General features: G+C 40.8%; 1 protein-coding gene across 6 annotated transcripts; it reads left to right on the top strand.

Moving 5' to 3' along the window:
- Positions 1-24,873: 24,873 nt before the first annotated feature.
- Positions 24,874-143,613, top strand: PEK (pancreatic eIF-2alpha kinase). Of its 6 annotated transcripts, none has more exons than XM_053773431.2 (18): positions 24,882-25,659; positions 31,546-31,672; positions 33,885-34,041; positions 36,207-36,381; positions 37,724-37,892; positions 51,634-51,759; positions 61,586-61,739; positions 61,913-62,086; positions 78,736-78,886; positions 80,134-80,274; positions 81,013-81,175; positions 81,467-81,579; positions 81,839-81,961; positions 82,372-82,515; positions 99,954-100,923; positions 123,626-123,808; positions 127,949-128,113; positions 137,581-143,613. In XM_053773431.2, the coding sequence occupies exons 1-18, from the start codon at positions 25,199-25,201 to the stop codon at positions 137,785-137,787; spliced, it is 3,903 nt and encodes a 1,300-aa protein (XP_053629406.2). In that variant the 5' UTR covers positions 24,882-25,198; the 3' UTR covers positions 137,788-143,613. The 6 variants fall into 6 exon arrangements, 5 of the variants coding, with proteins under 5 accessions (XP_053629406.2, XP_053629408.2, XP_053629409.2 ...); XM_053773433.2 differs by having other exon boundaries at positions 24,885-25,659; positions 61,598-61,739; XM_053773436.2 differs by lacking the exon at positions 24,882-25,659 and adding an exon at positions 32,037-32,078 and having other exon boundaries at positions 31,545-31,672.
- The last annotated feature ends 566 nt before the right edge of the window (positions 143,614-144,179 follow it).

The raw sequence follows: 144,179 nt of genomic DNA, 5'->3' as shown, positions 1-144,179 counted from the left end.
CAAGAATATTGTCCTAACTAAACCTAATGAAACACCACTACATCCCACTGACAGCTAACAAGATAAACGACTTCTTCTCAACCATAGGATCTAATCTCGCCAATAAAATCCCACATACCAATGCCCATGCCAGGGACTACCTAGATGGGAATTTCCCAAATTCCTTCTATCTTGCACCAACTGAGCCCACGGAAGTCACCGAGATTATAAAGTCACTTAAAAATAACTCGGAGAATCTGTCTCATGTCCCACCATTACTGTACAAGCGAGCGGCACATGTCCTTTCGCATGCTATTTCATTACTTTTTAACAAGTCACTAGAAACTAGCACCTTCCCGAAACTACTCAAGATGGCAAGGGTTACACCAATACATAAAGGTGGTGACCCTACAGACTTAAACAACTATAGGCCAATATCAAACTTACCATTGCTATCCAAAATCTTTGAGAAACTCGTGCACAGGAGACTATATTAATTTATAACGGCACAAAACATACTCAACCCCTGCCAATTTGGATTCAGGAAAAATAAAAGCACTAATGATGCAATCATAAAAGTGCTAGATCTGCTTTACACAGCATTGGAAAATAAGGAATGTCCACTAGGAATTTTTATTGACCTGCAAGAAGCCCCTATCAAGAGCCTTTTCCATCCTATGGAGAGGGAGCATGGACACGGGGGTCGTCCCTCAGTTACTAAAAACAACAGATATAGCCCCACTCCACAAAGGGGGCAGTAAAGCAACAGCAAAGAACTACAGACCAATAGCACTAACATCCCATATCATAAAAATCTTTGAAAGGGTCCTAAGAAGCAAGATCACCACCCATCTAGAAACCCATCAGTTACACAACCCAGGGCAACATGGGTTTAGAACAGGTCGCTCCTGTCTGTCTCAGCTACTGGATCACTACGACAAGGTCCTAAATGCACTAGAAGACAAAAAGAATGCAGATGTAATATATACAGACTTTGCAAAAGCCTTCGACAAGTGTGACCATGGCGTAATAGCGCACAAAATGCGCGCTAAAGGAATAACAGGAAAAGTCGGTCGATGGATCTATAATTTCCTCACTAACAGAACACAGAGAGTAGTCGTCAACAGAGTAAAGTCCGAGGCAGCTAAGGTGAAAAGCTCTGTTCCACAAGGCACAGTACTAGCTCCCATCTTGTTCCTCATCCTCATATCCGACATAGACAAGGATGTCAGCCACAGCACCGTGTCTTCCTTTGCAGATGACACCCGAATCTGCATGACAGTGTCTTCCATTGCAGACACTGCAAGGCTCCAGGCGGACATCAACCAAATCTTTCAGTGGGCTGCAGAAAACAATATGAAGTTCAACGATGAGAAATTTCAATTACTCAGATATGGTAAACATGAGGAAATTAAATCTTCATCAGAGTACAAAACAAATTCTGGCCACAAAATAGAGCGAAACACCAACGTCAAAGACCTGGGAGTGATTATGTCGGAGGATCTCACCTTCAAGGACCATAACATTGTATCAATCGCATCTGCTAGAAAAATGACAGGATGGATAATGAGAACCTTCAAAACTAGGGAGGCCAAGCCCATGATGACACTCTTCAGGTCACTTGTTCTATCTAGGCTGGAATATTGCTGCACTCTAACAGCACCTTTCAAGGCAGGTGAAATTGCCGACCTAGAAAATGTACAGAGAACCTTCACGGCGCGCATAACGGAGATAAAACACCTCAATTACTGGGAGCGCTTGAGGTTTCTAAACCTGTATTCCCTGGAACGCAGGAGGGAGAGATACATGATTATATACACCTGGAAAATCCTAGAGGGACTAGTACCGAACTTGCACACGAAAATCACTCACTACGAAAGCAAAAGACTTGGCAGACGATGCACCATCCCCCCAATGAAAAGCAGGGGTGTCACTAGCACGTTAAGACACCATACAATAAGTGTCAGGGGCCCGAGACTGTTCAACTGCCTCCCAGCACACATAAGGGGGATTACCAACAGACCCCTGGCAGTCTTCAAGCTGGCACTGGACAAGCACCTAAAGTCAGTTCCTGATCAGCCGGGCTGTGGCTCGTACGTTGGTTTGCGTGCAGCCAGCAGCAACAGCCTGGTTGATCAGGCGCTGATCCACCAGGAGGCCTGGTCACAGACCGGGCCGCGGGGGCGTTGACCCCCGAAACTCTCTCCAGGTAAACTCCAGGTAAGAAAAGCTTTTGACACAGTAGACCACGACATCCTACTCCACAAACTTGACCATTACGGTATAAGAGGCCATGCGCTTGCTTATTTCAAATCTTACCTTACTAATAGGTATCAGTATGTCACCATTAAAGACACAGCATCAACAACACGGCCACTTGATACTGGAGTTCCGCAGGGAAGTGTCCTTGGTCCCCTGCTCTTCCTCATATACATCAATGATCTTCCAAACGTATCCCAACACCTGAAACCCATTCTCTTTGCTGACGACACGACTTATGTCATCTCTCACCATAATCTTGCCACCCTCAACACCATTGTTAACGAGGAGCTGATCAAAATATCGACCTGGATGACAGCCAATAAACTTACGCTTAACACTGACAAAACCTACTATATTATGTTTGGTAGCAGAGCAGGAGATGCACAAATTAACATTAAGATCGACAACACTCTAATTACCAGACATAATGAGGGCAAATTCCTAGGCCTATACCTTGACAACAACCTGAATTTCAGCACCCATATCCAACACATAACCAAAAAAGTATCCAAAACGGTTGGGATCCTCTCCAAGATACGATACTACGTGCCGCAAAATGCCCTTCTCACACTATACCACTCGCTTATTTATCCATACCTCACCTATGCTATTTGTGCTTGGGGATCAACTGCAGCAACACACCTAAAGCCAATAATAACCCAACAAAAAGCTGCAGTAAGAATAATCACTAAATCCCATCCCTGGCAACACACCCCCCCACTCTTCATAGATCTAAACTTACTCCCTGTTCAGTACATCCACACTTACTACTGTGCAATCTACATCTACAGGAACTTAAACTCCAATATCAACCTTGACCTAAAACGCTTTCTTGATAGTTGTGACAGAACCCACAGGCATAACACCAGACACAAGCATCTCTACGACATTCCCCGTGTCCAACTAAACCTTTACAAAAATTCAATGTATGTCAAAGGCCCTAAAATCTGGAACACCCTACCTGAGAACTCTAGAACTGCAGACACATTCATCACCTTCAAAACTACCATCAGAAAACATCTTATCTCCCTGATACACCCCATCAACTAACTACACGAATACCACCTGGTGGTTCACACTTACACTCACTCACCCATTTGACCATAAACAGAAATATTAATCTCAATCTTAAAATAATGAATCCTGTGATACTCCAATACTAAAACTATGTACTGTGCCAAAACAAAAGCATCCACATGGCTAAACTCACAAACTAGTATTTAGTCACTTAGCCATAATACCAACTTACCTCATAATTTTGTAATATTTTAAAATTAAGAATTAAACTAAGTCTGCCCGAAATGCCTAGCCATGCTAGGTGTTCTAGTGGTACACTCTGTAATCATTATTTTACTACATGTAAACCACACAACCAAATTCTGTAAACTCAGAATTGTAATCCTTATAAAGAATAAACTTTGGGTGATTGATGCTCCTTGTTTCCTCCATTCACTATCTCATTTCGATGTCCTGCTACACCGACACGGTTCTTATTCCAGCTGGACGAGGTATCCGTTGGTTTGTCCCGGTTTAGAGTTGGGACTCCATAAAAACTTCACTATCCTCGGGACAGGAACCACGAGGACTCCACGTGTTCATTCGGAGTAAGGCGACTTATTTCACTTCACACATTCTCTTAACTTAGTGTTATTATCAGCGATTACATTACAATTCACACGACGATTTAATGTCTCATAATTATGCACATTTGAGGTCACTCCATTAAGATCTGAGACCGATGAGTGATGATTAAATCATGGGTATTTTCCCCTGGACACAATCCATGGCGTCGCACCAGTCACCACCGGTCCTACCATTATTCATTAATTTTACCACTTTATTACGGTGGTCCCGTAAATCACATTCCCTCACTCTTCACCAGGAACAGTTATGACACTTCCTATTATGAAGTGAGGCCTATATTAATCCTCAGGCCGCCGTGAACGCCAATTTCCTGGTCCCATGCTTTACCAGCCTCTTAACTCCATTCAAAACACTCCCGCTCCTGATGCCCCGTCTCGACCTCTTCCCTGCCCATCACCGCAGGCGCAGAGCTTCCCTGTTGGTTCTAGTCCATTTTCAAATACATTTCCTGACCCACATCAACACATTAAACACCTATTAGGCACTATAGCTTCGGAAATTAAATAATTTTCACAGGTATATAATAGGTCCAGGAACTGTACTTCAACATTAGAGGTATATAATGGGTCCAGGTACTGTACTTCAACATTAGAGGTATATAATGGGTCCAGGTACTGTACTCCAACATTACAGAGGTATATAATGGGTCAAGGTACTGTATTTCAGCATTAGAGGTATATAATGGGTTCGGGTACTGTACTCCAACATTACAGAGGTATATAATGGGTCAAGGTACTGTTTCAGCATTACAGAGGTATATAATGGGTCCAGGTACTGTACTTCAACATTAGAGGTATATAATGGGTCAAGGTACTGTATTTCAGCATTAGAGGTATATAATGGGTTCGGGTACTGTACTCCAACATTACAGAGGTATATAATGGGTCAAGGTACTGTTTCAGCATTACAGAGGTATATAATGGGTCCAAGTACTGTACTTCAACATTAGAGGTATATAATGGGTCAAGGTACTGTTTCAGCATTACAGAGGTATATAATGGGTCCAGGTACTGTACTTCAACATTACAGAGGTATATAATGGGTCCAGGTACTGTACTTCAACATTACAGAGGTATATAATGGGTCCAAGAGCTGTACTTCAAGATTACAGAGGTATATAATGGGTCCAGGTACTGTACCTCAACATTACAGAGGTATATAATGGGTCCAAGAGCTGTACTTCAAGATTACAGAGGTATATAATGGGTCCAGGTACTGTACTTCAACATTACAGAGGTATATAATGGGTCCATGCACTGTACTTCAACATTACAGAGGTACATAATGGGTCCAAGAGCTGTACTTCAAGATTACAAAAGTATATAATGGGTGCAGGTACTATACTTCAACATTACAGAAGTATATAATGGGTCCAGGTACTGTACCTCAATATTACAGAGGTATATAATGGGTCCAGGTACGGTACTCCAACATTACAGAGGTATATAATGGGTCCAGGTACTGTACTTCAACATTACAGAGGCTCATAAAGGGTACAGGTACTGTGCCTCAACATTACAGAGGTATATAATGAGTCCAGGTACTATACCTCAACATTACAGAGGTATATAATGGGTCCAGGCACTGTACTTCAACATTACAGAAGTATATAATGGGTCCAGGTACTGTACTTCAATATTACAGAGGTACATAATGGGTCCAGGTATTGTACCTCAACATTACAGAGAGCCCCTCAGGGAAGGTTCTTTTATGCTGGTGAGAGGCTCTTGATTTAGGGAATTAGATCTGTGTTCCAGTTACAGAGACTAAAAACAACAGACATAGCCCCACTCCACAAAGGGGGCAGTAAAGCAACAGCAAAGAACTACAGACCGATAGCACTAACATCCCATATCATAAAAATCTTTGAAAGGGTCCTAAGAAGCAAGATCACCACCCATCTAGAAACCCATCAGTTACACAACCCAGGGCAACATGGGTTTAGAACAGGTCGCTCCTGTCTGTCTCAACTATTGGATCACTACGACAAGGTCCTAAATGCACTAGAAGACAAAAAGAATGCAGATGTAATATATACGGACTTTGCAAAAGCCTTCGACAAATGTGACCATGGCGTAATAGCGCACAAAATGCGTGCTAAAGGAATAACAGGAAAAGTTGGTCGATGGATCTATAATTTCCTCACTAACAGAACACAGAGAGTAGTAGTCAACAGAGTAAAGTCCGAGGCAGCTACGGTGAAAAGCTCTGTTCCACAAGGCACAGTACTCGCTCCCATCTTGTTCCTCATCCTCATATCCGACATAGACAAGGATGTCAGCCACAGCACCGTGTCTTCCTTTGCAGATGACACCCGAATCTGCATGACAGTGTCTTCCATTGCAGACACTGCAAGGCTCCAGGCGGACATCAACCAAATCTTTCAGTGGGCTGCAGAAAACAATGATGAGAAATTTCAATTACTCAGATATGGTAAACAAGAGGAAATTAAATCTTCATCAGAGTACAAAACAAATTCTGGCCACAAAATAGAGCGAAACACCAATGTCAAAGACTTGGGAGTGATCATGTCGGAGGATCTCACCTTCAAGGACCATAACATTGTATCAATCGCATCTGCTAGAAAAATGACAGGATGGATAATGAGAACCTTCAAAACTAGGGATGCCAAGCCCATGATGACACTCTTCAGGTCACTTGTTCTATCTAGGATGGAATATTGCTGCACACTAACAGCACCTTTCAAGGCAGGTGAAATTGCTGACCTAGAAAATGTACAGAGAACCTTCACATAAGAGATAAAAACCTTCTTACTAGGGCGCTCATAACTGTATTTGGAGATAAACTTAAACTTACTTACTTACTAATTACTGGGAGCGCTTGAGGTTCCTAAAACTGTATTCCCTGGAATGCAGGCGGGAGAGATACATGATTATATACACCTGGAAAATCCTAGAGGGACTAGTACCGAACTTGCACACGAAAATCACTCACTACGAAAGCAAAAGACTTGGCAGACGATGCAACATCACCCCAATGAAAAGCAGGGGTGTTACTAGCACGTTAAGAGACCATACAATAAGTGTCAGGGGCCCGAGACTGTTCAACTGCCTCCCAGCATACATAAGGGGGATTACCAACAGACCCCTGGCAGTCTTCAAGCTGGCACTGGACAAGCACCTAAAGTCGGTTCCTGACCAGCCAGGCTGTGGCTCGTATGTTGGTTTGCGTGCAGCCAGCAGCAACAGCCTGGTTGATCAGGCTCTGATCCACCAGGAGGCCTGGTCACAGACCGGGCCGCGGGGGCGTTGACCCCCGGAACCCTCTCCAGGTAATATTCCAGGTACACGATTGCAAACAAACCATACCCCGGCCGGGATTGAACCCGCGGTCAGAGAGTCTCAAAACTCCAGCCCGTCGCGTTAGCCACTAGACCAGCTAGCCACAATAAGATTCGTACAACTAGGTATATTTCTACACCATAGGAAGGTTAGCACAGGCACCACTGTGACCACAAATGCAAGTTTTTACAGACGAATCTTCAGCTAGTGTAATAATAATGTTATTAATAATAATAATCTTTATTTACTACAAGTACATGTACAAGGTATACAGACCATAGCTGACATCAGTAACATACTACTGCATATAAAGCTGCTTGTTATGCTGAGCATTTCTGGCTAATTAGTTCAATTTTGTTCCCAGGGTGCGACCCACACCAGTCGACTAACACCTAGGTACCTATTTTACTCCCAGGTGAATATGGACAGCAGGTGTAAGGAAACACGTGGCCTGGTGGCAAAAGATCTCGCTTCAAATGGTGAGGGGTCCGGGTTCGATTCCCTGGGAAGGGGTGGAAACATCAGACGTGTTTCGCTACACCGGTTGTCTATGTTCAGTCATCAGTAAAATGGGTACCTGGGAGTTGGTCGATTGGTGTGGGTCGCATCATGGGACAAAACTGGCCTAATTTGCGGGAAATGCTCTGCATAACAAGGGGCTTTCTACATAGTAGTATAACACTGATGTCAGCTATGGTCTGTATACCTTGTACATGTACCTGTAGTAAATAAAGATATTATTATTATTATTATTATTATTATTATTATTATTATTATTATTAATGTTTCCACCCGTACCAGGTTCGAACCACAGACATATTTACCATACCTGGTTACACAGCCATACATAACAGCAGGCTTGACCAACCAGGAGGAGGCACTGCCATCTATTACACTGATGAACTAGAATGTATGAAATCAACTAATGTACGGGACGAAAACGGCGAATATATAATAGCTAAATTCACATCAAGAACACTTAAGAAACCTATAACAGTTGGTGCAGTCTACAGACTACCACACTCAAACACTTACACTTTTAGCAGTAACCTTAGAAACATGATAATTGTGTCAGAGTTGAATAAACACCATCTGATACTACCAGGAGATTTCAACATCAACCTTATCCAAGCAACTGACCCTCCAGTAGTTGATTTCACAAATGTTATGAGCAACAGCTTGTTGCTACCCTCTATAACGAAGCCAATAAGAATCTCTGAGACAAGTGCCTCGTTACTTGACCATATCTGGACCAACATAATATCCCCACTACAAGCAGATATTATCACAGATAACACCACAGACCACTACCCTACCTTTCTCATAATCAACTTATCTAAATTGCCTAAAGAAACAAGAAAGATCTCATTTTGCCTGCATGACGAGACATCGATAATTAGTTTAGTTTAATATCTTTATTATGCACCCCATAACCATTCTGTGGGCGGTAGTCAAAAGATTACAAAGGTACATAATGGGTCCAGTGACTGGACCCCAAAGTTATGATAGCTGAACTAGTTACAAAGGTAATGAACTCCAGGTAGATCTGGTCACAATCATGGCAAGTTACAAAGGTAATGAATCAGCCTCACTCCTATACATTACCTGGAGTTTACCTGGAGAGTTCCGGGGGTCAACGCCCCCGCGGCCCGGTCTGTGACCAGGCCTCCTGGTGGATCAGAGCCTGATCAACCAGGCTGTTACTGCTGGCTGCACGCAAACCAACGTACGAGCCACAGCCCGGCTGGTCAGGAACCGACTTTAGGTGCTTGTCCAGTGCCAGCTTGAAGACTGCCAGGGGTCTGTTGGTAATCCCCCTTATGTATGCTGGGAGGCAGTTGAACAGTCTCGGGCCCCTGACACTTACTGTATGGTCTCTTAGCGTGCTAGTGACACCCCTGCTTTTCACTGGGGGGATGTTGCATCGTCTGCCAAGTCTTTTGCTTTCGTAGTGAGTGATTTTCGTGTGCAAGTTCGGTACTAGTCCCTCTAGGATTTTCCAGGTGTATATAATCATGTATCTCTCCCGCCTGCGTTTTAGGGAATACAGGTTCAGGAACCTCAAGTGCTCCCAGTAATTGAGGTGTTTTATCTCCGTTATGCGCGCCGTGAAGGATCTCTGTACATTTTCTAGGTCAGCAATTTCACCTGCCTTGAAAGGTGCTGTTATGTGCAGCAATATTCCATCGTAGATAGAACAAGTGACCTGAAGAGTGTCATCATGGGCTTGGCATCCCTAGTTTTGAAGGTTCTCATTATCCATCCTGTCATTTTTCTAGCAGATGCGATTGATACAATGTTATGGTCCTTGAAGGTGAGATCCTCCGACATGATCACTCCCAGGTCTTTGACGTTGGTGTTTCGCTCTATTTTGTGGCCAGAATTTGTTTTGTACTCTGATGAAGATTTAATTTCCTCTTTTTACCATATCTGAGTAATTGAAATTTCTCATCGTTGAACTTCATATTGTTTTCTGCAGTCCACTGAAAGATTTGGTTGATGTCCGCCTGGAGCCTTGCAGTGTCTGCAATGGAAGACACTGTCATGCAGGTTCGGGTGTCATCTGCAAAGGAAGACACGGTGCTGTGGCTGACATCCTTGTCTATGTCAGATATGAGGATGAGGAACAAGATGGGAGCGAGTACTGTGCCTTGTGGAACAGAGCTTTTCACCGTAGCTGCCTCGGACTTTACTCTGTTGACTACTACTCTGTGTTCTGTTAATGAGGAAATTATAGATCCATCGACCAGCTTTTCCTGTTATTCCTTTAGCACGCATTTTGTGCGCTATTACGCCATGGTCACACTTGTCGAAGGCTTTTGCAAAGTCTGTATATATTACATTTGCATTCTTTTTGTTTTCTAGTGCATTTAGGACCTTGTCGTAGTGATCCAATAGTTGAGACAGACAGGAGCGACCTGTTCTAAACCCATGTTGCCTTGGGTTGTGTAATTGATGGGTTTCTAGATGGGTGGTGATCTTGCTTCTTAGGACTCTTTCAAAGATTTTTATGATATGGGATGTTAGTGCTATCGGTCTGTAGTTCTTTGCTATTGCTTTACTGCCCCCTTTGTGGAGTGGGGCTATGTCTGTTGTTTTTAGTAACTGTGGGACGACCCCCGTGTCCATGCTCCCTCTCCATAGGATGGTAAAAGCTCGTGATAGGGGCTTCTTGCAGTTCTTGATGAACACGGAGTTCCATGAGTCTGGCCCTGGGGCAGAGTGCATGGGCATGTCATTTATCGCCTGTTCGAAGTCATTTGGCGTCAGGATAACATCAGATAGGCTTGTGTTAACCAAATTCTGTGGCTCTCTCATAAAAAATTCATTTTGATCTTCGACTCTCAGTCTGGTTAGCGGCTTGCTAAAAACTGAGTCACACTGGGACTTGAGTAGCTCACTCATTTCCTTGCTGTCATCTGTGTAGGACCCATCTTGTTTAAGTAGGGGCCCAATACTGGACGTTGTTCTCGACTTTGATTTGGCATAGGAGAAGAAATACTTTGGGTTTCTTTCGATTTCATTTATGGCTTTTAGTTCTTCCCGCGATTCCTGACTCCTATAAGATTCCTTTAGCTTGAGTTCGATGCTTGCTATTTCTCTGACCAGTGACTCCCTACGCATTTCAGATATATTGACCTCTTTTAGCCGCTCTGTTATTCTTTTCCGTCGCCTGTAAAGGGAGCGCCTGTTTCTTTCTATTTTACATCTACTCCTTTTTCTTAGAGGAATAAGCCTTGTGCATACATCGAGTGCCACCGAGTTAATGTGTTCTAGGCATAAGTTGGGGTCTGTGTTGCTTAGTATATCTTCCCAGCTTATATCGGTTAGGACTTGGTTTACTTGGTTCCACTTGTCATGAACTGTCACTACTGATGAAATTAAGACACATGTGCGGTGTCTGGGTGTCTTTGTTGTGGGCGTTTCGCCATCCAGTGGCTGGCTGGATGGCGAAACGTCTACGATAGAGATGCCCGGGTGTAGCGCATGTCTTAATTTCATCTTGTTGGTATTATATACCATTCTTGTACTATTACTATTTCTACTACCACCACCTCTTCCTGCCTATATATAGCCGTCCTGCTCCACTTCTGGTTAGTGTGACTTTGTAAATGGTCCAAGTCGGACCGAAACGTCGTCGTAAGCTTCTCTCTTTTATGTGCGGGTTATTTGTGTATCGTTCCAGTCACGGTATTGTGCCTTTTTTGTTATTTAAAGTCAGGGTATTTCTCCAGAATGGTCTGTAATATACCACTGTGGATAAAATATTTTGCCATTTCTTGAACATTTCTGAGTGAGTTGTTTCTAAATTCATTAATTTGATCACAGTCCAGTACATAATGACGCAGGGTGTGACTCACTCCAGTACATAATGACGCAAGGTGTGACAATAGTCCATCTGGCAAAGTTTACATTTCGTTTGGTCTACATCTGGTGGTGGTGATTTAACCTGCCATAGATACTTGTAACCCAGCCGGAGCCGGGCGGTAGTGACATCCATGAGTCGGCTTATTTTGTTGGATGCACCATAGACATGTGGCTCCTCCTGCATGATAGAATGATGATAGATGGACTCACTGGTGTCAATCTCCCTAAGTCTTAAGTCAATGAAGTTCAATTGAAGTTCTTCTCGTATTATTGTTCTCAAACTGCTAACTGGCAAGCCAAGATTGTAATCTACTCCCTCTTTGAAAGCATACAGCTTAGCCAATTTATCAGTTCTATCATGCATCTGAAGACCATTGTGAGATGGAATCCACAGCATGTGCACTCTGACTCCACTGTCCACAATCTTACCATACCTGTGTCTGGCTTCTGACACAAACATTATACTTAATTATACTCATTATACTTAATGAGTTGAGAGCATTTATGGATGACAGAGAATCAGTTACAATTAAAGTGTCAACCTTAGATACATGGACACATTTGAGTGCAAGGAGTATGGCAAACAGTTCTGTCTGAAGGGTAGAGGCCCAGTTATTGATGCGTGCTCCAATTTCTTTATGAGAGCCATCACTCTGTATGACAACAGCAGCACTACCAGCTGCACCAGTGTATGACAACAGCAGCACTACCAGCTGCATCAGTGTATGACAACAGCAGCACTACCAGCTGCACCAGTGTATGACAACAGCAGCACTACCAGCTGCATCAGTGTATGACAACAGCAGCACTACCAGCTGCACCAGTGTACGACAACAGCAGCACTACCAGCTGCACCAGTGTATGACAACAGCAGCACTACCAGCTGCACCAGTGTATGACAACAGCAGCACTACCAGCTGCATCAGTGTATGACAACAGCAGCACTACCAGCTGCACCAGTGTATGACAACAGCAGCACTACCAGCTGCACCAGTGTATGACAACAGCAGCACTACCAGCTGCATCAGTGTATGACAACAGCAGCACTACCAGCTGCACCAGTGTACGACAACAGCAGCACTACCAGCTGCACCAGTGTACGACAACAGCAGCACTACCAGCTGCACCAGTGTACGACAACAGCAGCACTACCAGCTGCACCAGTGTACGACAACAGCAGCACAACCAGCTGCACCAGTGTACGACAACAGCAGCACTACCAGCTGCACCAGTGTACGACAACAGCAGCACTACCAGCTGCACCAGTGTATGACAACAGCAGCACTACCAGCTGCACCAGTGTATGACAACAGCAGCACTACCAGCTGCACCAGTGTATGACAACAGCAGCACTACCAGCTGCATCAGTGTATGACAACAGCAGCACTACCAGCTGCACCAGTGTATGACAACAGCAGCACTACCAGCTGCACCAGTGTACGACAACAGCAGCACTACCAGCTGCACCAGTGTACGACAACAGCAGCACTACCAGCTGCACCAGTGTACGACAACAGCAGCACTACCAGCTGCACCAGTGTACGACAACAGCAGCACTACCAGCTGCACCAGTGTACGACAACAGCAGCACAACCAGCTGCACCAGTGTACGACAACAGCAGCACTACCAGCTGCACCAGTGTACGACAACAGCAGCACTACCAGCTGCACCAGTGTACGACAACAGCAGCACTACCAGCTGCACCAGTTGTGGAAAATTTTTTGATTTTCCGAAACTATAGTGCCTAATAGGTGTTTAATGTGTCTATATGGGTCAAAAATGTATTTGAAAATAAGAGTAGAACCAAGAGTTCCCTTTGCGCATGCGCGGATGTGCGGGGGGGAGGGCGCGTATTGTTTTGAATGGTGATCTTAATGGAGTGACCTCTAGTTTGTATAATAGTTATGAGACGTTAAATCGGCTTGTGAATTGTAATGTAATTAATGATAATAACGCTAAGTTAAGAGAATATGTGAAGTGAAATAAGTCGTTTGCTCCGAGTGAACACGCTAGACCTCGTTGTTAACGAGACGAGGAAAGGGAAACTCCTTGAGTCACGACGTCTAAAGCAGGACAAACCAGCGGATACCTCGTCCTGCTGGAATGAGAATCGTGTCGGTGTAGCAGGACATCGAAAATGAGATGGTGAATCAAGAAATGAGGAATATCAATCACCCACAGTTAAGTAACCCTTCTAGTTATAGCAACCTTAGACTGGCCAGTAGTGGTATGTTATAATTAGATAGGTTACGAGTGATCCAGCTACATCAAGTGACCACCAGAGAACATCTGGTAAGTATTGGGATTATGTACAAATGTTTTCCTTGACGGATGTATCCAGGTGTATCCTACCCCCCTCCCCTTCATTCAGCTAAACTAATATAATCTATACAGTCCACAATTAATTAGTAGCACCGTACTTGTGGGTGCTACCCAATCCATACTGGTCTCGGATAGATATGGATAAGATTGTGAGGTCGAGGGGACCACTTGGTGCGACCAGGGGTGGTTAAGTTTTCTCACATGTCTACACGGGGTGACTACGGTAAACAATATGATTGTCTCCCAATGAGATTACTGGTATGTATATAATGTTGAGGTACATACAGGTAAGCACCCTAGAAAATTTTCCATATCTGCCCGTTGGTCCTTCGAAAACGGATGCAATCAGTGAAAAAATTAATTGAATTAATTACTTAATAATTAAGTGACTGATTGAAGGAAGTGGGTGTAGGGTGCACAAGTTTAATCGATCGTGTGATGGATGACAATTAGCCCAATTAATTGCTAGCACATGTGTGGCTAGGATTTATACAAGAGTAAAGTGCAAGAATTACTCTTATAAGGCGCCTACTTAAGTTGTATAATCAGTGATTAATAATTCTCTAACCATGACTGGATCTAATGGAGTTAATGTGGCTGACAAGTCCGTGAATTTTAGAGTAATGAAAGCATCATTACAGGCTATTAAAAGCCATGTGACGAAGGCATTTGATTTAGTGAATCAAAGAACCGTGAACCCTAATGAATTAAAGTTATATTTAGATGCTTTAGAGAGTAGATTTGATTGGTACAAATTGTGGTTTAAAGACTGTGAAAGAGATCTGCTAGAGAATTGTGCAGATGGAATGGAAATGAATGTTTTAATTAATCAACATTACGAATTGGAAGAAAAACTGTCTTGTAAAAGTAAGGCTTTGAATAAATTAAAGGGTGTAAGCCAGGCAGTTGATCAACCTATTAATGCAAAGGGTGTGTTTGCCAAAACCTCCGTAGTACGGTCTGGAGGAAATCAGACTAGGTCGGCAGGAATTAATTGTTCAATTGCAGACCAGTCAGCCAAACAGTTCTAAGGATATAACACATAATGACTCTGAAGTATCTGTCAAGCCTCAAAAGGGAAAAATAATCCCAGTGGTAATAATCATAGTTAAGAGTTAAATAGGCACATATCAAGTCAGGAATCAGTAATAGTGGTTCCTCACATCAAGGTAAGAGGAATAAGTACCTCAGTAAGTGTAACCCAGTTAATAAGAGGTCAGGCAAGGAAAAGAGAGACTGCCTCTTCTGCCAGGGTACTCATTTCACTAAAAATTGTAATGCCTGTAATTCATGGGATATTAAAGTGGAAAGAATGAAAGAACTTGACAGATTTATCAGATGTCTAGACAATCATAATGTAAAGGATTGTCATACCAAATTGAACAGTTGCTATCAATGCAACAAGGGAAAGCACCATACAGTTATGTGCAGGGTTGTATGTGATTCTTATAATAATGGTGACAATAATGATAATGTTAATAACCCTGACACTACAGTGACTGATGTAAAGGTTGCAGCTAATGGCAATAATGATGGCCTAGCTGAGGTAGCCTTGACGGTGTTGGATGTAAAAATTCAGGATAAAGGGCATAAATCCAAAACCATACGGCGTCACTCTCCTCAACACTGGTACGGGCCATGTAATATATGGCAGACTACCGCCTAGTAATAATGACTAGAGGAAGTAGTGAATACGGTCACGGTGTCTTACTCATGAAAGGTCAACCCAGTACAAGTATTCTTCTATCGAGAATGATGTTGAACCAGTCTAATTTGTGGGAGCTGGACAGCATAGGGATTAATGTAAATGAGGAAAGTCCAAATGATTCCTTTACTCAGGAACAATACCTGAAGGATGTTAAATGTGAATCTGGACATTACTGGGTGCGACTTCCGTGGAAGCTTGACCGTCCAGAATTACCTACTAATTATAGGATGGCGTATGGACAGTTAAAGGGCCCAGCTCTGCGAACTGAGCAAGACACCAAAATTGTTGACTGCTTATAATGATATAATTAATAAGCAGTTAAATAATAAATTGTTCTTACTTCAGGCGACGATAAATGCACACCTTAAATGCACAGGCGGTCCACTGAGCGAAGTAATTGGGTAAATAATCTTATGTGGACAATTTCCGGGTGTGACGTCAACTGAAGAGGAACTAATGAGGATATGTGAAGGGGTTAATGAAATAATGAAGAAATGTGCTGGGACTGACTTGGGATACTGAGAGACTTGTTATTGTTAAAGTCTCAAAATTCCAGTATGCCCAATAAATTAATCCAGGGAGCATAGGCTTATGCCCCTGAGAGAATGGAACACTAATTAGTCCATTTTGAGGGATCAATAAATACAGATGGCCATGGAGTTGGTGCCTATATGCAGTAATGTGCTGGGGCTGACTTGGGATACTGAGAGACTTGTTATTGTTAAAGTCTCAAAATTCCAGTATGCCCAATAAATTAATCCAGGGAGCATAGGCTTATGCCCCTGAGAGAATGGAACACTAATTAGTCCATTTTGAGGGTTCAATAAATATGGATGGCCATGGAGTTGGTGCCTATATGCAGTAATGTGCTGGGGCTGACTTGGGATACTGAGAGACTTGTTATTGGTAAAGTCTCAAAATTCCAGTATGCCCAATAACTTAATCCAGGGAGCATAGGCTTATGCCCCTGAGAGAATGGAACACCAATTAGTCCATTTTGAGGGTTCAATAAATATGGATGGCCATGGAGTTGGTGCCTATATGCAGTAATGTGCTGGGGCTGACTTGGGATACTGAGAGACTTGTTATTGGTAAAGTCTCAAAATTCCAGTATGCCCAATAACTTAATCCAGGGAGCATAGGCTTATGCCCCTGAGAGAATGGAACACCAATTAGTCCATTTTGAGAGTTCAATAAATATGGGTGGCCAGTGAAGATGGGAAAATTGTACTCCACATTATGTAAGTCGTCTAGCAACGACCTCCGCCCGGCCGCAGTGTGGAAAATTTTTTGATTTTCCGAAACTATAGTGCCTAATAGGTGTTTAATGTGTCTATATGGGTCAAAAATGTATTTGAAAATAAGAGTAGAACCAAGAGTTCCCTTTGCGCATGCGCGGATGTGCGGGGGGGAGGGCGCGTATTGTTTTGAATGGTGATCTTAATGGAGTGACCTCTAGTTTGTATAATAGTTATGAGACGTTAAATCGGCTTGTGAATTGTAATGTAATTAATGATAATAACGCTAAGTTAAGAGAATATGTGAAGTGAAATAAGTCGTTTGCTCCGAGTGAACACGCTAGACCTCGTTGTTAACGAGACGAGGAAAGGGAAACTCCTTGAGTCACGACGTCTAAAGCAGGACAAACCAGCGGATACCTCGTCCTGCTGGAATGAGAATCGTGTCGGTGTAGCAGGACATCGAAAATGAGATGGTGAATCAAGAAATGAGGAATATCAATCACCCACAGTTAAGTAACCCTTCTAGTTATAGCAACCTTAGACTGGCCAGTAGTGGTATGTTATAATTAGATAGGTTACGAGTGATCCAGCTACATCAAGTGACCACCAGAGAACATCTGGTAAGTATTGGGATTATGTACAAATGTTTTCCTTGACGGATGTATCCAGGTGTATCCTACCCCCCTCCCCTTCATTCAGCTAAACTAATATAATCTATACAGTCCACAATTAATTAGTAGCACCGTACTTGTGGGTGCTACCCAATCCATACTGGTCTCGGATAGATATGGATAAGATTGTGAGGTCGAGGGGACCACTTGGTGCGACCAGGGGTGGTTAAGTTTTCTCACATGTCTACACGGGGTGACTACGGTAAACAATATGATTGTCTCCCAATGAGATTACTGGTATGTATATAATGTTGAGGTACATACAGGTAAACACCTAGAAAATTTTCCATACCAGTGTACGACAACAGCAGCACTACCAGCTGCACCAGTGTACGACAACAGCAGCACTACCAGCTGCACCAGTGTACGACAACAGGAGCACTACCAGCTGCACCAGTGTACGACAACAGCAGCACTACCCGCTGCACCAGTGTACGACAACAGCAGCACTACCAGCTGCACCAGTGTACGACAACAGCAGCACTACCAGCTTCACCAGTGTACGACAATAGCAGCACTACAAGCTGCACCAGTGTACGACAACAGCAACACTACCAGCTGCACCAGTGTACGACAACAGCAGCACTACCAGCTGCACCAGTGTATGACAACAGCAGCACTACCAGCTGCACCAGTGTACGACAACAGCAGCACTACCAGCTTCACCAGTGTACGACAATAGCAGCACTACCAGCTGCACCAGTGTACGACAACAGCAACACTACCAGCTGCACCAGTGTACGACAACAGCAGCACTACCAGCTGCACCAGTGTATGACAACAGCAGCACTACCAGCTGCACCAGTGTTCGACAACAGCAGCACTACCAGCTGCTCCAGTGTACGACAACAGCAGCACTACCAGCTGCACCTGTGTACAACAGCAGCACTACCAGCTGCACCAGTGTACGACAACAGCACTACCAGCTGCACCAGTGTACGACAACAGCAGCACTACCAGCTGCACCAGTGTACGACAACAGCAGCACTACCAGCTGCACCAGTGTACGACAACAGCAGCACTACCAGCTGCACCAGTGTATGACAGCAGCACTACCAGCTGCACCAGTGTACGACAACAGCAGCACTACTAGCTGCACCAGTGTACGACAACAGCAGCACTACCAGCTGCACCAGTGTATGACAACAGCAGCACTACCAGCTGCACCAGTGTACGACAACAGCAGCACTACCAGCTGCAACAGTGTACGACAACAGCAGCACTACCAGCTGCACCAGTGTACGACAACAGCAGCACTACCAGCTGCACCAGTGTACGACAACAGCAGCACTACCAGCTGCACCAGTGTACGACAACAGCAGCACTACCAGCTGCAACAGTGTACGACAACAGCAGCACTACCAGCTGCACCAGTGTACGACAACAACAGCACTACCAGCTGCACCAGTGTACGACAACAGCAGCACTACCAGCTGCACCAGTGTACGACAACATCAGCACTACCAGCTGCACCAGTGTACGACAATAGCAGCACTACCAGCTGCACCAGTGTATGACAACAGCAGCACTACCAGCTGCACCAGTGTATGACAACAGCAGCACTACCAGCTGCACCAGTGTATGACAACAACAGCACTACCAGCTGCACCAGTGTATGACAACAGCAGCACTACCAGCTGCACCAGTGTATGACAACAGCAGCACTACCAGCTGCACCAGTGTTTGACAACAGCAGCACTACCAGCTGCACCAGTGTACGACAACAGCAGCACTACCAGCTGCACCAGTGTATGACAACAGCAGCACTACCAGCTGCACCAGTGTATGACAACAGCAGCACTACCAGCTGCACCAGTGTATGACAACAGCAGCACTACCAGCTGCACCAGTGTATGACAACAGCAGCACTACCAGCTGCACCAGTGTATGACAACAGCAGCACTACCAGCTGCACCAGTGTACGACAACAGCAGCACTACCTAGCCACAATAAGATTCATCCAACTAGGGACTTGAGCTAGAGTTCGTCACGGCCACGCTAGCTGGAGATTCGTCTGTAAAAACTTGCATTTGTGGTCACAGAGGTGCCTGTGCTAACCTTCCTATGGTGTAGAAATATACCTAGTTGGATGAATCTTATTGTGGCTAGCTGGTCTAGTGGCTAACGCGACGGGCTGGAGTTTTGAGACTCTGTGACCGCGGGTTCAATCCCGGCCGGGGGTATGGTTTGACTTTCAGTTGGACAGGTAGCCTTTTATCCAGCGGAGAAGCCATCCTCCAACATCCATTCTGGCAAGTTCACTAATGATTACATGTCGGTTGGCTACATCAAATGCAGATTTAAGGTCAAGGAAGGTAGTGTATGAGCTGTCAGTGTGCAGAGTGAGAAAGGTGGCTATGCAGTGATGCACGCTCCTTCCATGCATGAAACCATGTAACCGGGGAGATAAAAATGTTTGATTCTGAACATGAGACGATTAAGAACCATCCTCTCGAATGTTTTACGCAAGCAGCTAGTAAGAGATATTGGGCGAAATGCATTTTGTTGATTGGGCCTTGGAATTGGAATGATGAGGCTGTTGGTCCAAGATTTAGGGAGCTCCCCAGTTACATAGCTAATGTTATATAATTCAGGTAAAGGATTACCTGGTACTCGACATAGCAATCTGAGTATGTTGTAATACCATCCTCCCCAGGAGACATGGAGTTGCCCTTAGTTAGTGCTGCATCAAGTTCATAATTAGTGAAAGGAATGTTATAGTCATCTTCCTTGCTTAGCATAAAACAAATAAGTTTATCCCTTGCATCATATTTGTCCATTAATTTCGCCTGTGTGGTACTTGGAAGATTGTCATAGCTAGATGTAACATGTCATAGCTATGATGTAACAGCTCAAACACTGACTAGCTCATTAGCCTTATGTAAGGGATGAATGAGGATGCGCGATCTGCTCAGTTCTGTTACCCTTAATTCTATTTATGTCCCTCCATGCCCGGCTAAGTGGGGTGTGAGCATTGAGACCATTGACAAATTTTTCCCAGTCTGCCATAGCTCCGTCATACGCTCTCTGGCATTAGCAAGGGCAGTTTGAAAGAGCCTCAGAATTTCAGGGGTACGATGATTTCTGTAGGCTAGGCCTAGTCTGCGAGCGTTTTAATATTCGAAGTTTAGGATCATTGTAATAAGTATGGTTTTCATAGGAGGTCTGATTATTATTGGAGTTATTTGGGTTTAGAGTACCAGGAGGTTTCAGTGCCGGTTCTAGGTAGTTCTGAATACTGCTCACAAGGTCATTGTTAAAGGTCTCAACAGAGGAACACACATATGAATTATACCAGTCAGTCACATGTGCGACAAAGTCATCATGTTGATCAGGGGAAACATTAAATCGTTTCCGTTTGAATATCCCACCAGGAAAGATAGTATTAACAATATTTAGAGTGGTTAGCTTTGGGAAACGATCAGATGATATATCTGTTACAATAGAAGACTCTCAGCTGGCAGAAGTAATGTTGAGGCCAAGACACAGATCAAGGACACCTCAATAGATATGTGGGTTCAAGGTCACCTACAATTTTCACATTATCGTGACTGTTTACCATTACGATTACCAAATTCTGAGTTTCCATTGCTTTTGTGTCTTGCATTATAATTGCCAGTAATAAGAATAGGTTCATTCATTTCCAACTCCTCTCCTGGACAAAATGCCACATATCACAGGGTTCCCACCCTTCTTCTTAATTATCTCTATTGCTGTCCTATGCCTGCTAATCAGGTCTTCACTCCTATGTCTGGCAACATCGTTGCCTCCCACACTGAGACAACAATATCCCCCATCCCAGCCCCAGGAAAACATACCCTCTGCCTCCTCTTCCTACCCCTAAGACAAAAAGCCCTATCCATAAACTTAACCTGACTGTCCCCAACTAACAACATGTTCTTATCTTCACTGGCGGAGTTTGTCATGACTTTCTCGATGGTCTTCGTTGGGATGACCTTCATTGGAATGGTCTTCGTTGGGGTTTCAAGGGATGTTGACTCACCCTCGTCTGCCAATGCTTCCTTGGTGCTCGTTGTGAAGTTCCCAGTAGACAACCCACATTCGTCTGTTAGCACAGTAGTCTTCCGGATCTTCATTGTTTCTACCACTCCATCAGTCTTCTTAATCTTCAGCTCTTTCTACGTTGCCCGACAACTGACCAGGTTTCCCTCTTGACCTGAGGACTCACAACAGGAGGATTACTACGAATCCTCTTGTTTTCCTCTGTTAATTGATGTATCTCGAGCTTAGCTACCCTAAGTTATAATAATATCTTTATTTACTGTAAGAACATGTACAAGGTATACAGACCATAGCTGACATCAATGACATACTACTATATAGAAAACCCCTTGTTATGCTGAGCATTTAGGGCAAATTAAGTCAGTGTCCCTGGATGCGACCCACACCAGCCGACTAACACCCAGGTACCCATTTTACTGATGGGGAACATAGATAACAGGTGTAAAGAAACATGCCCAATGTTTCTATCCTGGCTGGGAATCGAACCCAGGCCCTCGCCATCTGAAGTGAGAGCTTTAGTCACCAGGCCACCAGAGCCCAAGTTCGTTTTTATGCTGCTGATAAAGTTGTTCACTGGAGGACATCTTGGTTCAGATTCGCAGGCCGTACACTAGACCCGTCCTCCCAGAGCTAAGTACAGGTTACCACTCAAAGAGTACAGGTCTCCACTGCACTGTCCACACTCTTACCATACCTGTGTCTGGCTTCTGACACAAGCATTCCACAGTTTACACTTAATGAGCTGAGAGCATTTATGGATGACAGAAAATCAGTTACAATTAAAGTGTCAACCTTAGATATGGTAAATATGAGTACAAAACAAATTCCGGCCACAAAATAGAGCGAAAAACCAACGCCAAAGACCTGGTAGTGATCATGTCGGAGGATCTCACCTTCAAGGACCATAACATTGTATCAATAAGAAGAAGATTTCGTTCGGATTTTTAACCCCGGAGGGTTAGCCACCCAGGATAACCCAAGAAAGTCAGTGCGTCATCGAGGACTGTCTAACTTATTTCCATTGGGGTCCTTAATCTTGTCCCCCAGGATGCAACCCACACCAGTCGACTAACACCCAGGTACCTATTTGCTGCTAGGTGAACAGGACAACAGGTGTTTACCTGGAGTTTACCTGGAGAGAGTTTCGGAAACGTGTCAAATGTTTCCACCCGCCGGGAATCGAACCCGGGCCCTCCGTGTGTGAAGCGGGAGCTTTAGCCACCAGACCACCGGGCCACCTATCGCATCTGCTAGAAAAATGATAGGATGGTTAATGAGAACTGTAGAAAATACTGTATATTTTCCAAAAATACAGTGTATTTTATATGTAAATTGATGGCCTATATTGTAGGTAATAAAAATTAATTTGTAAATAAATAAAGAACCAGCGATGGGTGAGCGTCGCTGGGGAAGAGATGCTATTGTTTTGAATGGGGTAAAGGCATGCTAATGAAATGTGCATAAATTTTTGTCACTCTGGGGGTTATATTGGGCTTAAAACCTCTCAAATAAGAGCCGAAATTGTTGGATTTGCAGTCCTGCATAACGTGAGCGTTAAGCAGATGGACAAGACAGCTTCGGAACCCCAGCTAAGTCATGTCTATTTTGTGTTGAAATTCTGGCCAGTATTTTCTTCATAAATTTAGGCAGGGATTTTGAGTATGAGACACCGTAATCTCCAGACTAATTGGCGAGTCTTATTATTATAAATTCTCCTTCAATGTATATGTCTTCACATTTTAAATTTAATATACAGTCTACATATTTATATTAATGTTTTTATCAGAATTCCTGGTGATGTATATTTCATTTGAAATTAATATAGGTCCAGAGTGATTTGTGGAGAGATAGATTATCGTAGGTATCGAAGGAGGACATTTTTTTGCGACCTAAGTGTCCTAAAATTCCTACTTGTCTCTGTAACCTTGATAAACAATAATTATCTTTGTTACCATTTACTGGTATGTATCTTATGAGTTACATCCAGGTAAATTTAATTTTCCACAAAACCTTCAAAACTAGGGATGCCAAGCCCATGATGACACTTTTCAGGTCACTTGTTCTATCTAGGCTGGAATATTGCTAGACACTAACAGCGCCTTTCAAGGCAGGTGAAATTGCTGACCTAGAAAATGTACAGAGAACCTTCACGGCACACATAATGGAGATAAAACACTTCAATTACTGGGAGCGCTTGAAGTTCCTGAACCTGTACTCCCTGGAACGCAGGCGGGAGAGATACACGATTATATACACCTGGAAAATCCTAGAGAGACTAGTACCGAACTTGCACACGAAAATCACTCACAACGAAAGCAAAAGACTCGGGAGACGATGCAACATCCCCCCAATGAAAAGCAGGGGTGTCACTAGCACGTTAAGAGACAATACAATAAGTGTCAGGGGCCCGAGACTGTTCAACTGCCTCCCAGCATACATAAGGGGGGATTACCAATAGACCCCTGGCAGTCTTCAAGCTGGCACTGGACAGGCACCTAAAGTCGGTACCTGACCAGCCGGGCTGTGGTTCGTACGTTGGTTTGCGTGCAGCCAGCAGTAACAGCCTGGTTGATCAGGCGCTGATCCACCATGAGGCCTGGTCACAGACTGGGCCGAGGGGGCGTTGACCCCCGGAACTCTCCAGGTAAACACATCTACACCCGGTCACAACTGTAATGAGCCATTAGTGCTTACTTTTAGCCACTCCATTTTTCCGCTCTGCGACAATTCTCTAACGGTTTTGGCGGGAAGCAGGTTACTAAACTCAAATGAGGTGTGGGGGCGTCCCGCTCTGCTGGGGCTTAGCAAGGGAGTCCACCGGATCTAATTGAACACTTCACGTTTCTATTTCTATTTACAAAGAAACTTTTGTTCTTTTTCTTTCATCGCCCGGTGGCCTGGTGGCTAAAGCTCCCGCTTCACACACGGAGGGCCCGGGTTCTATTCCCAGCGGGTGGAAACATTTCGACACGTTTTCTTACAACTGTTGTCCTGTTCACCTAGTAGCAAATAGGTACCTGGGTGTTAGTCGACTGGTGTGGGTCGCATCCTGGGGGACAAGATTAAGGACCAAAATGGAAATAAGTTAGACAGTCCTCGATGACGCACTGATTTTCTTGGGTTATCCTGGGTGGCTAATCCTCCGGGGTTAAAAATCCGAATGAAATCTTATCTTATCTTCTAACTTTTAGCAAGAAATCTTCCCGGTGCCATCGGGAAGTCGGGTTCGATATTGCGTAAGCTGTCAGTGGCCCTGATAAACCCAACAAAGAAAGAAAGAGATGAATGAAAGTCTTCAAGAAAAAAACAAGACCGTCACCGTCGACAAGCAACCCAGAAGCTTCAAAAAAAGAAAAAAAAGCATGTCTGCACTCCACCAATGCTGGCGCTCAGCTCCAAAATGTCAAGTCAATAGGTGTAGTGTGAGGTGAGTAAGATACACGTCAGCTGTAAACAAGTTGTACTTCGCTGACCAATAACAACCCTCCTAAGAAAGCTACCAGTGACATCACTACTGCACCGCAGCCAATCAGATGTGTTGTTACAGACAGCTGGTGGTGGGACCACTGAGATCAGGTTGTTGTTGTTGTGCTGCTGCTGTGCTCCGCTGTGCTCCGCTGTGCTCTGTTGTGCTCTTACAATATTGAGTGTGCGTGTGATGCGTCACGTGATGCAAGATGTGTCAGCGGCACTGCTGCATCATGATACAGCAGCTGCTGCTGTTGCTAGTACTGAGCTGTGCTGATGCTCAGCACCCCATACCAGGTGCACACCAGCTGTATGCTCAAGCATTACCCACACACCAGCTGTCTCAAGCCCAACACATACATACTGAGCCTCCCAGGTGGGCTGACGACCCTAGTAGCCACAGGTGGGCTGACGACCCTAGTAACCACAGGTGGGCTGACGACCCTAGCAGCCACAGATGGGCTGAGGTCAGTGTCAGCCCCAGGTGGGCTGAAGGCAGCACCCACCTGGAGGATGACAGTGATATCGTAGTGGATGATGTCTATGATGATGACCTGGAGCTGGAGCCTGTGCACTCCAACACCGAGGATTACCAGGAGATCTACGGAGGAGCGGAGTACCAGGAGCTGCCACACTGTCAGCAGGACCCAGAGCTGGAGGATGGACATAAGTATGTTACCCTCACACTGCTACCCTTACACACTGCTACCCTCACACAGCTACCCTCACACACTGCTACCCTCACACACTGCTACCCTCACACTGCTACCCTCACACTGCTACCCTCACACACTGCTTCCCTCACACACTGCTACCCTCACACTGCTACCCTCACACACTGCTACCCTCACACTGCTACCCTCACACACTGCTACCCTCAAACACTGCTACCCTCACACACTGCTACCCTCACACTGCTACCCTCACACACTGCTACCCTCACACTGCTACCCTCACACACTGCTACCCTCACACTGCTACCCTCACACACTGCTACCCTCAAACACTGCTACCCTCACATACTGCTACTCTCACACACTGCTTCCAACACACACTGCTTCCCTCACACACTGCTACCCTCACACTGCTACCCTCACACACTGCTACCCTCACACACTGCTACCCTCACACACTGCTACCCTCACACACTGCTACCCTCACACACTGCTTCCCTCACACACTGCTTCCCTCACACACTGCTACCCTCACTGCTACCTCACACTGCTACCCTCACACACTGCTTCCCTCACACTGCTACCCTCACACACTGCTACCCTCACACACTGCTACCCTCACACACTGCTACCCTCACACACTGCTACCCTCACACACTGCTACCCTCACACACTGCTACCCTCACACACTGCTACCCTCACACACTGCTACCCTCACACACTGCTACCCTCACACACTGCTACCCTCACACTGCTACCCTCACACACTGCTACCCTCACACTGCTACCCCACACTGCTACCCTCACACTGCTACCCTCACACACTGCTACCCTCACACACTGCTATCCTCACACACTGCTACCCTCACACACTGCTACCCTCTCACACTGCTACCCTCTCACACTGCTACCCTCACACACTGCTACCCTCACTGCTACCCTCACACTGCTACCCTCACACACTGCTACCCTCTCACACTGCTACCCTCACACACTGCTACCCACACTGCTACCCTCACACTGCTACCCTCACACTGCTTCCCTCTCACACTGCTACCCTCACACTGCTTCCCTCTCACACTGCTACCCTCACACACTGCTACCCTTACACTGCTACCCTCACACTGCTTCCCTCTCACACTGCTACCCTCACACACTCCTACCCTCACACACTCCTACCCTCACACACTGCTAACTCTCACACACTACCCTCACACACTGCTACCCTCACACTGCTACCCTCACACACTGCTACCCTCACACACAATTAGGTGAGTACACTGCTACCCTCACACACTGCTACCCACACTCTGCTACCCTCACACTGCTTCCCTCTCACACTGCTACCCTCACACTGATTCCCTCTCACACTGCTACCCTCACACACTGCTACCCTCACACACTGCTACCCTCATACTGCTTCCCTCTCACACTGCTACCCTCACACACTCCAACCCTCACACACTGCTAACTCTCTCACACTGCTACCCTCACACACTGCTACCTCTCTCACACTGCTACCCTCACACACTGCTACCTCTCTCACACTGCTACCCTCACACACTGCGACCCTCACACTGCTACCCTCACACACTGCTTCCCTCACACACTGCAACCCTCACACACTGCTACCCTCTCACACTGCTACCCTCATACACTGCTACCCTCATACACTGCTACCCTCACACTGCTACCCTCATACACTGCTACCCTCACGCAAAATTAGGTGAGTACACTGTTACCCTCACACACTGCTACCCTCACACTGCTACCCTCGCACACTGCTACCCTCACACACTGCTACCCTCACACTGCTTCCCTCTCACACTGCTTCCCTCACACACTGCTACCCTCACACTGCTACCCTCACACACTGCTACCCTCACACACTCCTACCCTCACACACTCCTACCCTCACACACTCCTACCCTCACACACTGCTCTCTCACACTGCTACCCTCACACACTGCTACCTCTCTCACACTGCTACCCTCACACACTGCTGCCCTCACATACTGCTACCATCACACTGCTACCCTCACACACTGCTACCCTCACACACTGCTACCCTCACACAATTAGGTGAGTACACTGCTACCCTCACACACTGCTACCCTTACACTCTGCTACCCTCACACTGCTTCCCTCTCACACTGCTACCCTCACACACTCCTACCCTCACACACTGCTAACTCTCACACTGCTACCCTCACACACTACCCTCACACACTGCTACCCTCACACACTGCTACCCTCACACACAATTAGGTGAGTACACTGCTACCCTCACACACTGCTACCCACACTCTGCTACCCTCACACTGCTTCCCTCTCACACTGCTACCCTCACATTGATTCCCTCTCACACTGCTACCCTCACACACTGCTACCCTCACACTGCTTCCCTCTCACACTGCTACCCTCACACACTCCAACCCTCACACACTGCTAACTCTCTCACACTGCTACCCTCACACACTACCCTCACACACTGCTACCTCTCACACTGCTACCCTCACACACTACCCTCACACACTGCTACCTCTCTCACACTGCTACCCTCACACACTGCGACCCTCACACACTGCTACCCTCACACACTGCTTCCCTCACACACTGCTTCCCTCACACACTGCTACCCTCACACACTGCTACCCTCACACACTGCTACCCTCATACACTGCTACCCTCACACAAAATTAGGTGAGTACACTGCTACCCTCACACACCTACCTCTCTCACACTGCTACCCTCACACACTGCTACCCTCACACTGCTACCCTCACACACTGCTACCCTCACACTGCTACCCTCACACTGCTTCCCTCTCACACTGCTACCCTCACACTCCTACCCTCACACACTCCTACCCTCACACACTCCTACCCTCACACACTGCTCTCTCACACTGCTACCCTCACACACTGCTACCTCTCTCACACTGCTATCCTCACACACTGCTACCCTCACATACTGCTACCCTCACACACTGCTACCCTCACACACTGCTACCCTCACACAATTAGGTGAGTACACTGCTACCCTCACACACTGCTACCCTCACACTGCTACCCTCACATGCTGCTACCCTCACACTGCTACCCTCACACACTGCTTCCCTCTCACACTGCTACCCTCACACTGATTCCCTCTCACACTGCTACCCTCACACACTGCTACCCTCACACACTGCTACCCTCACACACTCCTACCCTCACACACTGCTAACTCTCTCACACTGCTACCCTCACACACTGCTACCCTCACACACTGCTACCCTCACACACAATTAGGTGAGTACACTGTTACCCTCACACACTGCTACCCACACTCTGCTACCCTCACACACTGCTACCCTCACACACTGCTACCCTCTCACACTGCTTCCCTCTCACACTGCTACCCTCACACTGATTCCCTCTCACACTGCTACCCTCACACACTGCTACCCTCACACTGCTTCCCTCTCACACTGCTACCCTCACACACTCCTACCCTCACACACTGCTAACTCTCTCACACTGCTACCCTCACACACTGCTACCCTCACACACTGCTACCTCTCTCACATTGCTACCCTCACACACTGCTACCTCTCTCACACTACTACCCTCACACACTGCTACCCTCACACTGCTACCCTCACACTGCTTCCCTCACACTGCTTCCCTCACATACTGCTACGCTCACTCTGCTTCCCTCTCACACTGCTACCCTCACACACTGCTACCCTCACACTGCTTCCCTCTCACACTCCTACCCTCACACACTGCTACCCTCTCTCACACTGCTGCCCTCACACACTACATTCACACACACTGCTACCCTCACATGCTGCTACCTCTCTCACACTGCTACCCTCACACCCTGCCTTCTCTCTCACACTGCTACCCTCACACACTGCTACCCACACACACTGCTACCCTCACACACTGCTACCCTCACACACTGCTACCCTCACGCACCGCTACCCTCACACACCGCTACCCTCACACTGCTACCCTTACACACTGCTACCCTCACACACTGCTACCCTTACACACTGCTACCCTCACACACTATCCTCATACACTGCTACCCTCACACACTGCTACCTCTCTCACACTGCTACCCTCACACACACTGCTACCCTCACACACACTGCTACCCTCACACACACTGCTACCCTCACACACACTGCTACCCTCACACACTGCTACCCTCACACACTGCTTCCCTCACACACTGCTACCCTCACACACACTACTACCCTCACACACACTGCTACCCTCACACACACTGCTACCCCTCTCACACTGCTACCCTCACACACACCTACCCTAACACACACTCCTACCCTCACACACTCCTACCCTCACACACACTGCTACCCTCATGCAGATTCCTACCCTCACACACACTCCTACCTTCACACACTCCTACCCTCACACTCCTACCCTCACACACACTGCTACCCTCACACACTACCCTCACACACTGCTACCCTCACACACACTGCTACCCTCACACACACTGCTACCCTTACACTCACTGCTACCCTCACACACTGCTACCCTCATATGCTGCTACCCTCACACACTGCTACCCTCACACACACTGCTACCCTTACACACTCCTACCCTCACACACTCCTACCCTCGCACACTCCTACCGTCGAACACTCCTACCCTCTCACACTCCTACCCTCGCACACTCCTACCCTCACACACTGCTGCCCTCGCACACTGCTACCCTCACATGCCTAACATAGGAAGTGGAACAGTCTAGTAAGTGATGTAGTGGAGGCAGGAACCATACGTAGCTTTAAGACGAGGTATGACAATGCTCAGGGAGCAGAGAGAGAGGACCTAGTAACAATCAATGAAGAGGCGGGGCCAGGAGCTGAGTCTCGACCCCTGCAACTACAATTAGGTGAGTACACCTACCCTCTCACACTCCTACCTTCACACAGGCAGGGCCAGGAGCTAGGACTCGACCCCTGCAACCACAAATAGGTGAGTACACATTCCTACCCTCACACTCCTACCAGGATGCTACCCCACAACATCCCTTTGACTCAGATGAGCCAGAGGGATGCTAGGAAGTATTTCTTCAGTCATAGAGCTGTCAGGAAGTGGAATAGTCTGGCAAGTGATGTAGTGAAGGCAGGAACCATACATAGTTTTAAGACGAGGTATGATAGAGCTCATGGAGCAGGGACAGGGAGGACCTAGTAGCAGTCAGTGAAGAGGTGGGGCCAGGAGCTGAGTCTTGACCCCTGCAACCACAAATAGGCGAGTACAAATAGGTGAGTACATACATGGGGTACCTACTTATTGCTAGGTGGGCAGGGGCAGTAGGTACTTGTATATGTTATTAAATCTCCTTTCATTTGTATATCAGTTAGCAATAGCACCCAGAATTATAGGTAAGATAAAGTTGATTGTTTTGACATTTTTTAGACCAAAAAATTTTGTTTATTATTAAGTTAAGTGGCACATAAGTCATATTGTTTCCCATGTATTCTTCACTTTGGTTAATACTATTTTGAATAAAATGTCAATTTTTCAGGAGCATTACATGAGGCTCTATTGGGTAAATTAAATTTCTTGTTGCTCTAGATGTTTATTAGATAAAACTTACTTCAAATTAAGCTTTTTTTAATTGACTAATTTTTTTGCCCTCAGAAACATAGGTAGCATTGTATAATAAGCAGTCCCCTATTTTACAATAATGTAAACATTTATTTATTTATTTATTTATTTAAAAATTTAAAAATTTGTGCACACATACAGAGGTACAAAAAATACAGTTATTATACCTGAATAAGTAATATTATTCAAATAATGTTACTTATTCAGGTATAATAAATATTGTCGTTCTTGTGTGGTTGCTGTGGACAGACCATCAGTAGTGGTGAGCACACTTGATGGTCGCATTACCAGCATGGATCTTGCTACTGGAGTAGTGTTGTGGTCACGGCAGACTGGTGGTAACACCAAATCTATGCTCTCTTCTTCTATGTCAAAGGTAAAGAACACTACATTACTCTGCTTTCTTTCATGACTATGTGCAGTATATATAATTGTGCTCTTACAGATGTGCACTTTATTTAGTTCTAGAGACTGATTGTGTAATGTCAATAGCTGAATTTAACTGTTTATTTTATGATATAATAATATAGTAAAATTCATTTTAGGCATTCATATTTTGACTGAAATCTGGTTTTAAAGGGAGAATGTTGCAAAATTTTAAGTCTCTTTACACTTAGTGAATTTTCTTTTATGTAGTCATTGCACCCTTGCTTTTCACTACATATACAATTTATCGATATATATTTAGAGCCAATCTTTCCAAGTGTAAAGTGTTATGTGATGTCTTCTCTGTGTTTCAGGGAGTGCAGTTCAAAGGAAGTCAGGTGCCTCCAATAATTTAGGTGCTTGACTGAAATTATACAGGCAGTAAAATTTCTCTGTACATTCTCTAGATATTCAATTTTCCCTTACTTAAAAGAGCCTGTTACTATACAGCAGTGCAGCAACATGCCCAAAATGCTCATGCATGCTAGTGGCTTTCTTTATGTTTACACACATTGTATACATACACATTATATACATATGCAAAGAAATAAATTTTGAATTTGAATTGAATACAGGGATCCTATGGCTTAACATTATTAAGGGGTAGAGGGTCTCTCTTCAAGATGATTGTCCTTTATATCAAAATTATGAGAATATAAATCTGGGATGGATGTAAGGCGGTGTAGGTGGATGGTGGGTGTGAAGGTTCTAGATGGTAGGGACTTGTACATCCAGCAGATATGTTGGAGCACTTTACATTGGAATAAGTTTAAACTGTGACTTTTGGGATTTGATGTGCTATTGTTGGAGTGCAAGTAGGGAAATTAGATAGCCAGACTTGAGTTCTGGAGGTGGGAAGTGTAGCGCTTTCATTCTGAAGGATTGGTGAGGATGTTACAGTTCAGAGGGCCTCTTGAATTGTGACTTCTATTCCACTGGGGGATATTACACTACAATTCTTATTTCTTTAGGCAGTACACATTATGTATTTTACAAGTAATAAAACATTGGTTGACACAAAAGCCACTAGTATACAATACATTTTGGGAAAAATTATCCTAATGCTTAACACTTCATGGTCCAGACCTCGAAAATGAAACTTGCTCTCGATGTCAGAAAATTAAAAAAAAAAAATCTGAAATGATAGATATTTTTTTTTCAGAAGATAATGACACCAAAAGTACAAAATTTGATGGAAAACTTATGGAATTACGCTGGCACAAAGTTAACGATCTCTGCACATTTTACACATCATTCAGTCATTCAGTTATTTCAACTACCCTATAGACCTCAGAATTCAGTAATTTGGCCAATTTCACACAAAATTAAATAATTGCCAATTAAAAATAGAGTGCATAATAAACAAGGTAGACATTCCTGGCACTAAAACAACATTTCCCCTGTTCATTAGTCTTGTCCCCAGGTCTCTCCTATATTACATTTGCTTTCCATTTTGAATTCTTATTCACACAAAAATAGAATATTTTATCTATTTCTCAAATAATGATATATAACCAGAAAAGTGTGTTCATGGTTTACAGCATCCCAATAATTGAATCATACCTATTAAAAAACCATAAAACAGACGGGGGATTGTAGGGAGACCTTACCTCTTCTCTGGAATATCGAGAAAAATGAAACATTTCTGCTACCTTGAGCTCAGTTTCAAGCTACTTCAGTTCCAGAAACCTATCAAAATTATGTCTATGTCAGTAATATGTGTTCCATTCTATTATATGATACCAAGAAACTGCCAGTAAAACCAAAAAAATCTGAGAACACCACAAATTTGCTATATTAAACCATACACATGGTCACAGTTTTGTTTTTCCCATCATACACCACGTTGGACGGGTTCTTTTTATATGGTGCACACTTACTGAACAGACCCATTCTTTCATATCTATGCCAAAATTTACCACTCCCAGCTTGTCTGAGTATCACAGAACTATTTGGCGGACCCTGACCTCAATTTCATAGTTCTACTTGACGGCCACTGAAAGGGTTAAATGTTACTTAAGATTTAGACACAGACTATTAAGTAAGATTTCTTATGGTGTTGAATAAGTGATCATGAATGTGTTTCCTTCAAGTTATGCCACCTTGGTGGAAATTAGCTGATGTAAAAAAATTAATTTATATTATTTTATTTACTTTGATAGTTGGAGGTAACATCACGAGGTGAATGGGTTCGTCTGATTCCTTCACTGGATGGTGGAATATTCCGATTTGATGGCGAGGGTGTTGAAGCACTTCCTGTTACTGCTGATACTTTACTTCATTCCTCTTTCAAGTTTAATGCTGACACAATTTTCACAGGTACAGTTTAAAGAGTTTCATTTTTGCTCCATGTGTATCATATACTATTAGAGGGTTAATGGAGGTTTGACCATCCATCATGTTTGTGCAAGAGTGTTAGACTGGAGCGAATGAAGATTCCCAGTAAGTGGTGTTTATGGCTTGATGTGGTGTTGGGGTGTGAGCAGGGATGCAGGGAAATAGGCTGGCCAGACTTTGAGTCCTGAGGTAGGAAGTATGGAATCTGTGTTCTAAAGGAGGGGTGATAATGTTACATCACAGGGTCAAATGAACTGATGTCAGTGAACATATGGTAAGACAGTGATTGAGTGAATGATGGTGTGGAAAAAGACACTTGCATACGGTTCAGGACATTTATTAAAGGAAATGTCACCATGAGTGGCTTCATCATTCCTAATACAGAGTAAGCTAAAACAGGTTAATATATAGTGGATGATGCAAGTGACTGAAGCCGAAGTAAAGTAAGACACTAGGTATGACAAATCGCAGAAAATATTTTCAACATGTTGGCCGTCTCCCACCGTGGCAGGGTGACCAAAAAAAAAAAAAAAGAAACACGTTTACCATCATTCAGTACTTTCACCATCATTCTATACTTTCACTATCTTTCACACATAATCACTGTCTTTGCAGAAGCACCCAGATATGACAGTTTAGAAGTCACTCCAAAGAGCCCGTATCCCAAACCTCCCTTTTAAAGTGCAGGCATTATACTTCCCACCTCCAGGACTCGAGTCTGGCTAACCGATTTCCCTGAATCCCTTCACAAAATATTACCCTGCTCACACTCCAACAGCTCATCAGGTCCCAAAAATCATTCGTCTCTGTTCACTCCTATCTAACATGCATGCTGCAATCCAAGTCCCTATCACACAAAACCTTTCACTCTCTTCCCCCATACTTTCCTAGGATGACCCTTACCCCTTGTCCCCTCCACTACAGATTTATATCCCCTCCAAGTCAATCTGTTTTGTTCCATTCTCTCTAAATGACTAAATCACTTCAACAACCCCTCTTCAGCCCTCTGAATAATACTTTCAGTAACTCCATGCCTCCTAACTTCCACACAACGAATTCTTTGCATAATATTTACACCACACATTGCCCTTAGCGTGCATGAGCGTGTTAGATAGGAGTGAATGGAGACGAATGATACTTGGGACCTGACGATCTGTTGGAGTGTGAGCAGGGTAATATTTAGTGAAGGGATTCAGGGAAACCGGTTATTTTCATATAGTCAGACTTGAGTCCTGGAAATGGGAAGTACAATGCCTGCACTTTAAAGGAGGGGTTTGGGATATTGGCAGTTTGGAGGGATATGTTGTGTATCTCTATACGTATATGCTTCTAAACTGTTATATTCTGAGCACCTCTGGAAAAGCAGTGATAATGTGTGAGTGTGGTGAAAGTGTTGAATGATGATGAAAGTATTTTCTTTTTGGGGATTTTCTTTCTTTTTTTTGGGTCACCCTGCCTCGGTGGGAGACGACCGACTTGTTGAAAAAAAAAAAAAAAAAATTGCCCTTAGATATGGCATCACTGCCTCCAGCCTCTTCCTCTCTGCAGCATTTACAACTCATGCTTCACACCCATATACATGTATTAGTGTTGGCACCACTATACTCTCATACATTCCCTTCTTTGTCTCCATGGATAACATTTTTTGTTTCCACAGATATCTCAGTGCACCTTTTTTCCTTCATCAATTCTGTGATTAACCTTGTCCTTCATAAACCCATCTGCTGATGAATCTACTCCCAAATATCTGAACACATTCACTTCTTCCATACTCCCTCCCTCCAATGTGATATCCAGTTTTTCTTTGTTAGGTAAAAGGACATAAGTGCAACTAATGTGACATTTTATTGTGGCAATGTTTTGCTCTATAGGAGCCTTATCAAGCTGTAACAGCTTGATGAAGCTCCTGGAGAGCAAAACATTGCCACAATAAAATGTCATATTAGTTGCACTTGTGTCCTTTTACCTACCATATTGGCAGTAATTCTTTACCTAACTCGTTTGATACCTTCATCATCTTACTTTTATCTACATTCACTTTCAACTTTCTTCTTTTACACGCCCTTGTTATTTATGTACAGTATTTCCAGTGTTAAAAGTTATTGCATTAACTTATTTTTATTAAAAGTCTTTATTTTATTTTTCAGGAGGAAAAGCAACGGAAGTATGGGGGATGGCAGCAAGCTCTGGGCGGGTGATTTATGTGTGTAACTCATTGGGGTGTAAACGCCAGCGAACTGCATCAAAGCCCAGCAATATACTTGTTGTACGACGGGTTACTCAGACTGTGCGTGCTGTGGATCCCAAGTCAGGGGATGAGAGGTATGAGTTTCACTTGTGTTCAGAACTGGGGGCTACATACTACTTAAATGCTGCCTAAACATTTTAGTAAGTGATAATGTCACATACTCCATGTATGGTAAACCATCATGTAATGTGCCAGTTACATTTCTGGGGATCAGTACATAATGTACAATAGCATTACATAAGGGGAAAACAAGGTTATGTTTCAGACACCTCCAAATTTCCAAATAATTTTTTTCACTAGTGTGGTATGAAAAAATTGCTACAGTCTAACTTGGCTTACATTCTGGTAGCTAATACTTGTTAAGTTTGAAGAGTGTGGATATGGTTGATGTGGTCCTCACTAAACTGATACATTGAGGCATCTGTGGCAACAAAAAACTTTTTCTACAGAGGCAAAAAGGTAAATGTACCAGAATATAGTGGTACCAGCACTGTTGAATGGATGTGAAGCATGGGTTTTGAATGTTGCCATGAGGAGGCTGGAGACTGTACATATGTCATATTTGAGGGCAATGTGTATTGTGAATGTTTTGTAAAAAATTTGGAGTATGGAGATTAGGAGGAGGTGTGGAGTTACTAAAAGTATTATTCAGAGGGCTGAGGAGGAGTTCTTGACATGGTTTGGACATTCAGAGAGGATGGAGTAAAATATGGTGACCAGGAAAGTGTATAAATCTGGGACAGGGAAGAAGGGGGTAGGGGTTGTCATAGGAAATGTTGGAGGGCGAGGTAAGGAGGTTTCGAGTGCTTGGGGCTTGGACATCCAACAGGTTTGTGTGATCTTTTTAGGAGCGAGCAGAGGCAAGTGGTTTTCTACAATTTGACATGCTGTTGAAGTGTGAACAAGGTAATATGTTCTTATGTTCTTATGTTTGTTAGTGGGATGAATTGTAAAGGTCCTGCCTAGTATGGGCCAACAGGCCTGCTGCAGTGTTCCTCCTTTCTTATGTTCTTATGTTCTTATGTTCTTATGTAATATTTATGAAGGAAGTCAGGGAAACCAGTTAGCTGGGATTGAGTCCTGGAAGTGGGAAGAACAGTGCCTTTACTTTGAATGAGGGATTGGGGATTTGGGTGTTCATGCTTCTGGTAAGACAGTGATTGAATATGTGACAATGAAAGCATTTTCTTTGTCAGGTCACCCTAGCTTGGTGGTGACAGCCAAAGTGTTACAAATTTTTTGGGGTAAACCAAACTTGCAAGTGTTGGTATATATAGCTGACAATAACTCCATGTTGTCAAAAGTGCTGAATAACCTTATAACTGAGAGCACTTTAATGCAAAAACTTCCTCCTTTTCTCTATTACCCTCATGTTATATGGGGGTTGCTACTTTATCTTGTATTGTTTCTCACCAGGTGGAACTTTAGTGTGGGCGAGCATGAATTAAACCTAGCTGGTGGTGGATGTGAGTCTGTCAGTACCAAGGAGACACCTACTGACTTCTTACCCACCCTTCACTTCGTTGTTCCAGATGGCACTATTATGGGAATGGATGCCAAGGGCAGGCTCATTTGGCAACAAAAGGTAGGATGCACAAGTTCTTAATAATACAGTAGAATTAAATGATGTTTAAAAGTTATTTAAGAAGAGACAAGAGAGGAGAGAAAGAGAGAGAGTGCAGTGGTTGTCATTTTTTCAACTCCTTTTTTTGGATTTGTAGCATGACCATTTTTTATTTTAAATTTAAGTAATGATTTGCAATTTTTGTGGGTAGTAAGTTGTTAGACAGCCACCCAGGGAGGTACTACTGTTCTCTCATATTGGTGTGAATGAGAAAACTTAAATATTTTACTGTGGCAGGATTGCTGGCCTTTCCTTTCTGTCTCATGGTACTACTGTTCTCTCATATTGGTGTGAATGAGAAAACTTAAATATTTTACTGTGGCAGGATTGCTGGCCTTTCCTTTCTGTCTCATGAACATTCAGTATTTTTTTTTTTTTTTTCAACAAGTCAGTCGTCTCCCACCGAGGCAGGGTGACCCAAAAAAGAAAGAAAATCCCCAAAAAGAAAATACTTTCATCATCATTCAACACTTTCACCACACTCACACATTATCACTGCTTTTGCAGAGGTGCTCAGAATACAACAGCTTAGAAGCATATATGTATAAAGATACACAACATATCCCTCCAAACTGCCAATATCCTAAACCCCTCCTTTAAAGTGCAGGCATTGTACTTCCCATTTCCAGGACTCAAGTCCGACTATATGAAAATAACCGCTTTCCCTGAATCCTTTCACTAAATATTACCCTGCTCACACTCCAACAGATCGTCAGGTCCCAAGTATCATTCGTCTCCATTCACTCCTATCTAACACGCTCATGCACGCTTGCTGGAAGTCCAAGCCCCTCGCCCACAAAACCTCCTTTATCCCCTCTTTCCAACCCTTTCGAGGACGACCCCTACCCCTCTTTCCTTCCCCTATAGATTTATATGCTTTCCATGTCATAATACTTTGATCCATTCTCTCTAAATGACCAAACCACCTCAACAACCCCTCTTCTGCCCTCTGACTAATGCTTTTATTAACTCCACACCTTCTCCTAATTTCCACACTCCGAATTTTCTGCATAATATTTACACCACACATTGCCCTTAGACAGGACATCTCCACTGCCTCCAACCGTCTCCTCGCTGCTGCATTTACCACCCAAGCTTCACATCCTTATAAGAGTGTTGGTACTACTATACTTTCATACATTCCCTTCTTTGCCTCCATAGATAACGTTTTTTGACTCCACATATACCTCAACGCACCACTCACCTTTTTTCCCTCATCAATTCTATGATTAACCTCATCCTTCATAAATCCATCCGCTGACACGTCAACTCCCAAGTATCTGAAAACATTAATTTCTTCCATACTCCTCCTCCCCAATTTGATATCCAATTTTTCTTTATCTAAATCATTTGATACCCTCATCACCTTACTCTTTTCTATGTTCACTTTCAACTTTCTACCTTTACACACATTCTGAAACTCATCCACTAACCTTTGCAATTTTTCTTTAGAATCTCCCATAAGCACAGTATCATCAGCAAAAAGTAACTGTGTCAATTCCCATTTTGAATTTGATTCCCCATAATTTAATCCCACCCCTCTCCCGAACACCCTAGCATTTACTTCTTTTACAACCCCATCTATAAATATATTAAACAACCATGGTGACATTACACATCCCTGTCTAAGACCTACTTTTACCGGGAAGTATTCTCCCTCTCTTCTACACACCCTAACCTGAGCCTCACTATCCTCATAAAAGCTCTTTACAGCATTTAGTAGCTTACCACCTATTCCATATACTTGCAACATCTGCCACATTGCTCCTCTATCCACTCTATCGTATGCCTTTTCTAAATCCATAAATGCAATAAAAACTTCCCTACCTTTATCTAAATACTGTTCACATATATGCTTCAATGTAAACACTTGATCTACACATCCCCTACCCACTCTGAAGCCTCCTTGCTCATCCGCAATTCTACATTCTGTCTTACCTCTAATTCTTTCAATTATAACCCTACCGTATACTTTTCCTGGTATACTCAGTAAACTTATTCCTCTATAATTTTTACAATCTCTTTTGTCCCCTTTCCCTTTATATAAAGGGACTATACATGCTCTCCGCCAATCCCTAGGTACCTTCCCCTCTTTCATACATTTATTAAACAAAAGTACCAACCACTCCAACACTATATCCCCCCCTGCTTTTAACATTTCTGTCATGATCCCATCAGTTCCAGCTGCTTTACCCCCTTTCATTCTACGTAATGCCTCACGTACCTCCACCACACTTACATTCTGCTCTTCTTCACTCCTAAAAGATGGTATACCTCCCTGGCCAGTGCATGAAATTACCACCTCCCTTTCTTCCTCAACATTTAAAAGTTCCTCAAAATATTCTCGCCATCTACCTAATACCTCCCTCTCCCCATCTACTAACTCCCCTACTCTGTTTTTAACTGACAAATCCATACTTTCCCTAGGCTTTCTTAACTTGTTTAACTCGCTCCAAAATTTTTCCTTATTTTCATTAAAATTTCTTGACAGTGCCTCTCCCACTCTTTCATCTGCTCTCCTTTTGCACTCTCTCACCACTCTCTTCACCTTTCTTTTACTCTCCATATACTCTGCTCTTCTTATAACACTTCTGCTTTGTAAAAACCTCTCGTGAGCTACCTTTTTCTCTTTTATCACACCCTTTACTTCATCATTCCACCAATCACTCCTCTTTCCTCCTGCCCCCACCCTCCTATAATCACAAACTTCTGCCCCACATTCTAATACTGCATTTTTAAAACTATTCCAACCCTCTTCAACCCCCCCACTACTCATCTTTGCACTAACCCACCTTTCTGCCAATAGTCGCTTGTATCTCGCCCGAACTTCACCCGAACTTCCTCCTCCCTTAGTTTATACACTTTCACCTCCCTCTTACTTGTTGTTGCCACCTTCCTCTTTTCCCATCTACCTCTTACTCTAACTGTAGCTACAACTAAATAATGATCCGATATATCAGTTGCCCCTCTATAAACATGTACATCCTGGAGCCTACCCATCAACCTTTTATCCACCAATACATAATCTAACAAACTACTTTCATTACGTGCTACATCATACCTTGTATATTTATTTATCCTCTTTTTCATAAAATATGTATTACTTATTACCAAATTTCTTTCTACACATAGCTCAATTAAAGGCTCCCCATTTACATTTACCCCTGGCACCCCAAATTTACCTACTACTCCCTCCATAACATTTTTACCCACTTTAGCATTGAAATCCCCAACCACCATTACTCTCACACTTGATTCAAAACTCCCCATGCATTCACTCAACATTTCCCAGAATCTCTCTCTCTCCTTTACACTTCTCTCTTCTCCAGGTGCATACACACTTACTATAACCCACTTTTCACATCCAATCTTTATTTTACTCCACATAATCCTTGAATTTATACATTTGTAGTCCCTCTTTTCCTGCCATAGCTTATCCTTCAACATTATTGCTACTCCTTCTTTAGCTCTAACTCTATTTGAAAAAACTGACCTAATCCCATTTATTCCTCCCCATATATGCAAATGTATGTATTTTGTTTTGCATACTTATCTGAGTTTTCTTCAGAATTTCTTAATAATTCTTTTTCTTGTATTTTTTTTTTCATATTCCAAGGGGAAGCAGGTTAAAATTCTTTTATCTCCTGTGTATTGTAGGGGATTACTGAAATATCAGGAGCAAGGAGCTTGTGATCCCTTCTGTATCAGTTACTGATAAAGTGGCTCTCAGGAAATTCTGAAGAGAAGTTACAAAGATTGATGGAGGAGTTTGGGGGGTGAGAGAAAGAGGGAAGTTAAAAATGAACATAGAAGAGACTAGCTGAAAAGAATAAGCAAATGTTTAGGTAGTGAAGTACCGCATATCAGATTGAAGGGGAGTATGGAGGAAGTGAATTAAAAATTATTTTTGTTATTAGTAATTCAAATTGATTACCTGTAATCATAAGCTAACCTATAATCCTAAAAACAATTAAACTCAATAAAAGTGTTTATTGTTAACCCTTTCGCTGTTAGTCCCATAATATTACGGTTTGCAAGCCAGTGTCAGTCCCATAATACAGTGAAACCTCGGTTTTCGTATGCCCTAGTTTTCATACAATTAGGTTTTCGACAACTTTTTTCGTCAAAATTTTGTCCCAGTTTTCGTACCTGGAGAGGGATTCGGGGGCCAACGCCCCTGTGGCTCGGTCTGAGACCAGGCCTCATGGTGGATCAGGGTCTGATCAACCAGGCTGTTACTGCTGGCTGCATGCAAGCTGATGTACGAACCACAGCCCAGTTGGTCAGGTACCGACTTTAGGTGCCTGTCCAGTGCCTTCTTAAAGACAGCCAGGGATCTATTGGTAATTCCCCTTACCAAGGTCCCAAGTACCATTCGTCTCCATTCACTCCTATCTAACACGCTCACGCACGCTTGCTGGAAGTCCAAGCCCCTTGCCCACAAAAGCTCCTTTACCCCCTCTCTCCAACCCTTTCTTCACTCCTAAAAGATGGTATACCTCCCTGGCCAGTGCATGAAATTACAGCCTCCCTTTCTTCCTCAACATTTAATTTATTTTTTTTTTTTTTTTTTTTTTATTATCACACCGGCCGATTCCCACCAAGGCAGGGTGGCCCGAAAAAGAAAAACTTTCACCATCATTCACTCCATCACTGTCTTGCCAGAAGGGTGCTTTACACTACAGTTTTTAAAACTGCAACATTAACACCCCTCCTTCAGAGTGCAGGCACTGTACTTCCCATCTCCAGAACTCAAGTCCGGCCTGCCGGTTTCCCTGAATCCCTTCATAAATGTTACTTTGCTCACACTCCAACAGCACGTCAAGTATTAAAAACCATTTGTCTCCATTCACTCCTATCAAACACGCTCACGCATGCCTGCTGGAAGTCCAAGCCCCTCGCACACAAAACCTCCTTTACCCCCTCCCTCCAACCCTTCCTAGGCCGACCCCTACCCCGCCTTCCTTCCACTACAGACTGATACACTCTTGAAGTCATTCTGTTTCGCTCCATTCTCTCTACCTGTCCGAACCACCTCAACAACCCTTCCTCAGCCCTCTGGACAACAGTTTTGGTAATCCCGCACCTCCTCCTAACTTCCAAACTACGAATTCTCTGCATTATATTCACACCACACATTGCCCTCAGACATGACATCTCCACTGCCTCCAGCCTTCTCCTCGCTGCAACATTCATCACCCACGCTTCACACCCATATAAGAGCGTTGGTAAAACTATACTCTCATACATTCCCCTCTTTGCCTCCAAGGACAAAGTTCTTTGTCTCCACAGACTCCTAAGTGCACCACTCACTCTTTTTCCCTCATCAATTCTATGATTCACCTCATCTTTCATAGACCCATCCGCTGACACGTCCACTCCCAAATATCTGAATACGTTCACCTCCTCCATACTCTCTCCCTCCAATCTGATATTCAATCTTTCATCACCTAATCTTTTTGTTATCCTCATAACCTTACTCTTTCCTGTATTCACCTTTAATTTTCTTCTTTTGCACACCCTACCAAATTCATCCACCAATCTCTGCAACTTCTCTTCAGAATCTCCCAAGAGCACAGTGTCATCAGCAAAGAGCAGCTGTGACAACTCCCACTTTGTGTGTGATTCTTTATCTTTTAACTCCACGCCTCTTGCCAAGACCCTCGCATTTACTTCTCTTACAACCCCATCTATAAATATATTAAACAACCACGGTGACATCACACATCCTTGTCTAAGGCCTACTTTTACTGGGAAAAAATTTCCCTCTTTCCTACATACTCTAACTTGAGCCTCACTATCCTCGTAAAAACTCTTCACTGCTTTCAGTAACCTACCTCCTACACCATACACTTGCAACATCTGCCACATTGCCCCCCTATCCACCCTGTCATACGCCTTTTCCAAATCCATAAATGCCACAAAGACCTCTTTAGCCTTATCTAAATACTGTTCACTTATATGTTTCACTGTAAACACCTGGTCCACACACCCCCTACCTTTCCTAAAGCCTCCTTGCTCATCTGCTATCCTATTCTCCGTCTTACTCTTAATTCTTTCAATTATAACTCTACCATACACTTTACCAGGTACACTCAACAGACTTATCCCCCTATAATTTTTGCACTCTCTTTTATCCCCTTTGCCTTTATACAAAGGAACTATGCATGCTCTCTGCCAATCCCTAGGTACCTTACCCTCTTCCATACATTTATTAAATAATTGCACCAACCACTCCAAAACTATATCCCCACCTGCTTTTAACATTTCTATCTTTATCCCATCAATCCCGGCTGCCTTACCCCCTTTCATTTTACCTACTGCCTCACGAACTTCCCCCACACTCACAACTGGCTCTTCCTCACTCCTACAAGATGTTATTCCTCCTTGCCCTATACACGAAATCACAGCTTCCCTATCTTCATCAACATTTAACAATTCCTCAAAATATTCCTTCCATCTTCCCAATACCTCTAACTCTCCATTTAATAACTCTCCTCTCCTATTTTTAACTGACAAATCAATTTGTTCTCTAGGCTTTCTTAACTTGTTAATCTCACTCCAAAACTTTTTCTTATTTTCAACAAAATTTGTTGATAACATCTCACCCACTCTCTCATTTGCTCTCTTTTTACATTGCTTCACCACTCTCTTAACCTCTCTCTTTTTCTCCATATACTCTTCCCTCCTTGCATCACTTCTACTTTGTAAAAACTTCTCATATGCTAACTTTTTCTCCCTTACTACTCTCTTTACATCATCATTCCACCAATCGCTCCTCTTCCCTCCTGCACCCACTTTCCTGTAACCACAAACTTCTGCTGAACACTCTAACACTACATTTTTAAACCTACCCCATACCTCTTCGACCCCATTGCCTATGCTCTCATTAGCCCATCTATCCTCCAATAGCTGTTTATATCTTACCCTAACTGCCTCCTCTTTTAGTTTATAAACCTTCACCTCTCTCTTCCCTGATGCTTCTATTCTCCTTGTATCCCATCTACCTTTTACTCTCAGTGTAGCTACAACTAGAAAGTGATCTGATATATCTGTGGCCCCTCTATAAACATGTACATCCTGAAGTCTACTCAACAGTCTTTTATCTACCAATACATAATCCAACAAACTACTGTCATTTCGCCCTACATCATATCGTGTATACTTATTTATCCTCTTTTTCTTAAAATATGTATTACCTATAACTAAACCCCTTTCTATACAAAGTTCAATCAAAGGGCTCCCATTATCATTTACACCTGGCACCCCAAACTTACCTACCACACCCTCTCTAAAAGTTTCTCCTACTTTAGCATTCAAGTCCCCTACCACAATTACTCTCTCACTTGGTTCAAAGGCTCCTATACATTCACTTAACATCTCCCAAAATCTCTCTCTCTCCTCTGCATTCCTCTCTTCTCCAGGTGCATACACGCTTATTATGACCCACTTCTCGCATCCAACCTTTACTTTAATCCACATAATTCTTGAATTTACACATTCATATTCTCTTTTCTCCTTCCATAACTGATCATTTAACATTACTGCTACCCCTTCCTTTGCTCTAACTCTCTCAGATACTCCAGATTTAATCCCATTTATTTCCCCCCACTGAAACTCTCCTACCCCCTTCAGCTTTGTTTCGCTTAGGGCCAGGACATCCAACTTCTTTTCATTCATAACATCAGCAATCATCTGTTTCTTGTCATCCGCACTACATCCACGCACATTTAAGCAACCCAGTTTTATAAAGTTTTTCTTCTTCTCTTTTTTAGTAATTGTATACAGGAGAAGGGGTTACTAGCCCATTGCTCCCGGCATTTTAGTCGCCTCATACGACACGCATGGCTTACGGAGGAAAGATTCTTTTCCACTTCCCCATGGACAATAGAAGAAATAAAAAAGAACAAGAGCTATTTAGAAAAAGGAGAAAAACCTAGATGTATGTATATATATATATGCATGTGCGTGTCTGTGAAGTGTGACCAAAGTGTAAGTAGGAGTAGCAAGATATCCCTGTTATCTTAGCGTGTTTATGAGACAGAAAAAGAAACCAGCAATCCTACCATCATGCAAAACAGTTACAGGTTTTTGTTTCACAGTCATCTGGCAGGACGGTAGTACTTCCCTGGGTGGTTGCTGTCTACCAACCTACTAAAACTAAACAACGTCTTAGCGTCTATGACGGTACTCAGGAGTCTGTTTCACTTATCCACAACTCTATTACCAAACCAGTGCTTTCCTATATCTTTCCTGAATCTGAACTTTTCCAACTTGAAGCCATTGCTGCGAGTCCTGTCTTGGCTGGATATTTTCAGCACACTATTTACATCCCCTTTATTTATTCCTGTTTTCCATTTATACACCTCAATCATATCCCTAATTCTATGCCTATCTAGAGAGTGCAGATTGAGGGCCCTCAGTCTGTCCTCATAGGGAAGATTTCTGATACATGGGATCAACTTTTTCATCCTCCTCTGTACGTTTTCCAGTGCATTTATATCCATTCTGTAATACGGTGACCAGAACTGTGCAGCATAATCTAAATGAGGCCTAACCAGGATATATAGAGTTGAAGAACAACCTGAGGACTTCTATTATTTATACTTCTTGATATGAAGCCAAGGATTCTGTTAGCTTTTTTGCGAACACTTATGCACTGTTGTCTTGGTTTCAAATTACTGCTAACCAGAACTCCTAAATCCTTTTCGCAGTCAGTAGTATTAAGATCTACACTATTCAGTTTATAAGTGGCATGGTTATTGTCCTGCCCAACATTTAGCACTTTGCATTTGTCTATATTAAGCTGCATCTGCCACTTCTCCAACCACTGCATCAGTCTATTCAGATCATCTTGGAGTGCACTGATGTCCTCAATAGAATGAATTGGACGGCTTATTTTGGTGTTGTCAGAAAATTTGCTTATGTCGCTATTTGTTCCCTCATCTATATCGTTTATGTAAATTGTGAACAACAAGGGGCCCAACACTGATCCCTGTGGAACACCGCTTGTGACGTGCCCCCATTCTGATTTCTCCCAATTTATGCAAACTCTTTGCTGCCTATTTGTCAACCACACCTCTACCCAGGAAAAAATTTCTCCTATTCTGTGTGCCTTAAGTTTCCTCAAAAGTCTCTGATGTGGAACTGTATTGAAAGCCTTACTGAAGTCCATATACACAGTATCATATTCATTACCATGATCTACCTCCTCAAACACCTTAGCGAAAAAAGTTAGTAAATTCGTAAGACAGGAATGCCCCTTAGTAAAACCGTATTGATATTCATTTATCAATTTATGCCTATCAAGATGGCTACGAATTGCCTCGGCAATTATTGATTCCATAAGTTTTCCCACTATGGAGGTAAGGCTTATTGGTCTATAGTTCAAAGCTAAGGACCTGTCACCTGCCTTGTAAGTAGGTATTACATTTGCCATTTTCCACTTATCAGGCACTATGCCAGTTTGTAGCGATATGTTGAAAAGATTAGCCAAAAGTTTGCAAAGTTCCTCTTTACATTCCTTTAAAACCCTTGCAAAAAATTCATCAGGGCCTAGGGATTTGTTAGGTTTTAATTTCTCTATTTGTCTGAGGGCCATGTCACTAGTTACTGCAATCGTGCATAGTTTATTATCGTCCTGTTCTACATAATTTATTATTTCTGGAATTTCGCTAGTATCTTCCTGAGTAAAGACTGAAAGGAAGTAAGAATTGAAAATTTCACACATATCCCTATCACTGTCAGTGATCTGACCTGAGCTACTCTTTAGTGGGCCAATCTTGTCTCTAATCTTCTGTATACCTGAAAGAACCCTTTTGGGTTAGTCTTAGAATCCCTTGTGACCTTAGCCTCATATTCCCTTTTTGCTTTTCGTATTCCTTTTTTTATTTCTCTCTGTAACTGAATACAGTGGACCCCCGCATAACGATTTTAATCCGTGCAAGAGGGGTAATTGTTATGCGAAATAATCGGTATGCGAATGAATTTTCCCCATAAGAAATAATGGAAATCAAATTAATCCGTGCAAGACACCCAAAAGTATGAAAAAAAAAATTTTACCACATGAAATATACATTTTCCCACACACAAAGAGAAGGATACATGCACAATAGTAGAGTAGTACATGCACAGTATATATTGTGCATGTACTAGTCTACTAAATGAAGAATAAATGACACTTACCTTTATTGAAGATGCAGCAATGACTGATGAGACACTGTGTCCTGGGAGTGCCTTTTCCTCCTGAGTACTGTAGGTCCTGTTTGGCATTTTCTTCCAGAACAGGCCTTATCACACTGTGTATGCCACTACGATTCTTAAATCTCTCAAACCAACCTTTGCTGGCTTTAAATTCACCAATATGAGCACTAGTTCCAGGCATTTTTCCCTGTTCACCTGGGTGTTAGTCGACTTGTGTGGGTTGCATCCTGGGAGACGAGATTAAGGACCCCAATGGAAATAAGTTAGACAGTCTTCGATGACACTGACTTTTTTGGGCTATCCTGGGTGGCAAATCCTCTGGGGTTAATTGTTTCTTGGTATTCTCAATAAGCCACACCAACAACGGTGCTACAGCAGCAGCAGCAGCAGCTGACGGTGGTACAGCAGCAACAGACGATGCTACAGCAGCAGCAGACGATGCTACAGCAGCAGCAGACGATGCTACAGCAGCAGCAGCAGCTGACGGTGGTACAGCAGCAACAGACGATGCTACAGCAGCAACAGACGATGTTACAGCAGCAGCAGACGATGCTACAGCAGCAGCAGCAGCTGACAGTGCAGCAGCAGCAGCAGCTGACAGTGCAGCAGCAGCAGCAGCAGCTGTACCACCAATAGTAGCGATGGTTGATTGGGGTTTATTATACAACCTGGCCAGCTCGGAGACACGCACTCCACTTTCATACTTATCAATGATCTTTTTCTTCATCTCTATTGTAATTCTCACCCTTATTGCTGTAGGGTTGGCACTAGAAGCTTTCTTGGGGCCCATGGTCACTTATTTTCCAGAAAAAGCACCGAAAACACTGTAATAATACGAAATATTCCGATTGTATGCTTGGATGTTACCGCGGAGGCTGGCTGGTAAACAATGCCACCGGCGGAACATGTGAGCGTGGCTGAGGCCGCACATTGGACGCGTCTCGGACGAAAATCGGTGAGCGGGTTTTTAAGCGGTATGCGAGGCAAAATTTTTGCGATTAAAGCAAGCGGTATGCGGATTATTCGCTATGTGATGCCATCGTTATGCGGGGGTCCACTGTATATTGATTTCTTAACTGCCCTTCCCCTCTTTTGATACTCCTATATATGCCTATGGATAATGATTGGCAACAAAATTAATATTGAGATTATGCAAAACGTATGAGGTTTGTGATGGTGTCATATGTACTTACATTGTTCACCTCTGTTTATGAAGTTTAACCCTTTGACTGTTTCAGTCGTATGTATACGTCTTATGAGCCACCGTGTTTGACGTATGTATACTAAAAAATTCTAGCAGTTTCAAATCAAGCAGGAGAAAGCTGGTAGGCACACATGTGAGAGAATGGGTCTGTTTGGTCAGTGTGCACCATATAAAAAAAAGTCCTGCAGTATGCAGTGCATAATGAGACAAAAAAAAAAATCCAACTGTTTTTTTGGATTAAAATGCCGACTTTGTGGTGTATTTTCGTATAGTATTTATGGTTGTATTCTCGTTTTCTTGGTTTCATTTGATAGAATGGAAAACATATTATAGAAATAGAGGTGATTTTGATTGGTTTTACTATGAAAAGAACCTTGAAATGGAGCTCAAGGTAGGGGAAATGTTTGATTTTTGCCGCTGTTCAAAAGTAAACAAATGATGCCATTGTCCAATAAATGCCCAACTAGCCATTCTAATATGTAGTCATGAATGGGTTGATGTTATTTATACAATTATTACAATATTGCAGTAAATCTTCTATTTTTTGTTTGAATAAAAATTCAAAATAGAAAGCAAGAGTAATATCAGAGGGGCCTGGAGACATGGCTGATGAACAAAGAAAATGTTATTTTAGAGCCAAGAATGTCTGCATTGTTCATTCTGGACCATTTTTTGAAATTCATATTTTTTAATTTGCGTGAAATTGGCTCAATTGCATATTTCTGACCACGTTATTGGGTAGTTGAAATCGGTAAATGGGCAGTTTCTTGTACTCAATTGATAGAACAAATGGAGTTCTAAAGAAATTGCTATGAGTTTGGTCGACTGGAACAACGGAATTAGCCAAAAATAGGGCTCAAAGTGGGCGAAATCGCCAATTTGCAAACATTGCCAAGGTCTCTAACTTCGCTATAGTGTAATTCTGTAAGTTTTCCATCAAATTTTGTTCTTTTGGTGTCATTATCACCAGGAAAAGATTCTCTATCATTTCATAAGAAAAAATTATTTTTTTGTTTTTTTAAATTTTTCAACACCAGGAGAAACCTCAGGATTTGGGGTTTCGACAGTCACAGAGTTAAATACAATGAATGCAGTACAGTGGACCCTCGGTTATCGGCCATTCCACTTATCGGCCAACTCGGTTATCAGCTGGTTTTTCGGCTTCCGGTTATCAGCCGTTATTTCGCTTATCAGCTGTATTGGACGTGTCCACCACCACTCGCGTGTTCCTGAGTCAGCGTGGCTGTGTTTCTGGGTGATTGAGGAAGCTTCTGCTCATTCATTCAAACATTTCACTATAATCCATTGTTTTTGGTAGTAACCATGGCCCCAAAGAAAGTTCCTAGTAAAGTTCCTTTGGTAAAGAAAGTGAGAAACATGATAGAATTCAAGGCAGGCAGGCATAGAGGCAAGGAGTGTAGCAGAAAGGCAGGGAGTGTAGCAGGGAGGGAATGTAGCAGGTAGGCTACACTCATGAATTATTCATTACTTCTCCCTTTGTTTATGATGGCATCTAAAGGTAGTTGTTAGAAACGATTAAACTCAGTGAACATGGCAATAATATGGCTGTGTGGTGTAGCCCAAGGGGGATGGGCTACATATGTGTACTGTAACTACATCTACTGCGGCCTACACTGACTTCTTTCAAATAAATACTACTCACCTCTTGCCCTACATTAAGACTACAAATATTTTGAGGTATGTAATGAATGTACTCTGTTTTCTATATGTGAAACTATAATTAATCTTTAAAAAATGTATTTTTTGCTAATATTTTTGGATGTCTGAAACAGGTTAATTGGATTTACATTAATTCTTATGGGAAATATTATTTTGGTTGTTGACCTTTTCGGTTTTAGGCCGACCTTCTGGAATGGATTACGGCCAATAACCGAGGGTCCACTGTACTTTCTATGACTATGAAGTATGTAACCCACTTTATTTTTTTTATTAACACATTGGCCATCTCCCACCAAGGCAGGGTGGCCCAAAAAAAGAAAAACTTGCATCATTCACTCCATCACTGTCTTGCCAGAGGTGCACTGCAACACATTATTTGGTGTGTTAGTTATAAACAGATATATTGGATTGTGCTATTAAAAATATTTCATAGTTTGATATAAATTTTTATGCTGGGAGCAAGAGGCTAGTAACCCCTTCTCCTGTTTATATTACTAAAGTTAAAAAGAGAAACTTTTGTTTTTCTTTTTTGGGCCACCCTGCCTTGGTGGGATATGGTCAGTGCATTGAAAAAAAGAAAGATATAAATTTTTATGCACTTTTTGTCTTCTGCAGTTAACCTCTCCAGTGGTAAATGCTTGGAAAATGCTGGATGGAGAGTTGGAATCAGTAGATTTATTTAGTACAAGCAGTGTACCAGCACTCAATCCAAATACAGGCTATCCTGATGCTCAACACAAGGTTAGTATTATAGTTTAAAGAGTGCTCATTTTCTGCTGAATTAACTTAGAATTCAGAAATACAGTTCCTGTACTCTGAAGGATGGGTGGGGATGTTACATTTTGGTGGGCCATTGGGATTGTGCTGTGTTCTGCAATGACAGCTAATGAAAGATGAATGCCTTTTTCCAGCTTTGGATCACCTTACTTTAATGGCTAAATGGTGAATGTGCTAACTTTTTATGTTTGTGAGTGTATATGGGTATAGTTACCTATTTGTAGCTATAGGAGCAAAGCTATGCTTGTGGTGTCTGATCGTTAAATTTTCAATGATTGTAACACTTACTACTACTACTTTTTTCTTTTCAGTATGTCAGCCACCTCAGTGGGAGACAACACTTTCACCATCATTCACACATAATTATTGTCTTTGCAGAAGTGCCCAGATATGACAGTTCAGATGTCACTCCAAACAGCCAATATCCCAGACCTCTCCTTTACAATGCAGACACTGTGCTTTCCGTCTCCAGGACTCAAGTCTGGCTAACTGGTTTCTCTGAATCTCTTCACAAAATATTACTCTGCTCAACAACAGCTCGTCGGGTCTGAAAAACTATTCGTTTCTATTCGCTCCTATCTAACACACACACACATATGCATGCTATATGTTCAAGCCCCTCACACGCAAAACCTTTTTTTTTACCCCTCCCCCTTTCCATCCTTTCCTAGGACAGCCCCAACCCCTCCTTCCTTTCACCACAGATTTATACACCCTCCAAGTCATCCTATTTTGCTCTACCCTCTCTAAATGACCAAATCACCTACTTCCTCTTTCAATTCATTTCATTGGTTTACCACTTTGTGATGAAAATTTTTCTTGTATCCCTCCATTGCCATTTTTTTTTTTTTTTGCCAATATATTACTATGTAGGATTGCTGGTGTCTTTTGTCTGTCTCATAAATATGCAAGATTACAGGTATGTCTTGCTACTTCTACTTACACAAATAACCCTCACATAAAAGAGAGAAGCTTACGATGACGTTTCGGTTCGACTTGGACCATTGACAAAGTCACACTGACAGAGGTGGAGCAGGACGGCTATATATAGGCAGGAAGAGGTGGAGGTAGTAGTAGTAGTAGTACAAAAATTGTATATAATACCGACAGGATGAAATTAAGACACATGCACAACACCCGGGCATCCCCATCGTAGTCGTTTCGCCATCCAGCCAGCCACTGGATGGCGAAACGTCCACAAGAAAGACAACCAGACGCCGCACATGTGTCTTAATTTCATCAGTAGTTGTAGTAGAAGAAGAAGAGGTAGTAGTAGTGATTTCCTTAGAGAGAAGGCCCATGAAGGGTTTCTTCATCTCCCTATCCCCACTGATGTCTTTCTTAATCTGATCTGCCTCTGTGTGGACTCTAACTCCTTTTCCTTCCAAGGGAAATATTATTCTCAAACCTTCGGTGTCGCTATGGGCTCTCCTCTCTCTCCTGTCCTTGCTAATCTTTACATGGAATACTTCGAGACTGTTCTTCTTCCTACCCTCGATGTGCAACCTTCACTCTGGCTCCGCTATGTGGATGACATCTTTGCTCTGTGGCCTCATGACTCCAGTCTCTTCCAACCTTTTCTTGAAGCTCTTAATAATCTTGCCCCTTCCATTAAGTTTAAAGCTGAATGGGAATCTAATTCCTTGCTTCCTTTCCTTGATGTCCATGTCCACCGCTCAGATACAGGTTTTTCCTTTTCCGTTTACCGTAAACCTATGCACAGTGGCATGTACATTCACTACTTTTCCTATCATGCTTCCCCTGTCAAGAAAAGTGTTCTTATCTCCCTCTTTCTCCGTGCCCTCCGCATCTGTGATCCTCAGTTCCTTCCAGCAGAAATTTCCACTCTTCATAATTCGTTCTCCCGTCTTGGCTACCCTTCCCATTTCATAGACTCTGCCCTCTCACATGCTAAATGCAATTTCTTCTCTCCCAAACTCTCTACTCATGGGAACTCTTCTATCCTCTGCCTTCCCTACATTTCCGGTCTTTCTAATCTCAACAATTCTCTCCGTCCCTTAGACATCAAGCTTACCTTCCGCCAGACTAACACTCTTCACACTAATCTCGTTCATACCTCTCCTCCCTCTACAGATGTTCCTGGTGTCTACTCTATTTCTTGCTCCTCCTGTCCTCTTCAATACTTCGGAGAAACTGGTCGATCTCTTTCTGACAGACTTAGGGAGCACAAAAATAGTGTTAGGCTTGCCGACACTAACAATGCTCTTTTCTGTCACGTCAGAGATCATAGCCATCCTATTGACTGGTCTTCTGCTAAAACTGTCTTCCCTACTTCCAACTCGAACAGTCGCCGTCTAGTTGAATCCTCTCTAATACACAACTTTCCTTGTATGAACCTTAGCCCTGGCTTCGTCTCTGTAGATGCCTTCCTCTCCCACTACATTGTAAAATGCTCCAAACTTCAGAACACCCGTGACTTAACCTGAATCCTCATTTTTTCTTTTTCTTCTTCTTTTTCTTCTTCCTCTTCCCCTTTCCTCTCTCCTTTTCTCCTCTGGGTTGTCTTTCTCTCTCCTGTCTCATGTTTCTGTTCCTTCTTCATTTATTTTATTTCACCACTTCCCCTTTCATGCACCTCTGTGCACTTGCTCTCCCTCTGTGGGTATCTAGCTCTCTTGCAGTGCTCCCCTTCCTTTGTATTTGACTGGCTCGTCTTCCTTATTTCCCACTTCTACCCCTACCACTACTACCTCTTCTTCTACTACAACTACTGATGAAATTAAGACATGTGCGGCATCTGGTTGTCTTTGTTGTGGACGTTTTGCCATCCAGTGGCTAGCTGGATGGCGAAACGTCTACGATGGGGATGCCCGGGTGTTGTGCATGTGTCTTAATTTCATCCTGTCGGTATTATATACAATTCTTGTACTACTACTACTACTACCTCCACCTCTTCCTGCCTATATATAGCCGTCCTGCTCCACCTCTGTTACTGTGACTTTGTCAATGGTCCAAGTCGGACCGAAACGTCATCGTAAGCTTCTCTCTTTTATGTGCGGGTTATTTGTGTATCGTTCCAATCACGGTATTGTGCCTTTTTGTTATTTACTTCTACTTTCACTTAGGTCACACTACACATACATGTACACGTTTATTTATACACACTCATCTGAGTTTTCTTTGATTTTATCTTAATAGTTCTTGGTCTTATTACTTTTCCTTTTATATCCATGGGGAAGTGGAATAAGAATCTTTCCTCCGTAAGCCATGCGTGTTGTAAAAGTCAACCAAAATGCCGGGAACAATGGGCTAGTAACCCCTTTTCCTGTAAAGATTACTAAAAAGAATAAGAAGAAGAAAATTGTCAAAGTGGGAAGTCTGAATGTGCATGGATGTTGTGCAAATGATACAAAAGAGATGATTGTGGATGTTATGAATGAGAAGAAGCTGGATGTCCTAGCTTTAAGTGAAACAAAGCTGAAGGGGATGGGAGAGTTTCAATGGATAGGAATAAATGGGATTAGGTCAGGGGTTTCAAATAGAGTTAGAGCTAAAGAAGGAGTAGCAATAATGTTGAAGGATAAGGTATGGCAGGAAAAGAGGGACTATAAATGCATAAATTCAAGGATTATGTGGAGTAAAATAAAGATTGGATGTGAAAAGTGGGTTACAGTAAGCGTGTATGCACCTGGAGAAGAGAGAAGTGTAGAGGAGAGAGAGAGAGATTTTGGGAAATATTGAGTGAATGCGTGGGGAGTTTTGAATCAAGTGTGAGAGTAATGGTGGTTGGGGATTTCAGTGCTCAAGTGGGTAAAAATGTTATGGAGGGAGTAGTAGGTAAATTTGGGGTGCCAGGGGTAAATGTAAATGGGGAGCCTTTAATTGAGCTATGTGTAGAAAGAAATTTGGTAATAAGTAATACATATTTTATGAAAAAGAGGATAAATAAATATACAAGGTATGATGTAGCACGTAATGAAAGTAGTTTGTTAGATTATGTATTGTTGGATAAAAGGTTGATGGGTAGGCTCCAGGATGTACATGTTTATAGAGGGGCAACTGATATATCGGATCATTATTTAGTTGTAGCTACAGTTAGAGTAAGAGGTAGATGGGAAAAGAGGAAGGTGGCAACAAGTAACAGGGAGGTGAAAGTGTATAAACTAAGGGAGGAGGAAGTTCGGGTGAGATATAAGCGACTATTGGCAGAAAGGTGGGCTAGTGCAAAGATGAGTAGTGGGGGGGTTGAAGAGGGTTGGAATAGTTTTAAAAATGCAGTATTAGACTGTGGGGCAGAAGTTTGTGGTTATAGGAGGGTGGGGGCAGGAGGAAAGAGAAGTGATTGGTGGAATGATGAAGTAAAGGGTGTGATAAAAGAGAAAAGGTAGCTTTTGAGAGGTTTTTACAAAGCAGAAGTGTTATAAGAAGAGCAGAGTATATGGAGAGTAAAAGAAAGGTGAAGAGAGTGGTGAGAGAGTGCAAAAGGAGAGCAGATGATAGAGTGGGAGAGGCACTGTCAAGAAATTTTAATGAAAATAAGAACAAATTTTGGAGTGAGTTAAACAAGTTAAGAAAGCCTAGGGAAAGTATGGATTTGTCAGTTAAAAACAGAGTAGGGGAGTTAGTAGATGGGGAGAGGGAGGTATTAGGTAGATGGCGAGAATATTTTGAGGAACTTTTAAATGTTGAGGAAAAAAGGGAGGCGGTAATTTCATGCACTGGCCAGGGAGGTATACCATCTTTTAGGAGTGAAGAAGAGAAGAATGTAAGCGTGGGGGAGGTACGCGAGGCATTACGTAGAATGAAAGGGGGTAAAGCAGCTGGAACTGATGGGATCATGACAGAAATGTTAAAAGCAGGGGGGATATAGTGTTGGAGTGGTTGGTACTTTTGTTTAATAAATGTATGAAAGAGGGGAAGGTGCCTAGGGATTGGCGGAGAGCATGTATAGTCCCTTTATATAAAGGGAAAGGGGACAAAAGAGATTGTAAAAATTATAGAGGAAAAAGTTTAATGAGTATACCAGGAAAAGTGTACGGTAGGGTTATAACCGAAAGAATTAGAGGTAAGACAGAATGTAGGATGGCGGATGAGCAAGGAGGTTTCAGAGTGGGTGGAGGATGTGTAGATCAAGTGTTTACATTGAAGCATATATTTGAACAGTATTTAGATAAAGGTAGGGAAGTTTTTATTGCATTTATGGATTTAGAAAAGGCATATGATAGAGTGGATAGAGGTGCAATGTGACAGATGTTGCAAGTATATGGAATAGGTGGTAAGTTACTAAATGCTGTAAAGAGTTTTTATGAGGATAGTGAGGCTCAGGTTAGGGTGTGTAGAAGAGAGGGAGACTACTTCCCGGTAAAAGCAGGTCTTAGACAGGGATGTGTAATGTCACCATGGTTGTTTAATATATTTATAGATGGGGTTGTAAAAGAAGTAAATGCTAGGGTGTTCGGGAGAGGGGTGGGATTAAATTATGTGGAATCAAATTCAAAATGGGAATTGACACAGTTACTTTTTGCTGATGATACTGTGCTTATGGGAGATTCTAAAGAAAAATTGCAATGGTTAGTGGATGAGTTTGGGAATGTGTGTAAAGGTAGAAAGTTGAAAGTGAACATAGAAAAGAGTAAGGTGATGAGGGTATCAAATGATTTAGATAAAGAAAAATTGGATATCAAATTGGGGAGGAGGAGTATGGAAGAAGTGAATATTTTCAGATACTTGGGAGTTGACATGTCTGCGGATGGATTTATGAAGGATGAGGTTAATCATAGAATTGATGAGGGAAAAAAGGTGAGTGGTGCGTTGAGGTATATGTGGAGTCAAAAAACGTTATCTATGGAGGCAAAGAAGGGAATGTATGAAAGTATAGTAGTACCAACACTCTTATATGGATGTGAAGCTTGGGTGGTAAATGCAGCAGTGAGGAGACGGTTGGAGGCAGTGGAGATGTCCTGTCTAAGGGCAATGTGTGGTGTAAATACTATGCAGAAAATTCGGAGTGTGGAAATTAGGAAAAGGTGTGGAGTTAATAAAAGTATTAGTCAGAGGGCAGAACAGGGGTTGTTGAGGTGGTTTGGTCATTTAGAGAGAATGGATTAAAGTAGAATGACATGGAAAGCATATAAATCTATTGTGGAAGGAAGGCGGGGTAGGGGTCGTCCTTGAAAGGGTTGGAGAGAGGTGGTAAAGGAGCTTTTGTGGGCAAGGGGCTTGGACTTCCAGCAAGCGTGCGTGAGCATGTTAGATAGGAGTGAATGGAGACGAATGGTACTTGGGACCTGACAATCTGTTGGAGTGTGAGCAGGGTAATATTTAGTGAAGGGATTCAGGGAAACTGGTTATTTTCATATAGTCGGACTTGAGTCCTGGAAATGGGAAGTACAATGCCTGCACTTTAAAGGAGGGGTTTGGGATATTGGCAGTTTGGAGGGATATGTTGTGTATCTTTATACGTATATGCTTCTAAACTGTTGTATGCTGAGCACCTCTGCAAAAACAGTGATAATGTGTGAGTGTAGTGAAAGTGTTGAATGATGAAAGTATTTTCTTTTTGGGGATTTTCTTTCTTTTTTGGGTCACCCTGCCTCGGTGGGAGACGGCCGACTTGTTGAAAAAAAAAAAAAATTACTTTAGTTTTTTTTGTTGTACCTATTGCAGGTATTCTTTCTTGTCTTTTTATAACTGTGTTCATGATTATCCTTCTTTGTCTTCTTTTAGTTATTGATAAAGTAGAAGGGTTTACCAACCTCTTGCTCCCTAATCACCAGAGATATGATTCGGAGTACTGAGGAGGGATTGAGGCAGTTTGGACTTTTACAAAAAATGTATTGGGATAGGATAATGAAGAGGGTATATTAATCTAGGATGGAATGATGGAGGGGATAGGGGTCATCCCAAGGAGAATTGTAATTTTTTTTTTTTTTTTTTTATTATCACACCGGCCGATTCCCACCAAGGCAGGGTGGCCCGAAAAAGAAAAACTTTCACCATCATTCACTCCATCACTGTCTTGCCAGAAGGGTGCTTTACACTACAGTTTTTAAACTGCAACATTAACACCCCTCCTTCAGAGTGCAGGCACTGTACTTCCCATCTCCAGGACTCAAGTCCGGCCTGCCGGTTTCCCTGAATCCCTTCATAAATGTTACTTTGCTCACACTCCAACAGCACGTCAAGTATTAAAAACCATTTGTCTCCATTCACTCCTATCAAACACGCTCACGCATGCCTGCTGGAAGTCCAAGCCCCTCGCACACAAAACCTCCTTTACCCCCTCCCTCCAACCCTTCCTAGGCCGACCCCTACCCCGCCTTCCTTCCACTACAGACTGATACACTCTTGAAGTCATTCTGTTTCGCTCCATTCTCTCTACATGTCCGAACCACCTCAACAACCCTTCCTCAGCCCTCTGGACAACAGTTTTGGTAATCCCGCACCTCCTCCTAACTTCCAAACTACGAATTCTCTGCATTATATTCACACCACACATTGCCCTCAGACATGACATCTCCACTGCCTCCAGCCTTCTCCTCGCTGCAACATTCATCACCCACGCTTCACACCCATATAAGAGCGTTGGTAAAACTATACTCTCATACATTCCCCTCTTTGCCTCCAAGGACAAAGTTCTTTGTCTCCACAGACTCCTAAGTGCACCACTCACTCTTTTTCCCTCATCAATTCTATGATTCACCTCATCTTTCATAGACCCATCCGCTGACACGTCCACTCCCAAATATCTGAATACGTTCACCTCCTCCATACTCTCTCCCTCCAATCTGATATTCAATCTTTCATCACCTAATCTTTTTGTTATCCTCATAACCTTACTCTTTCCTGTATTCACCTTTAATTTTCTTCTTTTGCACACCCTACCAAATTCATCCACCAATCTCTGCAACTTCTCTTCAGAATCTCCCAAGAGCACAGTGTCATCGGCAAAGAGCAGCTGTGACAACTCCCACTTTGTGTGTGATTCTTTATCTTTTAACTCCACGCCTCTTGCCAAGACCCTCGCATTTACTTCTCTTACAACCCCATCTATAAATATATTAAACAACCACGGTGACATCACACATCCTTGTCTAAGGCCTACTTTTACTGGGAAAAAATTTCCCTCTTTCCTACATACTCTAACTTGAGCCTCACTATCCTCGTAAAAACTCTTCACTGCTTTCAGTAACCTACCTCCTACACCATACACTTGCAACATCTGCCACATTGCCCCCCTATCCACCCTGTCATACGCCTTTTCCAAATCCATAAATGCCACAAAGACCTCTTTAGCCTTATCTAAATACTGTTCACTTATATGTTTCACTGTAAACACCTGGTCCACACACCCCCTACCTTTCCTAAAGCCTCCTTGTTCATCTGCTATCCTATTCTCCGTCTTACTCTTAATTCTTTCAATTATAACTCTACCATACACTTTACCAGGTACACTCAACAGACTTATCCCCCTATAATTTTTGCACTCTCTTTTATCCCCTTTGCCTTTATACAAAGGAACTATGCATGCTCTCTGCCAATCCCTAGGTACCTTACCCTCTTCCATACATTTATTAAATAATTGCACCAACCACTCCAAAACTATATCCCCACCTGCTTTTAACATTTCTATCTTTATCCCATCAATCCCGGCTGCCTTACCCCCTTTCATTTTACCTACTGCCTCACGAACTTCCCCCACACTCACAACTGGCTCTTCCTCACTCCTACAAGATGTTATTCCTCCTTGCCCTATACACGAAATCACAGCTTCCCTATCTTCATCAACATTTAACAATTCCTCAAAATATTCCTTCCATCTTCCCAATACCTCTACCTCTCCATTTAATAACTCTCCTCTCCTATTTTTAACTGACAAATCCATTTGTTCTCTAGGCTTTCTTAACTTGTTAATCTCACTCCAAAACTTTTTCTTATTTTCAACAAAATTTGTTGATAACATCTCACCCACTCTCTCATTTGCTCTCTTTTTACATTGCTTCACCACTCTCTTAACTTCTCTCTTTTTCTCCATATACTCTTCCCTCCTTGCATCACTTCTACTTTGTAAAAACTTCTCATATGCTAACTTTTTCTCCCTTACTACTCTCTTTACATCATCATTCCACCAATCGCTCCTCTTCCCTCCTGCACCCACTTTCCTGTAACCACAAACTTCTGCTGAACACTCTAACACTACATTTTTAAACCTACCCCATACCTCTTCGACCCCATTGCCTATGCTCTCATTAGCCCATCTATCCTCCAATAGCTGTTTATATCTTACCCTAACTGCCTCCTCTTTTAGTTTATAAACCTTCACCTCTCTCTTCCCTGATGCTTCTATTCTCCTTGTATCCCATCTACCTTTTACTCTCAGTGTAGCTACAACTAGATGAAGGAATTAATTAGCTTGTAGGAGGTAGAGGCTTGGGTATCTGGGAGGTGTGTGTGAGCATGTTGGATCAGAATGTGAGCATGTTGGATCAGAATGTGAGCATGTTAGATCAGAATGGAGTTTGAGCAAGGTAACATGAAGGGATTCAGTTAAAACTGGTTAGTTAAACTTAGAGTGCTGGAGGTGGGAGGTAGATGTTGCTGTTCAGAGGGTCAAATGAATTGTCATGTACAGATTTGTTTCAAGACAGCTATTGAATAAGTGATGGTGAATGTGTTTCCCTTACCTTTGTGAGAGATGACTGATATAAAAAAAATGTGTAAAAGATATGTTATTAAACTGTAGAGGAAACCACTGAGTTACATTTCTGTACTACAGGTGATCAGGAATTAAGAATGTACAAGATAGGAAAAACTAGTGTTTGGTTTACAGTATTGCTTTCAGAGTGAGAATGAAGAGCAGGAGCAGCCAGCCCTGTATGTTGGTGTGCACCAGAAGCAACTGTATATACAGCAGAGTGGAGGGATGCAGTACAGGGTCAACTCTGCAGCCAGGGTCTTCACAGCTGCTGACTCTTCAACCCAAGGTATCTATCAAACTTGCAGCACAGACATTTTTTGTTGCAGACATTATAGTAAATGGTATTGTATATAGTAAAGTGAATATACAAAGCTAAATAATTGATTTATGTCATTAGTTACTAAATTGTTAATTTAGACTACTAATATCTTTCAATCAATAATATTCCACTTGGTGCAGACTTTTCCGAGGTCAAATTTCCCCGCGTGAAGTGGCGTCCATACTTGGCCAGTGCTCCTTCTCGTACACCAATTGTTCATTACACTGGTAATAGATACCCACTACTTCTGGACTACAATGTCAAAGATAAATCTACTGCTGTTGCTGTTACTCATCAACTAGACTATCCATTTGGTAAGCATGTCAAAGTAAATTCCTGTTAAAAATTTCCTTAAGTAATCTCACTGTGGTGATAACTATGCTGTAAAGTGAAACATGGCCTTTTTTCACTTTCAAATGCATATAAAATCCTGACAACATTTTTACACTATTATATATTAAGTGAGCAGTAGAGCTAAGCTTTAAAATGCATGTACAGTACATTTTTTTTTTTTCAACAAGTCGACCGTCTCCCACCGAGGCAGGGTGACCCAAAACAGAAAGAAAATCCCCAAAAAGAAAATACTTTCATCATCACTCAACACTTTCACCTCACTCACACATTATCACTGTTTTTGCAGAGGTGCTCAGAATACAACAGTTTAGAAGCATACACATATAAAGATACACAACATATCCCTCCAAACTGCCAATATCCCAAACCCCTCCTTTAAAGTGCAGGCATTGTACTTCCCATTTCCAGGACTCAAGTCCAACAATATGAAAATAACCAGATTCCCTGAATCCCTTCACTAAATATTACCCTGCTCACACTCCAACAGATCGTCAGGTCCCAAGTACCATTCGTCTCCATTCACTCCTATCTAACACGCTCACGCACGCTTGCTGGAAGTCCAAGTCCCTCGCCCACAAAACCTCCTTTACCCCCTTTCTCCAACTCTTTCGAGGACGACCCCTACACCACCTTCCTTCCTCTATAGATTTATATGCTTTCCATGTCATTCTACTTTGATCCATTCTCTCTAAATGACCAAACCACCTCAACAACCCCTCTTCTGCCCTCTGACTAATACTTTTATTAACTCCACACCTTTTCCTAATTTCCACACTCCGAATTTTCTGCATAATATTTACACCACACATTGCCCTTAGACAGGACATCTCCACTGCCTCCAACTGTCTCCTTGCTGCTGCATTTAACACCCAAGCTTCACACCCATATAAGAGTGTTGGTACTACTATACTTTCAGACATTCCCTTCTTTGCCTCCATAGATAACGTTTTTTGACTCCACATATACCTCAATGCACCACTCACCTTTTTTCCCTCATCAGTTCTATGATTAACCTCATCCTTCATAAATCCATCCGTCGACACGTCAGCTACAGTGGACCCCCGCATACCGTACGCATCACATAACGTTCAATCCGCATACTGCTCGCTTTTATCGCAAAAATCTTGCCTCGCATACCGCTCAAAAACCCGCTCACCGCTCTTCGTCCGAGACGCGTCCAATGTACACCCTTAGCCAGCCTCACATGTGCCGCCGGTGGCATTGTTTACCAGCCAGCCTCCGCGGTAACATCCAAGCATACAATCAGAACATTTCGTATTATTACAGTGTTTTTGGTGATTTTATCTGCAAAGTAAGTGACCATGGGCCCCAAGAAAGCTTCTAGTGCCAACCCTACAGCAATAAGGGTGAAAATTACTATAGAGATGAAGAAAAAGATCATTGATAAGTATGAAAGTGGAGTGCGTGTCTCCGAGCTGGCCAGGTAGTATAATAAACCCCAATCAACCATCGCTACTATTGGTGGTACAGCTGCTGCTGCTGCTGTACCACCGTCAGCTGCTGCTGCTGCTGCTGCACCACCGTCAGCTGCTGCTGTAGTGCCGTCTGCTGCTGCTGTAGCATCGTCTGCTGCTGCTGTAGCACTGTCAGCTGCTGCTGCTGCTGCTGTAGCACTGTCAGCTGCTGCTGCTGCTGTACCACCATCAGCTGCTGCTGTAGTACCGTCTGCTGCTGCTGTAGCATCGTCTGCTGCTGCTGTAGCACTGTCAGCTGCTGCTGTAGCATCATCTGCTGCTGCTGTAGCATCATCTGCTGCTGCTGTAGCATCATCTGCTGCTGCTGTAGCATCGTCTGCTGCTGCTGTAGCACCGTTGTTCGTGTGGCTTATTGAGAATACCAAGAAACAATTAACCCCAGAGGATTTGCCACCCAGGATAACCCAAAAAAGTCAGTGTCATCAAAGACTGTAACTTATTTCCATTGGGGTCCTTAATCTTGTCTCCCAGGATGCAACCCACACCAGTCAACTAACACCCAGGTGAACAGGGAAAAATGCCTGGAACTAGTGCTCATATTGGTGAATTTAAAGCCAGCAAAGGTTGGTTTGAGAGATTTAAGAATCGTAGTGGCATACACAGTGTGATAAGGCCTGTTCTGGAAGAAAATGCCAAACAGGACCTACAGTACTCAGGAGGAAAAGGCACTCCCAGGACACAGTGTCTCATCAGTAATTGCTGCATCTTAAATAAAGGTAAGTGTCATTTATTCTTCATTTAGTACAGTAGTACATGCACAATATATATTGTGCATGTACTACTCTACTATTGTGCATGTATCCTTCTCTTTGTGTGTAGGAAAATGTATATTTCATGTGGTAAATTTTTTTTTTCATACTTTTGGGTGTCTTGCACGGATTAATTTGATTTCCATTATTTCTTATGGGGAAAATTCATTCGCATACCGATCATTTCGCATAACAATGAGCCCTCTTGCACGGATTAAAGTCGCTATGCGGGGGTCCACTGTATCTGAAAACATTCACTTCTTCCATACTCCTGCTCCCCAATTTGATATCCAATTTTTGTTTATCTAAATCATTTGACACCCTCATCACCTTACTCTTTTCTATGTTCACTTTCAGCTTTTTACCTTTACACACATTCCCAAACTCGTCCACTAACCTTTGCAATTTTTCTTTAGAATCTCCATAAGCACAGTATCATCAGCAAAAAGTAACTGTGTCAATTCCCATTTTGAATTTGATTCCCCAAAATTTAATCCCACCCCTCTCCCGAACACCCTAGCATTTACGTCTTTTACAACCCCATCTATAAATATATTCAACAACCATGGTGACATTACACATCCCTGTCTAAGACCTGCTTTTACCGGGAAGTATTCTCCCTCTCTTCTACACACCCTAACCTGAGCCTCACTATCCTCATAAAAACTCTTTACAGCATTTAGTAACTTACCACCTAGTCCATATACTTGCAACATCTCTCACATTGCACCTCTATCCACTCTATCATATGCCTTTTCTAAATCCATAAATGCAATAAAAACTTCCCTACCTTTATCTAAATACTGTTCACATATATGCTTCAATGTAAACACTTGATCTACACATCCCCTACCCACTCTGAAACCTCCTTGCTCATCCGCAATCCTACATTCTGTCTTGCCTCTAATTCTTTCAGTTATAACCCTACCGTACACTTTTCCTTGTATACTCTGTAAAAATTATAGAAGAATAAGTTTACTGTCTCTTTTGTCCCCTTTCCCTTTATATAAAGGGACTATACATGCTCTCCGCCAATCCCTAGGTACCTTCCCCTCTTTCATACATTTATTAAACAAAAGTACCAACCACTCCAACACTATATCCCCCCTTGCTTTTAACATTTCTGTCATGATCCCATCAGTTCCAGCTGCTTTACCCCTTTTCATTCTAAGTAATGCCTCACGTACTTCCCCCACACTTACATTCTGCTCTTCTTCACTCCTAAAAGATGGTATACCTCCCTGACCCGTGCATAAAATTACCGCCTCCCTTTCTTCCTTAACATTTAAAAGTTCCTCAAAATATTCTCGCCATCTACCTAATACCTCCATCTCCCCATCTACTAACTCCCCTACTCTGTTTTTAACTGACAAATCCATACTTTCCCTAGGCTTTCTTAACTTATTTAACTAACTCCAAAATTTTTTCTTATTTTCATTAAAATTTTTTGACAGTGCCTCTCCCACTCTATCATCTGCTCTCCTTTTGCACTCTCTCACCACTCTCTTCACCTTTCTTTTACTTTCCATATACTCTGCTCTTCTTATAACACTTCTTCATTGTAAAAACCTCTCATAAGCTACCTTTTTCTCTTTTATCACACCCTTTACTTCATCATTCCACCAATCGCTCCTCTTTCCTCCTGCCCCCACCCTCCTATAACCACAAACTTCTGCCCCACATTCTAATACTGCATTTTTAAAACTATTCCAACCCTCTTCAACCCCCCCCACTACTCATCTTTGCACTAGCCCACCTTTCTGCCAATAGTCGCTTATATCTCACCCAAACTTCATCCTCCCTTAGTTTATACACTTTCACCTCCCTGTTACTTGTTGTTGCCACCTTCCTCTTTTCCCATCTACCTCTTACTCTAACTGTAGCTACAACTAAATAATGATCCGATATATCAGTTGCCCCTCTATAAACATGTACATCCTGGAGCCTACCCATCAACCTTTTATCCAACAATACATAATCTAACAAACTACTTTCATTACGTGCTACATCATACCTTGTATATTTATTTATCCTCTTTTTCATAAAATATGTATTACTTATTAACAAATCTCTTTCTACACATAGCTCAATTAAAGGCTCCCCATTTACATTTACCCCTAGCACCCCAAATTTACCTACTACTCCCTCTATAACATTTTTACCCACTTTAGCATTGAAATCCCCAACCACCATTACTCTCACAGTTCATTCAAAACTCCCCACACATTCACTCAACATTTCCCAAAATCTCTCTTTCTCCTCTACACTTCTCTCTTCTCCAGGTGCAAACACACTTACTATAACCCACTTTTCACATCCAATCTTTATTTTACTCCACATAATCCTTGAATTAATACATTTATAGTCCCTGAAAGGGTTAATCATATATAGTCCCTCCTGCCATAGCTTATCCTTCAACATTATTGCTACTCCTTCTTTAGCTCTAACTCTATTTGAAACCCCTGACCTAATCCCATTTATTCCTCTCCATTGAAACTCTCCCACCCCCTTCAGCTTTGTTTCACTTAAAGTCAGGTCATCCAGTTTCTTTTCATTTGCACAACATCCACGCACATTCAGACTTCCCACTTTGACAATTTTCTTCTTCTTATTCTTTTTAATAATCTTTACAGGAAAAAGGGTTACTAGCCCATTGTTCCCGGCATTTTAGTTGACTTTTACAACACGCATGGCTTACGGAGGAAAGATTCTTATTCCACTTTCCCATGGATATAAAAGGAAAAGTAGTAAGACCAAGAACTATTAAGATAAAATCAAAGAAAACTCAGATGAGTGTGTATAAATAAACGTGTACATGTATGTGTAGTGTGACCTAAGTGTAAGTAGAAGTAGCAAGACATACCTGTAATCTTGCATATTTATGAGACAGACAAAAGACACCAGCAATCCTACCATCATGTAAAACAATTACAGGCTTTTGTTTTACACTCACTTGGCAGTACATACATTACTTAAAATATTTTCATCCTTAGCTTATAGTAAGTGGTGACTATATTGTAGGAAGTCTGAATAAATGAAGACTGGGTATAATGGAAAAACTGCTGCGTTAGTGAAACGCCGTAAAGCAAAGCACTGTAAAGACGGCCCTCCTATATATGAGTGTGTTGTGTTTATTTTGTCCTTTTAAGCTTGTAAGATTATATTACATGATAAATTGAGTAAATATTTTTATCATAATTAGTTTAACAAATATTTATCACAATTGTGATATTTTTAAACTAGATATTGTGTGCTTTTTTAAGTGTTTAATATTTGATTATTTAATTATTTGGTAAATGACATTTAATCTCTTATTAATATTCTGAATGTACAGTACTATAATTTATGATATTTTTGATGCCATTTAGCTGGCCAGTGCATGCCCACAGCATTCTTGTTGCTGGATGACACTCTGGGATTAGGTTACAGAGGTAATGTCTGTCTGTTATACAGCTGGTCAAACTTAGAGAGAGAAAAACTACTTTGTTAGATGCGAGAGCCTAGCAGTTGCTAATTCATTTGTAAGTATATAGTACAAATGTATAAATATTGCTAAACTTATAGTTGTGCTTATTGGAAACTTGTAGAGGTACTTAATGTTATTTTGACTAGCATGGCTCTTCAAGTGTGGTGGCTTGGTGCTCAAGAGCTCTTGATCCTAGGAAGCCACTCTGTCCTTGGATGAAATCTTATTACCTCCCTTTTCCATAGTGCTATATGACCCTGACAGATTTAGTGCTTGCACATGACTAAGGTGACTAGCACATCCATGTTGAAGTATTGTCTCCTGCAGATTCTAGCTAGCTTGCAGACACTACTAGTGCACCAATTGAACACTAAAATCATTTGCTAAACATAATTATAAGGGTTAGAAGTAGTAGGTTGGTGAAACGAAAGCCTGTAATTGTTTTACATGATGGTAGGATTGTTTGTTTATTAGAAAACGTTTTGGTTCTGAGACCTTGATCACTTCTGATCAAGGACTGATCTCAGGACCAAAACGTTTTCTAATAAGGATTGTTTGTGTCTTTTTTCTGTCACATAAACATGCAAGATTTCAGGTACATCTTGCTACTTCTACTTACACTTATAAATGCCACACATGCATGTTTTTTTTTTTTTTCAACAAGTCGGCCGTCTCCCACCGAGGCAGGGTGACCCAAAAAAGAAAGAAAATCCCCCCCAAAAAAATGCTTTCATCATCATTCACCACTTCCACCACACTCACACATTATCAGTTTTTGCATGTACAAGCATATATATACATACCCCTCTGGGTTTTCTTCTATCTTCTTGCTAGTTCTTGTTTATTTCTGCTTATCTCCACGGGGAAGTGAAATGGAATTCTTCCTCCGTAAGCCATGTACATCGTAAGAGATTACTAAAATGCTGGGAGCAAGTGGCTAATAACCCCTTCCCCTGCATAAATAACTAAATTTAAAAGGAGAAAATTCTGTTTTTCCTTATGGGCCACCCCACCTCAGTGGGATATGACCAGTTTGTTGAAAGAAGAGATATAAGGGTATGTAGAGGAGAGGGAGATTACTTTCCAGTAGGCCTTAGGCAGGGATGTGTGATGTCACCATACATCTATATATGTAATGGATTTTTAAAATTATGGGCAAAATTCAATGGATAAATTGTACATTTAACTTACTTATTTTTAGTGTTTATTGCAGTATGTCTGTAAATTGTATGTACAGTATAGGTACACAGTAGAGTACCTTAGTTTATTTAAAAAAAAAAATGCCGTTCTGTTATTCTCATGTAATGGACGTGCCCTATTAGTCCGTTATAACAATGGTTTGCTGTATTTTATTTTCCTTTGTATTATCCTGTGGTATGTTAGCAAGAGATGAGCCACACTGTACATGTTGCTTCTTAAGTTAGAGAAGGTCTCAGGTACACTGCTAGTCATGGCATTATGCCAGGCGAGTGCCCCGGCATAATGCTGTGATGAAAATCAAAAGCCTACCATACAGGGGGGTTCTTTTTTCGTCAGTGCATTATAATAATAATAAGTTTATTTCTTTGCAAAGGTTACAATGTGTAATTACAATTTTGATTTGCTAAGTACAAAGATAGCCACTATCATGCCGAGGCATTTTGGGCAAACTAATCCTAATACGTGGTAACTAATTAAAACTAGATAAGAAAATAGTACATAGTAATTATACTTAAAACTAAACATGGAATAGTGGTTAGCTGTTTTACAATCTTATTTGGACTTAATAAACCTTATGTATACTTAGTACAAAATCTAATTTACAAGGAATGGTGCAGGTGGTAATATTTTATGGAATGGCAGAATTAAAAGCCAGAATTAGTCAGCAGATGTTTGGTTGATTTGGTTAATACTGTGAGATAAGATGATTTTTTAGTAGAGTCCTAAATTTATAAGCTGTCTGGGGATCCTTGACCTGTTCCAGTAGCGAGTTCCAGATCTTCGGGCCTTTTATGTACATAGCGTTCTTGCACAGTGAGAGTCTTACTTGAGGGATATTGAAAAGTGCCTTATGCCTTGTAATGTGACTGTGCATTCTGTTGTAACTGTCGAGTAGTAGTTTTAGGAGAGGGTTTACAGTGGAGTTTAAAGTTCTGTATATGTAGTAGGCACAATAATAAGAGTGTATGTCTTGTATATTTAGCAAGTTTAGTCTTTTGAAAAGTGGTGGTGTGTGCTGTCTAGCACAGGAGCTGGTTATCACCCGCACAGTAGCTTTTTGTTGGATTATTGAGGGTCTAAGGTGGTTGGCAGTGGTTGAGCCCCAGGCACAGATACCATAGGTGAGGTAAAGATATATTAGAGAGCAGTACAGGGTAAGGAGAGTCTTTTGTGGTACATAGTAGCGTATCTTGGAAAGGATTCCTACTGATTTGGAAATTTTCTTGGCTATGTGATGGGTATGGGAATGAAATTTAAGATTACAGTCAAGGAGAAGACCTAGAAATTTGCCCTCCGTGTGTCTTGATATAGGGGAACCATTTAACAGTATGTTGAGTTGAATATTTGAGGCTCTGTTGCCAAACAGCATGAAGTATGTTTTGTCTATGTTGAGAGTGAGTTTGTTGGTCATCATCCAAGCATATATCTTTAGCAGTTCATTGTTTACAGTGTTTTCAAGCACAGCTGGGTCTGAATGGGAGTAGACATATGTAGTGTCATCTGTGAATAGAACTGGCGTAAGGAGTTGGGATGCATTGGGGAGATCATTGATGTAGATGAGAAAGAGGAGTGGGCCTAGGACACTACCTTGGGGTACTCCTACAGCTACAGGTTGGATAGCGGAGTTGACTCCATTTGCATGTACATACTGGTGTCTGTCGTTAAGATGGGATTTTAGGTAGTCAAGAGAATGTCCTCTTATGCCGTAATGATTCAGTTTGAGGTGCAAGAGATTGTGGTCATCTGTGTCAAACGCTTTTCTTAGGTCGATAAAGAGCCCCAGCGGATATTCATTTTTATCGAGAGCTGTGTATAATAGCATCATTCGTGCTTTTGGTCTAAATCCAAACTGGCATGGGTTAAGTATGTTGTTGGATGTAAGGTAGGAGTAAAGTTGCTTGTGTATTATTTTTTCAAATATCTTGGAGAGTAAGGGCAAATTTGATATGGGTCTGTAATTGTTCAAATCAGTTGAATCTCCACCTTTGTGGATCGGGGTGACCCTTGCTGTCTTGAGCATGGATGGGTAGCAGCCGTTAGCATGACATTACGGCCTGCCGCCACACTCCACAGTGACTCCTCAGTGCTCACGTGGCTGCTGTGGTGAGAGGAAGTGTTGCACTTTTGTCTCTCATCTGCCCTATCTTTTGTCCAGTGTTCCCTTTGGTTTTGGGGCTATACACGTTTGATTATGGGTAAAAGGAAATCTTTAATACCTGAAACTATAGCTCAACTCATAGGGCTTCACCAAGCTGGGCACCAGATGAAAGAAATAGTGGAGAAGGTTGGTGTGTGTGAGTGATCAGTGATGAACTAGGTGCAGCATTTCAAGGTTGGTGGCAGTGTGGAGTTACCATTTGCCAAACCTTGGGCTGGCCCCTTGAAGAAGACATTTGTGCATACCTTAACTGTGTTAAAGAAGCAGTTAGAGTAAGCCTAAGATAACTGCTAATGAATTGAAAGAAAAGAACCCACATCTTCTCTCAGAGGTGTCTGTAAGAACTGTTAACAGATGTGTCAGAATTGGGCTACAGTAGTCACTGCCAGGTTAAGAAACTGATCCTCTCCAAGCCACAGAAAAAATGTAGGCAAAAGAAATATCTTTACTAGAATCCTCAACAGTGGTCTGAGGTACTTTGGAGTGATGAAGCAACCTTTACTGTCGCCTGTGACCTTGGGAGACATGTACCGGCCCAGAGGTAGTAACCTGCTAGACCCAGTCTCCACCTGTGGGACCACCAAACACTCAGACTCGCTCATGGTTTGGGCATGTTTCAGTGCTCAGAGTGTTGGTGAACTCATTGTGCTTCCCAGAAACCAGTATAATTACCTGGAGCTATTGTGTGACAATTTACCCGAGTCGTTTGACAAGTGTGGGGCTACGGTTTTTATGCAGGATGGTGTACCATGTCATACCGCCAAATCTGTAGTTCAGTGGCTTAAGGACTGTGAAGTGAGATTCTTTAACCCTTTCAGGGTCGACAGGCCCTCTCAGAAACTTCTCAGGGTCGCCCAAATTTCAAAAAAAAAAAAAAAAAAATTTTTCCTATGAAACGATAGAGAATCTTTTCCCGATGATAATGACACCAAAAGTATGAAATTTGATGGAAAACTTACGGAATTATGCTCTCGCGAAGTTAGCGGTCTCGACGATGTTTACGCATCGGCGATTTTGCCCACTTTGAGCCCTATTTTCAGCCAATTCCACTGTACTAGTCGACAAAAATCATGAATATTTCGCTAGAGCTCCACATCTTCTATCGAATGAGTGCAAGAAACCACCCATTTACCTATTTCAACTTCCCAATAAAGTGGTCAGAAATTAGCAATTTTGCCAATTTCACACAAATTTCAAAAGATGCCAATTTCCAAATAGGGTCCAGAATAAACAAGAAAGACATTCCTGGCACTAAAATGACATTTCCTCTGTTCATTAGTCATGTCCCAATGCCTCTCTTACATTCTTTTGCTTTCCACTTTGAATTTTTATTCTCACATAAAATAGAAGATTTACTGTTACGCAGACTACTGCATTAGTGTAGAAATGGTATAAATAATATCGGCACACTTGTGAAAGAATATTAGACTCACCAGTTGACGTGTATTGGACGCTTAGCATGATTTGTTTACTTTTGAACTTTGGTAAAAATCGAACATTTCTGCTACTTTGAGCTCAATTTCAAGGTACTTTTCATTGTAAAATCAGTCAAAATCATCTCAATTTCTGTAATATGTCTTCCATTCTATAGAATGAGACCAGGAAATCTAGAATACAACAATAAATAACATACAAAAATACAGTGCAAAGTCACTGTTTTAATCCAAAAACACGATCAAAGTTTTTTTTTTCTCATTACGCACTGTGTGCTGCAGGATTTTTTTTTATACTGTGCACACTGACCACATAAACCCATTCTTTCATATGTAGGCCTACCAGCTTTCTCTCACTAGATTTGAAGGCGCTAGAATTTAGGCATAATAGTACGTCAAAAACCCTGGTGCGTAAGCCGTACTAGTATGGCCGAAACCCTGAAAGGGTTAATGACTGGCCAGGCAATTCTCCAGACCTAAACCCTATTGAGAACCTCTGGTCATTAGTGAAACGAAGTTTACTGGGCAAGGATATCATTTCCATCCCATGGCTGGAGGCTGCTCTACACGTGGCATGGAATAATATACCTTCCCTCAAGAATTTGTGAGAGAGTCTTCCTATATGGCTGAGGGATGTGATTAAGCCAGGTCACCATGCATCACTCACACCTCACTCAGGTCAGGTAAAGGACACAGCACCAAGTATTAAAACCTCAGTAAGTGTGCATATATATATATATATATATATATATATATATATATATATATTATATATATATATATATATATATATATATATATATATTTTCAACAAGTTGGTCGTCTCCCACCGAAGCAAGGTGACCCAAAAAAGAAAGAAAATCCCCAAAAAGAAAATACTTTTATCATCATTCAACACTTTCACCACACTCACACATTATCACTGCTTTTGCAGAGGTGCTCAGAATACAACAGTTTAGAAGCATATACGTATAAAGATACACAACATATCCCTCCAAACTGCCAATATCCCAAACCCCTCCTTTAAAGTGCAGGCATTGTGTATATATATATATATATATATATATATATATATATATATATATATATATATATATATATATATATATATATATATATATATATATATATATATACAATACAGTATATATATAAATAAATGGGATTAGGTCAGGGGTTTCAAATAGAGTTAGAGCTAAAGAAGGAGTAGCAATAATGTTGAAGGATAAGCTATGGCAGGAAAAGAGGGACTATAAATGTATTAATTCAAGGATTATGTGGAGTAAAATAAAGATTGGATGTGAAAAGTGGGTTATAATATGCGTGTATGCACCTGGAGAAGAGAGAAGTGTAGAGAGAGAGAGAGAGAGAGAGAGATTTTGGGAAATGTTGAGTGAATGCGTGGGGAGTTTTGAATCAAGTGTGAGAATAATGGTGGTTGGGGATTTCAATGCTAAAGTGGGTAAAAATGTTATGGAGGGAGTAGTAGGTAAATTTGGGGTGCCAGGGTTAACTGTAAATGGGGAGCCTTTAATTGAGCTATGTGTAGAAAGAGATTTGGTAATAAGTAATACATATTTTATGAAAAAGAGGATAAATAAATATACAAGGTATGATGTAGCACGTAATGAAAGTAGTTTATTAGATTGTGTATTGGTGGATAAAAGGTTGATGGGTAGGCTCCAGGATGTACATGTTTATAGAGGGGCAACTGATATATCGGATCATTATTTAGTTGTAGCTACAGTTAGAGTAAGAGGTAGATGGGAAAAGAGGAAGGTGGCAACAACAAGTAAGAGGGAGGTGAAAGTGTATAAACTAAGGGAGGATGAAGTTCGGGGGAGATATAAGCGACTATTGGCAGAAAGGTGGGCTAGTGCAAAGATGAGTAGTGGGGGGGTTGAAGAGGGTTGGAATAGTTTTAAAAATGCAGTATTAGAATGTGGGGCAGAAGTTTGTGGTTATAGGAGGGTGGGGCAGGAGGAAAGAGGAGTGATTGGTGGAATGATGAAGTAAAGGGTGTGATAAAAGAGAAAAAGGTAGCTTATGAGAGGTTTTTACAAAGCAGAAGTGTTATAAGAAGAGCAGAGTATATGGAGAGTAAAAGAAAGGTAAAGAGAGTGGTGAGAGAGTGCAAAAGGAGAGCAGATGATAGAGTGGGAGAGGCACTGTCAAGAAATTTTAATGAAAATAAGAAAAAATTTTGGAGTGAGTTAAACAAGTTAAGAAAGCCTAGGGAAAATATGGATTTGTCAGTTAAAAACAGAGTAGGGGAGTTAGTAGATGGGGAGATGGAGGTATTGGGTAGATGGCGAGAATATTTTGAGGAACTTTTAAATGTTAAGGAAGAAACAGAGGCAGTAATTTCATGCACTGGTCAGGGAGGTATACCATCTTTTAGGAGTGAAGAAGAGCAGAATGTAAGTGTGGGGGAGGTACGTGAGGCATTACGTAAAATGAAAGGGGGTAAAGCAGCTGGAACTGATGGGATCATGACAGAAATGTTAAAAGCAGGGGGGGATATAGTGTTGGAGTGGTTGGTACTTTTGTTTAATAAATGTATGAAAGAGGGGAAGGTACCTAGGGATTGGCAGAGAGCATGTATAGTCCCTTTATATAAAGGGAAAGGGGACAAAAGAGACTGTAAAAATTATAGAGGAATAAGCTTACTGAGTATACCAGGAAAAGTGTACGGTAGGGTTATAATTGAAAGAATTAGAGGTAAGACAGAATGTAGGATTGCGGATGAGCAAGGAGGTTTTAGAGTGGGTAGGGGATGTGTAGATCAGGTGTTTACATTGAAGCATATATGTGAACAGTATTTAGATAAAGATAGGGAAGTTTTTATTGCATTTATGGATTTAGAAAAGGCATATGATAGAGTGGATAGAGGAGCAATGTGGCAGATGTTGCAAGTATATGGAATAGGTGGTAAGTTATTAAATGCTGTAAAGAGTTTTTATGAGGATAGTGAGGCTCAGGTTAGGGTGTGTAGAAGAGAGGGAGACTACTTCCCGGTAAAAGTAGGTCTTAGACAGGGATGTGTAATGTCACCATGGTTGTTTAATATATTTATAGATGGGGTTGTAAAGGAAGTAAATGCTAGGGTGTTTGGGAGAGGGGTGGGATTAAATTATGGGGAATCAAATTCAAAATGGGAATTGACACAGTTACTTTTTGCTGATGATACTGTGCTTATGGGAGATTCTAAAGAAAAATTGCAAAGGTTAGTGGATGAGTTTGGGAATGTGTGTAAAGGTAGAAAGTTGAAAGTGAACATAGAAAAGAGTAAGGTGATGAGGGTGTCAAATGATTTAGATAAAGAAAAATTGGATATCAAATTGGGGAGGAGGAGTATGGAAGAAGTGAATGTTTTCAGATACTTGGGAGTTGACGTGTCGGCGGATGGATTTATGAAGGATGAGGTTAATCATAGAATTGATGAGGGAAAAAAGGTGAGTGGTGCGTTGAGGTATATGTGGAGTCAAAAAACGTTATCTATGGAGGCAAAGAAGGGAATGTATGAAAGTATAGTAGTACCAACACTCTTATATGGGTGTGAAGCTTGGGTGGTAAATGCAGCAGCGAGGAGACGGTTGGAGGCAGCGGAGATGTCCTGTTTAAGGGCAATGTGTGGTGTAAATATTATGCAGAAAATTCGGAGTGTGGAAATTAGGAGAAGGTGTGGAGTTAATAAAAGTATTAGTCAGAGGGCAGAAGAGGGGTTGTTGAGGTGGTTTGGTCATTTAGAGAGAATGGATCACAGTAGAATGACATGGAAAGCATATAAATCTATAAAGTGGCGTCCAATGTCGCCCTCAGCCCAGCCTCACGCATGGCGCGACATTATTTTAATAACTCACGTGCTGTCCAACACCTAAATGAATCTTTAGTATTATTGGTATTTTTGGGTGCTTTCTGGAAAATAGTGACCATGAGCCCAAAACTAGAGTACCAGCCTACAGCAATAAGGTGAAATTCCAATAGAGAGATGAAAGAGATCATTGATAAGTGAAGTGGTCATATATGATAAACCAGTTGCAAGAAACCCCGATAAATCATGCTCCTCACCTGTTTGTTACAGCTGCTGCTGCTGCTGCACTGTGCTTCTGCTGCTGCTGCTGTAACATCGTCTGCTGCTGCATACGTCTGCTGCTGTATGTCTACTGCTGCTGTAGCACTGTCACTGCTGCTGTAGTATCTGTGCCTGCTCACTGTATATTGTTAGTGTGGCTTCTTGAAGATATCACCAGCAAGTCTTTGGTTGTGTGGATGACAGTCGTTGTGTAGGCTATCCCTTATGTTTCATTGGATTGTAATCTTGTCTCCCAGGATGCAACTATAAGTCGACTAACACCCATTAGACAGAAGCATCTGGACTAGTGCTCATATTGGTGAATTTAAAGCCAGCAAAGGTTCAGTTAGAGATTTAAGAATATTAGTGGCTTATACACAGTGTAATCAGGCATGTTCTGGAAAATACCGCTGGGACCTAGAAGTACTCAGGAGGAAAAGGCACTCCCCGGGACACAGTGTCTCCTTCTAGTCAGACACTGCATCTTCAATATAAGGTAGTGTGTTTATTCTTTATTTAGTAGACTAGTACGTACACAATATATACTGCACATGTACTACTCCTACTATAGTGCATGTATCCTTCTCTTTGTGTGTAGGAAAATGTATATTCCGTGAAGTAAAAATTTTTCATGCTGGTGTCTTGCAGGATCATTTGATTGTCTTTCTTATGGGGAAAATTCATTGTCTGATTATTTCGCATAACAACTGACCTCTTGCAGTTAAATCAAGTGTGAAATTCCTGTGTGTCATCATTTTGGTGCTTGCAAGTACTAAATAAGCTACATGGCTCAAGAAAACCTGTAGCCTATGGTAAGAAATTGAAAATGTACATTGACAAAGTCTTGTACCATTTTGAAGTGTTAAAGACGCCAGAAACAGAGCTCTCCACAGTTACTTTAAATTGTTCAAATTATATAAGGTGGTCTCATTGGCATTAAAAGCAGAAAGCTGCTTAGAAGCAGTGCATTACCTGAGGTGTTGCTGGAAGAGATTCCCCTTCAAACTGTAAACAATCCAATCTCCCTCCTCCTCAATTCCATACACTAAAATGTCAGTGAAATTAAATGTTATGCTGTTAATGTTTTATCATAAGACATTGTGTTGTTTATGTACTATGTATATTTCATGTAAATTTTTTTGTTTAATACTTCTGGAGACGATGCTCGGCTTAGTTAATTGTATTTACATTATTTATTATAGGGAAAATTGATTCGCAAATCGTAATTCTTTTATAGTAGCTCCTCAGGAGCAGTTAATTCTGAACGAGATATATATATATTTTTTTTTATTATTATTATCTCACTGTGGTTCCCAAACAGGTGTTAAACGCTGCATATTCTCCATCACTGTCTTGCCAGAAGATTTCTGGTTTTGACAACATTAACACCCCTCCTTCAGATTGCAGGCACTGTACTTCCATCTCAGGACTCAAGTCCAGCCTATGTTTCACTGAACCCTTCATAATATATATATATATATACTATATATATATATATATATATATATATATGTATATATATATATAATATATATATATACATACATACATACATACATACAGTATTTGATTGTGATATTTTTAGTCAGTATATTTCAGGTACCAATTACCAATCAATTGTTCCTAAGAATCTGTGAGTAGATTGATCATTTCAGACCCCAAACATACGTACAAGCGCACTTAGATTGGTCGCATTGGGAGGTGATCGGTCAACGAGAGTTTTTTTACATTTGAAAGCATGTAAAATACATAAAATATAGATCTATGTTCGGAGCGTTACGCATGTGAGCGTAGATCTACATGTGGACAGTTTAAGGGTTAAAAGTTGATAAGAAAAATTGCATAGTGTTATATAATAGCGAGATATAAATATTATCTGTTTTACATATACATGGAAAAAATTTTTAATTGATCTCTCTCTGTCATTTTATTTTGAGAATCTAATTTTTTTTTTTTGATGCATTTAAATAATGATTTTATCCAGGATTACCAGTAGTTCTTCTGCGATTGATAGTTGGTGTGAATGTTGCAGATAATGGGTACTATTTGTATGCTGATGAAAAAATTGGGCAGCTGAACCTAAGTCGCCCGTGGGAGCAACCAGATACCACACCAGCACCTGAAGAAGACACTATAATGGACGAGGTAGCAGCTAAAATTATCCATATATGTTTCCACATTGGGTAAGAGACTCAAAAATAATCAGTTGATCATTATCCAGTAAGGTGGCAAGGAACTCCCATCCCAGTTACAGTGTTCCTCTGTATTAACACTACTGTACCATAGTAACACCCCTATATTACTTAACACTACACCACCATAACAGTTACTACAACACTCCACCATAGTAACACTATGGTACCATAATATTTATTACAGTACTCCTCCTTAGTATCACTGTGGCACAATAATATTACAATACTCCACCATAGTAACACTATGGTACCATAACATTAACTACAACACTACATCATAGTAACACTACACCATCATAACATTAACTACAACACTACATCATAATAACACTACACCATCATAACATTAACTAGAACACTACATCATAACAACACTACATCATCATAATATTAACTACAACACTACATCATAGTAACACTACACTATCATAACATTAACTACAACACTACATCATAATAACACTACACCATCATAACATTAACTACAACACTACATCATCATAATATTAACTACAACACTACATCATAATAACACTACACCATCATAACATTAACTACAACACTAGTTACAACAAAAAACTAAAGTAATTTTTTTTTTTCAACAAGTCGGCCGTCTCCCACCGAGGCAGGGTGACCGAAAAAAGAAAGAAAATCCCCAAAAAGAAAATACTTTCATCATCATTCAACACTTTCACTACACTCACACATTATCACTGTATACAACAGTTTAGAAGCATACACATATAAAGATACACAACATATCCCTCCAAACTGCCAATATCCCAAACCCCTCCTTTAAAGTGCAGGCATTGTACTTCCCATTTCCAGGACTCAAGTCCGACTATATGAAAATAACCAGTTTCCCTGAATCCCTTCACTAAATATTACCCTGCTCACACTCCAACAGATAGTCAGGTCCCAAGTACCATTCGTCTCCATTCACTCCTATCTAACATGCTCACGCACGCTTGCTGGAAGTCCAAGCCCCTTGCCCACAAAAGCTCCTTTACCCCCTCTCTCCAACCCTTTCAAGGACGACCCCTACCCCGCCTTCCTTCCCCTATAGATTTATATGCTTTCCATGTCATTCTACTTTGATCCATTCTCTCTAAATGACCAAACCACCTCAACAACCCCTCTTCTGCCCTCTGACTAATACTTTTATTAACTCCACACCTTCTAATTTCCACACTCCGAATTTTCTGCATAATATTTACACCACACATTGCCCTTAGACAGGACATCTCCACTGCCTCCAACCGTCTTCTCGCTGCTGCGTTTACCACCCAAGCTTCACATCCATATAAGAGTGCTGGTACTACTATACTTTCATACATTCCATTCTTTGCTGGTTATGGCTGCTATTTACGAATCCAGTACGTATTTATTTTTCTAATTTTGAGAATTTTTTACATAGATTAAAATAACGTGTCATATTTGTATAAATGGTAATCATTTATTCACTATGAAATTGTCATCATTTTTATGATCTGAGACTGTTTTGTTTTGAGTTTTTGTTTTTGCTGTTTGCTTAATGACAACTCAGAACAGCTTATCTTAAATCGGTATACTTTCTTCATTTCTCTTTAATCTTATTCCCCCTCCCTAATTCAATGCCTTTCTAGAGAGTGCAGATTTAGTGCCCTCAGTCTGTCCTCTTTGGAAAGATGTCTGACACTGGTTTGCTACATCAGCTATGGTCACCTTCCTTTCTGCCAGAGTCTTTCAACACCTTCATCTCTGACCCATTTCTCTCTCCTGTGCTGTATACTGCTGTATCAACCAAGAGGGTCTATAGTAAATGGTGTTTTTAATGTATGAGCTGTAGTGAACCAGACATCCTTAAGGTGATATTGCAGTGGCTATATTGGGTCTAAAGTTGTACAATGCAGAGTGTGCATTTTATTTGTATGTTTTGCTGTTGAATTATAAAGCTAAATCTTTAATGAAATGACTAAAATAAAATCTTGCTCTGCACTGTGTGTTTTTATTCCCACTTGTTGCCGGGTTGTCCAAGTCACCAGCTGTATTAGATTTGTTCTCTAAAGTGTTTATATTGTTTCACTCTTGCCTGAAATGGTAATTCTGTACTCCATGCTTGTATGATTTTTCAGTCCAGACACATGGTTAAAAATTGGTGTTACTGTTGCGTGTTATGCATTGCTGCACTACATGTTACTGCAGTACATCGTGGCACACATGAAGCGCCACTGGACCCGGCAGGTACACGCCGTTATCAACCAGATGCTGCAACTCAACTTCCAGAATTATATACATGTTAGTAACACAGTAATTGCTTACATAGAAAGATATCAGAGTTTATGCTGTGTAAAGTCTGTATCTTATAATTATCAAATTGTTATAAGAAATGGGAAACAGATGAGTGAATTGAGTATCAGTTTACAATTCTTAAGTCTTCAGAAGCTGCATGTGTTAAATTTGTGAAATATTCTTAAACTGTCAAATTAAATTTTTCAGTAATTATAGGAAAGAATACTAGTCATCTGTAGTAATATAGCACCAACACTTCAGAAATAATAAGATTGACTTATTTTTTCATATACACAGGTATTGCCACATATACAAAGAATTGGCATGAAAGCCACTCAAGTGGCACGTAGTATTTCTGAATTTTCATCAGATGAGAAGAGTGAGACATCAATATCTGAATACACTTCAAGGTCAGAGCAACATTTATGAGAGTACAGCATTCTTATTAGGTTTGGAGTTGAAACCTTGTTTTATATTTGTGTATGATGTAGGTCTGTTATAAGTCTTAACCTTCAGTGCAGTTAAGCTGGAAGTACAGTGCTATATTAAGTATTAAATGTGTAGCTTATTCTATTGAATATCTCATCTAATGAAAATTGTGGATAGGATTATTGAAATGGATATGTGAGCCAGTGGACCACCAACAGTAACTGAATATCCTTTCTCCAGGTATATGACTGACTTTGAACTAGTTCAGTGCCTTGGTCGAGGAGGTTTTGGTGTGGTGTTTCAAGTACGCAATAAACTTGATGAGAATGAGTATGCAGTGAAGAGAATTACACTTCCTACCAAGTAAGTGCACTTAACTTACTGCACTGTAAACTTAGTTTTGAACTTCCAACCAGTGTGCTTTTTTGTGCATCTAAATGGTAATTTGAAAGCTTCTCTGTCCAGATGGGTTTTAATGGTGTATATGTCTATGTCTCTATGAAAAATACAAGAGATTGTATTTTACTGTCAAAAGTGCAGAACCATTGCCTGATTCAGTCCATGGCTGGGAATATTAACACAGGTATTCTCTATCATATACAAGCATGTTTATGTGTGTCTTGTATGAGGTGTTATGGCGAAGAAAAGTGCCGTTATCTTTTCTCATAGTACTGTATAGAGTTTTCCCATGATACATGTATATTAAATATAATTTAGGTAGGCATTTCTCAAATCCTACATTACTTTTACCTAAGAAATTGTTTATAATGCAGGAAGTCATCAGCTGAGAGAGTGAAGCGTGAAGTGCGAGCACTAGCCAAGCTCGATCATGGTAACATTGTCCGCTACTATAATAGCTGGTTGGAGTCACCTCCACCAGGATGGCAAGATGAGGTTGATGCTCTTTGGAAAAAAGGGTAAGTTACTTCAAAGTTACCTCTATTTAACCAAAACAAAAATGTGTATACTTATTTAAACAGCAGCATTCCAAAGATATATTTTTCTCATGTTGCTTAAATAATAAATGAGATACCATTTTTTAAAATGGTTTACACTCTAACATGATAACTAGTATTTCACTTTCTCTCATCATCACAAGACACAATGCTAATCTTGATATGTGCATATAACATTCATAATACTTTGATAGTGTGAATGACGGTGAAAGTGTTTCTTTTTTGGGTCATCCTACCTCGGTGGGAGACGGCCATCGTGTTAAAGAAACACAAATATTTTGAACACCTTTCTGCGTGTTTATTGACTAAGATATGGAGGTGAATGGTTTTTGGAACCTGACGAGTTGTTGGAGTGTGAGCAGGGTAATAACTTGTGAAGGGATTCAGGGAAACTGGTTAGCTGGTCTTGAGTCCTAGAAATGGGAAGTACAGTAGACTGTTTTATTACATGGATTTATTTGCCACGTTTTGGCTGTTGCACTGTTGAAAAATTGCGGCACAATTTTATACAATACTTTGTAAAATTAACTTAACACAGTTCTTTTTGCGGGCACGAAAAAAATTTACCCAGCTCAAGCTGCCTTCTTGTAGGTCAGTGGGGGAGACCTACTGCCATCGTCTTCCACCCCTGACACTCCTGCTATCCCCCATCGCAGCCTTCATTCATTTGTGTCTAGTACCATTCTCTCTTAGGAGCTAACTGTGTTTGTGAATTGTGTTTTGATCTTTTAATTGCCATATCTTGTATGTACCAGGCAATCATGGCACCCAGTAGGCATATAGGTGTTGCTGAAAGTGGCAAGAAAAGGGGTTAAGTGTTTAAGTCTTAGAGATAATGAAGAAAATAAAGATAGTAGACAAGAGATAGCCTCTGGCCTTAATTAAGCCTCAGTTTGTGCAATTAAAAAGAATGAGGTAAATATACGAGTTTGTGTGATGAACATCTGACTTACTTGACTGACAGATTTACTTGACTGACTCACTTTACTCACTGACTTAACCCTTAAACTCTCCAAATGTAGATCTGTGTTTTCACTGCCAGCACTCCGAATATTTTGAAAAAAAAAAAAAAAATAAATAAATTAAAGAGGGCAATTTTCTGTGTGTTTGGTCTTATACCAAAAAAAATTTTAGGACCAGTACTTACTGAGATGTAAGACCACGAAGTTGGCACTGGATGCTCACCTGACGGCAACATCGAGTCCTGGCACTTGCAGGAGTGTTGCCGATATACCTTTTTTTTCTGATTTTTATTTTATGTAATTTTTGTTCTGATAATTACAATTTATAATAGTTCTTGTGATTTCATAGCCAGTCTTTGTTCTGACACTAATATTAGGCACTCAGATAATCACAATCACACCAACAGGTGAACATTTTCACCTGCCTTGGTCATTTACTATTGTCTAGAAATATATATATTTATAGGTCTCAGCAATATTTTAGACATGCTGGAGTATATATATGAAGCTTCTTGAAGCATGGTGTTTATGACGATTGTCACTAAACTGCTGACAGGGTAAGCAGTGGAGTGACACATTGATATTACAGTGCTGCAGGTAACCCTGGCTTTATTTGTTTTCACTGTTACACACAAACATGCATGTCTGTTGATCTGTCTAGTTCTCCATATCTGTCTTTTAGCCTGTGTCTGTGTCTTTCTATCTGCCTGTGTGTCTTGGTCTTTGTCTGCCTGTGTGTGCGCGCGTCTTTCTGTCCCCCTGTGTGTTTTTCCGTCTGCTTGTCTCTCAGTCTCAGAGAGTGGCTCGTAAACCAACAGGTATTACACATGATGACTACGCAGTAGTCACATCTGATTCCTCGTGAAATGAAAATGCATATTACTTGCCACTGAGTTGCCAATCATGCTTATGTCTTATATCTACAAGCACTGTATAGTGCTTTGCCTGGAATTTTTGGGTTATCCTAGGTAATATACACTATGTATAATACCTGTACTTATGTGTACATGTGAGAGATAGACAGATATATAGACAGACGGAGAGAGAGAGACAGCCAAAGCCAGCCAGCCCACCAAATACGTATTACACGTTCCAGAATCGTTTTTCTTTACTTAGGGCATAGCTTATAGGACATTCTGGCAGGATGACGCTACCTGCGGTATCAGAAATGAAAGGATGCTCCACAGATGTTACACATGGGTTATTATCGAGGTTTTTGATATTTCCTCGGCCACTTGTGGCCACATCCATCACTTTCCTCTTAAAAGGGCAGTGTTAATATGACATGACATCAGTGAATTTCTAGTGTTTGCCACACTATTTGCTCTAGCTGGTGCTCAGTTCAATTGGTGCTCCCACAAGGTACTAAGTGGTCCCAAATTTTTTTAATACTGCACACACTGAGTGTTAAGACCCATTCTATACTGACCAGGCATCTCAGGCTAATCATGCCAAATTTGAAGGCAGGAAAACTAAAATGTAGATATACGTTTGGAGCACTAGCAGTACTAACGTAGATCTACGTTTGGACAGTTTAAGGGTTTTCACTGAAGAGGACCCTAACAAATCTAGAAGCAGTGCACTGAAACGGTGTCTACAGCAGTTGATGCCTTACTGTCAGCTGTATAATATACTGCAGGGTAAAATAGAACAGAAATCCATCACACAATTTATGCACACTCCAGTATAACCATCGACTTCAGTATCAGAATCTCTACCATCCACCTCAGCCCAGTAGAGTCACAGCTCTACTATTATTTTCTGTTGCATTTGTAGTCTTAAGCAGTAAAAACAACATAATGCATCATGACAGTGAACTGAAATTACATATTCACTTTTATTTTTGTAAGATGTGGAGGTCTAAACAAAAGTTGTTTGGCTTTTTTGGGGCTCCCAGGAATGTAACCCTATTTTTCCAATAACTTCTTCAGTTTATCTAACACGGATTTACCTAACATGGTGTTTTCAGGAACGTAACTGCCGTGTAATATAACAGTCAACTGTACAATGTCTGCACCTTAACCCTTTAACTGTTGAGACCCCTGATCACAAACTTGCTCTCAGTGTCGAAAACTATTAAAAAAATAAAAAAATCATCTATTTTTTCTTTTCAAAATCTTAAGAATATTTTTTGAGTTTTTTAAAAAGAAAAAAAATTGTGATCAGTATTTACTGAGATATAGAGGTGTGAAATTGACAGAGTGAACCGTTGACGACAACATCAGTGACTGCTGCTTACTCTGTAATATTATTTTTACTTTTATTCTATTTTTTCTTTTCTAATATTTTATTTTTTCAAGTAACTTTTTTGGCCTGTGAGACCAATATAATGCATAATGTATATATATCCACTCATTAGCACCGATTGGCACCCTGCTGCCAATCCCAGATGAGATCTGCTGGTGGGTACTGGATATTGACAGGTTGTTGTGGTGTGTGGGTGGTTGAAGGTGGCCTTTGTTGTGGATGTGCTGAGTCAGCGGCATGGCTACCAGCCTGGGGTGCCACTGGTGCCACATAATGCATTACACCACCACCTGCTGCCACACGTATATTATCCATCCCAATTGTAACATTACTCATTACCCATACTGTCTTTCCCCACTGCCCATGCTGTCTTCCACACCATCTTTCCCACCACCCATGCTGGAAATAACTCAGACTTTTTGGGGTTATCCTAGGTTCTCTGCACATGCTGCTATGTATGATAATCTTCGTAACTGTATTTGTGTATACCTGAATAAACTTACATGCCGTCTTCCCAACTACCCATGCTGTCTTTTCCACCACCCACACCATCTTCCTCACCATCCACGCTGTATTCCCCACCACCCATGCTGTCTTCCCTTTTCACTATCCGTATCTGATATCCTGGGCATTGCTTTCGGTCACACTCATCAAAGCCATGAAATTCATCTTCACTGACACTTTCATCGGTGTTAGAACTATCACTTGGGAAGAGAAGAGTCCCAATTTGCCGGGGAGTGAGGTATTCCTTACAACTAGGCATGGTGAACAAGGCATACTAAATTAGCACTCCCACAATGCACTGTGGCCTCCCAGATTTTTTTTATACTGTGCACACTGAACACACAGACCCATTCTCTCACATGTAGGCCTACCAGCTTTCTCCTACCAGATCTGAAGCTGCTAGAATTCTGGCGTAGTATTAAGGGACTGACACTGGCTTTCAAGCCATAATATTATGGGACCGACAGTGAAAGGGTTAACCCTTTCAGGGTCCAAGGCCCAAATCTGGAGTCACGCACCAGTGTCCAAGAATTTTCAAAAAAAAAATTTGTTATTTTTTCTTATGAAATCGTAGAGAATCTTTTTGTGAAGGTAATAAAACAAAAAGTACGAAATTTGGTGGAAAATTGACGAAATTATGCTCTCGCGAATTTTGATGTGTCAGCGATATTTACGAATCGGCGATTTTGCCGACTTTGACTCCCATTTTAGGCCAATTACATTATTCCAATCAACCAAATTCTTAGCTATTTCACTAGTATTACTTCTATTCTATCGATTGAGCACAAGAAATCGCCAAGTCAACTGTTTCAACTACAAAATAAAGTGATCGGAAATTGTTAATTTGGCCAATTTAACACAAAGTTCAAAATATTCCAATTTCAAAATAGGGTCCAGGATAAACAATGTAGGCATTCCTGGCACTAAACTAACATTTCCTCTGTTCATTAGTCATGTTTTGAGGCTTTACAAATAAATTCCATTTTGATTTTTTATTCACATAATGAATTTTTATTCACACCAAAAAATAGAAGATTTACTGCTATGCAATACTGTAATAATTGTATAAATATCATCACCATATTTGTGAATGTATATTAGACCCACCAGCTGACGTGTATTAGACGTGTGAGGTCGTTTGTTTACTGTTGAATATCGGCAAAAATTTAACATTTCCGCTACTTTGAGCTCAGTTTCAAGCCATTTCCAGTGTTAAAACCAATCAAAATCATCTCTATTTCTGTAATATGTCTTCCATTCTATCAAATGAGACCAAGAAATCGCAAATACAACTATAAAAAACATACGAAAAAACACTGCAAAGTTGCTGTTTTAATCGAAAAATCATGATTTCAGTTTTTTTCTCTCATTATACACAGTGTGCTGCAGGATCTGTTTTATGTGGTGCACACATACCACATAGATGTATTCTCTCATATCTAGGCCCAAATGTACCACTCACAGTTTATCAGAGTGAGCTGAGCTCATGGCGTAGATCTACGGTTTGGACACTCACCATAAAGCCGTAGATCTACGGGACGGACCCTGAAAGGGTTAAAGGAGAGGTTTGGGATATTGGCAGTTTGGAGGGACATCTAAACTGTTGTATCTGAATGTTTCTGCAAAGACAGTGATTATGTATGAGTGATGGTATAAGTGTTGAATAATGAAAGTTTTTTCTTTCTTTTTGGGTCACCCTGCCTCAGTGGGAAATGGCCAATGTGTTAAAAAAATTAATTCTGTTACTTGCCTTTACAATCACTTAGAGAATGTGGGTTAAAATGTTTTTCTGGTGGTCATGGACATAATAGAAGACAAGAAAATTGTCAGCAGAAAGGTGGTGTTATCTCTTTAGCCTCTTTTTGTCTGAGCACAACTAACATAATTGAGTTTGACTGAGAAGCAGTTGAATCACTTACATTAACTATCACAGAAAGAACAAGATCAGAGTAGTATAATGGTAGTGCTATTGTATGAATGTTACGATGATAGTAATATTGTATGAGTGTATGAGTGGTGTTATTTAGTAAAATGACTGTATGTAAGGTATGCATGATTGGTAGTGAAAATGGTGGTAGGAAGGTTTTTGCAGTGTATATGAATGACATTGTAATATACAACAAAAAAAAGCAATTGAAATAATAGGTAAGTCGTCATTGTAACATTTTCCTGAGATATGAGCAAGGGAAGGAAAGCAAAGTTTTAGATTTATCAGCATGATGAAAGCAGTGAAGTGTTAAATAAAGGTGTGAGAGATATTAGATGGAGAGAATTCTTTATTTATTAACACATCGGTTGTTTCCCACCAAGGCCGGGTGGCCCGAAAAAGAAAACTATCAACATCATTTCACTCCAGTTATAAAACTGCAACGTTAACACCCCTCCTTCAGAGTGCAGGCACTGTACTTCCAATCTCCAGGACTCAAGTCCAGTCTGCTAGTTTCCCTGAATCCCTTCGTGTTACCTTGTTCACACTCCGACAGCATGTCAAGTCCCAAAAACCATTTGCTAGTATCTAACATGCTCATGCATGCTTCCTGGAAGTCCAAGGCCCTCACACACAAAACCACCTTCCAACCTTCCCTAGGTCGACCCCTACACCGCCTTCCCTTCACTACAGATTTATGCATTCTCGAAGTCATTGTACAGTGGACTCCCGCATACCGTTGGCATCACATACCGTTTATTCCGCATACCGCTCACTTTAATCGCAAAAATTTTGCCTCACATACCGCTCAAAAACCCACTCACCGCTGTTCGTCCGAGACGCGTCCAGTGTGCGCCTTAGCCAGCCTCACATGTTCCGCCGGTGGCATTGTTTACCAGCCAGCCTCCGCGGTAGCATCCAAGCATACAATCGTAACATTTCGTATTATTACAGTGTTTTTGGTGATTTTATCTGGAAAATAAGTGACCATGGGCCCCAAGAAAGCTTCTAGTGCCAACCCTACAGCAATAAGGGTGAGAATTACTATAGAGATGAAGAAAAAGATCATTGATAAGTATGAAAGTGGAGTGCATGTCTCCGAGCTGGCCAGGTTGTATAATAAACCCCAATCAACCATCGCTACTATTGGTGGTACAGCTGCTGCTGCACTGTCAGCTGCTGCTGCTGCTGTAGCATCGTCTGCTGCTGCTGTAGCATCGTCTGCTGCTGCTGTAGCACTGTCAGCTGCTGCTGCTGCTGCTGCTGTAGCATCGTCTGCTGCTGCTGTAGCATCGTCTGCTGCTGCTGCTGCTGTAGCATCGTCTGCTGCTGCTGTAGCACTGTTGTTGGTGTGGCTTATTGAGAATATACCAAGAAACAATTAACCCCAGAGGATTTGCCACCCAGGATAACCCAAAAAAAGTCAGTGTCATCGAAGACTGTCTAACTTATTTCCATTGGGGTCCTTAATCTTGTCTCCCAGGATGCAACCCACACCAGTCGACTAACACCCAGGTGAACAGGGAAAAATGCCTGGAACTAGTGCTCATATTGGTGAATTTAAAGCCAGCAAAGGTTGGTTTGAGAGATTTAAGAATCGTAGTGACATACACAGTGTGATAAGGCCTGTTCTGGAAGAAAATACCAAACAGGACCTACAGTACTCAGGAGGAAAAGGCACTCCCAGGACACAGTGTCTCATCAGTCATTGCTGCATCTTCAATAAAGGTAAGTGTCATTTATTCTTCATTTAGTAGACTAGTACATGCACAATATATACTGTGCATGTACTACTATACTATTGTGCATGTATCCTTCTCTTTGTGTGTAGGAAAATGTATATTTCATGTGGTAAAAATTTTTTTTTCATACTTTTGGGTGTCTTGCACGGATTAATTTGATTTCCATTATTTCTTATGGGGAAAATTCATTCGCATACCAATGAGCCCTCTTGCACGGATTAAAATCGGTATGCGGGGGTCCACTGTATTGTGTTACATTCTCTCTACATGTCCAGACCACCTCAACAACCCCTTTTCAGCCCTCTGGATAATAGTTTTGGTAATCCTGCACCTCCTCCTAATCTCCAAACTACAGATTCTCTGCATTATACTCACACCACACATTGCCCTCAGAATTATTGAGGATTTTTTTTTAACTCTCCTGCTATCTTGCACTGAGGCATGGTGACCCAAAAAAGAAGAAACTCTTTCATAAAGTTTTTCTTCATTTTACATTTAGTAATTTACAGAGAAGGGGTTACTAGCCCCTTGCTCCTGGCATTTTAGTCACCTTTTACAACTTGCATGGCTTACAGAGAAAGGAGTCTTCCCCACTTTCTCATGGAGGTTATTGAAGAATATGTCTGGTAATTATACAGGGTAAAGTGTATGACTAGCATTGTGATTGCTTGCGATTAAAAAAGACAAAATGTATGAGTGGATTTTAAAGAGGAAGAGGATGTGTGGGTCAAGAGTCTGCATCAGTATATATTAGTAAGCAATACTTTTGAAAAGGAAAAGAAATTTGTTAAATTTTGAATTTGAAGAGCGCATTTAACAGGAGGTATTGAGGAATGGTGTGACAAATATTTTTATGTGTAATGCATGGAAAGGTGCTAAAAGTTGTAAAGACTCTTTGTTGATGGAAAAGCACAGATTAATGTATGAAAGACAAGAGGGTTGCTTAGCCAAGGATGTGTGATGTTGACCATGGTGGTTGAATATTTACAGATGGGGTTTTAAGTGAAGGGAGTACTAGTGTTTGGGCAAAGTGATAGTCCTAAAGGTAACAGATCTCATATAATAAGGAAGCTGTCACAAATTTGGTTTGTTGATGATGATATTGCTGGAAGAACAACTGTTTAAGTTAATGTGGGAGTCTAGAAGAGTTTGTTAAAGAAAGTTGAAAGTTACTGTAAAATGTGTAAGGTAATTATTATTATTATTTTTTTTTTTCAACAAGTCGGCCATCTCCCACCGAGGCAGGGTGACCCAAAAAAAGAAAGAAAATCCTCAAAAAGAAAATACTTTCATCATCATTCAAAACTTTCACCACACTCGCACATTATCACTGTTTTTGCATATATATATATATACGTACAGTGGTCCCTCGTTGTTCGTAATTAATCCGTTCCTGGAGCCGTTACTATAAACGAAATTTACGATTTACGAATCAATTTTCCCCATAAGAAATAATGTAAATACAATTAATCCGTTCTTGACACCCAGAAGTATTAGAACAAAAAAATTTTTAACATGAAATATACATGTAGTACATAAACAATACAATGGGAAATGATGAATGAAACATAAACAGCATAACACTTACCTTTATTGGAGATTCTTCTTAGTGTATGAGAGACTGGAGGAGGAGAGAGAGTGGATTGTTTATAGTTTGGAAGGGGAATCCCCTTCCATCAGCACCTCAGGTACCATTTGCTTTTCTGGGGTTGCTTCTCTTCTCTGTTTCTTAATGCCACTAGGACCACCTTGAGAGTCACTGGAGTCCTGTCTCACAAAATAACTGTGGAGAGAGCTCTGTTTATGGCGTCTCTTTAACACTTCCCTAAAATGGCGCAAGACTTTGTCACTGTACATGTTGCTAACCTGGCTTGCAACAACCTTGTTAGGGTGATGTTTCTCCATAAAGCTTTCCATCTTACCCCACATAGTAAAAATCTCCTTAATTTCTGAAGAAGGCACCTTCTTCCATCTCTCTTCCTCCTCCTCTGCAGCAAGATTCTGAGCTGCGATGTGTTGCTCTTCCTGCTGAAGCTCTTGCAGCTCCTCAGTGGTGAGCTCTTCATTGTAGTCTTCCACCAATTATTCCACATCCTCCAAACTCACATCCAACCCCATGCAACTCCCCAGTGCCACAATTGATTTTACAACAGACATAGGCTCATTAGGGTCAGTCCCAAATTCTTCAAAATCCCTCTTGTCGACACAATCTGGTCACAATTTTCTCCAGGCAGAGTTCAAAGTCCTGGTAGTCACTCCCTCCCAAGCCATACCTACAAGGGTTATGCAGTGGAGGATGCTGAAGTGTTCTCTCCAAAATTCCCTTAGGGTCAAGTGAGTGTCTGTGGTCACAGTCAAGCACCTGTGAAACATTGCTTTTGTGTAGAGTTTTTTAAAGTTTGCAATAACCTGCTGGTCCATGGGTTGGAGGAGAGGAGTGGTATTCGAGGGCAAGAACTTTACTGTGATGAACCCAAACTCCTCGAAAATTAGGTCATCCAAGTTTGGAGGATGAGCAGGTGCATTGTCCATTACTAGCAGGCACTTGAGATCCAATTTCTTTTCCAGGAGATACTCCTTCACACTAGGGCCAAACACTTCATTGAACCACTCGACGAAAATTTCCCTCGTGACCCATGCCTTACTATTAGATTTCCAAAACACACACAATTTACTCTTCATAACATTGTTTTTCCTGAACACTCTGGGATTTTCAGAATGGTACACTAGTAATGGCTTCACTTTGAAATCCCCACTAGCATTAGCACAGAACATTAGCGTCAGCCTGTCTTTCATAGGCTTGTGTCCTGGCATTGCCTTTTCCTCTTGTGTAATGAAGGTCCTCTTTGGCATTTTCTTCCAAAAGAGGCCTGTTTCATCACAATTGAACACTTGTTCAGGTTTCAGTCCTTCAGCCTCTATGTACTCCTGGAATTCATGCACATATTTTTCAGCCGCCTTGTGGTCCGAACTGGCAGCCTCACCATGCCTTACCACACTGTGTATGCCAGTACGGTTCTTAAATCTCTCAAACCAGCCTTTGCTGGCCTTAAATTCACTCACTTCACCACTATTTGCAGGCAATTTCTTTACCAAATCTTCATGCAACTGCCTAGCCTTTTCACAAATAAACGAAGTCATAAGAGTATCTCCTGCTAATTATTTCTCATTTATCCACACCAATAATAACTTCCCAACCTCTTCCAGTACTGGTGATCTCATTTTTGTCAGCATAGTTACTCCCTTTGCAACAACAGCATCCTTTATTTCATTTTTCTTGGCCACTATGGAACATAAGGTTGTGTAGGGTTTATACATCCTGGACAGTTCGGCCACACTTGTACCACTTTCATATTGTTCAATGATGGTTTTCTTAAATTCAATCGTATTTCTCACCTTCTTTACCACAGGCTTGGCACTAGGAGCTTTCTTTGGAGCCATGGTAGCTTATTTAGTACTTGCAAGCACTAAAATAAATGGAATACAGTGGACCCCCACATAACGATATTAATCCGTTCATGAGAGCTCATTGTTATGCAAAATTATCGTTATGCGAATGAATTTTCCCCATAAGAAATAATGGAAATCAAATTAATCCGTGCAAGACACCCAAAAGTATGAAAATTTTTTTTTTACCACATGAAATATACATTTTCCTACACACAAAGAGAAGGATACATGCACAATAGTAGAGTAGTACATGCACAGTATATATTGTGCATGTACTACTCTACTAAATGAAGAATAAATGACACTTACCTTTATTGAAGATGCAGCAATGACTGATGAGACACTGTGTCCTGGGAGTGCCTTTTCCTCCTGAGTACTGTAGGTCCTGTTTCGCATTTTCTTCCAGAACAGGCCTTATCACACTGTGTATGCCACTACGATTCTTAAATCTCTCAAACCAACCTTTGCTGGCTTTAAATTCACCAATATGAGCACTAGTTCCAGGCGTTTTTCCCTGTTCACCTGGGTGTTAGTCGACTGGTGTGGGTTGCATCCTGGGAGACAAGATTAAGGACCCCAATGGAAATAAGTTAGACAGTCTTCGATGACATTGACTTTTTTGGGTTATCCTGGGTGGCTAACCCTCTGGGGTTAATTGTTTCTTGGTATTCTCAATAAGCCACACCAACAACAGTGCTACAGCAGCAGCAGCTGACAGTGCTACAGCAGCAGCAGCTGACATTGCTACAGCAGCAGCAGCAGCTGACAGTGCAGCAGCAGCAGCAGCTGACAGTGCTAAAGCAGCAGCAGACAATGCTACAGCAGCAGCAAACGGTACTACAACAGCAGCAGCAGCAGCAGCTGACGGTGGTACAGCAGCAGCTGATGGTGCTACAGCAGCAGCTGACGGTGCTACGGCAGCAGCAGCAGATGATGCTACAGCAGCAGCTGATGGTGGTACAGCAGCAGCAGCATCAGCAGTTGACAATGGTACCACAGTATTTCGATAATATTTCTCACCCCTTTTTACCACAGGGTTGGCACTAGAAGCTTTCTTGGGGCCCACGGTCACTTATTTTGCAGATAAAAATCACCAAAAACAATACGAAATGTTACGATTGTATGCTTGGATGTTACCGCGGAGGCTGGCTTGTAAACAATGCCACCGGCAGAACATGTGAGGCTGGCTCAGGCCGCACATTAGACGTGTCTCGGACGAATAGTGTTGAGTGGGTTTTTAGCAGTATGCGAGGCAAAATCTTAGCGATAAAATGTATCGGTATGCGGATTTAACGTTATGTGATGCCAACGGTATGCGGGGGTCCACTGTATTATGAAATATTTCGCTGGAGCACGTGAGGGGACCTTCGCTCACTGGTAAACAATGCCGGACTGGCTGCTGCCCTGGCTCATGCCGTGGGTACACATCCCGGACGAACTACGACTCGCGAGTCAACTTATGAAAAGCGAGTCCATGTTTATACGAAAATACCCCTATGATTGGCGAATTTTACGATTGCCGGGAACTACGAAAAGCGGGGGACCACTGCATGTGTATATATATATATATATATATATATATATATATATATATATATATATATATATATATATATAGTAGATGGGGAGATGGAGGTATTAGGTACATGGCGAGAATATTTTGAGGAACTTTTAAATGTTAAGGAAGAAACAGAGGCAGTAATTTCATGCACTGGTCAGGGAGGTGTACCATCTTTTAGGAGTGAAGAAGAGCAGAATGTAAGTGTGGGGGAGGTACGTGAGGCATTACGTAAAATGAAAGGGGGTAAAGCAGCTGGAACTGATGGGATCATGACAGAAATGTTAAAAGCAGGGGGGGATATAGTGTTGGAGTGGTTGGTACTTTTGTTTAATAAATGTATGAAAGAGGGATTGGTGGAGAGCATGTATAGTCCCTTTATATAAAGGGAAAGGGGACAAAAGAGACTGTAAAAATTATAGAGGAATAAGTTTAATGAGTATACCAGGAAAAGTGTACGGTAGGGTTATAATTGAAAGAATTAGAGGTAAGACAGAATGTAGGATTGCGGATGAGCAAGGTGGTTTCAGAGTGGGTAGGGGATGTGTAGATCAAGTGTTTACATTGAAGCATATATGACATGTGAACAGTATTTAGATAAAGGTAGGGAAGTTTTTATTGCATTTATGGATTTAGAAAAGGCATATGATAGAGTGGATAGAGGAGCAATGTGGCAGATGTTGCAAGTATATGGAATAGGTGGTAAGTTATTAAATGCTGTAAAGAGTTTTTATGAGGATAGTGAGGCTCAGGTTAGGGTGTGTAGAAGAGAGGGAGACTACTTCCTGGTAAAAGTAGGTCTTAGACAGGGATGTGTAATGTCACCATGGTTGTTTAATATATTTATAGATGGGGTTGTAAAGGAAGTAAATGCTAGGGTGTTCGGGAGAGGGGTGGGATTAAATTTTGGGGAATCAAATTCAAAATGGGAATTGACACAGTTACTTTTTGCTGATGATACGTGCTTATGGGAGATTCTAAAGAAAAATTGCAAAGGTTAGTGGATGAGTTTGGGAATGTGTGTAAAGGTAGAAAGTTGAAAGTGAACATAGAAAAGAGTAAGGTGATGAGGGTGTCAAATGATTTAGATAAAGAAAAATTGGATATCAAATTGGAGAGGAGGAGTATGGAAGAAGTGAATGTTTTCAGATACTTGGGAGTTGACGTGTCGGCGGATGGATTTATGAAGGATGAGGTTAATCATAGAATTGATGAGGGAAAAAAGGTGAGTGGTGCGTTGAGGTATGTGTGGAGTCAAAAAACGTTATCTATGGAGGCAAAGAAGGGAATGTATGAAAGTATAGTAGTACCAACACTCTTATATGGGTGTGAAGCTTGGGTGGTAAATGCAGCAGCGAGGAGACGGTTGGAGGCAGTGGAGATGTCCTGTTTAAGAGCAATGTGTGGTGTAAATATTATGCAGAAAATTCGGAGTGTGGAAATTAGGAGAAGGTGTGGAGTTAATAAAAGTATTAGTCAGAGGGCAGAAGAGGGGTTGTTGAGGTGGTTTGGTCATTTAGAGAGAATGGATCAAAGTAGAATGACATGGAAAGCATATAAATCTATAGGGGAAGGAAGGCGGGGTAGGGGTCGTCCTCGAAAGGGTTGGAGAGAGGGGGTAAAGGAGGTTTTGTGGGTAAGGGGCTTGGACTTCCAGAAAGCGTGCGTGAGCGTGTTAGATAGGAGTGAATGGAGACGAATGGTACTTGGGACCTGACGATCTGTTGGAGTGTGAGCAGGGTAATATTTAGTGAAGGGATTCAGGGAAACCGGTTATTTTCACATAGTTGGACTTGAGTCCTGGAAATGGGAAGTACAATGCCTGCACTTTAAAGGAGGGGTTTGGGATATTGGCAGTTTGGAGGGATATGTTGTGTATCTCTATACGTATATGCTTCTAAACTGTTGTATTCTGAGCACCTCTGCAAAAGCAGTGATAACGTGTGAGTGTGGTGAAAGTGTTGAATGATGATGAAAGTATTTTCTTTTTGGGGATTTTCTTTCTTTTTTTTTGGGTCACCCTGCCTCGGTGGGAGACGACCGACTTGTTGAAAAAAAAAAAAAAATATATATATATATATATATTTTTTTTTTTTTTTTCAACAAAAAAATATATATATATATATATATATTTTTTTTTTTTTCAACAAGTCGGTCGTCTCCCACCGAGGCAGGGTGACCCAAAAAAAAAGAAAGAAAATCCCCAAAAAGAAAATACTTTCATCATCATTCAACACTTTCACCACACTCACACATTATCACTGCTTTTGCAGAGGTGCTCAGAATACAACAGTTTAGAAGCATATACGTATAGAGATACACAACATATCCCTCCAAACTGCCAATATCCCAAACCCCTCCTTTAAAGTGCAGGCATTGTACTTCCCATTTCCAGGACTCAAGTCCGACTATATGAAAATAACCGGTTTCCCTGAATCCCTTCACTAAATATTACCCTGCTCACACTCCAACAGATCGTCAGGTCCCAAGTATCATTCGTCTCCATTCACTCCTACCTAACACGCTCATGCACGCTTGCTGGAAGTCCAAGCCCCTCACCCACAAAACCTCCTTTACCCCCTCTTTCCAACCCTTTCGAGGACGACCCCTACCCCTCTTTCCTTCCCCTATAGATTTATATGCTTTCCATGTCATTCTACTTTGATCCATTCTCTCTAAATGACCAAACCACCTCAACAACCCCTCTTCTGCCCTCTGACTAATGCTTTTATTAACTCCACACCTTCTCCTAATTTCCACACTCCGAATTTTCTGCATAATATTTACACCACACATTGCCCTTAGACAGGACATCTCCACTGCCTCCAACCGTCTCCTCGCTGCTGCATTTACCACCCAAGCTTCACATCCATATAAGAGTGTTGGTACTACTATACTTTCATACATTCCCTTCTTTGCCTCCACAGATAACGTTTTTTGACTCCACATATACCTCAACGCACCACTCGCCTTTTTTCCCTCATCAATTCTATGATTAACCTCATCCTTCATAAATCCATCCATCCCGCTGTACGGCGTTTCGCTTTACGGTGTTCCGCTAATACGGACATTTCAAATTATGACCAAAACTCTTTATACGGCTCCCCCCACCTGTCTTTCTAATACGGTCACAGCGGCCCACCGAGTTTGTTTACATTCTCCCTGAGCACATCTCCTTATTATGTCTGGAAACTTTCCAAAATTTCAAGTGTTTTAAAGTTATTGTATATTTTATATGTATTGTACTTGATAATTAAACTTGTGTACACCTGTACCTAAATAAACTTACACACTGTGCTGGCATGTAGGTACACATTAAAATCACTAAGAGTCTCTCTACTCTTGATGCAATAATAATAATAATAATAATAATAATAATAATAATAATAATAATAATAATCTCTTGGGCGCATTAATGTCGCATATTACGTTAATATAGACATTTTCCTTAATCTATTATATTTTTTTCAAAATTATATAAGAAACACATTATGTAACACACAAACATGATACATGCACCCACAGTATAAAAATTTATACAAATATATATGAGATGTTTACCAAACGGTTTGTAGAAGTGTCGGAAGAATTACGTTTTCTCTAGCCCGTCACCTGTTACTAGGGATAACTGTAGAAAAATATTCCTTTCGTATGCCTTCACTTTATAGCTATAATTCTGTACTAACTTGTACACAGTGTAAGAGTATTTGTTTCGTGATTTAATTATTATAATAATAATAAAAATATTATAAGGTAAAAGTTTCACAAACTCTTACAAATGTACATGAATGAACTAAAACTGGACATGTATTAATACCGTCTATTTCGCCTGACCGAGTGATCGTCCACAACCTGTTCAGTTTGTTTATTTACGCTGTCTGAGCTCGGTGTATCATTAAATGTTGTATATTATGTTAATATACACATTTTCATTAATCCATCCGTGATATTGTTTTCAAAATTATATAATAAACACGATACATAACATAAATACATAACAACATATGTGTAGAGAACCTAGGATAACCCAAAAAAGTCAGAGTGACTTACTTCCATTGCCTTCACTCAGAGCATCATTTCTTCTCAAAATGATGTTACATGAGAATGGGAGTGTTCTTCTTTATTTATTCTACCGTATCAATGTAGAGACAACCTGTACACAATGTAACTTGTACACAAACCCGACGTGTACACTGTTTACAAAACTTACCTTCGCCTGGTTTGTTTACATAACTCTGCGCCTGTCCTCTCTCATGCACTCATTCTTTCTCTCTGGTATGGTAGCCTGGCTGACTACCATACATACCACACTTGATTTTTTACAATAAATACTACTCATCTCACCCTATATTTTAAGGTAAGTAATGAGTGAACTGTATATACATTTTATCGCTCTGGGATGCTTAAATATCATAGAATAGTATGTGTGGGGGGGTTGGCCTGGTATGGTAGCCCGGCTGACTACCATACATACCACACTTGATTTATTACAATAAATACTACTTGTCTCACCCTAGATTAAGACTATAAATATTTTAAGGTAAGTAATGAGTGCACTATGTGTGTATTGTACTTTTTTATTGGTTTTTGATGCTTGGTTCTATTGCTAACATAATACATGTTAGTGTAAACTTGTTATCTAGTGTTTGTATGCATTTGTAAGTGGAAAAAAAGGGTGTTCCGCTTTACGGCGGTAGCCTGGAACCTAACCCGCCATATAAGTGGGGCCCTCCTGTATATATATATATGCAACAAGATCACAGTAAACAGGTGATTCCAGAATATGCAAAACAACCACTGTGAAAGAATAGAGAAATTATAATTAGTATTAATTAATAAAGGAAGAAGAGATCAGAATGGAAAGATAGGAATGTGAACGTATTCAACAGAAGTGTGTGAGAGATGAGGTAATTCAGAGAATGCATCAGAAAACAAAGGTCTTATGAGTGTTGGAGCTTATGATTTATTGTATTTTCGTCATTCAGTTCTATCAATTTCTTCCCCCACAGTGATGTCATGTCTACAACTCTGCTCACCCCTGCTACTGAAGAGTCTCATAATAGAGTGACACCAGTAAGTTCAGCAAGAAAGAAGCCTGAAGATTCACTTGCCTGGGCTGTAGACAGATTTATAGGGGCTCCACTCAGCAGTGTTGCAGGTGGCACTGAGGACCACAGCAGTGTTGCAGGTGGCACTGAGGACCACAGCAGTGAGAGTGGCTCATACTCTGGCAACGTAAATGATGATGAATCTTGTGATGCTGGGGCATCATATGACTGTGTGACACAGGATGATTCCTTTGATGTTGTTTTTGAAAACTCGCACAATACCTCAAAAAATTCCTTAAATATACATAGTGGGTATGGAGTGAATGAATCTGTTGAAGTTTTTGAATCATCAAACAGAAAACAAAAAGTGAAAGACAGGAGAAAGGAAATAATTGACAAAATTAATTTTTCAGTTAATAACAATCATAGTGAAAATATTAACAGTGAAATTCAAGAACAAGTTGAGAATAGTGTTAGTGACTCAGTTGTCTTTCAAGACTCTGGTTGTGAAAGTAAGAATAATTTGTCCTTACTTAGCACCCAAAATAATACAGGCAGTTCTAGTCAGCATTTTAGTAGTCACAGTAAAAGTGACGATTGCTCTGTTAGACAACCAAAAGTCATGAACAGGAATCGTGTGCAGAGCTATCCAGTGTGCAACACTATTAGTGAGAGTGGAGTGAGACCTCGAACATTGAGCTTAGAGAGGAGCTTGGAAAAAGTGCCTTCACAAAGTAAGGAGGAAATTAAGTCACAATGTCCCAGATCATTCCTGTATATTCAAATGGAACTCTGTCAGAAAGAGAGTTTGAAAGACTGGTTGCTACAGAACCAGAAGCGTGAACAAGAAGCTTTATTTAAGATGTTTAACGATATTGTCTGTGCTGTAGAATATGTACATGACAATCATCTCATGCATCGGGACCTCAAGGTAAATCTACACACTTTTATTATTATTCTTACCAATTACATTTAATTTTTTTTTTCAACATGCCAGCCTTCTCCCACTGAAGCAGGGTGACCCAAGAAAGAAACACTCACCATCATTCAGACATAATCACTGTCTTTGCAGAGGTGCCTAGATATGACAGTTTAGATGTCATCTCAAATCCCTCCTTTAAGGCACAGGCATTGTACTTCTCACGTCAAGGACTCGAGTCCGGCTAACCGGTTTCCCTGAATCTCTTCACAAAATATTACCCTGCTCACACTCCAACAGATCGTCAGGTTCCACAAACCACTTGTCTCCATTCGCTCCTATTTAATATGCTCACACATGCCTGCTGCATATCTAGGCCCCTTGCACACAAACCCTCTTTTACCCCCTCCCTCCATCCTTTCCTAGGATGACCCCTACCCCTCCTCTCCTCCATTAGATTTATACACCCTCTAAGTCATTCTATTTTGCTCCAGCCTCTCTAAATTATCAAACCTCCTCAATAGCCCCCTTTTCAGCCCTCTGAGTAGTACTTTTTGTATTATACCAACTCTTTTTAAATACATGTTAACTGTCCAGTATGAAAAATACATGGGGGTTAATGAGCAGTTCACCCATAAACAGCACACAAAATATCAGGTACAGAAAATAGTATAGTATGAGCTAATTGATAGAAGTCACTTTTGTTATTTTACAGAATGTGGGTTAGAATTATTTTCATTTATTCATCAGGACAGTCAGATTACCCATTCATTGTTCACAAACTAGGACAGTACTTATAACTACATCCATTCATGGTCCTGATGTCAGTATTGAATAGTGACTGAAATAGCCAAGTAAATCTCCATCATTGGACTTAGTGTTTCTTTACACTATCTTAAAAAAATACACAATGTTATTTCTTTCAGGAGTGCACTTATGACATGTAGTTGTGAAGATATTCTTGTGAACATGTACATGTGAGGTACTACTATCCTGCCAAGTGAGTGTAAAATGGAAACCTGTAATTGTTTTATGTGATGGTAGGATTGCTGGTGTCTTTTTTCTGTCTCATAAACATGCAAGGTTTCAGGTACATCTTGCTACTTCTACTTCCACTTACACTTAGGTCACACTACACATACATGTACAAGCATATATATATACACACACATCCCTCTGGGTTTTCTTCTATTTCCTTACTAGTTCTTTTTCTTGCATTTTCTTTTACCTCCATGGGGAAGTGAAGCAGAATTCTTCCTCCGTAAGCCATGTGTGTTGTAAGAGGCGACTAACATGCCAGGAGCAAGGGGCTAGTAACCCCTTCTCCTGTATATATTACTAAAGTTAGAGATTTTTTTTTTCTTTTTGGACCACCCTGCTTCAGAGGGATATAGCCAGTTTGTTGAAAGAAGAATGTGCATACTGGATGTTAGTAGTAGTTACAACATTCGTTATTTCTCCTTTGTTTTTGATTGGGGTATATTTTGATTGATATAGAAATAATCACAGACATGAGATGTAATGAGCTTATTTAACAAAAAAGAGTTAGACTAGAAATAATTGATGTGGTCAACCAGTATTTTTGTTTTCTTTCCATCAAACCAACTTTTCTTAAGTCAGATAACTGAATGGTAAATGTAATGAACATGTCCTGTGTAAATAATGTAAAGAAATGTTATTCATATTTTGTTAGAATGTAATTATTTTTGTTAACAGGTACATCTTGCTACTTCTACTTACATTTAGCTCACACTACACATACATGAACATGAATAAGTTTACATACCCATCTGAGTTTTCTTCTGTTTTCTAATAGTTCTTGTTGTTATTTTATTTTTATCTCCACAAGGAAGTGGAAAAGAATATTTCCTCTAAGTTGTGCATGTCGTAAAAGGCGACTAAAATGCTGGAAGACTCAAGAAATCGTAATGACACGATTGCAAACAAACCATACGGGCTGGAGTTTTGAGACTCTATGACTGCGGGTTCAATCCCGGCCGGGGGTATGGTTTAAAATGCTGGAAGTAAGGGGCTAGTAACCCCTTCTCCTATATACATTAGTACATGTAAAAAGAACTGTCATATCTGAGTGCTTCTGCAAAGGCACTGATTATGTGTGAATGATGGTGAAAGTGTTTCTTTCTGTTTTTGGGTCACCCTGCCTTGGTGAGAGATGGTTGGTGCATTAAAAGAAAAAAAAAAGTGCTTATTTTTGTGGTGATTTATGATGTGCATTTGAATTGTCATGTTATTTTAAATATTGTTTCATAAAATCGTAAAGCTCATTGCAGAAAAAGAAGTGATGAATGATTTTATTCTGAATGTAAAGATTTTAGTCATAGTTTAGGATGAGGTGGCTCGTGGCCTGGTAGGCAAAGCTCTTGCTTCACACGCAGAGGGTCTGGGATCAATTCCCAGCAAGAGGGGAAAACATTGGGCATGTTTCCTTACACCGGTTGTCCCTGTTCACCCATCAGTAAAATGGGTACCTGGGTGTTAGTCAACTGGTGTGGGTCACATCCTGGGACAAATGACCTAATTTGCCCGAAATGCTCTGCATAACAAGGGGGCTTTCTGTATAGTAGTAGTATGTCATTAATGTCAGCTAAGCCTATATACCTTGTACATGTAGATTTTTTTTTTTTTTAAATCAGCTGTCTCCCACCGAGGCAGGGTGACCCAAAAAGAAAGAAAATCCCCAAAAAGAAAATACTTTCATCATCATTCAACACTTTCACCTCATTCATTCATAATCACTGTTTTTGCAGAGGTGCCCAGATATAACAGTTTAGAATCATATATAAAGATATATAACATATCCCTCCAAACTGCCAATATCCCAAACCCCTCCTTTAAAGTGCAGGCATTGTACTTCCCATTTCCAGTACTCAAGTCCAGCTATATAAAAATAACCAATTTTCCTGAATCCCTTCACTAAATATTACCGTGCTCACACTCCAACAGCTCGTCAGGTCCCAAAAACCATTCGTCTCCATTCACTCCTATCTAATACGTTCACGCATGCTTGCTGGAGGTCCAAACCCCTCGCCCACAAAACTTCCTTTACCCCATTCCTCCAACTTTTTTGAGGACGACCCCTACCCCGCCTTCCTTCCCCTACAGATTTATACGCTCTCCATGTCATTCCACTTTGATCCATTCTCTCTAAATGACCAAACCACCTCAACAACACCTCTTCAGCCTTCTGACTAATACTTTTATTAGCTCCACACCTCCTAATTTCCACACTCCAAATTCTCTGCATAATATTTACATCACACATTGCTCTTAGACACGTCATCTCCACTGCCTCCAACCACCTACTCGCTGCAGCATTTACAACCCAAGCTTCACATCCATATAAGAGTGCTGGTACCACTATATTTTCATACATTCCCTTCTTTGCCTCCATAGTTAACATTTTTTTGTCTCCACATATACCTCATTGCTTCTTTTCCTTCATCAATTCTATGGTTAACCTCATCCTTCATAAACCTATCCACTGACACGTCAACTTCCAAATATCTGAAAACATTCACTTCTTCCATTCTTCCTCTCTCCAAAGTGATATCCAATTTTTCTTTATGTAAATCATTTGATACCTTCACCTTACTCTTATCTATGTTCACTTTCAACTTGCTACCTTTACACGCTCTCCCAAACTCGTCCACTAACCTCTGCAACTTTTCTTTAGAATCTCCCATAAGCACAGTATCATCATCAAAAAGTAACTGTCAACTCCCATTTTGTATTTGATTTCCCATAATTTAATCCCACCCCTCTCCTCAACACCCAAGCATTTACAGTGGACCCTCGGTTTTCGTGTTTAATCCGGTTCAGAGCCATCGGCCAAAACCGAAACTATTTTCCCCATAAGAAATAATGTAAATGGAATTAATACATTCCTGACATCAAGAAGTATCAGTAAAAATTTTTTTTACCTTAAAGATAGATTTACATGCACAAAAGAATGAACCTTACACATGACATATACCTTTATTGAAGGCTGTTGTTGATGGATGGAAGACAGGGAGGAGGAGAGAGGGAAGAGAGGTTATTGTTTGGAAGGGGAATCCCCCTCCATAAAGACTCGAGGTACCAAGTCATTATCAGGGGTCACTTCCCTAGCCACTTCCCTAGCTTAAATATAGATTAATATGCAGAAAAGAATGACAAATAAATATAAAGCACTAATAAAATGTATAAATGAACATTTAACATCACACTTGCCTTTATTGAAAAGACTTGTTGGTGTATGGCGGACCGAGTGGAGGTGGAGAGGGAGGCGAGTTTATTGTTGGAGAATATGACACTAATATCAACTCTACGGCTTATTTATCTATCACAATTCAACTAATATGACATAATAAACAATAATAATGTAGAAACATGACATATACTTTAGAATGAATAAGTCATTATGTATGTAATGACAGGTGTTCTGTTATTGTTGTTGGGTGTATAAGGGCCACTGTGAGCATAAGCAGTACATCATGTTGGTGAAGGCTGCAGCTGAGGCGGCGGTGTTTTCTGTAGCCCTATATAACTCCAACAATATTGGAGGAGTTAGTAGAATTGCTGAATCACTGAAGAAGGCACCCTCTACCACCATCACAACCACTACCACCCTCTACCACCATCATTTTTGTATTTTTCTACAAACTTTTTCTTGAATTATATCATGTTTCCCACATTCTTTACCAAAGGGCTTGCACTAGAAGCTTTCTTTGGGCCCATGGTGGCTTATTTAGCAGTCACACAATAAACAAGTGGCAAAAACAATCGATTATTATGAAATGTTTCGTAATGACCTGGGAGGATATGTTCACTCACTGAGAAACAACGCTACACTGGCTGAGAATGGTGTGGGAGGCAGCTTTGTCTGCACGCTGGGCATTGGACAGGTTCTGTACGGACAACGAAAACAGAGGTAATCAAAGAAAATAGAACCAAAAAATTGACAAAAAACAAGTCGGCCAAAACAGAAATCGGCAATAATGGAGATCAACGAAAACGGAGGGTCCACTGTACTTCTTTTACAACCCCATCTATAAATAGATTAAACAACCATGGTGACATTATACATCCCTGAATAAGACTTAGTTTTACCGGGAAGTAATCTCCCTCTCTTCTACACATCCTAACCTGGGCCTCACTATCCTCATAAAAACTCTTTACAGCATTTAGTAACTTACTACCTATTCCATATACTTGCAACATCTGCCACATTGCTCCCCTATCCACTCTATCATATGCCTTTTCTAAATCCATAAATGCAATAAAAACTTCCCTACCTTTATCTAAATACTGCTCACTTATATGCTTCAATGTAAACACTTGATCTACACATCCCCTATCCACTCTAAAGCATCCTTGCTCATCCTCAATCCTACTCTGTCTTACCGCTTATTCTTTTAATAATAACCCTACTGTACACTTTTCCTGGTATACTCGGTAAACTTTTTTTTTTTTTTTCAAGAAACCAGCCGTATCCCACCAAGGCAGGGTGGCCCAAAAAGAAAGATGAAAGTTTTTTTTAAATTTAGTAATTTATACAGGAGAAGGGGTTACTAGGCCCTTGCTCCCGGCATTTTAGTCGCCTCTTACAACACGCATGGCTTAAGGAGGAAGAATTCTGTTCCACTTCCCCATGCAGACAAGAGGAAATAAACAAGAACAAGGTAGTAGGTTGGTAGACAGCAACCACCCAGGGAGGTACTACCGTCATGCCAAGTGAGTGTAAAACGAAAGCCTGTGATTGTTTTACATGATGGTAGGATTGCTGATGTCTTTTGTCTGTCTCATAAATATGCAAGATTACAGGTATGTCTTGCTACTTCTACTTACACTTAGGTCACACTACACATACATGTACACATTTATTTATACACACTCATCTGAGTTTTCTTTGATTTTATCTTAATAGTTCTTGGTCTTATTACTTTTCCTTTTATATCCATGGGGAAGTGGAATAAGAATCTTTCCTCCGTAAGCCATGCGTGTTGTAAAAGTCAACTAAAATGCCGGGAACAATGGGCTAGTAACCCCTTTTCCTGTAAAGATTACTAAAAAGAATAAGAAGAAAATTGTCTAAGTGGGAAGTCTGAATGTGCGTGGATGTTGTGCAGATGATAAGAAAGAGATGATTGTGGATGTTATGAATGAGAAGAAGCTGGATGTCCTGGCTTTAAGTGAAACAAAGCGGGGGTGGGAGAGTTTCAGTGGAGAGGAATAAATGGGATTAGGTCAGGGGTTTCAAATAGAGCTAAAGAAGGAGTAGCAATAATGTTGAAGGATAAGCTATGGCAGGAAAAGAGGGACTATAAATGTATTAATTCAAGGATTATGTGGAGTAAAATAAAGATTGGATGTGAAAAGTGGGTTATAATAAGCGTGTATGCACCTGGAGAAGAGAGAAGTGTAGAGGAGAGAGAGAGATTTTGGGAAATGATGAGTGAATGCGTGGGGAGTTTTGAATCAAGTGTGAGAGTAATGGTGGTTGGGGATTTCAATGCTGAAGTGGGTAAAAATGTTATGGAGGGAGTAGTAGGTAAATTTGGGGTGCCAGGGGTAAATGTAAATGGGGAGCCTTTAATTGAGCTATGTGTAGAAAGAGATTTGGTAATAAGTAATACATATTTTATGAAAAAGAGGATAAATAAATATACAAGGTATGATGTAGCACGTAATGAAAGTAGTTTATTAGATTATGTATTGGTGGATAAAAGGTTGATGGGTAGGCTCCAGGATGTACATGTTTATAGAGGGGCAACTGATATATCGGATCATTATTTAGTTGTAGCTACTGTTAGAGTAAGAGGTAGACGGGAAAAGAGGAAGGTGGCAACACCAAGTAAGAGGGAGGTGAAAGTGTATAAACTAAGGGAGGAGGAAGTTCGGGTGAGATATAAGCGACTATTGGCAGAAAGGTGGGCTAGTGCAAAGATGAGTAGTGGGGGGGTTGAAGAGGGTTGGAATAGTTTTAAAAATGCAGTATTAGAATGTGGGACAGAAGTTTGTGGTTATAGGAGGGTGGGGGCAGGAGGAAAGAGGAGTGATTGGTGGAATGATGAAGTAAAGGGTGTGATAAAAGAGAAAAAGTTAGCTTATGAGAGGTTTTTACAAAGCAGAAGTGTTATAAGAAGAGCAGAGTATATGGAGAGTAAAAGAAAGGTAAAGAGAGTGGTGAGAGAGTGCAAAAGGAGAGCAGATGATAGAGTGGGAGAGGCACTGTCAAGAAATTTTAATGAAAATAAGAAAAAAATTTGGAGTGAGTTAAACAAGTTAAGAAAGCCTAGGGAAAGTATGGATTTGTCAGTTAAAAACAGAGTAGGGGAGTGTGTAGATGGGGAGATGGAGGTATTAGGTAGATGGCGAGAATATTTTGAGGAACTTTTAAATGTTAAGGAAGAAACAGAGGCAGTAATTTCATGCACTGGTCAGGGAGGTATACCATCTTTTAGGAGTGAAGAAGAGCAGAATGTAAGTGTGGGGGAGGTATGCGAGGCATTACATAAAATGAAAGGGGGTAAAGCAGCTGGAACTGATGGGATCATGACAGAAATGTTAAAAGCAGGGGGGGATATAGTGTTGTAGTGGTTGGTACTTTTGTTTAATAAATGTATGAAAGAGGGGAAGGTACCTAGGGATTGGCAGAGAGCATGTATAGTCCCTTTATATAAAGGGAAAGGGGACAAAAGAGACTGTAAAAATTATAGAGGAATAAGTTTACTGAGTAAACCAGGAAAAGTGTACGGTAGGGTTATAATTGAAAGAATTAGAGGTAAGACAGAATGTAGGATTGCGGATGAGCAAGGAGGTTTCAGAGTGGGTAGGGGATGTGTAGATCAAGTGTTTACATTGAAGCATATATGTGAACAGTATTTAGATAAAGGTAGGGAAGTTTTTATTGCATTTATGGATTTAGAAAAGGCATATGATAGAGTGGATAGAGGAGCAATGTGGCAGATGTTGCAAGTATATGGAATAGGTGGTAAGTTATTAAATGCTGTAAAGAGTTTTTATGAGGATAGTGAGGCTCAGGTTAGGGTGTGTAGAAGAGAGGGAGACTACTTCCCGGCAAAAGTAGGTCTTAGACAGGGATGTGTAATGTCACCATGGTTGTTTAATATATTTATAGATGGGGTTGTAAAGGAAGTAAATGCTAGGGTGTTCGGGAGAGGGGTGGGATTAAATTTTGGGGAATCAAATTCAAAATGGGAATTGACACAGTTACTTTTTGCTGATGATACTGTGCTTATGGGAGATTCTAAAGAAAAATTGCAAAGGTTAGTGGATGAGTTTGGGAATGTGTGTAAAGGTAGAAAGTTGAAAGTGAACATAGAAAAGAGTAAGGTGATGAGGGTATCAAATGATTTAGATAAAGAAAAATTGGATATCAAATTGGGGAGGAGGAGTATGGAAGAAGTGAAGGTTTTCAGATACTTGGGAGTTGACGTGTCGGCGGATGGATTTATGAAGGATGAGGTTAATCATAGAATTGATGAGGGAAAAAAGGTGAGTGGTGCATTGAGGTATATGTGGAGTCAAAAAATGTTATCTATGGAGGCAAAGAAGGAATGTATGAAAGTATAGTAGTACCAACACTCTTATATGGGTGGGAAGCTTGGGTGGTAAATGCAGCAGCGAGGAGACGGTTGGAGGCAGTGGAGATGTCCTGTTTAAGGGCAATTTGTGGTGTAAATATTATGCAGAAAATTCGGAGTGTGGAAATTAGGAAAAGGTGTGGAGTTAATAAAAGTATTAGTCAGAGGGCAGAAGAGGGGTTGTTGAGGTGGTTTGGTCATTTAGAGAGAATGGATCAAAGTAGAATGACATGGAAAGCATATAAATCTATAGGGGAAGGAAGGCGGGGTAGGGGTCGTCCTCGAAAGGGTTGGAGAGAGGGGGTAAAGGAGGTTTTGTGGGCAAGGGGCTTGGACTTCCAGCAAGCATGTGTGAGCATGTTAGATAGGAGTGAATGGAGATGAATGGTACTTGGGACCTGACGATCTGTTGGAGTGTGAGCAGGGTAATATTTAGTGAAGGGATTCAGGGAAACCGGTTATTTTCATATAGTCGGACTTGAGTCCTGGAAATGGGAAGTACAATGCCTGCACTTTAAAGGAGGGGTTTGGGATATTGGCAGTTTGGAGGGATATGTTGTGTATCTTTATATGTGTATGCTTCTAAACTGTTGTATTCTGAGCACCTCTGCAAAAACAGTGATAATGTGCGAGTGTGGTGAACGTGTTGAATGATTATGAAATTATTTTCTTTTTGGGGATTTTCTTTCTTTTTTGGGTCACCCTGCCTCGGTGGGAGACGGCCGACTTGTTGAAAAAAAAAAAAAAGAACTAGAAAGAAAATAGAAGAAAACCCAAAAGGGTGTGTATATATATGCTTGTATATGTATATATATGCTTGTATATGTGTAGTGTGCATAGGTAGTAGGTTGGTAGACAGCAACCACCCAGGGAAGTACTACCGTCCTGCCAGATGACTGTGAAACAAAAACCTGTAACTGTTTTGCATGATGGTAGGATTGCTGGTTTCTTTTTCTGTCTCATAAACACGCTAAGATAACAGGGATATCTTGCTACTCCTACTTACACTTTGGTCACACTTCACAGACACGCACATGCATATATATATATACATACATCTAGGTTTTTCTCTTTTTTCTAAATAGCTCTTGTTCTTTTTTATTTCTTCTATTGTCCATGGGGAAGTGGAAAAGAATCTTTCCTCCGTAAGCCATGCGTGTCGTATGAGGCGACTAAAATGCCGGGAGCAATGGGCTAGTAACCCCTTCTCCTGTATACAATTACTAAAAAAGAGAAGAAGAAAAACTTTATAAAACTGGGTTGCTTAAATGTGCGTGGATGTAGTGCGGATGACAAGAAACAGATGATTGCTGATGTTATGAATGAAAAGAAGTTGGATGTCCTGGCCCTAAGCGAAACAAAGCTGAAGGGGGTAGGAGAGTTTCAGTGGGGGGAAATAAATGGGATTAAATCTGGAGTATCTGAGAGAGTTAGAGCAAAGGAAGGGGTAGCAGTAATGTTAAATGATCAGTTATGGAAGGAGAAAAGAGAATATGAATGTGTAAATTCAAGAATTATGTGGATTAAAGTAAAGGTTGGATGCGAGAAGTGGGTCATAATAAGCGTGTATGCACCTGGAGAAGAGAGGAATGCAGAGGAGAGAGAGAGATTTTGGGAGATGTTAAGTGAATGTATAGGAGCCTTTGAACCAAGTGAGAGAGTAATTGTGGTAGGGGACTTGAATGCTAAAGTAGGAGAAACTTTTAGAGAGGGTGTGGTAGGTAAGTTTGGGGTGCCAGGTGTAAATGATAATGGGAGCCCTTTGATTGAACTTTGTATAGAAAGGGGTTTAGTTATAGGTAATACATATTTTAAGAAAAAGAGGATAAATAAGTATACACGATATGATGTAGGGCGAAATGACAGTAGTTTGTTGGATTATGTATTGGTAGATAAAAGACTGTTGAGTAGACTTCAGGATGTACATGTTTATAGAGGGGCCACAGATATATCAGATCACTTTCTAGTTGTAGCTATACTGAGAGTAAAAGGTAGATGGGATACAAGGAGAATAGAAGCATCAGGGAAGAGAGAGGTGAAGGTTTATAAACTAAAAGAGGAGGCAGTTAGGGTAAGATATAAACAGCTATTGGAGGATAGATGGGCTAATGAGAGCATAGGCAATGGGGTCGAAGAGGTATGGGGTAGGTTTAAAAATGTAGTGTTAGAGTGTTCAGCAGAAGTTTGTGGTTACAGGAAAGTGGGTGCAGGAGGGAAGAGGAGCGATTGGTGGAATGATGATGTAAAGAGAGTAGTAAGGGAGAAAAAGTTAGCATATGAGAAGTTTTTACAAAGTAGAAGTGATGCAAGGAGGGAAGAGTATATGGAGAAAAAGAGAGAAGCTAAGAGAGTGGTGAAGCAATGTAAAAAGAGAGCAAATGAGAGAGTGGGTGAGATGTTATCAACAAATTTTGTTGAAAATAAGAAAAAGTTTTGGAGTGAGATTAACAAGTTAAGAAAGCCTAGAGAACAAATGGATTTGTCAGTTAAAAATAGGAGAGGAGAGTTATTAAATGGAGAGTTAGAGGTATTGGGAAGATGGAAGGAATATTTTGAGGAATTGTTAAATGTTGATGAAGATAGGGAAGCTGTGATTTCGTGTATAGGGCAAGGAGGAATAACATCTTGTAGGAGTGAGGAAGAGCCAGTTGTGAGTGTGGGGGAAGTTTGTGAGGCAGTAGGTAAAATGAAAGGGGGTAAGGCAGCCGGGATTGATGGGATAAAGATAGAAATGTTAAAAGCAGGTGGGGATATAGTTTTGGAGTGGTTGGTGCAATTATTTAATAAATGTATGGAAGAGGGTAAGGTACCTAGGGATTGGCAGAGAGCATGCATAGTTCCTTTGTATAAAGGCAAAGGGGATAAAAGAGAGTGCAAAAATTATAGGGGGATAAGTCTGTTGAGTGTACCTGGTAAAGTGTATGGTAGAGTTATAATTGAAAGAATTAAGAGTAAGACGGAGAATAGGATAGCAGATGAACAAGGAGGCTTTAGGAAAGGTAGGGGGTGTGTGGACCAGGTGTTTACAGTGAAACATATAAGTGAACAGTATTTAGATAAGGCTAAAGAGGTCTTTGTGGCATTTATGGATTTGGAAAAGGCGTATGACAGGGTGGATAGGGGGGCAATGTGGCAGATGTTGCAAGTGTATGGTGTAGGAGGTAGGTTACTGAAAGCAGTGAAGAGTTTTTACGAGGATAGTGAGGCTCAAGTTAGAGTATGTAGGAAAGAGGGAAATTTTTTCCCAGTAAAAGTAGGCCTTAGACAAGGATGTGTGATGTCACCGTGGTTGTTTAATATATTTATAGATGGGGTTGTAAGAGAAGTAAATGCGAGGGTTTTGGCAAGAGGCGTGGAGTTAAAAGATAAAGAATCACACACAAAGTGGGAGTTGTCACAGCTGCTCTTTGCTGATGACACTGTGCTCTTGGGAGATTCTGAAGAGAAGTTGCAGAGATTGGTGGATGAATTTGGTAGGGTGTGCAAAAGAAGAAAATTAAAGGTGAATACAGGAAAGAGTAAGGTTATGAGGATAACAAAAAGATTAGGTGATGAAAGATTGAATATCAGATTGGAGGGAGAGAGTATGGAGGAGGTGAACGTATTCAGATATTTGGGAGTGGACGTGTCAGCGGATGGGTCTATGAAAGATGAGGTGAATCATAGAATTGATGAGGGAAAAAGAGTGAGTGGTGCACTTAGGAGTCTGTGGAAACAAAGAACTTTGTCCTTGGAGGCAAAGAGGGGAATGTATGAGAGTATAGTTTTACCAACGCTCTTATATGGGTGTGAAGCGTGGGTGATGAATGTTGCAGCGAGGAGAAGGCTGGAGGCAGTGGAGATGTCATGTCTGAGGGCAATGTGTGGTGTGAATATAATGCAGAGAATTCGTAGTTTGGAAGTTAGGAGGAGGTGCGGGATTACCAAAACTGTTGTCCAGAGGGCTGAGGAAGGGTTGTTGAGGTGGTTCGGACATGTAGAGAGAATGGAGCGAAACAGAATGACTTCAAGAGTGTATCAGTCTGTAGTGGAAGGAAGGCGGGGTAGGGGTCGGCCTAGGAAGGGTTGGAGGGAGGGGGTAAAGGAGGTTTTGTGTGCGAGGGGCTTGGACTTCCAGCAGGCATGCGTGAGCGTGTTTGATAGGAGTGAATGGAGACAAATGGTTTTTAATACTTGACGTGCTGTTGGAGTGTGAGCAAAGTAACATTTATGAAGGGATTCAGGGAAACCGGCAGGCCGGACTTGAGTCCTGGAGATGGGAAGTACAGTGCCTGCACTCTGAAGGAGGGGTGTTAATGTTGCAGTTTAAAAACTGTAGTGTAAAGCACCCTTCTGGCAAGACAGTGATGGAGTGAATGATGGTGAAAGTTTTTCTTTTTCGGGCCACCCTGCCTTGGTGGGAATCGGCCGGTGTGATAAAAAAAAAAAAAAAAAAAATGTGTAGTGTGACGTAAGTGTAAGTAGAAGTAGCAAGACGTACCTGTAATCTTGCATATTTATGAGACAGACAAAAGAGACCAGCAATCCTACCATCATGTTAAACAATTACAGGCTTTCGTTTTACACTCACTTGGCAGGACGGTAGTGCCTCCCTGGGTGGTTGCTGTCTATCAACCTACTACCTAAAACTCAGTAAACTTCTTTCTTTCAACACACCGGCCGTATTCCACCGAGGCGGGGTGGCCCAAAAGGAAAAACGAAAGTTTCTCCTTTTACATTTAGTAATGTTAGGTAAGACACATATGCAACAGTTAGACAACTTTATTCCGAAACGTTTCGCCTACACAGTAGGCTTCTTCAGTCGAATACAGAAAATAGGCAGGAACAGTAGAGATGTGAAGACGATGTAATCAGTCCATCACCCTTGTAGTCGTAGAATTTGAGGTTGTCAGTCCCTCGGCCTGGAGAAGTTCAGTTCCATAGTCAGGAACTATCTGAAGATCAAGCGACAGTGCGGAGATTTAAATACTGTCGGAATAAAGTTGTCTAACTGTTGCATATGTGTCTTACCTAACAACCTGTCGGTATTGTATACCATTTTGATGTTCACATTTAGTAATATATACAGGAGAAGGGGTTACTAGCCCTTTGCTTCTGGCATTTTAGTCGCCTCCTACGACATGCATGGCTTACGGAGGTAGAATTCTGTTCCACTTCCCCATGGAGATAAGAGGAAATAAACAAGAACAAGAACTAGAAAGAAAATAGAAGAAAACCCAGAGGGGTATGTATGTATATAGGTATATGCTTGTACATGTATGTGTAGTGTGACCTAAGTGTAAGTAGAAGTAGCAAGTCGTACCTGTACCTGAGACAGACAAAAGACACCAGCAATCCTACCATCATGTAAAACAATTACAGGCTTTAATTTTACGCTCACTTGGCAGGACGGCAGTACCTCCCTGGGTGGTTGCTGTCTATCAACCTACTACCTAAAACTCAGTAAACTTATTCCCCTATAATTTTTACAATCTCTTTTGTCCCCCTTCCCTCTATTTAAAGGAACTATGCATGCTCTCTGCCAATCCCTAGGTACCTTCCTCTCTTTCATACATTTATTGAACAAAAATACAAACCACTCCATCACTATATGCCCCCCTGCCTTTAACATTTCTGTCATGATCCCGTCAGTTCCAGCTGCTTTACCCCCTTTCATTTTACGTAATGCCTCACGCACCTCCCCCACACTCATCCTGCTCTTCTTCACTCATAAAAGATGTTACACCTCCCTGACCAGTGCATGAAATTACCGTCTCCCTTTCTTCATCGACATTTAAAAGTTCTTCAAAATATCCCCACCATCTCCCCAAAACCTCCAGTTCCTCATCTACTAACTTCCCTACTCTGTTTTTAACTGACAAATTCATTCATTCCCTAGGCTTTCTTAACTTGTTCATCTCACTCCAAAATCTTTTCATATTTTCATCAAAATTTCTTGATAGTGCCTCTCCCACTCTTATTTTTTTTTTTTTTTCAACGAGTCAGCCGTCTCCCACCGAGGCAGAGTGACCAAAAAAAAGAAAGAAAATCCCCAAAAAGAAAATGCTTTCATCATCATTCAACACTTTCACCACACTCACACATTACCACTGTTTTTGCAGAGGTGCTTAGAATTCAACAGTTTAGAAGCATATACGTATAAAGATACACAACATATCCCTCCAAACTGCCAATATCCCAAACCCCTCCTTTAAAGTGCAGGCATTGTACTTCCCATTTCCAGGACTCAAGTCCGACTATATGAAAATAACCGGTTTCCCTGAATCCCTTCACTAAATATTACCCTGCTCACACTCCAACAGATCGTCAGGTCCCAAGTACCATTCGTCTCCATTCACTCCTATCTAACACGCTCACGCACGCTTGCTGGAAGTCCCAGCCCCTCGCCCACAAAACCTCCTTTACCCCCTCTCTCCAACCCTTTCGAGGACGACCCCTACCTCGCCTTCCTTCCCTTATAGATTTATGTGCTTTCCATGTCATTCTACTTTGATCCATTCTCTCTAAGTGACCAAACCACCTCAATAACCCCTCTTCTGCCCTCTGACTAATACTTTTATTAACTCCACACCTTTTCCTAATTTCCACACTCCGAATTTTCTACATAATATTTACACCACACATTGCCCTTAGACAGGACATCTCCACTGCCTCCAACCGTCTCCTCGCTGCTGCATTTACCACCCAAGCTTCACACCCATATAAGAGTGTTGGTACTACTATACTTTCATACATTCCCTTCTTTGCCTCAATAGATAACGTTTTTTGACTCCACATATACCTCAACGCACCACTCACCTTTTTTCCCTCATCAATTCTATGATTAACCTCATCCTTCATAAATCCATCCGCCGACACGTCATCTCCCAAGTATCTGAAAACATTCACTTCTTCCATACTCCTCCTCCCCAATTTGATATCCAATTTTTCTTCATCTAAATCATTTGATACCCTCATTACCTTACTCTTTTCTATGTTCACTTTCAACTTTCTACCTTTACACACATTCCCAAACTCATCCACTAACCTTTGCAATTTTTCTATAGAATCTCCCATAAGCACAGTATCATCAGCAAAAAGTAACTGTGTCAATTCCCATTTTGAATTTGATTCCCCATAATTTAATCCCACCCCTCTCCCGAACACCCTAGCATTTACTTCTTTTACAGCCCCATCTATAAATATATTAAACAACCATGGTGACATTACACATCCCTGTCTAAGACCTACTTTTACCGAGAAGTAGTCTCCCTCTCTTCTACACACCCTAACCTGAGCCTCACTATCCTCATAAAAACTCTTTACAGCATTTAGTAACTTACCACCTATTCCATATACTTGCAACCTCTGCCACATTGCTCCTCTATCCACTATCATATGCCTTTTCTAAATCCATAAATGCAATAAAAACTTCCCTACCTTTATCTAAATACTGTTCACATATAAGCTTCAATGTAAACACTTGATCTACACATCCCCTACCCACTCTGAAACCTCCTTGCTCATCCGTGATCGTACATTCTGTCTTACCTCTGATTCTTTCAATTATAACCCTACCGTACACTTTTCCTGGTATACTCAGTAAACTTATTCCTCTATAATTTTTACAGTCTCTTTTGTCCCCTTTCTCTTTATATAAAGGGACCATACATGCTCTCTGCCAATCCCTAGGTACCTTCCCCTCTTTCGTACATTCATTAAATAAAAGTACCAACCACTCCAACACTATATCCCCCCCTGCTTTTAACATTTCTGTCATGATCCCATCAGTTCCAGCTGCTTTACCCCCTTTCATTCTATGTAATGCCTCACGTAGTCCCCCACACTTACATTCTGCTCTTCTTCACTCCTAAAAGATGGTATACCTCCTTGGCCAGTGCATGAAATTACCGCCTCCCTTTCTTCCTTAACATTTAAAAGTTCCTCAAAATATTCTCGCCATCTACCTAATACCTCCCTCTCCCCATCTACTCTGTTTTTAACTGACAAATCCATACTTTCCCTAGGCTTTCTTAACTTGTTTAACTCACTCCAAAATTTTTTCTTATTTTCATTAAAATTTCTTGACAGTGCCTCTCCCACTCTATCATCTGCTCTCCTTTTGCACTCTCTCACCACTCTCTTCACCTTTCTTTTACTCTCCATATACTCTGCTCTTCTTATAACACTTCTGCTTTGTAAAAACCTCTCATGAGCTAACTTTTTCTCTTTTATCACACCCTTTACTTCATCATTCCACCAATCACTCCTCTTTCCTCCTGCCCCCACCCTCCTATAACCACAAACTTCTGTCCCACATTCTAATACTGCATTTTTAAAACTATTCCAACCCTCTTCAACCCCCCCACTACTCATCTTTGCACTAGCCCACCTTTCTGCCAATAGTCGCTTATATCTCACCCGAACTTCCTCCTCCCTTAGTTTATACACTTTCACCTCCCTCTTACTTGTTGTTGCCACCTTCCTCTTTTCCCATCTACCTCTTACTCTAACTGTAGCTACAACTAAATAATGATCCGATATATCAGTTGCCCCTCTATAAACATGTACATCCTGGAGCCTACCCATAAACCTTTTTTCCACCAATACATAATCTAACAAACTACTTTCATTACGTGCTACATCATACCTTGTATATTTATTTATCCTCTTTTTCATAAAATATGTATTACCTATTACCAAATCTCTTTCTACACATAGCTGAATTAAAGGCTCCCCATTTACAATTACCCCTGGCACCCCAAATTTACCTACTTCTCCCTCCATAACATTTTTACCCACTTTAGCATTGAAATCCCCAACCACTATTACTTTCACACTTGATTCAAAACTCCCCACGGATTCACTCAACATTTCCCAAAATCTCTCTCCTCTACACTTCTCTCTTCTCCAGGTGCATACACGCTTACTATAACCTACTTTTCACATCCACTCTTTATTTTACTCCACATAATCCTTGAATTAATACATTTATAGTCCCTCTTTTCCTGCCATAGCTTATCCTTCAACATTATTGCTACTCCTTCTTTAGCTCTATTTGAAACCCCTGACCTAATCCCATTTATTCCTCTCCATTGAAACTCTCCCACCCCTTTCAGCTTTGTTTCACTTAAAGCCAGGACATCCAGCTTCTTCTCATTCATAACATCCACAATCATCTCTTTCTTATCATTTGCACAACATCCACGCACATTCAGACTTCCCACTTTGACAATTTTCTTCTTATTCTTTTTAGTAATCTTTACAAAAATTATTATTATTATTTATTATTATTATTAAGTGTGAATGTCATAGACTATGATACTCATGATTACATCTTTGAATTCACCTCATTTAGCCCAGTTATATTCAAGTTTGCTTGGGGAATGTTTTGTGGAAAGAAAGTTGGATAAGAAGTGGTAACTTCAGATAAGTGATGGTTAATAAGCGGTGAGAAAGGTATTTTCAGATCAGGGTGAATGCAGTTGAGTGGTGATAAAGATTTTAACATGGTGCTGGAGTGTAAATAAAGTATATTTATGAAGGGATTCCAGGAAGCTGATAAGCCAGACTTAATGATTGGAAATGGGAAGCACAGTGCCTGCACTCTAAGAGAGGGCTGGGGATGTTACAGCTTGAAGATTGAGACACTTATGCAACATATGGGAATCTTTATTCAGATTCCCATATGTTGCATAAGTGTCTCAATCTTCAACTTGTCGGTTTTTCAAACCATTCATCACACATTACAGCTTGGAAGATCATTTGAATTGTGATGTTTATGCCTTTTTTTGTCAAGATATGTATGGAATGAATGATGGTGAATGTTTCTTTTAAGTCACTCTAACTTGGTAGGAAACAGGCTAATGTGATAAAAATAATTTATACCTTGCTTCATGGATGGTTAAAAATGTAAATGTACCTGTGGGTAAAATGTGTAGCTTTTAATGGTGTGCTAAGAATATACAAGTGACTTGCATTATAACAAGACGGGAAGAATAGTAGTGCATTCATTCATGATGTAAGTGCCAGTAGACAGCCTCAAGTTCCTGACAGTAGAAACAATATGGAGTGTTGTTGCTCAGGTGTTTCCAATACCTACAGTGCTCGTCACGGCATTATGCTGGGTGAGCGCCCTGGCATAATGGCGTGCCGAAAATCAAAAACCTAACAGTTAACCCTTAAACAGTCCAAACGTATATATACATTCTCTCCTGCAGTGCCCCGAATATTTTGAAAAAAATAAGAATTTTTTTTTTCATTGAAATACAGAGAAAAATTTTCTAAGTGTAACATGATTAAAATAAAAACAATCTGGGTCAGTACTTACTGAGATATGAGGCTGCAAAGTTGGCACTTAATGCTCACCTGACGGCAACATCGAGTCCTGCTGCTTGAGGAAGTATTGCCGATATACCATTTTTTCTCATTTTTATATTTATATAGTATAGTAGTACCAACACTCTTATATGGATGTGAAGCTTGGGTGGTAAATGCAGCAGCGAGGAGACGGTTGGAGGCAGTGGAGATGTCCTGTCTAAGGGCAATGTGTGGTGTAAATATTATGCAGAAAATTCGGAGTGTGGAAATTAGGAGAAGGTGTGGAGTTAACCCTTTGACTGTTTCAGGCCCCTCTCTGAAACTGTCATTCTATGTCGCTCAATTTTTGAAAAAAAAAAAAAAATTATTTTTTCTTAGGAAATGATAGAGAATCTTTTCCCGATTGTAATGACACCAAAAGTTCGAAATTTGGTCGAAAACTCGTGGAATTATGCTCCCGCGAAGTTAGCGGTCTCGGCGACATATGCGTATCGGCGATTTCGCCGACTTTGAGCCCAATTTTCAGCCAATTCCATTGTTCCAGTTGACCAAACTCATAGCTATTTCTTTAGAACTCCATTTTATCTATCAGCTGAGTACAAGAAACCTCCCATTTACTAATTTGGACTACCCAATATGGTGGTCAGAAATTGGCAATTTGGCCAATTTCACGCAAAATAAAAAAGATGCCAATTTCAAAATAGGGTCCAGAATAAACAAGGTAGACATTCGTGGCACTAAAATAACATATGCTCTGTTCATTAGTCACATCTCTAGGCCCCTCTTATATTATTATTGCTTTCTATTTTGATTTTTTATTCATACAAAAAAATACAAAATTTACTGTTATGCAGACGACTGCATTATTGTAAAAATGGTATAAATAATATCAGTGCACTAGTGAAAGAATATTAGACTCCCCAGTTGACGTGTATTGGACGTGTGGTGTGATTTATGTACTCTTGAACATTGGTAAAAATCGAACATTTCCGCTACTTTGAGCTCAGTTTCAAGGTCGTTTTCATCGTAAAAGTAATGAAAATCATCTCTATTTCTGTAATATGTTTTCCATTTTATCACCTAAGACCATGAAAACGCGAATACAACGATAAATACTATACGAAAATACACCTCAAAGTCGGCGTTTTATTCCAAAAAAACGATCAGAGTTTTTTTTTTCTCATTACGCAATGTGTGCTGCAGGATTTTTTTTATGTGGTGCACACTGACCACACAGACCCATTCTCTCACATGTGGGCCTACCAGCTTTCTCCCACTTGATTTGAAGCCGCTAGAATTATTGAGTATATATACGTCAGAAACATTGGCTCGTAAGACGTATTTATACGTCGAAAACAGTCAAAGGGTTAATAAAAGCATTAGTCAGAGGGCAGAAGAGGGGTTGTTGAGGTGGTTTGGTCATTTAGAGAGAATGGATCAAAGTAGAATGACATGGAAAGCATATAAATCTATAGGGGAAGGAAAGAGGGGTAGGGGTCGTCCTCGAAAGGGTTGGAAAGAGGGGGTAAAGGAGGTTTTGTGGGTGAGGGGCTTGGACTTCCAGCAAGCGTGCATGAGCGTGTTAGATAGGAGTGAATGGAGACGAATGATACTTGGGACCTGACGATCTGTTGGAGTGTGAGCAGGGTAATATTTAGTGAAGGGATTCAGGGAAACCGGTTATTTTCATATAGTCGGACTTGAGTCCTGGAAATGGGAAGTACAATGCCTGCACTTTAAAGGAGGGGTTTGGGATATTGGCAGTTTGGAGGGATATGTTGTGTATCTCTATACGTATATGCTTCTGAGCACCTCTGCAAAAGCAGTGATAATGTGTGAGTGTGGTGAAAGTGTTGAATGATGATGAAAGTATTTTCTTTTTGGGGATTTTCTTTCTTTTTTTTTGGGTCACCCTGCCTCGGTGGGAGACGACCGACTTGTTGAAAAAAAAAAAAAAAAAAAATAATTTTTATGTTCTGATAATTAGAATTTATTGTATTTCTTGGCATTTCATAACCAATATTTGTTCTGACACTAATATTAGGTACTGAAATTGTACTCAAATTGTCACAAACACATTGACAGGTGGACATTTACACCTGCCTTGGTCATTTACTATTGTCTAAGAATATATACAAAGTATTTATAGGTCCCAGCAATGTTTTGGATACATGGGAGTATAGAAGAAGAAGAAGGAAGCAGGAAGAAGGTAGAAGCTCCCTCGAAGCAATGTGATAAGCATCCGGGAAGGCAGTGATGAGATATGGGATGACATTTGATGGGTGCCAGCGAGGGTGCAGAGATAAGGGATGACATTTGAGGAGCTCATAATCTCTGATTATCTGTCTCTGTCTTGTCTCTCTGTCTGCTTGTCTCTTCCCATCTCTCTGCTTGTGTCTGTGTCAGAGAGAGCCACTGTGAACCAACAGGTATTCATATGCATTATATCTACAAGCACAGTATAGCACTTTGGACTTTTTAGGTTATCCTAGGTAATATACACTATAATTGTATTTTTGTGCACCTGTGAGACAGATAAAAAGAGATAGAGAGACAAATAGACAGACAGACAAAGAGAGACAGACCCTAAACTTGGGGTTAACATCACTTTCCTCTTAAAAGAGGAATGTTAATATGACATTACATCAGTGAATCCTCGGTGTTTGCTGCACTATTTGCTTGAGCTGGCGCTCAGTTTAACTGGTGCTCCCACAGGGCACTAAGTGGTCCCAGATTTTTTTAATATGGTGCTCACCGAGTGTTAAGACCCATTCTATGCTGACCAGGCATCTCAAGCCAATTATGCCAAATTTGGAGACAGGAAAAATAAAACGTATATATATGTTTGAGGCGCTAGTGGTAAGAACGTATATATACGTTTGAACCGTTTAGGGGTTAAAGGAGGAGTTACTCTCTAACCTCTTCTTTAACACAATTAAGGTATGAACAGAAGTCGTCTTCGAGGGGTCAGGCCAAGGTATGGCAGATGGTAACTCGACACCGCCACCAACCTTGAAATGCTGCACCCAGTTCCTCACTGAGCGCTCACACACACACTAATATTCTCCACTAATTCTTTCGTCTGGTGCTCAGCTTTGTGAAGCCCTATGATTTGAGCTATAGTTTCAGGTGTTAAAGACTTCCTTTTACCCATAATCTAACATGTATAGCCCCAAAACCAAAGGGAATGCTGGACAAAAGATGGGGCAGATGAGAGACAACAGTGCAACACTTCCTCTTACCATGGCAGCCAAATGAGCAATGAAGTCACTGTGAAGTGTGGCAGAAGGCCGTGACATCATGCTAATGGCTGCTACCCGGCAGAATGCACTGACGAAAAACATCCCCCTGTATGGTAGGCCTTTGATTGTCATCACGGCATTATGTTGGGGCGTTCACCTGGCATAATGCCATGAGGAGCACTGTATGTGGGTTTTCAGATGAATATTTGATAAATTTATTATGCTGCACTTTCAGTGAAGTGTGAAAAAAGCTTTACAATATATACCATCTTACTTTGCATCTCAATTATATACATGGGAATGAAGTTGTATGTTTATATGTAATACAGTGGTACCTTGAGTTTCTAACAGCTCCCAACTCAAACAATTATGTAAGTGTATTTTTGTAAGTGCTTTTGTAAGTGTATTTTTGGGGGTTTGAAACAGACTAATCTAATTTACATTATTCCTTATGGGAACAAATTCATTTGGTATCGGCACTCGAACAGCCTTCTGGAATGTATTAAGTTTGTAACTCGAGGTACCACTGTATATGTATTAAAGTTTTTCACTTTTTTCTCGTTTTAGCCTTCCAATATCTTCTTTTCACTGGATGGTAGAGTGAAGATCGGAGACTTTGGTCTGGTGACAAGTATAACAGAGGATGAACATGAGTTGAGAACTCCCTCAGACTCTCTACCATTGATATTTTCTTCAGGAAAGAATCACACACATCGTGTGGGGACCCAGTTGTACATGAGCCCAGAGCAGGTGTGTATGTGATACATCTGTTTACTTCAACAAGTTATTTTATTGCTCATTCTTATTTAAGTTTGTATTTATTTTTTATTGGCAAGAGTGCCAATTGACTTCATTAGTTAAAATGTTCTTTAACCCCTTAACTGTCCAAACGTAGATCTACATTCTCTTGCCCAGCGCTCTGAATATTTTGAAACAAAAAAAAAAAATCAACTTTTTTAAAGAGTGCATTTTTCTACATGTAATAGGCAAAAAAAAATTTAGGGTGAATACTTACTGAGATATAAGACCGCAGAGTTGGTGCTGGATGCTCACCTGATGGCAACATGGAGTCCTGGTGCTTGCAGAAATGTTCCTGATATTCTTTTTTTTTTTTTTTAATTTTTTTTTTTTTTTTTTTTAATTTATATAATTTTTGCTCTGATAATTACAATTTGTAGTTGTACTTGTGATTTTATTGCCAATCTTTCTTTTGACACTAATATTAAGTACTGAAATAGTACTCAAATAGTCACAAACACACTGACAGGTGAACATTTTCACCTGCCTTGGTCACATATTATTGTCTAGTAATATATACAAAGTATTTATAGGTCCCAGCAATGTTTTAGACATGCTAGAGTATACAGTGGTACCTCGAGTTTCGGCCATAATTCGTTCCAGAAGGCTGTTCGAGTGCCGTTACCGAATGAATTTATTCCCATGAGGAATAATGTAAATTAGATTATTCCGTTTCAGACCCCCATAAATACACTTACAAATGCACTTACAATAATACACTTACATAATTGTTTGGTTGGGAGCTGTACAAAACTCAGGGTACCACTGCACATGAAACTCCTTGAAGCATCGTGTAAGAGGAGTGTCACTCCACTGCTGACAGTGCAGCAGTGGAGTGACACTTGATGATCATGTACTGCCTTAGCTTTATTTGTTTTCATTGTTGCACATAAACATGTCTCTCTATCTGTTTGTATCTGTCTCTCTGTCTAGCTCTGTCTCTGTTTATGTCTTTCTGTCTGCTTGTCTCTCTTTCTGTCTCAGATAGCTGCTCATGAAACAATAAGTACTGCAAACGATGCAGAGTTGTCACGTCTGATTCCTGAACAAGTGAAAACTGCCTATGTTATTTGCCAGTTATGCTTATTATGCTTTATATCTACAAACACAGTATAGCACTTTGTCTGGATTTTTTTTTATGTTATCCTAGGTAATTTACACTATGTATATGATAAGATAAGATTTCGTTCGGATTTTTAACCCCGGAGGGTTAGCCACCCAGGATAACCCAAGTCAGTCAGTGCGTCATCGAGGACTGTCTAACTTATTTCCATTGGGGTCCTTAATCTTGTCCCCCAGGATACGACCCACACCAGTCGACTAACACCCAGGTACCTATTTGCTGCTAGGTGAACAGGACAACAGGTGTAAGGAAACGTGTCGAAATGTTTCCACCCGCTGGGAATCGAACCCGGGCCCTCCGTGTGTGAAGTGGGAGCTTTAGCCACCAGGCCAACGGGCCACCATTGTATTTTTATAATTGTATTTATGTGTACCTGTGAGACAGACAGAGATAGAGACTTAAATATTTAATGATTATGAGTTGCAGAAGGGTGATAAGGTGTAATATTAATATCTGCAATAAACGAGGTGTTTGAACAATAATGGTGTAAGTGTATATTGTTCCAGTAGATTGTAGATAATAATTTACATATAGTGATATAGTAGTAATGAAATATAATGAATGATTAAGAATAGATATATCAGTAGTACCTAACTGTTAATGCACTAATGCTATTATAGACAGTAAAAAAAAAAAGCTATAATCAGTAGCACCTTGCTGTGGAATGTTATTGCACTAACTCTGTTGTAGACTGCACACGATAGACAGTAAAAGAGTTACAAATAAAAATAAAAAAAATAAAATTGTGTACCTTTTAAGGCAAACAAGATGGTGCTCTTGAGGTGTCTAATAAGAGTATAAACTATAAGGTAGTGTTTGAACAACTTTGACAATTCACTACTGTCAGATTAACAAAATAGGAATGAAAATTAGGTTTTATAGAGAATAATTTGTTAAAAAAAAAATTTGGGTTTGATAATAATACTGGTGGAAAGTAGGTACAAACTGCATTTTATTCCGACTTAGTGAGACCAGCATCACTTAGGAATTTTTTTAGTTTATGTTAAGTAGAAATAAAATATCTCCTTGTTGATTCCTTTTTAACTGCAATTTTCCCATTCCTTGCAAAGTTCTGGTGGATTTTTCAGTCATGTTGTAGCTTTCTTAGTTTATAGAGAAGATTTTGTCTTGTTTTAGTCAGGCACTCATTAACATATACATTACTTTTCATATTAGTAGACATTTTTAATAGGTCATTTCTTTGTGAGCTTGAACTGCACTTTAGTATCTCCGATTTCTTTCCAGTTTGATAACCTATGACTTTACACTCCTTTATATCATCACTAGGTATGTTGAGACAAAGATGGTCTTGGGTAAGTTGTAAGGTGGTTTGTGTACATGTTTCCTGAGTTATAGTTGGTGGGAGAAGGTTGCTATTTACTACAATTGAGTCAGCTAGTTGTTATTGGTCGAAGTGGTCTTGGAAGCTGTTATAACATCGGTAAGGTTTAAGTCCACTCTTGCTCTTTCATTCTTGATGTTGGTATTTATTTGGTAACTTGATCTTTTAGGCAGTTGATGGATTCCTCAAACTAGGTGTGGGTGTTGCTTAGTTGTTCTAGCGTGTTTAGTTTATGTTCCAGAGTTGTGATCTTGCTGAGGTAGTGTGTGTTGGATATTTGTAGTTCCTTAATTTCCCGGGTTAATGTGTCATTGGAGGTTTTAAGTTCCTACATTTTCTGAGTTTACATGATGACTTTTTGATTCTGGATCCTGATAAGTTTAGCTGTTTCTGGGTCTTTAATGGTCATATCCTCAAATCCATATGTTTGTGGCAGCATCCATGATTATTGTTGTTGTTTGGTGAGTGTTATGGCTGTGGGTGGAGTGGGCTGCATCCTTCTGGCTGGGAGATGTTTTACTTGTAGTAATGCTTCTGTCACCTCTAGTATTACGAGTCCTTGGTTGGTTACTGGATCTTCTTTCGTTGCCCTAACCCCTTGACCATTGACAGTGGTTTCAGATGAATTGTAGGTGATGAGTAATGGGCAGATGTTGAGAAGCTTCAGTTTGCCTGGCAATGGGGTAGGTGGTGGTAGTACAAGTCTTCTTAGTAATATAGCATATTTTTGGGTGATTTCTGCAGCTGATTTATATCATTCTCGGTCTCCACATATTTTAGTGTTATCTGGGTCTTTACTAGGCCATTAGTGTTGTTAGGAACCTCAGGTGGTGGTGAAGAACATTACTTATGGAGGCAAAAAGGGAAATGTATTAAAGTATAGCACTGCCAATAACTTGCATGGGTGTGAAGCATGGGTTATGAATGTTGCAGTGAGGAGGAGGCTGGAGCCAGTGAAAATGTCATGTCTGAGGGCAATGTTTGATGTGAAAATTATGCAGAGCATTAGTAGTTTGGAGATAAGGAGGAGGTATGGGATACTAAAGTATTATCCAGAGGACTGAGGAGGGGTTATTGAGGTGGTTTGGACATTTAGAGAGAATGGGGCAAAATAGGAAGACTTGGAGGGAAGGCAGGGTAGGGGTCATCCTAGGAAATGTGGGAGGCAGGGGGTAAAAAAAAAAAAAGTTTTTGCATTCGAGGGGCTTGGACATTCAGTAGGAATTTGTGAACATGTTAGATAGGAGTGAGTGGAGGCATGTGGTTTTTATGACGATGTGCTGTTGGAATGCTTTCACGGTAACATTTCTGAAGAAATTCAGGAAAACAGTTAGCTGGACTTCAGTCCAGCTAACTGTTTTCCTGAATTTCTGGACTTTAGTCCAGCTAACCGGGGTGGGGATATTTGTGTTTGGAGGGGCATTTGAACTGTAGTATCTGCACACCTCTGGCAAGAGAGTGCTGGTAAGTGCAGTAGGTTTAAAGTTCATGTAGAAAGCCATTATAAAAATATTTTTTTGAAGAAACAGTATCTGGGGCTTGGAGAAGAGGGAGAAGGGGTAATAAAAAGGCATATAAGCCCTAATCACTATCTTTACAGTATGTATTACTTTGTATTGTTTTGCAGATTAATGGTCAAGTTTATGACTACAAGGTGGACATATACTCCCTGGGTCTGATCTTCTTTGAGATGTTGGTGCCATTTTCTACGGGTATGGAACGGCTTACTGTCATGACGCGTATTCGTGATGGAGAGTTTCCCGAGTGTTTTGAGGACCAATTTCCAGATGAGGTAAGATTTCTTCGTCTTGTTATTTACGTAACAGGAAGTTTTTTTTTAACTGATTAACTTGTTTGGTACGCTGCCTCCTCAAAAGTAATGTTGATATTTTAATGAACATGTTTATGAAGTACAGAAAGAGTATTTTTGCTTGCCTAGTTATGTTGGCTCCATATGTAGCTTTAAGAGCAGATATAAGACTAAGAGGGAGTGAATCTGACAAGTGGTAAGTTGAGAACTGGGGCTAGGAGCCGAGACTCGACCCCTGCAGCCACTTGTATGCAGTCACATATATGTGGCTGCAGGGTTTATTTGTCAGGACATTGTAAAAGGAGTGGAAGGAATTGTAAACCTTGAGGTATTTTGCACTTGTGAGCACAACATTAAACTGTAGATAAATGCTTCAGAGAACCAACAACTTGATTGTGACACTTGTGCGACACTTGGGTATCTTTATTTTAAAAATATTTTGCCAACAAGTGGCTTCCTCAATCTGATACAGATATGAATGTTGAAAGATAAGTAGTTTGAGGAAATCAAGTCCCTCAGCCTTCTCATCTTCCAATATTCATCTCTGTACTGGACTGAAGAAAGCACTCACTGGCAAAACGTTTCCACAGTAAAGATACCCAAGTGTTGCGCAAGTGTCTCAGTCATGAACATTTAATCATCCTCATTTAGCGACATCCTCGCTCACCAATGACTTAGACTTATGATGGGCTCTCTGACCAGTCTGCGTACCTAAATAATGTACAGTATGTATATTAGAGCTGATTTCCTCTATTCTGTTTATTACAATACGTATACATTACACTACTGTATAAACTTTAAAAATATACAGCCTCTCCTCACTTAATGACAGAGTTCCATTCTTAAGACCATGTTGGTAAATGAATTCGTCGCTAAGTGAGGAGCATACTATAATGGTAGTGGGTTTGTGTCATTCATCTTTAATATTGTTTTAATGTCACCTTTGCACCATTCATAACATGCTTAGTATGTTTTAAAATATTTATACAGCATATATTGTTTTTAATAACACATTGACCGATTCCCACCAAGGCAGGGTGGCCCGAAAAAGAAAAACTTTCATCATCATTCACTCCATCACTGTCTTGCCAGAGGAGTGCTTTACACTACAGTTATAAAACTGCAACACTAACACTCCTCCTTCAGAGTGTAGACACTGTACTTCCCATCTCCAGGACTCAAGTCCGGCCTGCCGGTTTCCCTGAATCCCTTCCTAAATGTTACTTTGCTCACTCTCCAACAGCACGTCAAGTATTAAAAACCATTTGTCTCCATTCACTCCTGTCAAATACATACTTTATGCACACTTGCTGGAAGTCCAAGCCCCTCACACACAAAATCTCCTTTACCCCCTCCCTCCAACCCTTCCTAAGTGGACCCCTACCCCGCCTTCCCTCCACTACAGATTTATACACTCTTGAAGTCATTTTGTTTTGTTCCATTTTCTCTACATGTCCAAACCACTTCAACAACCCCTCCTCAGCCCTCTGGGTAATAGTTTTGGTAATCCCACACCTTCTCCTAATTTACAAACTATAAATTCTCTGCATTATATTCACACCACACATTGCCCTCAGACATGACATCTTCACTGCCTCCAGCCTTCTCCTCATTGCAACATTCATCACCCATGCTTCACACCCATACAAGATTGTTGGTACAACTACACTCTCATACATTCCCCTCTTTGCTTCCACGGACAAAGTTCTTTGTCACCACACTCCTAAGTGCACCATTCACCCTTTTCCCCTCATCACTTGTATGATTCACCTCATTCTTCATAGACCCATCTGCTGACACATCCACTCCTAAATATCTGAATACATTCACCTCCTCCATACTCTCTCCCTCGAATCTGATATCCAATCTTTCATCACCTAATCTTTTTATCCTCATAACCTTACTCTTTCCTATACTCACTTCTAACCCTTTCAGGGTTGAGAGGCTCTCTCCTAAACTCGTTCTCAGGGTTGAAAATTTTTCGGAAAAAAAAATTATTTTTTCTTATGAAATGATAGAGAATCTTTTCCCGATCATAACGACACCAAAAGTATGAAATTTGATGGAAAACTTACGGAATTATGCTCTCGTGAATTTAGCGGTCTCGGCGATTTCACCCACTTTGAGCCCTATTTTCAGTCAGTTCCTCTGTACTAGTCGACAAAAATCATATTTATTTCGCTAGAACTCCATTTTTGTCTATCGAATGAGTACAAGAAACCACCCATTTACCAATTTCAACTATCCAATAAAGTGGTTAGAAATTGGCAATTTTTCCAATTTCACACAAATTTCAGAAGATGCCACTTTCCAAATAGGGTCCAGACTAAACAAGAAAGACATTCCTGGCACTAAAATAACAAATTCTCTGTTCGTTAGTCATGTCCCCAGGCCCCTCTTACATTTCTTTTGCTTTCCACTTCGAATTTTTATTCTCAAAAAATGAAAGATTTACTGTTATGCAGACTACTGCATTAGTGTAGAAATGGTATAAATAATATCAGCACACTTGTGAAGGAATATCAGGCTCACCAGTTGATGTGTATTGGATGCTTGGCATGATTTGTTTACTTTTGAATTTTGGTAAAAATCGAACATTTCTGCTACTTTGAGCTCAATTTCAAGGTACTTTTCATTGTGAAACCAATCAAAATCATCTCAGTTTCTGTAATATGTCTTCCATTCTATAAAATGAGACCAAGAAAACTAGAATACAACCATAAATACCATACAAAAATACAGTGGAAAGTCGCTGTTTTAATCCAAAAACATTGTCAAAGCTTTTTTTTTTATCTCATTACGCACTGTGTGCTGCAGGATTTTTTTTATACTGCGCACACTGACCACAGAGACCCATTATTTCATATGTAGGCCTACCAGCTTTCTCTTGCTAGATTTGAAGGCGCTAGAATTTAGGCGTTCTAGTACGTCAATAACCCTGGTGCGTAAACCATACTAGTATGTACAGTGGACCCCTGGTTAACGATATTTTTTCACTCCAGAAGTATGTTCAGGTGCCAGTACTGACCGAATTTGTTCCCATAAGAAATATTGTGAAGTAGATTAGTCCATTTCAGACCCCCAAACATACACGTACAAATGCACTTACATAATTGGTCGCATTCGGAGGTAATCGTTATGCGGGGGTCCACTGTACATTGGAAACCCTGAAAGGGTTAATTTTCCTTTTTACATACCATACCAAAATCATCCACCAACCTCTGCAACTTCTCTTCAGAATCTCCCAAAAGCACCGTGTCATCAGCAAAGAGCAACTGTGACAACTCCCACTTTGTGTTTGATTCTTTATCTTTTAACTCCACACGTCTTGCCAACACCTGAGCATTCACTTCTCTTACAACCCCATTTATAAATATATTGAGCAACCACGGTGACATCACATCCTTGTCTAAGGCCTACTTTTACTGGAAAATAATCTCCTTCTCTCCTACATACTCTAACCTATGTCTCGCTATCCTCGTGAAAGCTCTTCACTGCTTTCAGTAACTTACCTCCTGTACCATATGGTAATAAACAGAATAAAGGAAATTAGCTCTAATATACATTTAGGTATGCATACCGGTTAGAGAGCCCGTCGTAAGTCTGAGTCGTCGGTAAACGAGTATATTGGTAAGTGAGGAGAGACTGTACTAAAAATGTTATAAATGGTGCAAAAGTAACATTAAAACATTTTGAAAAATGGTCGACACAAACCCACTACCATTATAATACGCTCCTTGCTTAGCAAAGAATTCGTTTAATGACGTGGTCTTAGGAATGGAACTCCGTTGTTAAGTGAGCAGAGGCTATATTTTCTTAAGACATTATTTTAAAGGGGTTGACGGCATCATTTATTTTGAAAATTACTTTAATATGAGAGATGATTAATTGGGGACAACTTTATATGCAACTTTTTTTTTTTTAGCACGTCAGCTGCTTCCTACCAAGGCGGGGTGACCCAAAAAGAAAAAAACTTTCATCATTCTACACTTGCACCATCACTCATACATACTCGCTGTCTTTGCAGAGGCACTCAGATACGATAGCTTAGACATCTCTCCAAACTGCCACTTCCCATTTCCAGGACTCAAGTGCGGCTAACTGGTTTCCCTGAATCCCTTCACAAAATATTACCCTTCTCACACTCCAACAGCTCGTCAGGTCCCAAACCCATCTGTGTCCATTCACTCCTATCTAACACACTCACGCACGCTTGCTGGAAGTCCGAGCCCCTCACTCACAAAACCTCCTTTACCCCCTCCCTCCAACCATTTTGGGGACGACTCCTACTCCACCTTCCTTCCCCTACAGATTTTTACACTCTCCAAGTCATTCTACTTTGTTCCATTCTCTCTAAATGACCAAACCACCTCAACAACCCCTCTTCAGCCCTTTGACTAACACTTTTAGGAACTCCACACCACCTAATTCTCTGCATAATATTAAACCACACATTGTCCTTAGACACGACATCTCCACTGCCTCCTCACTGCAGCATTTACAACCCATGGTTCACACCCATATACTTTCATACATTCTCTTTCTTGCCTCCATTGATAATGTTTTTTTGTCTCCACAGATACCTCAATGCACCTTTCACCTTCTTACCTTCATCAGTTCTATGGTTAATCTTTTTTTTTTTTTTTTTTTTTCAACAAGTCGGCCGTCTCCCACCGAGGCAGGGTGACCCAAAAAAAGAAAGAAAATCCCCTTACCCACAAAACCTCCTTTACCCCCTCTCTCCAACCCTTTCGAGGACGACCCCTACCCCGCCTTCCTTCCCCTATAGATTTATATGCTTTCCATGTCATTCTACTGTGATCCATTCTCTCTAAATGACCAAACCACCTCAACAACCCCTCTTCTGCCCTCTGACTAATACTTTTATTAACTCCACACCTTCTCCTAATTTCCACACTCCGAATTTTCTGCATAATATTTACACCACACATTGCCCTTAAACAGGACATCTCCGCTGCCTCCAACCGTCTCCTCGCTGCTGCATTTACCACCCAAGCTTCACACCCATATAAGAGTGTTGGTACTACTATACTTTCATACATTCCCTTCTTTGCCTCCATAGATAACGTTTTTTGACTCCACATATACCTCAACGCACCACTCACCTTTTTTCCCTCATCAATTCTATGATTAACCTCATCCTTCATAAATCCATCCGCCGACACGTCAACTCCCAAGTATCTGAAAACATTCACTTCTTCCATACTCCTCCTCCCCAATTTGATATCCAATTTTTCTTTATCTAAATCATTTGACACCCTCATCACCTTACTCTTTTCTATGTTCACTTTCAACTTTCTACCTTTACACACATTCCCAAACTCATCCACTAACCTTTGCAATTTTTCTTTAGAATCTCCCATAAGCACAGTATCATCAGCAAAAAGTAACTGTGTCAATTCCCATTTTGAATTTGATTCCCCATAATTTAATCCCACCCCTCTCCCAAACACCCTAGCATTTACTTCCTTTACAACCCCATCTATAAATATATTAAACAACCATGTTGACATTACACATCCCTGTCTAAGACCTACTTTTACCGGGAAGTAGTCTCCCTCTCTTCTACACACCCTAACCTGAGCCTCACTATCCTCATAAAAACTCTTTACAGCATTTAATAACTTACCACCTATTCCATATACTTGCAACATCTGCCACATTGCTCCTCTATCCACTCTATCATATGCCTTTTCTAAATCCATAAATGCAATAAAAACTTCCCTATCTTTATCTAAATACTGTTCACATATATGCTTCAATGTAAACACCTGATCTACACATCCCCTACCCACTCTAAAACCTCCTTGCTCATCCGCAATCCTACATTCTGTCTTACCTCTAATTCTTTCAATTATAACCCTACCGTACACTTTTCCTGGTATACTCAGTAAGCTTATTCCTCTATAATTTTTACAGTCTCTTTTGTCCCCTTTCCCTTTATATAAAGGGACTATACATGCTCTCTGCCAATCCCTAGGTACCTTCCCCTCTTTCATACATTTATTAAACAAAAGTACCAACCACTCCAACACTATATCCCCCCCTGCTTTTAACATTTCTGTCATGATCCCATCAGTTCCAGCTGCTTTACCCCCTTTCATTTTACGTAATGCCTCACGTACCTCCCCCACACTTACATTCTGCTCTTCTTCACTCCTAAAAGATGGTATACCTCCCTGACCAGTGCATGAAATTACTGTCTCTGTTTCTTCCTTAACATTTAAAAGTTCCTCAAAATATTCTCGCCATCTACCCAATACCTCCATCTCCCCATCTACTAACTCCCCTACTCTGTTTTTAACTGACAAATCCATATTTTCCCTAGGCTTTCTTAACTTGTTTAACTCACTCCAAAATTTTTTCTTATTTTCATTAAAATTTCTTGACAGTGCCTCTCCCACTCTATCATCTGCTCTCCTTTTGCACTCTCTCACCACTCTCTTTACCTTTCTTTTACTCTCCATATACTCTGCTCTTCTTATAACACTTCTGCTTTGTAAAAACCTCTCATAAGCTACCTTTTTCTCTTTTATCACACCCTTTACTTCATCATTCCACCAATCACTCCTCTTTCCTCCTGCCCCCACCCTCCTATAACCACAAACTTCTGCCCCACATTCTAATACTGCATTTTTAAAACTATTCCAACCCTCTTCAACCCCCCCCACTACTCATCTTTGCACTAGCCCACCTTTCTGCCAATAGTCGCTTATATCTCACCCGAACTTCCTCCTCCCTTAGTTTATACACTTTCACCTCCCTCTTACTTGTTGTTGCCACCTTCCTCTTTTCCCATCTACCTCTTACTCTAACTGTAGCTACAACTAAATAATGATCCGATATATCAGTTGCCCCTCTATAAACATGTACATCCTGGAGCCTACCCATCAACCTTTTATCCACCAATACATAATCTAATAAACTACTTTCATTACGTGCTACATCATACCTTGTATATTTATTTATCCTCTTTTTCATAAAATATGTATTACTTATTACCAAATTTCTTTCTACACATAGCTCAATTAAAGGCTCCCCATTTACATTTACCCCTGGCACCCCAAATTTACCTACTACTCCCTCCATAACATTTTTACCCACTTTAGCATTAAAATCCCCAACCACCATTACTCTCACACTTGATTCAAAACTCCCCACGCATTCACTCAACATTTCCCAAAATCTCTCTCTCTCCTCTACACTTCTCTCTTCTCCAGGTGCATACACGCTTATTATAACCCACTTTTCACATCCAATCTTTATTTTACTCCACATAATCCTTGAATTAATACATTTATAGTCCCTCTTTTCCTGCCATAGCTTATCCTTCAACATTATTGCTACTCCTTCTTTAGCTCTAACTCTATTTGAAACCCCTGACCTAATCCCATTTATTCCTCTCCACTGAAACTCTCCCACCCCCCTTCAGCTTTGTTTCACTTAAAGCCAGGACATCCAGCTTCTTCTCATTCATAACATCCACAATCATCTCTTTCTTATCATCTGCACAACATCCACGCACATTCAGACTTCCCACTTTGACAATTTTCTTCTTCTTATTCTTTTTAGTAATCTTTACAGGAAAAGGGGTTACTAGCCCATTGTTCCCGGCATTTTAGTTGACTTTTACAACACGCATGGCTTACGGAGGAAAGATTCTTATTCCACTTCCCCATGGATATAAAAGGAAAAGTAATAAGACCAAGAACTATTAAGATAAAATCAAAGAAAACTCAGATGAGTGTGTATAAATAAATGTGTACATGTATGTGTAGTGTGACCTAAGTGTAAGTAGAAGTAGCAAGACATGCCTGTAATCTTGCATATTTATGAGACAGACAAAAGACATCAGCAATCCTACCATCATGTAAAACAATCACAGGCTTCGTTTTACACTCACTTGGCAGGACGGTAGTACCTCCCTGGGTGGTTGCTGTCTACCAACCTTCATAAACTCATCCACAGACAAGTCAACTCCCAAATATCTGAAAACATTCACTTCTTCCATACTCCCTCCCTCCAATGTGACATCCAATTTCTCTTTATCTAAATCGTTTGATACCCACATCACCTTACTCGTAGCCATGCTCACTTTCAACTTTCTATCTTTACACACCCTCCCAAACTCATCCAGTAACTTTTGCAACTTTTCTTTAGAATCTCCCAAAAGCCCAGTATCATCAGCATGGTTTCCCTGAATCCCTTCACAAAATATTACCCTTCTCACACTCCAACAGCTCGTCAGGTCCCAAACCCATCTGTGTCCATTCACTCCTATCTAACACACTCACGCACGCTTGCTGGAAGTCCGAGCCCCTCACTCACAAAACCTCCTTTACCCCCTCCCTCCAACCATTTTGGGGACGACTCCTACTCCACCTTCCTTCCCCTACAGATTTTTACACTCTCCAAGTCATTCTACTTTGTTCCATTCTCTCTAAATGACCAAACCACCTCAACAACCCCTCTTCAGCCCTTTGACTAACACTTTTAGGAACTCCACACCACCTAATTCTCTGCATAATATTAAACCACACATTGTCCTTAGACACGACATCTCCACTGCCTCACTGCAGCATTTACAACCCATGGTTCACACCCATATACTTTCATACATTCTCTTTCTTGCCTCCATTGATAACGTTTTTTTGTCTCCACAGATACCTCAATGCACCTTTCACCTTCTTACCTTCATCAGTTCTATGGTTAATCTTATCCTTCATAAACTCATCCACAGACAAGTCAACTCCCAAATATCTGAAAACATTCACTTCTTCCATACTCCCTCCCTCCAATGTGACATACAATTTCTCTTTATCTAAATCGTTTGATACCCACATCACCTTACTCGTAGCCATGCTCACTTTCAACTTTCTATCTTTACACACCCTCCCAAACTCATCCAGTAACTTTTGCAACTTTTCTTTAGAATCTCCCAAAAGCCCAGTATCATCAGCAAAAAGTAACAGTGTCAATTCCCATTTTGTATTTGATTCTCCATAATTTAATCCCTCATCTATAAATATGTTAAACAATCATGGTGACATTTCATATCTCTAAGACCTGCTGTTACTGGGAAGTAATCTCCCTCTCTCCTACACACCCTAACCTGAGCCTCACTTTTTTTTATTTTTCCAACAAGTCGGCCTTCTCCCACCGAGGCAGGGTGACCCAAAAAGAAAATACTTTCATCATCATTCAACACTTTCACCTCACTCATAAATAATTACTGTCTTTGCAGAGGCGCTCAGATATGACAGTTTAGAAGTCCTTCCAAACTGTCCTTATAAAAACTTTACAGCATTTAGTAACTTACTACCTATTCCATACGCTTGCAATGTTTGCCACATTGCTCCCCTATCCACTCTATCATATGCCTTTTCTAAATCCAATAATGCAACATATTAATCCTTTTATTTAAACAGAGTTCACTACTGAAGTTGATGCTTTCAAAAGACCCTGCCTCACGACCCACTACAAGAGGTATCCGTGCCAGAAACCCATTACGTCCTCTCCAAGGCCAAGCCATTAATGATATACTTCCTGAGGACCACTTCCGTCTTCCTCGTCAGCGCTCGCATGTTCGTTCCAGCTCGGGATCTCTTTCATTATCTTCCACTTCATCTGTTTAGAATTTTAAGTTACTTTTACTGTTATTCGCTGCTGAATTCTTTTCCAACCTTGAGTTTTACTTACAAAACATGAACAAATGACAAAATATAGTAAATCAAGGAGAGTTTTGACAGGTGTTGCAAGCAAATATAATGAGTGGTAAGTTGTTGAAATGTGAATATAATGGGTTGTAAGTTGTTGAAAGATGTCAGCAGTTTTTGTGAGGAAAGTGGGACACATTAGGGTATGCAGGTAAGAAGGGCAGTGGTGTCCAGTAAAGTTGGGTGGAAAATGAAAAAGACAATGCAAAGTCACTATGGTTGTTATTATGTTTATAGAGAAGAGCAGTGAATGCAAGTGTGTTTGGGTGAGGTGTGGTTAAAAAAATATTCTTACTGTAAATAGGTTGCAGTGTGTGCAGCCTAATAACATAGTTGATAAGGCCTTGACCCACTGGGTGGCCTGGTCTGGGACCAGGCCATGGGGATGTTGATCCCTAGAAACATCATTCAGCTACCCTCTTCAGGATTTAGAACTAAAGTTGCTGAGGCTGGCACAGAAGTTGTTTGGAAGTGTGTGTAAAATGAGGAAATTGAAAAGTGAATACAGAAGAGAGAAAGCTAATGAGAAAAAGATTTATAGACAATTGAAGATAATTAATCATGATGGAAGTAAAGAATTTAGATGCAGTGAATGTTGTATCTGCCTGCTTCTGGGAAGACACAGATATTATGAATGATGGCAAAAGTGTTTCTTTTTTGGGTCACCCTTCCTCGGTGGGAGACAGCCAGTGTGTTAAAAAAGAAAATGTCAGCAGATGGTCCTAGGAAAGATGAAGTTAATCACTGACTAGATTAGAGAAAACAAAGTTGCACAAGTGTTGAATCTAGTTATAAAAGAGGATAAATATAAGCAAATAGACGAGGAAGGAAAGAACTATTGCATTGAACTATGAAGTTGATGTAAAGAAAGAGACTACTACACTTGGAGGATAGTGAACAGTGTGAGTATGCGCCAGAACAAGTTGTGATAGTTTGCATTTGGCCAAAGATTTGCAACATTGATGAGAAAATTTATCATAAGTATTATTTCTGTGCAGGTTTTTAACCCTTTGACTGTCGCAACCCCAAATCCTGAGGTGTCTCCTGGTGTCGCAGAATATTTGAAAAAAAAAAATTATTTTTTCTCATGAAATGATAGAGAATCTTTTCCCGATGGTAATGACACCAAAAGTACAAAATTTAATAGAAAACTTATGGGATTATGCTCTTGCGAGGTTGGCAACCTCGGTGATATTTTTGAATTGGCGATTTTGCCCACTTTGAGCCCTATTTTCGGCTAATTCCATTGTTCCAGTCGACCAAACTCATAGCTATTTCTTTAGAACTCCATTTGTTCTATCGATTGAGTACAAGAAACTGCCGATTTACCGATTTCAACTTCCCAATGAAGTGGTCAGAAATTGGCAATTTGACCAATTTCATGTAAATTAAAAAATATGCCAATTTCAAAATAGGGTCCAAAATGAACAATGCAGACATTCCTGGCTCTAAAATAACATTTTCTTTGTTTATCAGTCATGTCTCGAGGCCTCTCTGATATTACTTTTACTTTCTATTTTGAATTTTTATTCAAACAAAAAATAGAAGATTTGCTGTTATGCAGACTACTGCAATATTGTAATAATTGTATAAATAATGTCAACCCACTCATGACTGCATATTAGAATGGCTAGTTGGGCATTTATTGGACAATGACGACATTTATTACTCTTGAACATCGGCAAAAATCAAACATACTTTGAGCTCCATTTCAACGTCCTTTTCATAGTAAAACCAATCAATATCACCTCCATTTCTATATGTTTTCCATTCTATCAAATGAGACTACGAAAACGAGAATATAACCATAAAAACTATACAAAAATACACCTCAAAGTCGGCGTTTTAATCCAAAAACACGGTCGGAGTTTTTTTTCTCATTACGCACTGCTTGATGCAGGATTTTTTTTTATACTGCGCACACTGACCACACAGACTCATTCTCTCACATGTGGGCCTACCAGCTTTCTCCTGCTTGAATTTTTGAGTATATATACGTCAAACACATTGGCTCATAAGACTATATACAGTGGACCCCCGCATAACGATTACCTCCGAATGTGACCAATTATGTAAGTGTATTTATGTAAGTGCGTTTGTATGTGTATGTTTGGGGGTCTGAAATGGACTAATCTACTTCACAATATTTCTTATGGGAACAAATTCGGTCAGTACTGGCACCTGAACATACTTCTGGAGTGAAAAAATATCGTTAACCGGGGGTCCACTGTATATACAGCCGAAACAGTCAAAGGGTTAATAGACAATAGAGTCAGGTTAACTGTTTAAACATACCTAGTAATAATTAAGGTTTCCTTGTTATTGATCTCATTTTGGTCTTTTGTTATAATACATATGTATCTTCAGCATATTCAGGTAGGCCTTTTTACATAAAATTGTCAAGAAAATTTAAGTTTCAGCTTTTATATCATACATTTCTATGAAAGTCACATTCAGTGTGTTTTACTAAGCACTGTACTGAGTTACAACTTGCTTTACCTAGTGCTACACAAAGTGATATTTTACTCTGAAGATACTGTATAATATTCCCTTGACATTAATGTTGTAATATTGTATCAGTTCTTGTGGGTTTTGTAAGTATAAGGATTTTTCTAATGGAGAACCAAGGTAATAAATTTATTAAGTGGGCCTTCTAAGGAACATTTGTTATCTTCATATCAAGCAGATTGTTTTTCTTAGTGACTTTTTTTAGCTAATTTGCATAACTAGCTGCTACTCTAAATAGACTAATAACTAGCTCCGTGTTAGCAAGAGTTTGTGCAACTAAGATCATGCTATGTAAAATATAACTGCTTAAAGTTGTATGAGCAAGTTTTCCCTAATTTCTTGGGTCTTGTTAAGCAGATAGTGATATTGTATATAATTGATATCCAAGTATACTTATTGCAGTTTATTTTTTTATGAACTTCAAACTTGTTTTTTACAAAGTTTTTTAAATTGTTTATGGAATGCTGTAGTTAATTTGTATTATCAGTTTGTGGGAGATATATTATTTATCACAGTATACCACAGTGTACAGTTAGAAAGTTGTAACCTACTAGATGACAAGTGTTAACTCTTCTGGCTATTGGAGTACTGGAACACCACTTGGTGCTTCACTACTGGAGGAACACCACTTGTTGATTCAATGCCAGAGGAACACCACTTGGTGATTCATTGCTGGAGCACTGGAATACCATTTGGTGATTCACTGCTGGAGGAACGCCGCTTGGTGATTCACTACTGGAGCACTGAAATACCATTTGGTACTTCACTGCTGGAGCACTGAAGCACCATTTGGTACTTCACTGCTGGAGCATCAGAGCACCACTTGGTATTTCACTCCCCTCAAGGAAGGTTCCTTGATGTTGGTGAGGGGCTCTTGATTTAGGGAATTGGATCTGTGCTCCAGTTCCCCAAATTAAGCCTGAATGCCTTCCACATCCCCCCCAGGCGCTGTATAATCCTCCGGGTTTAGCGCTTCCCCCTTGATTGTAATAATAATAATTGGTATTTCACTGCTGGAGCACTGGAACACTACTTGGTGCTTCACTGCAACACCACTTGGTGATTCACTGCCAGAGCAACGGAACACCACTTAGTACTTCACCAATTTTCTTTTACTTGCTGACATTGATATGCTTACTATGGTAACCGTCAGTCTCTGCACACTTGTTGCTCAGTTGAAGGTAGTGGGAACTTTCATTTACATAATGGCCACACCAGCCGTGAAGTCTTGGCAAGGTTCCACATGCTCCCACTCAGGGAGGGAAAGCTTCAAAAATGACTACAGCTTCAAAGATATAGATAAATGTTAAATGTATATTTAGCATTTACATTACATTAACAAATTCAGACTTCATTATGGAAATATATAGTGATCTTATATGCAGGTAAAACGTTCTATTTAGAATCATCTTTGTATATCTTGTCATGACTTTTTTTCCTTCTTGTGAACTCTTGAGAGATGGGAGCTACACACAGTCTTCTCTAGATATTTCAGTATTTTCCAGATATTTCATGTTTTGAAGGCTTGGTAGCAACATTATAAACATGTGTAAAAAGTTAACACACATGATTGACTATTATGAGTTGCTGCTTGGTCACTCAAAAAATAGTATGTGAACAGAATGAGGTTTTTCTCAGTAGGCATATGTAAGAGGGACAAATTGCATAAGCCACCACATGGCACTGTACTCTTGTGTGGTAGTCTGGAGAGTGTAGAAGCAAGTAGCCTTCCCTCATGGGAAATATAAGGTGTTAACCCTATAAGGGTTAATACCCTATATTAGCCATGCTAATGAGTGATTGCTCATTAATTGTACCCCATTCAGTTTTCATTGATGAATCTATACTGTTTAACATTCTTGAGGTTGTTATTGGTGACCGCTGTTTTGTTTGCCAGTTCATTACCATTCTTCAAGTTGTCATTTTTGTTAATTATATTGTAAGGTGGACAAGAGTAGAGGTGTTTTATTATCTAATAATATAATGAATAAGTCACTGTTATGTCAAGACCCAGACTATGCTGACTAATGCATTAGGATTATATTGTTATATAATTGCATATGGGGCTATACCTTGTTGGGGATATGAATCTCTTAATTGACTTGAGATCCCACTAAGGTTGAGGCTATGTTTAGGTGGTCAATCCATACACTGGCCAGTAGTTATGAAATTCACATTAATTACAGTGTGGTTGTGTAAACTCCTAAGTTTTGGGTAAGAGAATCCTTGAATGTTTATATAGGCCTGATCATTTGTCCTATAACAACATAGTGGAGTTCATTGTAATGCAGTAACAATAATGCTTGGGCAACTCTTCTCTCAATATGCATTTGATCTGAGCTCCCAGCTTGATTGTGACAGTAGACTTGAACTTGCGACCCAATTAACACTTGTGAAAATTTGAGTGTGCATGTTTTGTAACTTAGGCTGAACAATATTACATTTGAACAATATTACAATATTCGAACGCTTTGTCTCAAACTGGTGAACACGTGAGTAATGACGAATTTTTAAAGTAGCAAGTTTATCATAAGTGACTCATTTTGAATGTTTTCTCAAGACTGTAGCTGCAGTGCTTCAGCTTATTTTATTTTTTATATGCTTGAAAGCTATACATTGAAACAGTGATGCTGTATTTGCACGAGGTATAAAATTTAACAGCAGAGTCATGGGAATGCCACCACCAACAGTAGATAAGGTGCACAGCAGTAGATATGCAAGGAAAATGTAATGGGAAATTCATATGATTCTAATCTGTGTAAGTTAAAAAAAATAATAGGAAGTTCTAGTAATGTCTTTAAGATGTGATGAACCTGCTTCATTCCATTTATGGGAAAGGCACTTAGTGATGAACCAAAGTTTACAAGAGTCATTAAGCATATAAGGGACCAAAGACTTGAATTGAAGAACACAGAAAATGTATGGTGTATGTTGTATCTGAGCACCTCTGCAGACAGTGATTATGTATGAGTGATTGTGAAAATGTTGAATGATGAAAGTTTTTCCTTTAGTTTTGGGTTTTTCTTTCTTTTTGGGGTCACCCTGTCTCAGTGGGAAATGGACGTGTTAAAAAGAAAAAAATTAATACTCAGCCTGAATTGACTGCCCTAGTACAGAATAGGAATATTGTGTTTCGGAATTTCTGATGTTATTAAATTTTTCAAGTCGCTATGAAATATCTTGGAAAAAACATTTAATACACAGGGTCTGCTTAAGTGTTAAAATGTGTAATAAATACCGTTGACTCTTACTATCCTGTGAAATAATTGAGCTCAGAAATAATATGTCATGGAAATTATAATTAAAATCTCTAGACTGAATGGGGAAAAATTATCATGGGTAAACGCTGAACACATTAGGGTAATACAGTGCCTGACAGCAGTGAGGTTCAGTGTAATAAAAGGAGCAGAGGCTCACTGTCTTACATTTTCTCACTGGCATCTAGACTACCATATATGAACATCAAAATGGTATACTATACCGACAGGTTGGTTGGTAAGACACATAGGCAACAGTTCAGTTCCATAGACTATGGAACTGAACTTCTCCAGGCTGAGAGACTGACAACCTCAAAATTCTACGACTTCAAGGGTGATGGACTGATTACATCGTCTTCACATCTCTACTGTTCCTGCCTACTTTCTGTATTCGACTGAAGAAGCCTACTGTGTAGGCGAAACGTTTCGGAATAAAGTTGCCTAACTGTTGCCTATGTGTCTTACCAACCACTACCATATATGGCAGAAACACCTTGGTAATCCCAGTAGTATCTTGTGTTAGAATTTTGTTTTGCCTTAGTATTA

This window comes from Cherax quadricarinatus, chromosome 17, assembly GCF_038502225.1.
Source record: "Cherax quadricarinatus isolate ZL_2023a chromosome 17, ASM3850222v1, whole genome shotgun sequence".
NCBI classification, from domain to species: domain Eukaryota; kingdom Metazoa; phylum Arthropoda; class Malacostraca; order Decapoda; family Parastacidae; genus Cherax; species Cherax quadricarinatus.
This window is presented reverse-complemented; position numbering and strand designations above follow the sequence as displayed.

Coding starts and splice junctions, on each gene's coding strand:
- PEK (XM_053773431.2), top strand. CDS start 25,199: ATGTGTCAGCGGCACTGCTGCATCATGATACAGCAGCTGCTGCTGTTG. Junction 61,740..61,912: donor TGCTGACTCTTCAACCCAAG/GTATCTATCAAA, acceptor CACTTGGTGCAG/ACTTTTCCGAGGTCAAATTT. Junction 81,176..81,466: donor ACTTCCAGAATTATATACAT/GTTAGTAACACA, acceptor TCATATACACAG/GTATTGCCACATATACAAAG.